This window comes from Mastacembelus armatus, chromosome 19, assembly GCF_900324485.2.
Source record: "Mastacembelus armatus chromosome 19, fMasArm1.2, whole genome shotgun sequence".
In the NCBI taxonomy this organism is placed as follows: Eukaryota; Metazoa; Chordata; class Actinopteri; order Synbranchiformes; family Mastacembelidae; genus Mastacembelus; species Mastacembelus armatus.
In genome coordinates, this window is record NC_046651.1 from 14,772,901 (window position 1) to 14,882,197 (window position 109,297).

At 40.6% G+C, this 109,297-nt stretch overlaps 11 protein-coding genes, 2 long non-coding RNA genes and 1 other non-coding gene across 21 annotated transcripts; 10 read left to right on the top strand and 4 right to left on the bottom strand.

The window, feature by feature from the left end:
- The first annotated feature begins 1,220 nt into the window (after nt 1–1,220).
- On the top strand, nt 1,221–10,244 carry fshr (follicle stimulating hormone receptor). The gene is made up of 15 exons (XM_026315118.1): nt 1,221–1,402; nt 3,085–3,156; nt 3,545–3,619; nt 3,853–3,927; nt 4,015–4,089; nt 4,887–4,961; nt 5,332–5,412; nt 6,374–6,442; nt 6,544–6,618; nt 7,364–7,549; nt 7,818–8,038; nt 8,552–8,733; nt 8,826–9,017; nt 9,294–9,720; nt 9,940–10,244. The coding sequence occupies exons 1-15, from the start codon at nt 1,221–1,223 to the stop codon at nt 10,017–10,019; spliced, it is 2,067 nt and encodes a 688-aa protein (XP_026170903.1). The 3' UTR covers nt 10,020–10,244.
- Nucleotides 10,245–13,143: 2,899 nt separating this feature from the next.
- On the top strand, nt 13,144–23,724 carry fbxo11b (F-box protein 11b). Of its 4 annotated transcripts, none has more exons than XM_026314771.1 (22): nt 13,144–13,483; nt 14,596–14,759; nt 14,922–15,003; nt 15,224–15,368; nt 15,457–15,586; nt 16,526–16,609; nt 16,727–16,859; nt 17,015–17,121; nt 17,859–17,970; nt 18,851–18,957; nt 19,065–19,202; nt 19,287–19,504; nt 19,697–19,877; nt 20,007–20,129; nt 20,241–20,326; nt 20,460–20,536; nt 20,635–20,778; nt 20,994–21,104; nt 21,203–21,310; nt 21,395–21,503; nt 21,948–22,046; nt 22,239–23,724. In XM_026314771.1, exons 1-22 carry the CDS (start codon nt 13,396–13,398, stop codon nt 22,366–22,368), a joined length of 2,676 nt encoding a protein of 891 aa, XP_026170556.1. In that variant the 5' UTR covers nt 13,144–13,395; the 3' UTR covers nt 22,369–23,724. The 4 variants fall into 4 exon arrangements, with proteins under 4 accessions (XP_026170556.1, XP_026170558.1, XP_026170559.1 ...); XM_026314773.1 differs by having other exon boundaries at nt 15,227–15,368; XM_026314774.1 differs by having other exon boundaries at nt 14,922–14,982.
- A 798-nt stretch (nt 23,725–24,522) lies between these two features.
- Nucleotides 24,523–33,261, bottom strand: msh2 (mutS homolog 2 (E. coli)). Its single transcript, XM_026314770.1, has 16 exons — nt 32,345–33,261; nt 31,943–32,091; nt 31,563–31,847; nt 31,052–31,198; nt 30,674–30,823; nt 30,256–30,389; nt 29,858–30,057; nt 29,178–29,287; nt 28,937–29,060; nt 27,899–28,049; nt 27,696–27,793; nt 27,143–27,388; nt 26,482–26,686; nt 26,127–26,374; nt 25,610–25,785; nt 24,523–24,800 (listed from the first exon to the last, which is right to left on the bottom strand). The coding sequence occupies exons 1-16, from the start codon at nt 32,550–32,552 to the stop codon at nt 24,624–24,626; spliced, it is 2,808 nt and encodes a 935-aa protein (XP_026170555.1). The 5' UTR covers nt 32,553–33,261; the 3' UTR covers nt 24,523–24,623.
- On the top strand, nt 24,666–25,778 carry LOC113135119 (uncharacterized). Its single transcript, XR_003296128.1, has 3 exons — nt 24,666–24,811; nt 24,977–25,057; nt 25,642–25,778. It is a non-coding gene; the product is annotated as an uncharacterized LOC113135119 (long non-coding RNA).
- LOC113135118 (uncharacterized) lies at nt 28,354–31,703 on the top strand. Of its 2 annotated transcripts, XR_003296127.2 has the most exons (5): nt 28,354–28,397; nt 29,193–29,279; nt 29,848–30,009; nt 30,285–30,459; nt 31,572–31,703. It is a non-coding gene; the product is annotated as an uncharacterized LOC113135118 (long non-coding RNA). The 2 variants fall into 2 exon arrangements; XR_003296126.1 differs by lacking the exon at nt 28,354–28,397 and having other exon boundaries at nt 29,141–29,279; nt 30,312–30,459.
- Nucleotides 33,262–33,938: 677 nt separating the features above from the next.
- gch2 (GTP cyclohydrolase 2) lies at nt 33,939–36,941 on the top strand. The gene is made up of 6 exons (XM_026315825.1): nt 33,939–34,547; nt 34,798–34,907; nt 35,160–35,215; nt 35,756–35,787; nt 35,886–35,970; nt 36,556–36,941. The coding sequence occupies exons 1-6, from the start codon at nt 34,310–34,312 to the stop codon at nt 36,683–36,685; spliced, it is 651 nt and encodes a 216-aa protein (XP_026171610.1). The 5' UTR covers nt 33,939–34,309; the 3' UTR covers nt 36,686–36,941.
- A 1,511-nt stretch (nt 36,942–38,452) lies between these two features.
- Nucleotides 38,453–40,300, bottom strand: cript (cysteine-rich PDZ-binding protein). Its single transcript, XM_026315688.1, has 5 exons — nt 40,167–40,300; nt 39,952–40,017; nt 39,632–39,686; nt 39,409–39,512; nt 38,453–38,922 (listed from the first exon to the last, which is right to left on the bottom strand). The coding sequence occupies exons 1-5, from the start codon at nt 40,180–40,182 to the stop codon at nt 38,858–38,860; spliced, it is 306 nt and encodes a 101-aa protein (XP_026171473.1). The 5' UTR covers nt 40,183–40,300; the 3' UTR covers nt 38,453–38,857.
- A 327-nt stretch (nt 40,301–40,627) lies between these two features.
- On the top strand, nt 40,628–43,462 carry pigf (phosphatidylinositol glycan anchor biosynthesis, class F). Its single transcript, XM_026314700.1, has 5 exons — nt 40,628–40,977; nt 41,534–41,625; nt 41,912–42,028; nt 42,145–42,253; nt 43,114–43,462. Exons 1-5 carry the CDS (start codon nt 40,750–40,752, stop codon nt 43,225–43,227), a joined length of 660 nt encoding a protein of 219 aa, XP_026170485.1. The 5' UTR covers nt 40,628–40,749; the 3' UTR covers nt 43,228–43,462.
- Nucleotides 43,463–48,612: 5,150 nt separating this feature from the next.
- On the bottom strand, nt 48,613–51,288 carry cox7a2l (cytochrome c oxidase subunit 7A2 like). The gene is made up of 3 exons (XM_026315538.1): nt 51,132–51,288; nt 49,304–49,438; nt 48,613–48,980 (listed from the first exon to the last, which is right to left on the bottom strand). The coding sequence occupies exons 1-3, from the start codon at nt 51,201–51,203 to the stop codon at nt 48,840–48,842; spliced, it is 348 nt and encodes a 115-aa protein (XP_026171323.1). The 5' UTR covers nt 51,204–51,288; the 3' UTR covers nt 48,613–48,839.
- Nucleotides 51,289–52,432: 1,144 nt separating this feature from the next.
- Nucleotides 52,433–56,617, bottom strand: kcng3 (potassium voltage-gated channel, subfamily G, member 3). Its single transcript, XM_026314751.2, has 2 exons — nt 55,801–56,617; nt 52,433–54,485 (listed from the first exon to the last, which is right to left on the bottom strand). Exons 1-2 carry the CDS (start codon nt 56,424–56,426, stop codon nt 53,840–53,842), a joined length of 1,272 nt encoding a protein of 423 aa, XP_026170536.1. The 5' UTR covers nt 56,427–56,617; the 3' UTR covers nt 52,433–53,839.
- A 433-nt stretch (nt 56,618–57,050) lies between these two features.
- On the top strand, nt 57,051–77,022 carry mta3 (metastasis associated 1 family, member 3). 2 transcript variants are annotated; one of them, XM_026315895.2, is made up of 19 exons: nt 57,271–57,333; nt 59,114–59,181; nt 60,655–60,748; nt 63,246–63,372; nt 63,529–63,592; nt 64,247–64,364; nt 64,965–65,067; nt 66,301–66,400; nt 66,496–66,684; nt 67,730–67,804; nt 68,270–68,328; nt 68,499–68,617; nt 69,393–69,550; nt 69,945–70,167; nt 71,893–71,985; nt 72,131–72,292; nt 72,910–72,941; nt 73,024–73,142; nt 76,617–77,022. In XM_026315895.2, exons 1-19 carry the CDS (start codon nt 57,306–57,308, stop codon nt 76,783–76,785), a joined length of 2,100 nt encoding a protein of 699 aa, XP_026171680.1. In that variant the 5' UTR covers nt 57,271–57,305; the 3' UTR covers nt 76,786–77,022. The 2 variants fall into 2 exon arrangements, with proteins under 2 accessions (XP_026171679.1, XP_026171680.1); XM_026315894.2 differs by lacking the exons at nt 71,893–71,985; nt 72,131–72,292; nt 72,910–72,941; nt 73,024–73,142; nt 76,617–77,022 and adding an exon at nt 57,051–57,171 and having other exon boundaries at nt 69,945–70,193.
- A 2,282-nt stretch (nt 77,023–79,304) lies between these two features.
- trnai-uau (transfer RNA isoleucine (anticodon UAU)) lies at nt 79,305–79,398 on the top strand. The gene is made up of 2 exons: nt 79,305–79,342; nt 79,363–79,398. It is a non-coding gene; the product is annotated as a tRNA-Ile (tRNA).
- Nucleotides 79,399–83,654: 4,256 nt separating this feature from the next.
- ppm1bb (protein phosphatase, Mg2+/Mn2+ dependent, 1Bb) lies at nt 83,655–99,986 on the top strand. Of its 3 annotated transcripts, XM_026315210.1 has the most exons (7): nt 83,655–84,040; nt 87,904–87,960; nt 90,816–91,658; nt 93,086–93,203; nt 93,511–93,622; nt 94,014–94,071; nt 95,460–98,636. In XM_026315210.1, the coding sequence occupies exons 3-7, from the start codon at nt 90,828–90,830 to the stop codon at nt 95,781–95,783; spliced, it is 1,443 nt and encodes a 480-aa protein (XP_026170995.1). In that variant the 5' UTR covers nt 83,655–84,040; nt 87,904–87,960; nt 90,816–90,827; the 3' UTR covers nt 95,784–98,636. The 3 variants fall into 3 exon arrangements, with proteins under 3 accessions (XP_026170995.1, XP_026170996.1, XP_026170994.1); XM_026315211.1 differs by lacking the exons at nt 87,904–87,960; nt 95,460–98,636 and adding an exon at nt 98,652–99,986; XM_026315209.1 differs by lacking the exon at nt 87,904–87,960 and having other exon boundaries at nt 95,460–98,634.
- Nucleotides 99,987–105,963: 5,977 nt separating this feature from the next.
- Nucleotides 105,964–107,718, top strand: six3b (SIX homeobox 3b). Its single transcript, XM_026315771.1, has 2 exons — nt 105,964–106,691; nt 107,284–107,718. Exons 1-2 carry the CDS (start codon nt 105,997–105,999, stop codon nt 107,420–107,422), a joined length of 834 nt encoding a protein of 277 aa, XP_026171556.1. The 5' UTR covers nt 105,964–105,996; the 3' UTR covers nt 107,423–107,718.
- Nucleotides 107,719–109,297: the final 1,579 nt, after the last annotated feature.

Below are 109,297 nucleotides of genomic sequence, written 5' to 3' on the forward strand. Positions count from 1 at the left end.
TGCGTTTTATTTCCTGCTTTGGAATAAATCACATAAAAGCTGTATTGCTCCACATGACGTTCCCACAGTACAAGACACACACTCAACTATTTATGAGTACAAGAGAGAGATAGTACATGTGGAGAGAAGAAGCTGATGATATATAAAGAAGAAAATGTGAAAAAAGGTTGTTACATAAGTGTGCATGTACACATAAATACAGAAAGGGTGTCCTTGCAAGCTGGCTTCTATGCCGCTTGCATTCAGCGAGTGCAGTAGAAAAGAATATTACGTCCATTGCTATCAAACTATGCTCATCATTCAGCACAAATATGGAACAGGAGACAAAACAGATTAACTCCTGTTCTCCATAATTATTTTTATTGTTAGCTTTTTGACATGATGTTGATGCTAAATAGGAGACAGACAGCCAGAAAATGTATCATACTGCTTGCTATCTGTATTACAGACCACCACTGAATTAAAATATTAGTAATATATAAATAATAAAACAAACTTTATAAAATCTGTTTTCTGTCAAAACGCTTTGTAACCCCAAATATAATGTAGTACAAGGTTTTAAATATAAAACAAAAATATAAAAGAATAAAATACTAATGTTGGTTATGAAAAGAAATGATTTAGAAGTCTTATTTTCCTTTACCCTCAATTCATAAAATAAGTCAAAACAGAATTTATTTTATTCCTCTATTTATTTTCACCTGCTTGTCCAGTAATAAATTTCCACTGACTAAAATGTGTTTGCTTCTTTGTGGAAGAAATGTCAAGGGAGTTAACAAATGACTACAATATGTAATTCATGAAACTGAAGAATGTTTTTATAATGACATTCTACCAAGATCTGTGTCTGTTGTGGTGATTTTGAAATACTCACACCCACACACACACACACACACACAAAGCCCAGCAGAGACCTCCTACATCCTCATACACCCATAAAGCTTTTCACACACCCCCACCATTAACCACTGCATAGCAGAAAGCACTCAAGCACCTCACACTTTTTCAGTTTCCGACCTCGCAGTGACCCTGAGCGGATAGATGGACAAACCAGCAAAAACATTTTATATCAGATGTGAAGTGTAGGTTCTGATGAAAGGCTTGCATAAATGCAAACACGTGGGAGATAGAAAGGCTGGAAGACAGAGACAAAATCAGAGTGAGAAGGAGTTTGAAAGAAAACCTAAAATACAACAATCTGGAGTTAGCTGATTGCAATAATGATGATTCTGATAATGTTGATGATTGTAATGTTTAAAACCACAGAAGCCTCAGCACCGGGTGCTGAGGTGAATAGTAAACTTGGGCTTGAGACCAACTTGGCCAACGTGCGTTTCTGCTACCAGCTAAGATCTGGAGTCACAGAGATTCCCTCCAACATCTCCAACAACACTAAATGCATGTGAGTACACACAAACACTCATAAGTTGACACTTAGATGCTACAGAATACTTTATCAAGCTGTTTGTGTAGTCTAAATAATACTTCTGTATTAGGTAAAATTGTTACAGTATCCCTCTAATAGGTCAGTTACAGACAGTACATTCCAAAGTAGTATTTCCCATTCACCATCTTAAATCTTTGTTGAGATCCAGGGCTTGCATTGTTTAGAATTCAAAATCCCATTTTGTGTGCTTGCATGATCTTTTATACTTTCTTCTCTAATGCTTGCTCATCGCCTGCTGGCTGAATTCCACTGAATTTCTCAATGCTTGTATGCAGAACACTATTCATGTGTAGCCACAGCTTTCTCGTACAATGCTCATCGTACTGATGTCTAACATGTTGAGTGCATTTCCTTCCTGACAGAACATCAACAAAACAGATCTTTGGTGTATGCATTGTTTATATTCATGCCTACTAGCTTGCAGTCTTCTCATTTTCAGTGGATATGTTAGCACATTGTTACTTTGCACTCTTCATCATCAGATTAGTGTGAAACTGACAACAGAATATGTTTCACTTTGCCTGCATGCTTGTATGTGTTGTTTCTGTGTCGTGTTGTTGTGTGCATGATCTAACATGAATCACCCTAATACAGATGTAGCACCAAAACACCCGTGTATTCAATTTAGAAGAAGCTGAAGAAATTCTTTTAGTTAAGACTGAAGCTTTAGAGGTGCTGGTAGGGTGCATTTAATTACCACTGGACAGAGCCAGACTAGCACTGTTCCCCAGTTTCTAGTCTTTATATTAAGTTATGTTGACAGGCTGCTGACTTTAGCTCCATGCATTCATGAGAGCAGCATCAATCTTCATATGTATCTCTTGGCAGGAAAGCAGATTTCCCAAAATGTATAATTTGTTGTTTCTCCTTTGAAAAACACCGTAGTATAGTTTCAACCTGCAGAGCTGTTGACTGAAGGCAGTGTTCAAGTTGTTTAAGTGTTTTTGACAAAGCTGTGGCACAGCTGGGTAAGGCAAGTGTGGGTGACTGCCACTTGGAGTAAACATTGACCTGTTGTTTTGGTCGTTGAAACATTTTGAAGGAATCTCAAGGCCAGAATGGGGAGGGGATGGGATGATGAGGGTCAGGACAACGACTGGGATTGCCTCAAAATTTTACACAAACATGCACCTACTCAAGAATAAAGTGCAGAAATGCATAATCCTACTTTTAAGAGCGCATTAACAAATACAGACAACACACACACACACATACTGTACATGCAGATGAGGACATACTTTGTGGCAGAAGTAGCAACTATTCCCAAGACACATTCTGTGAACTCCCAGATGGCGATGTGTGTGTTCTCATCTGCTCTATTCTGCTCGAAGGTCAAGGCTCAGGAACACTGAGGATATTTACAAGTATGCAGCAATGAATGACAATTTTGGACATGATCTACAACCAGATACAAAAAAAGCTTGGGATTTTATAGACATACTGTACACAAAACTGAAAAAAAGAAAAGAGAGTAACTAAATGATAATATACAGTGATGAAAGTGAAAATAATCAAGCCCACATCCCCTACACACAACAAATTTGACCTTTAATGATTTTCCACTAAAGAATCGTTTTCAGTAACTACAATGTTGTGTTACTAAAAGCTGATGTCAGTGGCTGTTTCTGCGCCAACAGAAAAGTAAAGCAGACACAGATCAGAGTGATTCCCCAGGGTGCCCTCACCAGCCTCCTGCACCTCAGGAAACTGTAAGTGTGTGTCTCTCATTGATGTTTATTTCTTGATGTGGAACATAATGAACTGAGCCGGTCAAAACACTCCAGATATGGATCCTCCAAACAGACAAGTCTGGAGAGGAGAGAAGTTTATTACACTGGTTGCATCTGTGAAGCTTCCTATGTATTTGGAATATTAATGGTAAACTGCATTTCCTTGCTGTACTTGTAGATATTGTCATGATGCTGTTGTAGGCTTTGAGATTCCCTTTTCTCTAGCCTTTAAAAGATCCGCTTTAAAGAGGCTACTTGCACTGGACCTAAGTGTGTGAGATTAGCAATAAGATGACAGATATCTTCTGTGCTGTTTCATATCCTGTAAAGCTCCTCTTCCTCTGTTTTTCACTACCTCCAATTTTAGCACCATATCAGAAAACGACATGCTGGAGAGTATCAGCGCATCTGCCTTTGCCAACCTCCTTCAGCTCACTGATATGTGAGTATACAGTTTTCTGCAAAGCCGTTGCATGTGATGTATTTTATCATCCTAATGTGTTTAGTCTCTGCTATGGAACAAGTAGAGTCTAAGAAAACTGATCACCAAAACAGTTTGAGACTAGGCTTGGCACAGTAATGGAGGCAAAATATGTCCAAAAAAGTGTGAATGAAGACTTGACACTTTGTGATATTTATGTCATATTCGTCTTTAAATATGTGTGTTTCTCCTAGCTTCATCTCTGAAAATGTTGCTTTGGAGAGTATTGGAGCTTTTGCTTTCTCCAATCTCCCTGAACTCACTGAGATGTAAGTATCACTGACAGTAATGGCAGTGGTTAGACCCTATAATTGTAAGACCAGTCATTTATAATAATGAGTACATTATACTTTCAGAACCATAACCAAGTCAAAACACCTGAATTTCATCCATCCAGATGCATTCAGGAACATTGTGAAACTGCAGTATCTGTGAGTACTCACTGCAAGTGCAGTGGAGAGGAATAAGTTCTTCTTCTATTTGTGTTTTTCAGACTGATTGTGAGTCCAAAATGGGTCATGGGTGACAGGCCTCATTCTGTCAGCCCCCCACACGACCAGAGAGATTATTTTTTAATTAGCTTGGATCCTTTGGAAGAGAAATCAAGTGTCACACTTTATCCCAAATACATTTTTCAACAATATGAGTTAACATTTTAAAATCAATAAACAAAAACACCAAACAGGATTTTTTATCTTTTGAAGTAGTTTCAAAGTGAACATTTATAAGCAACAGTACAATGCTAAAACCACTCACTAGTTTCTGAGAAGTGGGACACATAAACAGACCATTCATTGAAATTATGCAATTAAATACAAGTAAATTAAAAATGACCACAAGAGGACTCTTTCAAACTTTACTTGAACATGACCATGTAATTTATTTAAAAAAGGCATCTTGGAGATTAAACACAACAAAGAATTATCCTTCACAACCTGAAATGAAGCCATTACGTTGCATGAAAATGGAAAAAGCTGACTATTATTATCAGTGACATTTGTAAAGGTAATGTTGAACCCTTCACAGATTTTGGGAACAAAGAGCTCTTTAAATGTTTTATCATTCCGCCACCTCTCTGATCCCTTCAGTTGTTAAATTTTTGTCTTGGTTAAATCAATGAATACTGCTTTGTTCTTTCTTTCACTGTGACTCACTGCACAGCGTGTCTGTTGTTCAGAGGTCGCAGTGTGACTGTAGTAACATTTGGTGGTTAATCTGCACATCACAGGACCATCTCCAACACCGGACTGAAAATGTTTCCAGACTTATCCAAGATCCACTCCATGGCCAACAGCTTTCTGTTGTGAGTCTCAATAAAATATCCAAATGAGCTACAAATACATGCTCAGACACACACCCACACATCACTCTTCCCACATGCAACTGAATATATAGGCTATTGTATGAGCACGTAGTTAAATATGCCTGGAAGAAATCACACCATTAAAAGTATAGCATTACAGTTAAAACCTACGCTCACACAGATTGTCATAATATCAGGGATGCACATTTTTTCTTAGTTCCCAGGCTTTAAAAAAACCATCTTCAAAAATCTCAGCTTTAAAAGGGAAAGGGGCTTAAAAGAAATTGCATGTTCATATTTCACAGTTTTGTTTTTTTTTTATTTTCTCATCATTTGTTGCTTTTTGTGTGTTTGTGTTTGTGCTGCCTAGCGACTTGCAGGAGAACAGTCACATAGAGAGAGTCCCCTCCAATGCCTTCAGAGGCATCTGCACTAAAACGATCACAGAGATGTAAGAGGTTCATCAGTTTTTATTAGGATTAGACACAGTAACTCCATTCTGCTACATATGCACAGAGGAATCTTTCCTGATATTCTCTCTGCACTCTACTGAGCTCTGCTCTCTCCCATTGTTTCCCTTTTTGCACTTTACTAACACATGTAAATAATATTTTTGAAAACATTTAACTCAAATGTAAAAGTACTGCTACTATTACTGCTAATACTGAGAAGGTATTAGCTGATTAACAGTGGTGGAAAGTAACCAAATACATTTGTACTCATAGAGTCACACTCATACTTTACTTCTACTCCACAATATTTAAAATGCAAATATTGCTCTTGTTTGTTGCTGGTTTCCTTTACCAATTCATATTTTATATACAACCCATGGCAGCTTATAAACCATGATGCTTTTTCACTACCCAAACTAATTTATATTCATTAACGTTAGCTCTAACTCAAGTGTTTCGACATTAAAATGCATCGGGAAAATGAATTCATATTATAACAGTGACAGGGCAGCTCTGCTGAATAATGAGCACTTTCAGTTTTAAGACTATAAGAGCATTTTGCTGATAAATCTTAGTTTCCTTTAATCTGAGTCAAATTTTGAGTAGAGGACTTGCAGAACTACTTTTAAACTGTGGTATTATTTACTTAAAGAAAATGTTTGTTTTTGTCAAATGTTTGACATTTTGTCTGGATTAGAGTTAGATTACGAGACAAATGTCACTCGTCTTCCACCGGTACCAAATCCATCTAACAAATTGAGTTTACCTACAGCTTCACAGGTCCAGATTGTTAAAATTTGCTTGTGCTTGTCTAAAACCCTGTGTGCTTATACAGCTTTAGACACTGAGAACAAAAGAACTGCATTCACTAAAATTAGATTTATTTCAGATAAGTTTACTGCTGGGAATGTTTGTGTTGGAGCCACATGACTGTAATTTGGCTTCTCTTTCTAATGACAGACGGCTCACCAGAAATGGCATCAAGGAGGTGGCAAGTGACGCCTTCAACGGCACGAAGATGCACAGATTGTGAGTCACAGACAGGGACACAATTACAAAGAGAAGATTTACAAAAATAAAAAAACAGCTCACGTATTTCATTTCTGTCTCTTTTTCTTCCTCTTTCTTAGGTTCCTAAGAGGCAACCAACAGCTTACTCACATCCATCCCAATGCCTTTGTGGGTTCCAGTGAGTTGGTGGTACTGTAAGCATGACATCTAACAGTAACTCATGCCTACATGATTCACTTATTAAACTGAGGATGTAGGAGAAGCACAAAATGTGACATCTGTGGGGAGATTCAGAGAATAACATGCCAGGTTTAAGGTAAAAATAGACTGAGAGCAGGTGAAAGGATGTAAATTTACCTGAAGAGAGAGATTTTTTTTACTTGTTTATTCTCCTAAAAAACAGACACCTATTTCCAGTGGAGTAGAAGTCAGAAAAAAATGTGTTTGTTTTTCTTTTGAGCTTTCACTTTGACCCAGCAATCAGGTAGCAATCTAACCATAACTCCTTCCATGAATTTTCTGTTCAGGAATTTGGGGTTTCAAGTGTTATTCTTAGCAGAACTGGATTTTTCCTGACCTAGATATTTATGCATGACTTCTTCTAAACCCCCTGGAGTCTGTCTACTCTTCAGTGAATACATGTTTTAGTTACTGTAACATTATTTAGCTATATATCATGCAGGAGAGGCAGGGATAGCAGATATGGGACTTCTACACATTACTGTATGTACCTTCAAACACAAGAATTCTTTAATAATATTGTAGGAGATTATGACAAAATCTTGTAAACGAGATATAATGAATGTGAACATGGGCCATCTGGGCCAAAATCAACTAAAATCAACCTGAACTCTTGAAAATTAAATCATAGATGAAACCATAAGTGAATAAATAAAGGCGTAATGACTGATCAGAGGTTGTTTGTGTTTGTTCCTGCAGGGACATCTCCCACACAGCTCTCAGCTCCCTGCCGGACTCCATCCTTGGTGGACTCCAGAAGCTGATCGCGGAGTCCGCCTTCCAACTGAAAGAACTTCCTCCTCTTCAACTCTTCACCAAACTGCACCAGGCTAATCTGACATATCCTTCACATTGCTGCGCCTTCCAAAACATACACAGAAACAGGTTTGCATTGTCAAGAAGTTTATAAACACTATTATAAAGAGATAGTTTCAAGCAATATGCCATTTTGTGATTTTAGAAAATGTACAATTCATTGACATGTACAGTGCAAAAGTATTTCAACTTTGTTTTTAATACCAATAGTTAATTACACTAAAATGTAATTTGTTACTTTAATCTTATAGAAAAAACATGTCAAAAACCATGAAAAATGCAGACATCTTATAGTTAATGTTTACATGGTTCTGCACGTTTTGTGTTCTTGTGTTAGATCCAGGTGGAACTCCTTGTGCTCGCACCCTAAGGCTCAGGATAACCTCCACTTTTACAGAGACCACTGCTCCAACTCCACCTCCATCACCTGCAGCCCAACACCAGATGATTTTAACCCCTGTGAGGACATCATGTCCACCGTGTTCCTACGCGTCCTCATCTGGATCATCTCTGTCCTCGCACTGCTGGGGAATGCAGTCGTGCTCCTGGTATTGTTAGGTATTGAACAAAGAAATCATTATATTATAGACCTTTTAAGATGTTATGCTGTTAAGGTCCCGATTTAAGAGGTGACAACTAAATACACTTTGTCAGATACTTAGTTGTTATAGGTATCCTCACTTTACTTTAACATTTCCATTTTACAAGACTTTGTACTTGTCTTTGGCAAATAAGTTCTTTACTCCAGTTATCTAATTACTCTGTAGGAAACTCTACAGATTCAACATGAGATTAAAAAATAATTGATTTAGCTTTTTTGTTTTTTCTTTGCTTCTCTTCTCCTGCCCTACTTTCTCTCATTTACTTCTTAGATTTCTCTTTTGTTTTTATTTTACTGCCTTTCTTTATTGTGTTTTATCTTGTGTCTTTCCTCATTTCCTTCCATCTTACATGTCCTTGTGTTTCTGTGCTTATAAGCATCTGTTCATCAGTTCATACAAACATTTTTTTTTAAGGACATACTACCTGCTTTGTGTTTATCAGCCATTTTTACCACGTTTCTCTTTCCAGGCAGTCGCTCTAAGCTGACTGTTCCTCGTTTCCTCATGTGTCACTTGGCCTTTGCTGACCTCTGCATGGGCATCTACCTGGTAGTCATAGCAACGGTAGACATACTTACTCGTGGCCGGTACTACAACCACGCCATAGACTGGCAGATGGGCCTGGGCTGCAGTGCTGCAGGCTTCTTTACGGTGTGTACAGTGAAACCATAGTTGATTGATGACAGGACTCATCAGTGTACGGGTATGAATAGAAAATATGTGTGTTTACATGTTATTTACAGGTATTTGCCAGTGAGCTATCAGTGTTCACATTAACAGCAATCACCCTGGAGCGCTGGCACACCATCACACATGCTCTAAGGCTTGATCGCAAGCTTCGCCTGAGGCACGCATGTGTCATCATGACAGCAGGCTGGGTCTTCTCCTCCCTTGCTGCTTTGCTGCCCACAGTTGGGGTCAGCAGCTACAGCAAGGTGGGTGCTTCCTTTAGCCTGCATATTGTCTATTTATTTCTTCTGTGCTTTCCAGTGAACTTTCCCACTGTTTACTGTGTAGGCTTCAACTAAAGCTTATTTTGATTAGCAATCAGTTTGGCAATTATTTTCTCAATTAACCTGTGTCAATTAACCACTGTCTGTAAAACACCAGTAAAAAGGGTAGAAGGTTGGAAATGCAGTATCTTCAGAGCTCTTGTTCGCTGTGTGTTTCTTAAAGATATAGTTAAGTTGCTGTACTTGTTTGTGGTGCAGGTCAGTATCTGTCTGCCCATGGACGTGGAGTCTCTGGTGTCACAGATCTATGTGGTGTCTCTCCTCCTCCTCAACATCCTGGCCTTCTTCTGTGTGTGTGGCTGTTACCTCAGTATTTACCTGACCGTTCGCAAACCCTCATCAGCGCCAGCCCACGCCGACACCCACATAGCCCAACGCATGGCCATCCTTGTCTTCACCGACTTCGTCTGCATGGCTCCCATCTCCTTCTTTGCAATCTCAGCTGCCCTCAAGCTCCCACTCATTACTGTCTCAGAATCCAAACTCCTGCTGGTGCTCTTTTACCCGATCAACTCGTGCTCCAATCCGTTCCTTTACGCATTCTTCACCCGCACCTTCAGACGGGACTTTTTTCTCTTTGCAGCTCGCTTTGGCCTGTTTAAAACCAGGGCACAGATTTACCGAACAGAGAGTTCCTCCTGTCAGCAGCCAATGTGGACTTGTCCAAAGAACAGTCATGTGATGCTCTACTCCTTGGTCAATACCTTGAGTCTAGATGTGAAACAAGAATGCTGACTATCTTTCAAAAATCGACAGTCAGAGACTTTTTGGTGGACTGTCAACAGGAGTGCCCTATCTTGTTAATCAAACAAATCAGTCTAACTCTTAGCTTGAACGAGATATTGGAAGAACTTTAATGCATCAACAGCCCTTAAAAAATCACCTTTTACAGGGTGCAGTGTCAGTGTCCCTCCAAAACCATGAGTAAACTTTACTCTGTAGCTGTATAAATAAAGATATCCACAGACTGCAGACACTTTGATAAAATCTAGGTCAAATAGCTGTCCTACATACTTTCTTGTGTTTGCTTTAATTTAACTGGAGCGTCAGATGGGTGGAGTTTACAGCATCATAGCAATTTAGATCACAAGAAAAGAGTAGGAGGCATAAACTGATTTCACTTTCATCTACAGGCTTATGTAACAAACATCAATTTAGTATTCCTGGATAATGAAACAAACTGAAGTACTTTGAAGCAGTTTAGCAAAGGTTGTGATGCTTAAAATATCAGCATATTCACATAAAAAAAAATCAACGTTCATTTAACATTCAACATCATGACTGAATGATATTCATTAAGGAACACCCTGCAGGGACCTACTGATCAAAAATCTGCTCATACACTCTTTCTGCTGGAGCTCTCCATGCCTCCACATCCCCTCCCACCTTTCAGGGGCACTATGTTTTAAATAGATGTGTAATTATCTTTGTAGTGTAATTATCTTTCTTCTTTGTAAATGAAAGTATTGCTAAGTTTCACATTTTTATATCTGTGTGTTCTGTGCAAATATATCTTTGGGATGTTTTTTTACTATCATTTTATAAAAGATTTATAATCACCTCTCTGCTTGTCTTGCTATGGTAAATTTGAGCGCAACAAAAAGAAAAACACACACACATTCAGCTGAGGGGTCTTTTATCTAGAAATGCTGTCCTCCAGAGCATCCAAAGCTTTCAAGGACAAAGCGACCCTACCAATCACTGCTCTGTGTGCCAGGGTGGATGGGTGGGTGGTTGTGGGAGGGGAGACTACACAGCTGTTCTTTCTGCTTAGGATGGATGGATATGGCAGCTAAAGGAACACACACACACACACACACACACACACATACACTCAGAAACAACCCCGGGTTTCAAGGCTGCAGCTGCAAGAAAGAGTCCATCTCATTGATATGGATTCAGTGCCTCCTACATGCCAACACTAAACATGTGGGTGCATTTGTACTTTTTAACCACCAGATGATGCTACAGATACAGTATCTCTGCTTTGTTGGCATTCAGCTGTGAACAACAACATATTTTGGGTCACATCTCTGAACAGGCAATCTTAACTTGCAAAAAAGACAAACTGATAGAGACAACAAAGCACACATTTATAGCAGTTCAACATGAGATAAAATTCATCAGCGTGGGGGCTGAGTTTTAATAGAACAATAACAATAAACTGGCAACAGTCTGACTTTTGCTGACCTCGCAGACTATGGTATATTTAGAGCTGACTGTCATTAAAGCCCCCAGACAGAGCAACTATAGCAACTATCAAGTTAATATATAACATATATGGCCTTTATATTGCCGTATTACAACTGGCTTGTTTCTTGCATGTCACATCCCTTTCTCCCCTCTTCTCACCGTGGATCCTGTTAAACTCTATCAAAAAAAAAAAAAAAAAAGTTTAAGTAATAAGAAACAACCAGCAAAATTTCCAGACTCTACTTTATCCCAGAATTGTGTTATGACTGTTAAAAAAACATTGAATAATATCCTGCATATGCTGCATATTTTTCACATATACAATATATGTGTTTACCTTCATTATTTTTTTCCAAGCACTAAAAATGAATCAAGGGATTACTCATTTCTGTGCTGTGCTGTAATGGCAATCATACCTATTTTGAGAGATTAGAAAGATTAGAGTCAACTTTATTGTCATTGCACATAGTTACAAGGCAACGAAATGCAGTTAGCACCTAACCAGAAGTGCAAGTTTATGCAAGTTTATGCAAATGACCAAAAATGACTAATTGCTGCTTTAGTTAAATGTTGTGGTAAAAGCTCCGACACACAGGCCTTATCCAGACAGAACACAATATGTTGAAAGAAAATTGAATAAGCTCTGAGTAAACCTTGTAAAAATCACAACAAAATATTTCAGTGTTGTAACTGTGTCCTCAAATACTTTGAGATCATAGTGTCATTATTTGCAGCTAAACAATGCCCTCTGGTGGCCCAATTACAGAAAACGATACTAATTGACCACATTCTTCTTAGAAGCTACTCAGGCAAAATCTGTCACTAACCTTCTGTAGGCCTAAAGGGTGTCTGGGCTGTAAAATGACTGTAATCTGCTTTGTCACAGAAAATGGAGGCTAAAGACTGAATTCATGTGTTGAAGGACATTTATATTATAATCAATATATCAATTGAAGTAAAATCCAAATATGAACTGCTTAATAAATAGTAACATGAACGCTGCACTGAAAATTGCAAAATTGGAAATGTTCCCAGTTAATAAATAGGCTGTATTACCTTTTTGTGTACTTGACTTGACTATTAAAAATTCACTGCGGATAGAATTGCATAAATAACTTTACAAGGCTTTTAATTTTTAGTTTTTCTCATTCCATTTACTGATGTCTACATTTCATATTTTGTCTTGCTCCTGTAAACAAGAACGCCATATATGGCAAATAATAATTATTTGCATCAGTGGATTATGGCCGTGTGGGCATTGAACCAGAGCCTCTGCGTGAAATTAGTGTGAATATTTTTTCTCTAAATGTCAAAGAGTAAAGTTAAAAGACACAAGCTGACCACGGAGAAACAAAACGACACTAATTAGATGCAACACACCATTTGTGCTCGTTTTGTGTCTCTCTCACTTTCTGCTATGAGCGGGCCCTTTTGTCTTTATCCGTGCATGTTTAATAAATAGGAAAACAACAAATATAAGGTCATTTATTAGTGGTAATAGTTCAGCAATAGTGACTTTCTATTTTTGTAGAAATGCTTGAACATGCGGGTCTATTCCCAGGCTATGTGGTTACAAGTTGCTCCAACATGAAGCCTTATTAGCTCTCATGCATTCATGAAAACTGCTGACTGAGTGTGCAGCATGATATTTGGATGAGTCCATTAGTGTGTCCATGCATTGATAAAATCGCTGCTTGACCGATCCCGAACCCTAACAGAACGGGTCGTCACATAGTTTAGTACAGATCACCTGATTGGCTGTCGTAGGAGGCGCTTATAAGCCGCTAAATGTGATTGGTCCGACGGACATTCAGCTATTTTTTTTTATTTTTTTATTTTTTTCTTCTCGCGATTGTTTCCCGTGTGGGTTAATGGCTCCTCCTGCTACAGACTGAGACGGAGCTGGCACTGAGCAGCGATCCGGGGGGAGCTGTAACACCACGGAGAAAAAAGGCGATTACACCCCAAATACCAGCGGGTTTTTTGATCGCAGCTGTTTGGTTGCGTCTGGGAGGAAGGCTGTCCGGGTGGTAGTGTAGGCCGAGGGCTAAATTTGGACGCGGGCGGTCGAGGATAGCGGTGTAATTTTCAACAACCAACTCCCCTGATGAACTCCGTCAGAGCCACCAACCGGAGACCCAGGCGAGTGTCGAGGCCGCGCCCGGTGCAGCCCGAACGGAACAACGGGGATAGAGGTAAGCTAGGCCACGGTCGGCTACTGGTCTTAGACGAAGCCGTGCCAGGGGACAACAGTCTTCAGATAGTGCTCATGTAGACCCACTGGCCTGTTCTTGACTCTAAAATGCGACGGGTTTGGCAGGAAAACCCGAGGCTTCTTGCTCTGTGGCTTAGGCCAGGCCGCGCTTTGTTTGGCTTGAGTGATCGGGGCTAGCTAATACCGCTAGCTAGCTTCGGTGGAGGTTGGGGGTTGTCTTCGCCCAGCGTAATGCGTATGTAGCTGCATATTCTGGAAACCTCAGCTGGGGGGCAGACGGATCGACCTCCTGCGCCCTGACTCTGTCTCCCCGTCTGCTGGACTCTTAGTTTCCCAGCTGTCATGACCGATTCTGGGGGTGTAAGTCTGCGACTGCCATTTTCGGGGTGTAACGTTAACAAAAACATTAGCAGCGAATAAGGGCAATGCTAGCTGGGCTAGCTACGCAGCTACCGGAGGCCACACAGATCAGCTGTGATAGATGAGACGGTGTGATCGGGAGGATTTCACCGTATACGTTTGCTGTGCTCGGGGCGGTATTTTGACGTTAGCGTACCCAGCAGATTTAACCCATATCTCCTTCCTTGTTCTCGGTGCCTGCTGGCCCTAGCTCAATTTGTTTACACCGCGCATTTGCCAGCTACGCAGTTCAGTTTTTAGCCATTAGCCGCACGTCTCGTCGACTTCATACGCGGCCCTTCATCTGACAGCACCGTAAAAGATGAGTCTGGTTCTACACATGCACATCGCCCGATATCAGCTGGGTTTGGCTGTACATGACAGACTGGTAGTGAAGCTGCAGGGGCTGCATTATCAATTACTAACCTTTGTCTGCCTTACCAACTACTACCGTGCCTGTCAGCCTGCGCAGTGAGTATACAGCATGTGAGCTGAATGCACACCATTGTGTCAAAGGGAAAGAAGGATGAAAGGGCCAGTGGTTTAGTTGTTTGGTGCAGTTAGTGGAGAAATTGTAGATGTGTAAATGAGCTATGAAGGGGAAATGATTGGGTTTCTTGGAGAAATATCTAGTGACTTAAAAATTGCATATCTTTGCTCCGTACAACAAATCTGGTTTGCCCTTCTGTCCAGATGAGGAGGCTCCTGCAGCCGCTGCAGCAGAGATGGCAATTGAGGAGTCTGGCCCAGGAGCTCAGAACAGTCCCTACCAGCTTCGGCGCAAAACCCTGCTTCCCAAAAGAACCACTGCTGCCTCTGCCACCGCCTCTGCCTGCCCCAGCAAGGGACCAATGGAGGTTAGACTGAAATGTTTGAGTTTGTCTGGATATTTCACTGCATTTTGCTTAATATCTCAGTATTTTGGCCAATAAAATGAGTAGTGAATTTCCCAGTTACATAGTCTACATAGTCACTGAATCTTAAGGTGAAGTTAACATCCTGTTTGCCCTCTTTTACAGGGAGCTTCCACTTCATCAACAGAAGCCTTTGGCCACCGAGCCAAGCGGGCACGAGTGTCCGGTAAGAGCCACGACCTGCCAGGTGTGTGTTACATCTCTGCAGCTGGGCAAGGAGAGTGTTCCCTTTCTGGTTCAGTCATTATTGATTGATTTCTTTCTTTTTTTTTTTTCTTGTGTGTGCTGGTAAATCTTGTAATTTTGCAGTCCATTAATAACATGACACCGTAGTTTCATGCACTTGGAGTGAAAGATTTTTCCTAAAGCTTACAGTGTGAGCATATGTGTGGTTTGTGTGTCTTTAGCAGCCCCAGCAGAACAATATCTGCAGCAGAAGCTTCCAGACGAAGTTGTGTTGAAGATCTTCTCCTACTTACTGGAACAGGACCTCTGTCAGGCAGCTTGTGTCTGCAAGAGATTCAGCCAGCTAGCCAACGACCCCATCCTTTGGTCAGTGCTGCTGAAAATACAGAAACTCCTCTATCACAGTCATTAAAAGACTACTAAAATTCTGCCTGTCCAATATATAATATTGTAGGAAACGTTTATACATGGAGGTGTTTGAGTACACACGTCCCATGATGCACCCTGAGCCAGGCAGGTTCTACCAGGTCAGCCCTGAGGAGCATGAGCATCCAAACCCCTGGAAGGAGAGCTTCCAACAGCTGGTATGTTAGTCTCCAAAGTTTCTAATGTATTATGGCAAATAAGATAAGATTTTGTAGTGTTTATGCCTATCTGGGTCTGTTAAATACCTTTTGAAAAGTCAAACAAAATTCAAGCCAAATAAAATTCACTTGAAATTTGGTTTTACTAAGTGCTCTTGTTTTAAATATGTCATTCTTTTCTGCAAAACCAGCAAGCCACTCACATCAGCATTTTTCAAAAGTTGTTTCCTGGTGTGTGTTGTCTGGGAGAAATCTCAGCGTCTTTATTGTCAGTGGCTGTCAAAACATTTCTTTGTCTATTTTTTTCTCTTTGGCCACATATACATCATTTCACGAATATTCATTCTCAAAGTGAATCCTTTCAGTTTATCCGTAAACAGAGTAGTTTAATATGTTAAAGTGATCACTGTGCTGCTCTGTGGCTATGTTAAGTCAACACTGTGAATTTCACATGATCTAATTATGTCAATTTAGAGCCTCTCCAGGCTAAACTTCATCAAAGCTCCTCACACTACTGCTGGGAGGCAAACATGTTTGCTTTATTAATGAGTGTGAAATTCAGTGAGTCATTTAAACGGTCATACAAGTTGTAGTTTTTTTTTTTTGTTTTTTTTTTTTGTAATCAAATTGTAATTGATGTAAAGAGATTTGAGAATCAAGATTTTGAGTCTTTTTCAAATGTTGCATCTTTTTCATGTTTGTGTTTTCTTCAGGCCTTTAAAAATAAAATACAAATGAATCACTCTGAAGTGTACACAGTCAGTAGACACATACAACAGGCAATGATTTGTCACAATAACTGATATGTTGGTGTCAAATGTTTTGCTAAATGAGCTGCTTGAAGACAACAGTTTAATGTCCAGGTTGTATGACGACTTTGTTAATATTTCATGCGATCAGCAGCAACATATGTTGACCTTAGTGGTTTCTGTGTTTCAGTACAAAGGTGCCCATGTAAAACCAGGTTTTGCCGAGCATTTCTACAGTAACCCTGGCAGATACAAAGGCAGAGAGAATATGCTGGTAAGTGAAAACCTTGTTGTGAAGGAAAAAAACCTTCAGTACTGGTGTATTTACTAGGTATAACAACTGTCCCCTGGTGAAGTGTAATCCACTTGAAAGTGCGCCTTTCTCCTGCAGTATTATGACACCATTGAGGATGCACTGGGTGGGGTACAAGAGGCCCACTTTGACGGTCTAATCTTTGTGCACTCTGGCATCTATACTGATGAGTGGATTTATATCGAGTCCCCCATCACTATGATTGGTGCAGGTAAGCATGTTACCTTCAGTGGAAAACTCTTAAGACATTAACTTGATCCCGGTGCCACAAGCGATCAGAATCTCTCTGCAGATGGGGATGCACATTCAATGGTGTTTGTGTCTATGTATGAGGGTGCTGATGAGTGGTCTGCACTTTCCCCTCAGCTCCTGGTAAAGTATCAGACAAGGTGGTCATAGAGAATACTAGAGACTCAACGTTTGTCTTCATGGAGGGCTCAGAGGATGCATACGTGGGATACATGACCATCAAGGTAAATGCAGGCCTTCATTTAACCTCCAGCATAGTCTGTAATTTATTATTTATACATGGGGAAGACTCCAGGGTTTTTTTTTTGTTTTTTTTTTTAATATGCTGAAAGTATCACAAATGAGTAAAAAAAAAAAAAAAACATAGGCCTTGTACCAATGCTCATAGGCTCCTGATAAAAAATACAAATAGTGTGATCAGCTGTTTGGAGATTAGAAAGGGACACTTTGATCAACATACAACATGAACATTTGACTTTATTGGACTTGTCTGAGAGAAGCTTCAGTTGTAGATGTTGTGCAGTTGTTTCAACTTAGAATAGATTACTGATTAGCTGTTAATCACCTGATTTAAAATGCAAAGTGGTACATTATAAATCAACTGTGTGTTATATTTGAGACCTTAGGCAGTGGACAGGTGCATGTAGTCAGACTAAATGATCTGTTTAGAGTGTAACTCACACCAATGTGACAGATGTGTGAACATTACACTTAAGTTTAGTGTGAAAGTTAGACCAGCTACAACTGTGTAAATTATGAGACAGTCTTTCATTACAAAACAATCTTGCTTCATGTGAATTGTTGTTTATTGTATGTTGCTTGTGTTGTATGATATCAGTTTAACAGTTATTCAGCTGTGTCTCCAATAGGAACAGTCTAATATACATGTGGAGGGTGGACAGAAAATGGTGTGTTGTCCCTGTCACAGCCTCCGTCTGACCTGCTGCTCCTCTCTCCTCAGTTTAATCCTGATGACAAGTCGGCACAGCACCATAACGCCCACCACTGTCTGGAGATCACAGTCAACTGCAGCCCCAACATAGACTATTGCGTCATCCGTTCCACATGCACAGGTAACACACACCCACACTGACCACTTGTTACTAAAGGAGGCAATAATAAATGTGTGTGCTATTATGTTGCTTACAGCCCTAAAACCACTGAAATGAGTGTTCACTATGTTGACAGATGTAATAATTGCATTACAAATTATTATATTGTTTCATTTAACATTGTATTTGTTCCATCTGTTCTGTTCAGAGTCATAGGTTTCTATGGATCGATAATGTTCCTAGTTTGGGGATGTCACTAAACGACCGTTTTGTTCTTAACCTGCATCCTAGGATCAGATTCAAAATTTGTCATTTGGGTCTTGGACCTTAAACATCATCGCTTGTAACCATTGAGGTTGTCAGTTCAGTTGGATTGCAGGAGTGCTAGTGCTGAAATACCAATATTACTTTCTTGTATGTGTTGCCTGGTTGTTAACATGTTTACTTTTTTAGTTACTACACATAATGTCATCTTGTGAATTATGTGCATTTACATTTTTTCTATGACTCCAGTATCCAGGTGATACAGTTGTTTGACCCACATATGAAGTACTGTTTGAACTTGGGTGCATATATCCACTGTGCATGCATGCATGCGCTACGCTAAGTGGTGCTTAAACATTCTTGACAGCAGCCTGGAGCTGTACAGTTGTGCTGAAATGTTAATTGTGTCAGTCAGCAGAAAATGAATGACAATTTTAATAACCTTTTACGGTAACTAATAAAAATATCATTTTAGATTGTTTTCTCTAGTTATATCCTCTCAAATGTCATGATTTGCTTGATTTTTCTTTGTAGTACATTGAATGCTCTTGGCTTGTTTGACTGTTGTTTAATTAACCAAATAGAACTGACCGTTACCTGCAGACTTAGTGAAGTGTGTCCCTTGCTTGTTGTTTAGTGGGTTCAGCTGTGTGTGTGAGTGGCCAGGGAGCATGTCCCACCATCAAACACTGCAACATCAGCGACTGTGAGAACGTAGGACTGTATATTACAGACCATGCACAGGTAAAATACCATCAAAAGTGGCACTCATTGCTTGATGTAAATGTGAAAACATACACAGAAATGTTCATACCAGCTTTTCTAATTTAAAGTTTTGTGTTTTGTTTCAGGGCATTTATGAAGACAATGAAATCAGTAACAATGCGCTTGCAGGAATTTGGGTGAAGAATCATGGTAATCCCATCATTAGGCGTAACCACATCCACCACGGACGAGATGTTGGCGTGTTCACCTTTGATCATGGAATGGTAACTACACCTCAGCTAAGTTACGTCATACACGTCACACTTGAAGAACATCAGGGACCATCTCACTTTTCTTTACTGTTTCAGGGTTATTTTGAGAACTGTAACATCCATAGAAACCGTATAGCGGGCTTTGAGGTGAAGGCCTATGCCAATCCCACGGTAGTCCGTTGTGAGATCCACCATGGCCAAACAGGAGGCATCTACGTCCACGAGAAGGGGCGGGGACAGTTTATAGAGAACAAAATCTATGCGAATAACTTTGCTGGTGTGTGGATCACATCCAACAGTGACCCAACGATACGGTAAGCACAAAGAGCAACATAAAGGTCACCGTGACTAATATTGATATGGACCATCAAAAAAAAAAAAAAAACATATATGCCTGTAGGCCATAAGATATACTGTACTTGAATTCAGCATCTTTTCACGAACATCATTCTGTCTCCGAGCATTTTTATTCCAAGATTGTGACTGTTCGTCTGTTTGATATCCAGGGGAAATGCTATATTCAATGGTAATCAAGGAGGAGTGTACATATTTGGTGATGGGCGGGGTTTGATAGAGAATAATGATATCTATGGCAACGCCTTGGCGGGAATCCAAATCCGAACCAACAGCTGCCCCATTGTACGGCACAACAAGATCCATGATGGACAGCATGGAGGCATCTACGTGGTAAATATGCTCTTCAGTTTACCAGTCTGTACAGTATTAGGTTTAAATTTTAAGTAGGTGTGTATAGTTTGCAGAGTTCAAACCCTCGCTATCAAAGGTTTTGACAGTTGGTCCTGTTTTGTGTTTCAGCATGAGAAAGGCCAGGGGGTGATCGAGGAGAATGAGGTTTACAGCAACACACTGGCTGGGGTTTGGGTGACCACAGGCAGCACACCTGTCCTCCGCAAGAATCGCATCCACAGTGGCAAACAGGTAATAGGGACACAGCTAATGCAAAAATCCTTTTAGGACATCAGGTTTTGGTTGGAGCGTTATGTGTTTAAACTGCTTAGTATTCCCATGCAATAATCTTTTTCTCTTTAGGTTGGTGTGTATTTCTATGACAATGGACATGGAGTGTTGGAAGACAATGACATCTACAATCATATGTACTCTGGTGTACAGATAAGGTAACACTGATCCTCCTTCAGCAGTGTATATGAGACAAGTCTTTTTTTTAAGCCATAGGATTCTGTGTAAAAGCTTTAGCACATCACTTTCTGTCTTTTCACTTGGTTCGAATAACTTGTTGAATCTTCACAGGACGGGGAGCAACCCAAAGATCAGACGCAACAAGATATGGGGAGGCCAGAACGGAGGGATTTTAGTCTACAACTCAGGTCTGTTTTTTTTTTTTGTTTTTTTTTTTCAGCACTTTGTGTCGTATGTCGTGTTTGTGTATTTCTGAGTTTAATCCTGCTGTGACGTAATGTAACAGGTCTGGGCTTCATCGAGGACAATGAGATCTTTGACAATGCCATGGCTGGAGTGTGGATAAAGACGGACAGCAACCCCACACTGAGAAGAAATAAGATTCATGATGGCAGAGATGGAGGCATTTGTATCTTCAATGGAGGCAGAGGTGCAGTAGAACACTCTGCAAGATCTTTGTCAAAATAAAACCGTTAGATAATTTAGAAAACCATGACACAGCCTTTAAAGATTTCTTTTAGCAGTTTGTTGTATGAAAGGATGCTCACTGAATGAGCATATAGGTTCACATGCTAAAGGAAAGGCAACTGGTACCTTTCATTCCCTGTGATTATGAAGTTGCATAGTGAAATCTTTTCTGTGTAGGTCTGCTGGAAGAGAATGACATCTTCAGGAACGCTCAGGCTGGTGTCCTGATCAGCACCAACAGCCATCCAATACTTCGCAAGAACCGCATTTTTGACGGATTTGCTGCAGGTCAGATTTATTTTATTTTATTTTTTAAATTAACTCTAGGAACACAACCAGCATCTCAGTTTTGCTTCAGATAGCATGATTTTCTTTTTCTTATCCAGGTATTGAAATCACTAACCATGCCACAGCCACACTGGAGGGCAACCAGATCTTCAACAATCGCTTTGGGGGTCTCTTTCTGGCCTCAGGAGTCAACGTCACCATGAAAGGTAGCTTAGTCCAGTCTGGGTAAAAGCGTGCTATCTGTTCTACAACAACCCTCCACTGATCATTTTCTATTCATTTTCTGTCAGATAATAAGATTCTGAATAACCAGGATGCAATTGAGAAGGCAGTGAGCAGAGGACAGTGTCTCTACAAGATCTCCAGCTACACCAGCTACCCCATGCACGACTTCTACAGGTAAACCATCAGAATAAGATTCTGGTACATTTCAGTAGAGCTGTTTACACAAAAATAATTTGCAGCTTTTTCTATTAACTTTCAAAGCAAGACCTCCAAATGTTACCTAGTCCAGTTGTGAAGATTTGTTGCTCTTCCTTGTTTTATGTGATGCTGAATTGAACATCTGTTGGTTATCCGGGAAAATGTTTGTGTTGAGGACTGTTGGTTGCAGCTTGACGATGTCACTTTGGGTTTTAGAAGAGTAATGGCAGAGTTATCCATGTTGGTTACACCTCTACTTCAGATTTTTTTTTTTTTTCCAGAAATTGTAATATGGAAATATTTAATTAGTAAAGGTCAGATGTCACACATAAGGAGCTGTCCTATTTGAACATTGGTCCTTGCTTTTGTTTTCTCCAGTTTGTTGTATAAATGAACTTGTTTTATCTTTTATCTCTGCAGATGTCACACCTGTAATACAACAGATAGGAATGCTATCTGTGTAAACTGTATCAAAAAATGCCACCAAGGGCATGATGTAGAGTTTATACGGCACGATCGGTGAGTCTTTAGTACCTGACTCATAATTAAGATCTATGTTTACTACGGGTCCATTTTTAATAGAGAAAATTGAAAATCCTATCTTTGGATTTGATGATCTGAAAATGCAACCTCTAACTTAATCTTTTGATACATGTGTGTTTGACATTTTGTGTTGACTGGTTCTTCATCGCTGGTGCCTGTTCCCTTCAGGTTTTTCTGCGATTGTGGGGCAGGAACGTTGTCCAACCCGTGCACACTGGCCGGAGAGCCCACACATGATACAGACACTCTGTATGACTCAGCGCCACCCATCGAGTCCAACACGCTGCAACATAACTGAAGTCATCCATTAGAGTTACACTCTCACATAAGCATCCAAACACGTTACATTGCACACAGATGCACACACATACACATGCACATACACGGTTACATACAAACATCCACTTGCAGCCATAAGGACCCAGAGAGACTCTGTGATTGCGGCGCTCTCAGATGGGATCGAGGTGAAAGAGGCTGCAGAGGAAGCAGCTTCCTGCCTGCTGCAGCAGAGGTAGACCTCCAGAGGGAGCAGCAGAGCTGAGTTGACTGACAGAACAGCCACAAGAGATTCCTCATTGGAGTATTTCTTACTGCAGTCTATAGACAAAGAGCAGATGGGAAGAGAAGGGCTATGCAGAGGGGCTGTCTGGCAGTCTGTGCGCCCTCGACAGCAAAGATACCCCGGTGTCGATTCTTTCTCCTGGCCCACTTCACAAGAACTGCTGTCAAAGACTTCCTGCTTCCCTGCAGCTGCCACCCCCATTGGCTGCCCAGGCAGTTGTAAGTAGGTAACAGATGGGCAAAAGTTGCTCTGTTATGTGTGGATAAAGTGCAAGATTGTGTGTATGCGTGTGAGAGTTACTGAGTGACAGAGAATGTGAGTGTGTGCGCGCGCGTGTGTGTGCGTGCGTGTGATGGAGCACTTCGGCTTTTTTTTTTTTTTTTTTTTTTTTTTTTTTTTTTAAATATGTTCTGGTCAATGGATTTTATTTCAATGCTTTCTCATGTAGTTTTGTATTTTCAAGCAAAGAGCTGACTGTATTTGAATGTCTTTTATTTTATTATATATTATAATTATTATTTTTCTTGGTTAGCATCCCTCCTCCCCCCCAACAAACTGCAGAAACTCAGATGTTCCAGTGGTGAAATTCTTTCTGTGAAAGAGAATCATGTTTAAACACTAAAAACCCTCTCCAGTATATCGGCTAAATGGCAAGCGGAGAGGCTCCACAGTTGTATAAAGGTGTGTGTGTGTGTGTGTGTATGTATGTGTATAAATGTGTGTTGTGTACAGTGAAAGTTGTGTGTGTGTGTGCGCGCATATGTTTATAATTTGATGCAGTCAGTGTTTTGTGGAGAGGGTTTCAATAGGAGGCATCAGAGCTCCTTTAACTGGAACTGAAGAGTCAGTCTGCAGTACCCCCCACCCTGTCGTCCCCCCTCTCTCCCCCGTGTATCGTGGTGACTGTGGCTCCTCATGCAGCCTGAATTGTATGCATGTACCATAACATCTAGACTTAATATATTGTGAAGTATTCAATAACCATTATGTAGATGCTAGTTGGAATTCAAAAAGGGGTATACTTTCTTAGAAAGACAAAAAAAGAAAACCGGAAACTGGCCATTTCTAAGAAAATAAAACTTTATTAGATCACAGGTGTCTGTCTTTTAAATTCACTGGCTATAAAATGGATTTGACAGAATTGCTGTCAAAAAATGCTGCTCACATTCTCCCAAATCTTGTTTTGAAGGTAAAACATTGATCACTTGAGACTAGCTGCTCTGATTCTCTGGGCTCTAACAGCAACTACTATCATTGAAAAATGGCCTCTGCATTATTCATCTGTAACAGCTGGTGATCTTTTGGGATGATATTTATTTTACAGCATCACTTAGGTTTGCCAAAGGTCACTTCTATCAGATAATACTAATTAGTTTTCAGTCTTTGAGAATAGCCGATGTTGAATTGTGCTGCCATACATTGATTGCAGGGGTGGAGTTGCTTAATATGAAACAGATTTTAAATGTTCAAAAGCTGCTTAACAAAAGCATGCCAGTAAATGCCTTGTTTTTGACTGATCTTAAAGAAAGTCAGATTGTAAATAAGCTCATATTCATGTTTGACTTTAGAAGTGATTCAGATTTTTGCCAGATTATTTGATTGACCAATCATTTAAAACTGATTTTCAAAGTTACATCTAACAAATCAGTAATACATGAAGCAAGTTAAATAATTGTAGCTGCTTTACATTTCCGTGTAGTTAAAAATGTCCTCTGTTTTTGTGCTGTACTTTCCACTAATATTGACAACCTGTGGACTTACACTGCAGTACAGTCAAGTAAGTATCTTTAATCACAAACGTTACACAGATACAGTTTTAGGAACAGGTACATGAGTTGATCTCATATCACACGTCATGCATGTTTTTAAAAAAAAAAAAAAAAAAAACTGAAATCTATCTTTACCATAGCTACACAATTTGAGAACTCTAGTGTTTGCCTACAATATATGAACTGTAACCTGTGCTGAGCTGATACATGTCAATCTAGAAATCAAGCAGTTCTTACAGGACCACATCGTGCAAGGATCTCTGCGATGTACGTGTTGTTTTTGGCGAGCAGTTCCTGCTTCATTCTGCTGAGCTCTTCCTTCACCTCTTCTTCACTCATGGTGGCAGTTGGAAGTGATTTCACCTTCTCCAAGAAGTCCTGGATCAGGGTTTCTCCCACCTGAAGCACAGGTAGTCCATAAGTCTAACAAGCCTAGGTCAGCTTTCCTTGTGTTGTAGAATTAACTATTTGAAACTGATATGGACATTTCCTCTTTAAATTACTCTGTAGTGACTTTATGTGTACTTTATGTACTGCTTCACCAATTTAGCACTGTACTACTTTAACATTGTCAGACCCCCAATGATGAAGTTCATGCTCCAGGTTTTGGAACTACAGCTCCCACGATGCTACGGGATATTTACAGGAAGTGAGAGGTCAGTTATTTGGCTGTGGACCATACATATATGGAGACTTGTTTGTCTATATATCCTCATCACTAAAAGTACCCTGAATTAACCACTAACAGCTCATCTTTGCAGTGTATCCATGGATCACTGGATCATTTTAGCACTGTGATTAATATGATTCTTCAGCACGTTCTGCAAATGTATGAAGAGCCACTGAATCCGTGATTTCTAAGTCACAATCTAAAAAATGCGAGTATTCAGATTTGACTGTTCCACAACAGTAAAAATTGTTACAAGATCACAGAGTATTTTTAAGTCCCTTAATTGAAATTCCTCACATCTCCCTCCCTTTGTGCCCCCATTTTAAAAACCTCTTAAATTATTACGGCCGTTTTACTGTATTATTGCTCATTCTTTAGGTATATGAGTACACTTCCACTTATGAGTTACAGTTGTGAGCAGATATTTAACATTAGCGTGTAGTATACTTTTGTATATTGCTTAGAAATTACTCAAACTGTGACAACAGTGTAACAACAGTATCATCTATCTAGGTTAAAGAGGAAAGTGGATCCTTACTTGTTTGTTGGTCCGTCGTCTCTTGGCCTCAGGCTCTTCCTCCTGGTCCAGGTTCTGTCCCGCAGGTTCCTGAAACTCCTCCAGCTCTTCTGCCTTTTCCTTCGCTGCGGCTACCACTGATGGTGGGAAGCAAGCCAACTCGGCCACGTGGATCCCAAAACTCTGGTCACACACACCTGAACACATGGGCCCTCATCAGTTTGGAGAATTTTATCACATTGCTATTCCTAAATACAAACACTGAGTTTAAAGCATTATCACAGTATACGTAAACTAGTGTTATTACTGCTGAAACAACTGAAATTAATACAGATTTTAAAAAAAAAAAAAAAAGATTAAAGTAGCAAAAGTGAAAATATCAAAAATAAACTCTGGGCATTTCCTTTTTTGTGCTGAAAATAAATATGAACCTTTTTGCAAATCAACTCCAGTGACATCTGGTGGCAAATAACATTTACAGCAGCCTTTAACACGAGCCGAATCCTATACAGTGTCTAGCAGTGTGTTGTATGCTGACCTGGTTTTACTCTGTACAGCATGGTGAGCGTGTTGTGGGAGGTCAGGGCAGTGACGTGCAGATTGTGCACGGTGGGCTGCTGTGCTGCCAGTGCCGTCAGCTCGTGGAAGTGAGTGGCAAACAGACAGAAGCAGCTGATCTTGGAGGCGATGTGATCACTGATGGCCCAGGCCAGACCAAAGCCGTCGTATGTGGACGTGCCTCTGCCGAGCTCATCGATTATGATGAGCGAGTTCTCTGTGGCTGAGCTGCAGATATGACATGGATGTTGAAGCCAGGCTTGTGTGACTTGTCTTTAGGTACGATGTAGGTACACTTTTGTGTGTGGGCGTGTCTTAATGGTTGCTGTTCTTACCGCAGAATTGCAGCAGTCTCCAGCATCTCAGACATAAAGGTGGACACTCCTTTCACTTGGCTATCTCCTGCTCCCACCCTGGCTAGAATGCTGTCAATCAGGCTAAGCTCCGCCTTCTCACATGGCACAAAGCAACCGATTTGAGCCATTAGAGCAATCACGCCCACCTGCCGGATAAATGTTGACTTGCCACCCATATTTGGTCCTGTAGACAACAGAGTTGTGCAAATTATTATGTGTTAGTGAAGGACAATTTGTCTGTAAGCTGGGGTTTCCCATCAGTTTACCTGTTCAGACACACTGTCTACAACACCTTGGTTCTTATTTTCATAGTTTGAAGACCAATTCATTATAAAATAGCCTAAAGTCCAGAACTAAAACTGATATTGTGCTGTCCTCCTTCCTGTTCCATCACATCTGACAATGACAGTAAATAGCAAAGTGTCATCTGGTGGTTCACTACACTCACTGTTGCATAACTGATGTTTGAATGGATGGGATTAATGAATGAAAAATGTGTGTAGGCAGCTGCTGGATCACAACTTCACTGGACCCAGTTCAGCATTTGTGTTTCTGAAAACTCTAAGTCTCATATTTACTTACAATGCAGGTGTTTGAAACTCTGGATATTTTACTTTGAAAGAGTGTCGATGCTTTTCACCTGTTATAATATAGAAGCTCTTCTCTCCCTGGATGAAAGTGATGTTGTTTGGTATGAATGCGGTGTCTGCGTCTGTCTCCATGCACGGATGTCTGGCCTGTAGCAGCTCCATACGCCTACAACTGTCGGCTAAGATGCGAGGCCGGGCGTACGGCACAGGAGCAGAGACGGACACCACAGCGAAACTCACCACCGCATCGAGCTGGGCTATCACATTGCTCAGTGTCTGGAGGGGGTCCACATAACCTGACGGGTCAGAGTTCAACACTTGAAAAGAATTACCACAGGAGAGCGCAGCATGTGCTGCCTCAAGGAATGACTAAAGAAGCCATGTGACTACAATTACACTACAAATTAAAAATTCAAAGTGCCCAACAGTTTACTGACATTTGTAAAAAAGATTGAATGAAATCAATTACTAAAGGTCACATAAGACAGATTCATTCCAATTGTGAGAGCATAATTTCCATGGAATTCAGACATAATTTCTTACGGCTGTCAAATCAATGCCACGGTTTCGAGACAGTGAGCATCATTTGAGAAAATTCTTCACCTGAGGCGATGCTGATGATCTCTTTGACGATGGCGTTCTGGGCCTCCTCATACTCCTCTCTGCTCTTGGTGTATTCCTCATTCAGTGAGCTCAGCTTACTGTAGACATGTGAAAGTGCACATGCAAGAGTGCAGACCATCAGCTGACATGAAGAGCAGGATTATCAGGGGTCAACACTGAGCCTGTGTGACAGTGAGACAGACCTGTTCGTGAAGCGCACGCCATTCTTCTGCACGTCCAACATGCTGAATTTCTTGTTGTTCCTCAGACTCTTCTCCTCCTTGCAGGTGACCCGCAGGTAAAAACCCAGGATGGCGTTTGATTCCAGCTTCACAGTCTTACCAGCATCCAGGCCTGAAACACAAAGTTTCTGCAATTACCTCAAACTGACATTCAAACAATATCCAAAGATTCATACAAATATTCTACAGATTCTTCCTGAGGAATCCCATGGCAGTCCAAGCCTGATGGGATAAATAATCCCGGTAGCGTGTTCTGGGTCAAGCCTAGGTTCTCCACCCAGCTGGATGTGCCCAGAACACCTCAACAGAAAGGTATCCAGGAGGCATCTAGCCAGATCCTCAAACTACCTCTAGCGGTGTCCTTTCACAGGCAGCAGCAGTGGATCTACTCCGAGTTTCTCCTGAATGTCCAGGCTCTTCTATCTACTCCTCTGGCTGAGAACACTCAGTTTGGCCTTCTGTAAGTCTTTACGAATGCACATGACTATAGGTCAGAAGACCAGAGCCAGATCTTTGTCTTCAGTTTGGCTACCTAGTTACACCATTGATAATTGAATGTCTCAGATGATAATGATGGTTGCATGGCTGCAGTAGTTTAAAGTAACTACCCTGCTGCTGCTAACACTGGAGCTTCAGATACCAGAGAACACCAGAGGTCTTGTGAAGGGTCAGAGCTGTTTTGTTGGCACATAGGGGACATACACAGTATTAGGCAGGTAGATTTTATCTTGTGGTTGAGGCAGACGTTCAGACAGACCTTAACTGCACCCTTTCTACTAGAGGAATTTATCACATTCAGAGAAATGTGTAAGCACATGGTGACTGCATGGTATAATTAACTTAATTTGGCATTTCTATCACACCACAACTTTAAAAAAAAACTCATCAGCAGACACACATGCAATCAAGCCCTTAAAATGCAGCATTAAGACACAGATATCGATGTTAGATTAATAGAAGCCTGTTATACAAGTATTTGTGTGTTTATACACTAATCACCAAGTTCTCGGGCTGCACTGCTCAGCACTGCCTGCATGCTCTTTTCCAGTGTGTCCATCTTTTCTCTCAGTTCACTCAACACAGGATCAAATGATGCCTTCACCAGGAACTCATGGTGGTCAATCTAAATGTAACATACAACATACTAGTAAACAGCATGTACAACTGATAATTGGTAAACATAAAACACCAAACAACAGCCTTACAATTTACACATGTAAAGAAATTCTTAAGAAAGAACCTGGTTCATGTCCAGGGTCGTCTCAATCATCTCCTGGTACTTGGTGAAGTCAGTCTGAAGGTCTCTGAGAGGAGAGAGGAACACTGCCTCCAACAGAACCTGGTAAGTCCCTGCAAAAAAAAAAAAATACACACACACACCATTCAATATGACTAGGATAGGTCATGTAACCTATGTAGAAAGTTAAGGAAGCTAAAAGCAAGTAGTATGCTGTTAGAGAAATTTAAGGATAAAAAATGTTTATCCTCAAGCTAATCATATGATTCCCTAGCGTTAACATAATTGCCTCAAGTGGCTTAATCATGTTTCCTTACTTTAACATGTGTGCCTTAACTAACAGTCATATGATCACTTTGCTGTAGCATATTTGAAACATTGACAAATAGCTCTATTGTGCAAAAATTACCTTTTTCCTTGAAACCAGAACAGCTTGTTCAAGCCTCCACTCGTGTTGATAGATATGCTTAGCATCATAAACTCGTGACAAATTTCAAGTCTTTTGTGACATGATTGCAATTTGTGCAGTGTGAATAAGACAGAATAGCATCGGTAAATCAGGTGCTTAAGGTCTGCATGTTGAGCTATGCTAAGCTTAGCTCCATATTTAGTAAACAAATGTGAATATGCAGATTGTCTCATCTAACTCTTGATCTGTATGTATCTACAACAGCTCCGTGTACCCGCATATCTCTCCAGGGCTGTGATGAGAGCAGGGATCTGGCTCACGGCCTGGTACACGCGGTAGCAGTCCTGCAGTGTTGCAGTGTGACGGTGGAACTTCTTGGCCAGACGGTGAAGATCAGGAAACCGTCGCAGCAGATCCTCCTGACAGGTCTGCCTGAGCTCAGAGTCACACACGAAGCTCTCCACCAGGTCCAATCTACACACACACACATTTTTTTCAGTGTGTTATAAATGTTCATAGCAGATTTTGAGTATCTATCCAAAGGCTGTCAGGTATTTAACTTTGGATAAATTATGTTTATAAGCTTAAATTATTTGTACATGACAATGTGATAACATGTAAATATGACACGAATGATAGGGATTGCTCCTGCAGAAAGATTTATTGTATTACCTCTCTTCTATTCTGGCTTTGTCCATGAGTGGCTGTTTGATCCACTGGTTGACCAGTCGCTGACCCTGCGGCGTACGACACTTGTTCAACAGACCGGCCAATGAATGAGCTCCACTCGTGTCGTCAGGTGAACCCTTTAGGAAACAACACGTTTTAAAGCTGGACACGCGGAAATGGATGACCTGGCTCAGTCCCAAGATAAAGGTAAAGTTGCCTACCAGAACCAGTAAAACTAATTTATTAATGCATTAGTTGTAATTTTATATTTGTGAAGACCTCGACCACCCACTTCACGAATGAATTCACATGTAGTCATGTGAGAGTGGTACAGGTCTTCTAATGACCTCTCAAAGGAAGAGTGAACTATGATTTATTGGGAAACTATGTGAGCTCCTGTGACCTGGTCTCTGTCACCGACCTGGAAGAGGTTAAGAGCCCTGACGGCAGCGTTGTCCAGCCTCATGTACTGACCCAGGTCCAGACTGACCAGTCTGAAGGAATTGAAGTTGGACTCGTCAGAGAGCAGTTCAAGAAAGCGCACCACTGCGGCCAAGCACGACATAGCCACCTGAAACCACACAGAGATGTTCTGCTTTAACATAGTGACCTTTTCGAGGACAAAACTTACATGCACAGTTTAAAAGCTAATCTGATTCCTAACCTTTTCAAAATTAAAATGAATGTCATTTGTTACACTAATGGTCAGTTTGTAACTTTCTATAACATCCTTCAGATCAGGTTTATTTAGGTATCCATGTGTGTGGCCAAACATCAGGAAGCTTGTTCTTTTGTTCACCTGCTTGTCCAGCTCAGGAAGTGTGTTACTGGCCACAGTCTCTCCTCGCTTGGCTCTGAGCAGCCGGTTGAGATCCTGGACCATGTCCTTGCTGTTGAACTCTACTCTCTTCCTGTCGGAGACCAACATGCCACCACGCTGCACCACCTACACAGACATACAGTTATAACAACTGCACTTTTCTTTACACAGTTAACAAGTGGTTTATGCTACATAGGGCTCAACAATTAGTAGGAAACTCAAACAGTAAATTCCTCAACTATCAGTAACTATCTACATGATTTTTCATTAGCAAGACAACAAACCAAGAAAGTTTGAATGTCATGAAATGTAAAATGTCCCAGTTGATGCTTTAAAGGATTCATTAATTTATGCATTTATTCCATATATTTTAAGCTTGTAGCCTTTGATTGTATATTAACACTGTGTTTTACCTTTGTACTCCTATTAACTTTGTATTTGTCGGGTGGGAAAATGACAACTAAAGCTGCTTTAACTGAACTGAACATACCTCTCGCAGTTTATTCCCATCAGTGCTGGCTTCACCCTGGGATAAGAGACACTCTTTGGGACTGATTTGGACAAGCAGGGACTCCAGGTTGGAGAAGTTCTCATTGTCTGGAAACTCACACACTCCCATGGTCCTCTGCGCTGCATCCACATATCCGACCCCGACCACGCGCTGTCCATCAGCTCCTGTAGCAAACCGCACAGCCACGACTCCTGCACAACCCTCTGCTCCCGCTCCACCACCAAACAGAATCTCCTCAAACTGAGTCAGGTTTCCTGGTGAGGCCTGCGTTTGGAGGAAATGGACGAGATGGACGACAACAACAGTTTATAGCACATTTTTATTTTACAGTTAAACAGATGTAGCCGATAATCCTCTACCTTGTACTCGATCTTCCAGTCATGTTCCTTGCTGCTCTTGCTGTGGTTCCGGTACACTTCTACTCTGTACTGCCTCACCAGCAGCAAGTCTTTCACGAAGGCTTCAAAATTCAGCTTACTCAGAACCACACCCTCCAGCCTGCGACTCCCTGTTAACAACACAACCACTTTAACAGCAGAAATAACCTCGGGGCTCCACGTTAGTGTTAAGTTTTCACAGGTACTGATGAAAACCGCGAATAGAGCAGAGCTGTGTGTTTCTAGACATAACAATAACGTAGCTCTTCTTTAAACATGACACATAGCGGTATGTAACGTCATGCACGCTGCTAACAGCAAACCAAACCTGTCTACAATATTGAGCACGCTACGCACTTAGCTACACTGCAGATGCTAGCTAACCTGAGCCCAGATATTTGATGACCCCGTTCGTCTTAAAAACTTCTTTCGCCGCAAATATGGCGTCTTTCCCGTGCACGGTGTAGTAGTCGTTACGGTCAAATATTCTGAAAGTAGTGTCCGGTTTCTCCGGCATGGAGAAAATGAAGTTTAGAAAGCCATGTTCGGCTGCGCTGTCCATAGACAGGTTTTGTTTCGGCTGCACCGCCATGCTGGAATCTCCCGCCAACCAACGTACCCCAAACAGGAAATTACGTTCTCATCATGACGGGTTCCCATGGAAACGGGCCCAGCCGCCGTCAAGGTGGACAAAATGATTTTAAAAAAAAAACTTTAAATAAATATGATTTTTGCATTTTTTAAATTTATTTATTTGGTTCATTTATATTTTATGTTGAAGTTTTAAAGCATCCTCTCTTGTAGGAACACTGGGTACCATAAAGTTGCATAAAGGTAGCTTTGTCCTTAAAACAATTTATATGTTGTATAAAAATGTAAAAAAAAAAAAAAAAGCCGCACTGAAACAGTTCTGTTGATTTAAGGGTAGAAAATGTGGATTTGTTACAACCCACGCATCTAGGAAAAATCCTAAGAAAGCTGCTCCATTAATGTGAAACAGCAGGTCATGAAATGTCAAACCAAGATGACACTCTTTCTTCTTCCATCGTCAACTGTGTGTCTATACAGGCATGTGAGAGAGTGTGGATTATGAGTGAGGGTGTGTTATATAAATCAGTGTGTTATTTCAGAGTATTAGCTAATTAAATAATGCATGTCCATTCTCAGCCATGTCAGATGATCTTTAGAAAAAAGGTTTCTGGTTGTGCTTTTCAGAGTACTAACCTATGGACGTTAGCCCCTATATTCATTTGGCAATTCAATGTACAATATTGTCAGGTCATTTAAAAAATCATTGTGTAACTGAAAATTCAGTAGGCTATGCAAGGTGGCAACTCAATACTAATTGCAGTTTGACTTATATCGATTAAAAATGATAAATTAAAGCAAAATCAATTGCATTTCATTTTGACTTGCAATTGCATTGTCACTTCTTAATAAACCACATTTATTGTCACTCAGCTACAAAGAGAAAGACCCACTTTGATTGATGATATTAAGTATGTGAAACTACTGCAGTAGCTATTTAAATGATAGGTCACATGAACCTCAGGCTAACTATGGAAAGCTAAATGCTTCTGTCTGACACCCTAATTCAGTTTGTTAGCTGACAACCATGTTAGGAATGTAAAAATAAAAATGTAAAGCACCAACAGTGATTACAACCTCTGTATTGTATGGAGATGTAATGTTACAGACCTGTTAAACACTAATTAGACTGTTGTCCCCAAAAACATTGTTGTGGGGATAAAAACTTTTTCCCCACAGGAAGAGGACTGTGGATTCTTTTCTTCGACATTATTAAGATCTTAATGCTCAGCATGAACAGGAGGGATGATTAAAGGAATCAAAACCTGTTTAAATATTAATGTGGATATCAGGCTATGGTTTTAAGACATTCTGAAAATGGTGAAATCGACCTTTAATGTGTAAAACTGGTCATCTGCACATCACTCTTTGCTAGATTACTGATTATCGATGTATTTGTATGGATTTTTAGTTTTCAAGACTGGAAAAGCCTTAACAGGCGTGACTGCACAAAAACATGCCTGAGCTCCACGTGGAGTCATGAGCCTGCAGGGCTTTGTAAAAGGCTCGTCTGTGTCTTAGTATTAAGAGTAACAGTTCATGAATGGGGACAGTGGCTAAATACAGTAGTTGAAGTGAAGTGGGTGAGACGCAGGAACATCCGCTGTTTGCAGTGGGAGGGGGTGCGATGCTGACCAACCTAGTGTTTTGACGTAGCCGGTTTAGGCTTTATAAACCCAGTGTCACCGGGAACAGGGGCAGTCTAGCAGACCCGCAGGGCAACTCAGTTTTTCTTCTTCCAGAGTTCAACCTCACTCCGACATGAACGGCCACTGCAACGGAGTCATAGACAGCAAAAAGCGGACCGTGCACCGCAAACACGACATGTCCCGCAACGATGTCGAAGGCAAGTCCTGCTTACCTGCCCTCGAGGCCGCCTACACCAGCATCCTGCGGGAGCTCGGGGAGGACACGGACCGTCAGGGGCTGCTGCGCACACCGCTGCGCGCCGCCAAGGCCATGCAGTTCCTCACCAAAGGCTACCAGGAGACCATCGATGGTGAGTCAACAGGTCCCCCTCTGCAGGCTGCACACTGGAAAATGCTTTGTTAATCATTCACTTCTTTTTTTTAAGCAAAAGCTGCGAAAAGTTTACTTCCAAGTTTTCACATGTTCTATATAATGAACTAAGATCTTCAGGATTTGAACTGTTAGTTTGAAAGAACAAGACAAATGGAGAAAACACAATGTGACTTTTATTTCCCCTGTTTCTAATGACATGTTTAAAATGTGGATGTTTGTTTCCCCAGACATCTTAAATAACGCCATATTTGATGAAGACCATGATGAGATGGTGATTGTGAAAGACATAGACATGTTTTCACTCTGTGAACATCACCTAGTGCCCTTTTTTGGCAAGGTAGGTCCATACCAGTGTGTGTGTGTTGAGACGATGACAAGTGGAGTGTTTGTGTATTCAAAGCAAAATATTAAAACCAACTTAAAAGAAAGAATGAATAACCCTAAACACTGATTGTGCAGGCTTGTGCATGTGCGTCCCATGTTGCTGCTTGTGAGCGGATGTACTGTATGTGTGTGTGTGTTTCATTGCATTTTGAGGTTAACACTGATTATGGGACCTCTGCTCTCATTGGCTGTTGTTTCTCTCCAGGTTCACATCGGATACATCCCCAACAAAAAAGTGGTGGGACTGAGCAAACTGGCAAGGTGACACACACACACACACACACACACACACACACACACACACACACACATCCTCCTGATGTGACAGTAGCTGTATATTTCTGGTGTTAGTACCGGGTGACTGCGTTCTTCTGTTATCTCAGTGCATTGACCTGGAGGCTTAGAGTCTAAGCTCTCTGGCCATCGTCTAGCCCCCTCATCGAGCACACTCACAGACACAAGTCTAAACTCTGCGCTCGAGCCATGAGAAAATCCATTCAGACCTGTGGGAATCGCCAGTTATCATCACAGCCTCTCTGTCTGTCTCCTTTTCTCCCTTCCCTAAATATCGCACCGTCTCTGAAAACACAAACCCAGAATGACAGTAACAATCAGTGCTCGACAAATTCAAAGAATTCACTAGGCTGAATCGTTCACAGATCAAAGATATGATTGGATGGCTACAGCAGAGGGCAGGGGTCAGGGACCGCTGCCAGTCTGTGTTTGTCAAAAGATTAATCATTATTATGCCTGATCTTTTTTCCATCCTCTCCATGTTGCTTGTGCTCTTATTTTCTGCAGGATCGTGGAGATTTTCAGTCGAAGACTTCAGGGTAAGCAAGCAAAGAAGCTTTGCAGCATTTTCTTTCATTTGAGTGGTATTATCTGGCGTATCAACTTTACATATGAGCAATTCTTTTGTTGATCCCAGTTCAAGAGCGTCTGACCAAGCAGATTGCCATGGGAATATTTGATGCTTTGCAGCCAAAAGGTGTAGCTGTGGTTATTGAAGCAGCGTAAGTAACGTAACATTCATCATATGTATTAATTAACCCACAAAGGCAAAATGTGAAGTTTTTTTCTTAAAACAACACAAATCCCTGGTATGAGCAGTAGATTTTAGCTGAAAATTGCTCTAAAATGTATATTACTGAGCAAATTAACTGACTTTCTTACTTTTCAACAAAAGCTACAGCCACAGTCAAACTGGTCACCATGAATATCGATACAGTGGAATCAAATGTTATCTTTTATTCTGTGCATTCTTCTTTCTTCCTAAAACCTGGTACCTACATTACTCACAGTGGAACTGAAACAGTGTGGACATCCGGATGTGCTGTGTTAATAGCCACTAGCACAGTGTTGAGCTGCCAGGCACAAGCAGAGCTGAGTTACACAAGTCTGCTATAACTTGTAATCTTCATTCCCAACCAAGAGCAACTTTTGTCACATATGCAATACTCCTCCAGTAACTCTGTAAAATAACTGGAGTTCCCTTTCAAACACGTTCTTTAGGTCTAAGAATTTCCCCAGACCATGTTCAGGCCACAGTAAATTCTCTAGCTGCACATCTGAGAGGGTGTCTGTATGTGTGTTTTCAGGCACATGTGTATGGTAATGCGCGGCGTCCAGAAGATGAACAGCCGCACGGTAACAAGCACCATGTTGGGAATTTACCTAGAGGACCCCAAAACCCGGGAGGAGTTCCTGAGTCTTTCACAGCAAGCCTAACGCCATTTATTGCCATCCTCCATATACTGCCACACATGTAAAGCTCCAGAGTGGAACAGTGGATCTGCATCTGAGTTTACTTTAAGAAAATGAAAACACCAATAGCAGGAAATATAAAGCTGCTTTTTGATGCAGGATCCAAGCCACTCTAGATGCCACCTCACTGAAGCCTCAAAGATTTCAGTCCTTTTCCTGAAATCCATCATTTGAAATCACTGTGGAGAAAATAAGACAGTCTTTGTGCCTTTGGTAGATATTTTAGTCTTAAACGGCTGTATTGTTGTTGCAAGGTATAAAAACTGAGTGCAATATTGTAATGTGACAGTATTTAATTTTTTTCTGATGGGAATTTTGGTGCTTTTGCAAAGTCGATCTCTGGAAACTATCCTTGATTTATTACTGCATTTGGAGTCCACTGGTTTTAATAATGTAACAATCTGTGTCATTTCTAAATTCATTCACAAAGTCTTTCTAATATATTACATTTTTAAGATACATATCAAATTATATCTGTAGTCCAAATAGTAGAGCTACTGGATGTACTGAACAGATATGTTTTTATCACTGACAACTGTAGCATGTGTTTTCAAGATTCTTTGCTCAAATAAAGGAAATTCACTCATCATGGAGTCAGCAAACTTGCCAGTGGTTCATTGAGGCTGAATGTGCTGAATGCCAACATGTTTATATTGACAATGATGCCATGCAGATGATTAGCAGGCTCAGTGTTTGCAACGTTCCCCACCTTAGTTTGGTGTGTTAGCTTGCTTGCATTTGCTAATAAGTAATACACATTAGGCACGTCTTAGGCTGATAGGATTGTGATTGGTTTCACTGATACTGAATCATAAACCAAAGCATTGGACAAATTAAGCTTTAAAAAGAATAATGATAATCATTGTTGTTTTTACATTACATGCATTTACTGTGACATCACTTATTTTACAGAGTTATCTCTTATTTGGGAATGAAGACTACAGGTTTTAAATAAATGAATTGGGGGGTGTAGACTTAGTGAGAATAGCAGACCTCTGTAACCTGCCCCTCAGCTGTGCTTGAGGCTTGAGCTCGAGATTACGTTAACACTATTAACACAGCACACACGAAGATCCACGTTGTTTGTTTCACCGTGAGTAATGTAGATACCTGGTTTAGAGAAGGAAGAAGGCCTAGAACAATGAATCACATACATCAAACTATGGTGATAATTAAAGATGCAAAAAGTCATTGTGGCCTGTAATGAGAAATTTCAACAAAAAACACTAAATCAGGAATCAGTGTAAATGGGGATAAAATACTGTTCCCAAATGAACTATAACACAGAATAACAAGAGTAAAAAGGCAGTGACATAAGCACACTAGAGGACCCAATATTATATAACCCCTTATAGTTCAGTAGTTGCTTCATCCAAACATTACATACTGTACGTTACCTGTATTAGCTTGAGACCGATGCTGAGTTTGTGCTGTGGTGCAACAGCATAAATCAGTGAGTCAAAAAAACAAGTATGCACACATGTGGCTTAAGGCCCGAGGGAGAGCAAGGCCTTTAAATATCAACGGAGGAGTTTGTGAACTATAACTTCTATGTCTGACAGTTATTGGTGGGTGGAGGTCAATCCTGACAGCGCAGCACAGTTTTCAAATATGATTAAGCCAGAGTAAACCAATTATAGCAGGTATACAGGAAAAAAAATGGGTATGTTGTGCGTAAGTGGCTAAAATTATGCCCTTAAAGGCTTCAGACAGAGGTACAAAACACATATGTACTCATATTGGAAGCTTTAATTCACTCAAAAATACAACACTTGATATATTACATGCAGAAATATTAAAAAGCAAAGGATCTAAGTCTGAGCACTGAATTTGAAATATACAAAAAAATTAGAAGAGTCAACTTGAGCAACAGGTGAACAGGTGGTTCATTGAGACAATGTTACCCTGTGTATGGCCACTGTAAAATGTTCCAGTAGCATTATACTCTGTAATAATCTATAATTTGAGACAAATCCATCTCCAGGTTGCTTTCTTTCACTGAGATGGGACGAACGGTGAAAAGTTATACCTGTCTATTACAGGACATTGTGGAAACAAGACTGAAAAGACAAAAGCATACTTTAGTCTCATTCTCATATCTGTTACTCGAAGAACTGTTCCCAGATCAGCATGCTGTCACACAGATGTCTGTTTGTAGTTCTTGGTGTCCAAAACTTTCTTTCCACACATTGCGCAGATTCCTTGAGAGACAAAAAAGGGGGAAAGAAAGAAAATAAGATGATAAGTGATGATATCATTCAGGTGCTTCTGACCATTGACACTGAATTAAAACAGTCACGTGTTGGGCTGGAGAATCAAAAACAATGACTTAAAACATATAAACCTATAAATCACTGTAAAGCCAAATGGACCTATAGAACTGCTAATAATTCTCTGTAGCCTTATTATTGCAAGCAATGTCTTTCCCATCGTGTAGTCATGTGATCAGTTATTGATTCAAACATAGAGACTGATCTGATGATGTAGTTTATTTTCCTACAGAGAGTTTGACTCCTCTGTGTAAAAATCTCAAACGTGGTTTCCTCCCCACCTTTTGGGTAATAAAACCCGGTCTCTACAATGGTCTTAGTTACTACATGTTAGTCTAACGGAAACAAAATTGTAGCAGAACATAAAACTAATCAGGATTTGGTGCAGTATAGAGTCCAGTGTGAGTGAGTTTATACCTTTCTTGTATGCACAGCCCTGGCAATAGTGTGACCCGGACTGATGCACTGAGCTCTTGCAGATTCTGCAGGTAGCAAAGCCTGTCTTACTGTAAGGATCAAACCTGAAAGAAATATTACAGAGACGCACCAATATGTTTATCAGCTGTATTGGCAGCAGGACAGCTCTGAATGTTAATGTAAAACAATCAGAGTAGATGGTGATATTCCCTCATAAACCCACCTGGCTTTCTTAGAAGTCAGGATCTTGTTTTCATTAAGCTTACGCCCACCACTCTCTGAACAAAACAGGCAGAAATAACTCCATTAAACATCAGCACAGTTAAAATAAAAGACAAATTAGAAAATGTATATAGTAGCCTAATAGTAATATTTTATAGGTGATATAAGAAACAAAATCTAAATAAAATAGAAGAATGTCTCCTGTGGGTCAAAATAATAATAATAGTAATAGTAATAAATAATTGTTTTTGTTACTACCATTTACAGTGATGACAAATTTATATATCACATTAATAGCAAAAACAACAAGGCCCACTTCACCTGTTGTATTCCGTGCTCCATCCTTCCAGGTGTCAGGGGTAATGACCTTACCAAGTTTCTTCTCGCCTGAAACAATAAAAAACAGAAAATATATAGAGACGATTGCTGTTTCTGAACCATAATGTTAGCTTCAGAGGAATAGCCAACCTTCGCTAACAACAAAACCCGTAGGTTAGATCTAAAGATAGAAAGCATCCGAACAGTGTGATACGTACACTTTTCACAAACCATCTTCTTAAAACTAAAGCTTTCCGACGACTGATTAAAATACAACACAAATCTTAGCTAAAGGTTAGCTTGCTCGGGTTGTGTTTGTAAACTTCCGGTCACTTTTCCTATAGTTCGTACTCGCAACAGATTGATTGGTTAAAGATATGACGCTCTCAAATGTTATTGGCTGGTGACACTGTCCGTAAGATAATGTCCTGCTGAGACTTAATTCAAAATAATTTTACACTCGTGAATTATCTTCAAAGAGAAATACCCTGCATCGATATATATCCGCTGAAATAGAAATACCCTGCATAGATATATATACGCTGAAATAGAAATTGAAATACCCTGCATAGATATACATATACTTTTATTGCGAGGCAGACAATGTCCCATTAAATATCAGCCGAAGTAGAACTTTTATTGTGAAGACCAAGCGGAAGTCACTGTTGTTCCATGTTTACGGAAGCTGCATCGATTTACCCATGAATCTAATCGCCTCTGTTCATTCGTTGCTAAATGACATTTCAAAGTCTTTTGGTTTAAGTTCGTTGTAGTTTGGGTATATATAAGTTAAAAAGCGTCATGTGGGACCATGAAATCAAGGCCATGGCGTCGGCTCACGCCATTATCGCCTCCTCAATATTTATGGCGACCGTGGTACCTGCCGTGCTCGTACCGGGCTTCTCGGTGTACGGGGCTCATCTGCTGTGGCTCTACTCGGTGTCCGGTGCTGTCACGGTGGCCAGTGTTGGCGTGTTCTGGCTGCTCGGTGTCACACCGCCCAGCAAGAAACACACGCTGGGCTACAAGGTGACTGCTGGGCTGCTGCTGGTGGCCATATAACTGGGTTTATATGTGGATATTGATTCAATTATTTGCTAATTGCTGCAGGTTTATCTGTCTTCTTTCATTTTAGCTCAGTGGCCGTTGTTCAGGTTAACTGTAGTCGGACATGACAACTTTTTACGCAATAGAAGCGTAACCTGTGCATATTTATTTAGGCCCATAAACCAGTGAAATATATAGACCTGCAAAAGTCATTGCTGATAAATCTGCTGATTATTTTCCTCATTAATTAAGACTATAAAATATTAGAAAACCGAATGATGCCCAACACAGTATCCAAGAGCATAAGCTAACTCTCATCATTTATCTAGTTTTGTCCAAACCCCCTCAAGAAAAGCAGCAAATTCCTGTAACTGTAAGAGCCAGAGGCGTCAAATCTTTGGCATATGTGCTTGAAAAATCACTTCCTTTAAGATTCTTACACATGCAATTTTGTTGGCAGGAACATATTATGTGGAAACGCTTTAAAGCAACCTGGTCAGTCTTTAGCATTAAATTTCTTTTTTTTTTATTTCTGCAGTTGTCTCGGTTCTTTCGTTCCTGTCTGTACTTCATCCTGTCATGCCTGTTCTTCCACACTGTAGTGGTTCTCTATGGAGCTCCATTGATTGAGTGAGTAGCCGGTAATGCTCATGTGCTACATCTGTGTGCATGCATGAGCATTAAAGAGAGGGAGGAATTATACTTATAGTCAAGCAGACATTTAACAAGCGAATAAATGCAGCTTTTATGAGTGCTTGAAAATAATTACGTAGTTTTTGCTCCATGAAATTATCCTATTTGTTAATATTTACTTTCTAAGAAGCTACAAATTCACATATAATTTGTTTGCTATTCTTTGCTGTACGTATTTGTCTGTAATTTGACTGGTGCTGTGAGCCTCTAATTTCTATTTCAGATTTGCCTTAGAGACATTTTCCCTTGCTGTGCTGCTGACGTCTCTAACCACACTGAGGTGTCTCTGTGTCCTCGGTCCTAATGTCCAGGCCTGGATACGAGTGTTCAGTCGCCATGGGTATGCCTAAAATCGTTTTTCTTCCTTCTGCCACATTTTTCATGTGCTTATCTTGTGTGTCACAATTCAGTTGTGTCAACAATTGAGCTGTTGCTTTGCTTGGTCTCTGGCTCCAGGGCTATGTCTGTGTGGGACACCTGTCTGCAGATTACAGTGGCCTGCACATTGGTAGGAGCCTGGGTGGGAGCCTTCCCAATACCTCTGGACTGGGACAGGCCGTGGCAGGTGAGCACACACTAGAAATCCTCTCATACACCAAATTAATACTCTGGGATCTTTATCATCATCATCCTAAATCTTATGCAGAAACATTTAAAACATTTTTGTTTTCATATTCTAAACCTCTGTGGCCTTTTCTGTAAGGTTTCTGCAAGGTGCCCATATGTTCCAAGTCCAATTCACAAAACTCTCTGATGTGTTATGAATTGCTCATTTCAGCTTAATGAATACCTTCCATCTGTTTACGTGGAGGTGCATGTTTGTGTGATTCATTAGCATAATTTACACCCTGAATTTGTCTAATAGGACTACCGTTCCAGCTCTGTGTGTGGGGAAAATTACATTCCCAAAAATTTAAACAGAGTAAGAAGTATTTCAGACCTCTAAGGTTCACAACCTACTGTCATATAGACAGGAATCTTATAAATTAGACAGATCTATCTAATAAATTAGACAGATTAGACAAACTATATATACACAAACTGTGCATGTGGACATAGTCTTTAAGGAGTTTAAGTCAAAAGTAACTCCTCAGACATCCTTCTGTGCAACTTCTAGCAATAATAGATTGTTAAAACAATTACAATTATAATTACAAAAGGAGTTCTCCACAAAATGACAGAAGGAATATTTTAACTAGAGGCAGAAAGGGGTAATTAGAACATAACTCTACATGACATCAGTGCTGTATTTTCCCAAGTGCTATAGACATTCCTCTTTAAATTATTAACGGAACATTAAATAAGTAGAGAGGACGTGTGCTTGTAGGGATGATAGTGCAGCTCCTCTCAATCTGTCATTGCAATGCTAGGGTGTTTGATCACACTTTGTGGCCGTGAATGATCAGACTCACTTGTCTCCTTCAGGTTTGGCCTGTTTCCTGCAGCCTAGGCGCTATGATTGGTTTCCTGACCGGGCTTGTTGCTGCTCCTTCATGGATCCACTATCATCGTAAACAGCTCACCTACAAGTGCAAGTGACGGACAGACACGTTTGTATGCCTGTCTGTGTTTGAATGTGACCACCAGGGTATTATTTGTATACCTGCTGAATTCCTTTATGTTTTTACTTATTATTTATTGGGATCATTCACTCCATTTGCAGCCCTTAGGAAAGATGATTTTGTAACAACACAAAACTTTCGATTATTTTGTATGCATCAAGGCTGGAAATGTTCCTGAAGATTTGTAAATGTATAAAGCATTTCTTCTATAAGTACATACTTTTTTGGATTTTTTTGATTAAAAGGGTTAGAGGTTAATACAAAATTCAGTCACAGCAGTGCTTTGTTTTTTAATAATTGAATCTAAAAAAGCTTAAACCTGCAGGTGGTGCTGTTGGATCATGACTCGTGTGTGTATCTGTGTGTGTGTGTGTCTGTGTTTGTGTTTGTGTGTTTAAATGAAGAGAAGAAAGTGGGACTCACACTCATAATACAAAGTAATCTGTATTATGGTTGGGTGGCCATTTATTGAAAGAGTCATGAGGAAAAGCAAGAAAGTTTTAGATAAAGTGTAAACTTACTGCAGGATATAATTCCACTCTGGGGCACATATACACACACACACACACACACACACACAGTGACACCGTTCTGCACCTGAAGCTGGCTACTGATGAATACTGTTCTTTTTTAAACAACCATTAATCTTGTTCCAACTCTATTTCAACACCCTCTTTCCTCTCCCGCTCTCATTCTCATTCTACCTTTTCACATCCTCAGGCAACCATATTGATTCACTTTCATTTTAGGGACATTCATTTTCCTCCTTTCATGCCGCCCACATCTCTTGTTCTCCCTTGCAGCCAATAACCACAATGAAATGTGCATTTCCTGCATTGCAGTGTCAAATTGCAAAGTAAAGGAGAGATGTTTGTAGACAGACTAAATAACACAGCGCAACTTAACTAAATTTGTACAAGAAATAAAAAAGCAAAATGGGGGGAAAAAGATTAAATCTTGTCATCTTTGCAGTCTGAAATTTGCTGTTTAGTGTTAGTTACTGTGATTGGTGGACAGTTTCAGAACAGCATGGGCAGATCTGTCCATTTACCCCGTCTTTGAACTCTATGAGGCTGTTGCCAGGAAGAAAATAGCCTAAAGGAAAAAGAGTAAATAGGAAAAAATGTATTTTCAGAAATTCTTACAGGGAGAAAGAGAGAGAATTTAAAAGCCTTTTAAGTACCTACAATGGCAATCACTGCACCTTTTTCATCCCTCAATCTCTCTTTCCATCTCTGATGAAATTCAATGTGACCTCAAGCTGTTACCTCCATTCCTCTTGTTCTCTCTCTTCCCTTTTTACAGTTTTCAGCTTTGGTTCTGACAAGCAGAGGAAGTGGGGAGTAGGATCCCTTAGAGAGCAAACGGTGTGATTAAATTGATTTTTCCCTGATCTGTTCTAAATCTCACCCTGATTTCACCTGTCGTCTCCTTGTAATGTGAATTCATATTTTTAGGCAGACAGATGGTTCGGGCATGTGTCTCTTTTAGGCCCTTGAGGTGTTTTTAAATGTGGAATCAAGATACTTTGTTTAGAAATCTGGATTGTGCTACCTTGTCCATGTGCTCTATTCCAGTTGTGTTTGTTTCATCTACAAGACAAGCACAAGGCCATTCATTCAAAGACACAAAGGCTACTGCTTCGCAAATTGCTCTCCTCTTTCAATTCCAGAGAACTTTATTTATTCATTATTTGTTTTCAGGCTATGCTATTGTGGCAGGGCATTGTGAGCAGAGGTAATTTGTCAGTCCCCCTCCACTCCGCTTTCCCCAGTCTTTCCTGCAAGGCTGTTGTCATATCCATTGTTTGCTGTTTGCAGAGCTGTTATGTTTCTGCATTTGTTTCTGCGTTGTTCCTCTGAGGACAGAGAAACAGACAGAGTAGTATGAGCTGAATTAAGGTGCACCCTCTGCTCTCTGTGGTGTATAGTCTGACCTGCATTAAACAGCATTTTAAGGGGAGCACTGAATCTAATGACTACAATTTTAAAAGATTGTCTGAGCGGCATGAACAGAGAATTAACACCTGGCTCTCCAGCTCTATACAGCTTCTTTAGCCTCTTTTAGATTTGACAGCTTGTAAAGTTAATATAACGTCCACTTTAACAGCACTTGTTACATTGATTTTTAGCTGCAGCTGACAGTTATTTTCATGTAGCAGGTTCTGATAATCCCCCATAATAATCTCAGCAACAAGCAGCAGACTGGGAAAGCTGTCTGGGGGAAAAAAAAGGAACTGAAGAGGCAGGTATTTTTCTCAGGAGTTAGTGGAAGCCAAATTACAGTGGTGTGAAAATTGGACTTAGATTTGTATGTTCGCCAGATACTAACATCAGATGAATACTAATGCTACCCTGTGTCTGCTTGATGTGAAAATAGTTTGTGAACAGTAAAGACAGTTTTCAAAACTCGAGGTATGTTGATGGCTGTGTGTCTGTCAGCTTATTTTGACATGTCTCTCTAATGATCAATCATTGAAAAATAAGCTAAAGCCAGAAATAGTTATGTTTAAAGTGAGAAGCTTCAAATCTTCTGATTCTGGCAGACAACACAAATCTGACCTGACTAAATCTTACCAGTATTACCCACAAGGGTCACATCAGTACAATAAAATGAATGCATTCAGAATAATTTGAAATCTGCCATAACAACGACATAGAAAAGATACATATAGCAGCTTTACCCTGATCTGTTATTGGGGGGGTTACAGAGGGAGGTAGTATAACAAGATGAACAAGTGTGGTGTAAACAGCTCCCTCAAAGATGGACTCCTTCGTGTGAAAAGGGATTAAATTTTCAGTATTCTTCCAATAAATCACACCCATCCTCCACATAACAACCTTCTCACATTCTCTTCCTCCCTCTCCTCACACTCCACTTGCTTCCTTCATTTTGTCTCTCCTTTAGCCCCAGTTTCCTGTGTTAACGCCCCCCCCCCCCGGTGTGTGCTTCATTAACAGTCAGAGTGCAGTGTTATTGAGAAGTAAACATGTTGTTGTCAAACTCTTGAGTCTGTCATGTTGGGCCTGAGAGCAACAACAAAAGGATCCATTGTTACTGAGGGATGCTCAAGTGGGTTGTCATGATGCAAGAAGGATGGGGAGGGCAGAGGGGAGGAATTAAGGGGTGCTGAAGGATCCCTCGATGAAAAGCAGGTACAGGATTTATTATCCAAACAAGATACCAGGTGTCTCTCTTGATAATTTAATGTGTGCACATAGTGATTATGTTTACAGAGAAAGGCTTCAGTGGGAGGCCCCTGAATAACAGAGAGAAGTAGCTGAAAAGATAGAGACTGAGGAGGGCACTCCTTGTTGAGACTGTACAAAACCAGGGTTTGTACTTTTGTGTTGTACCTTAAATACAAAGTTTCTGTTTGACCATTGGTTCCCAGTGTGGAGATTGGTGTTCCCTAAGGAATCACTAGGTAAATCTTCAGGGTGAAGATATGAAAAACATTTTTGCACTTTGCTGAGGTGGAAACATTGGTGAATCGATAACACAAAGAGCTATGTTGGAAACACTGAATAAATCATGAGGTACATGAAGTATTTGTTTTAAAAATCAGAGAATAGAAGAAGTGGAGTGATGAGATTATAACGTTTCTCCTGCCATATTAATGTCACCTTAGCCACCTAGTTTTACTTTGGTTGAGGTTTCACTTGTGGTTTTTTAATTATGTCATTTTGTTTCACCCGTTTTCTTCTGCAGTGGTTTATTGGCACAGACTTGGCACCACCAGCTGTTTCATTAGGTACTCATCCATCCATTATCTATACCCATTTATTCCTATTTAGGGTCACGGGGATCTGATGGAGCCTATCCCAGCTCTCTTTGGGTGAAAGGCAGGGGTACACCCTGGACAGGTCACCAGTCCATCGCAGTTCTTTAGGTACAGCTATTTCAAAGGTTTGATTTCTGCCTCCTTTCAGATGCTGAAGAGCTGATTTGACTTGAAACTTTTATGATACTGCTTTATTTTAAAGACTCACAAGTAACCAGTGTAGGCAGAGATTTAGTTAGATTTATATTTTGACTAATCCAATTGCAAAAATAAATAAGAATAAAAAATAGAAACCCGGTATTTAACTGTAAAGGTTAGCCACCATATTCCCTAAGCTGTTTCCATGGTAACAGTCATTGACATCTTTAGATTTAAAAGGAAAATATGGCACAATTAGTGGTTTGTGAATGTGAATTGCCTTGAAACTGTGTACAGCCTATTCTTCCAATGTAAATTCAGTCTTGTTTTAAGGTGTAGCTTCATGGTCCAGGTGTTTTTAATTTGTTTTTCCAGACTACATGATAAATGATTCCTATTCTTAATAGAAACCTGGCACCTTTGTGAAACCAAGAACAAAAACATGTCTAACATTTATTGTACATTAGCCAGTATTTAGAAGTGGTAATCATCACTGTCATCACTCGCTCACATCTGCAGCACACCTGCATGTGAGAATATGTGCTTTGTAAGACTGGATGTTTTGGAGTAAGACATACTTCAAATTATGCATTGTACCTTTTTTTATTAAAGGTATTCATTATTCATTTTTAAATCAGTCATATCATCAATTATCCATTATAAGGTTTTCCTTAGGGTGAGAAGTATTGATGCCATGCCAAAAGGAGGTCCAGTACAGAGTCATAATGACAAATTAAGGTGCCATATTTTAATACATAAGCCTCATGCATGGTCATTCATTTAAAACCAGACTATTTTTTTTAATTCTACAAACATCCATGGAGTTTGGACGGCCTGGGAACCTTTAGGGAAAGAGTATCAGACGTATTCATAAAACTAACGCATCCCTATACACTAAGTCTACAATGCAGTTAGAAAATATTTGGACTGTGATACAATTCAGTTGTTATTAATAAATACTTTTACTTAAGTACAAGATATAAATACTTCTTCCACTATTACTTGTACCTATGGGATTTATGGTAAAACATAATATATGCTAATCAAACACACAGTTCCTGTGTTGTCCACGTCAGCCCGCTCATTTTGCCTGACAGTATCAAATAATGATGCAAAATAGCAAAAACACAAGAGCAAAAAAGCACAAGTGACTGAGATGATCAGTGTTTCAGCAGCTTGATGTGGGACTGCCAACATGTCTGTCTGAAACAATCTCCCTCCGGACTCAGGAGCATCTGGCATCACACCAGAGCCCACACATATAAATACTGTATGAGACAGTATTAGGCCAAGTGAGCAGCAGCTATGTTCCAATCAGGGCGTCTCCATTATGCCTGCTCTCTCACACATGCTTATCACATAGCTCATATGTCATATTTCAATGACATATAATGGACAGTATACAAGCGAATAATAATAAAATAGAAAAACACTTGAGAGCACTTTTTACCTTTGTTTCCCCTTAAAGTTTATTAACGTAGACAACATTTTTTACAAAGAAGACAAACATTATTTTTGTTATCATTGGTGTGATGTCCTGATAAATTCTTATTGAAGAGTCCCAACAGGCAAAATGATGAGGGCAGATGGAGACTGTGAATGTTGGGTCAATAATTACAGCAGCGACATGTCGGAAGTGTTGTAGAAAGATCCTGGGTCCATGTTGGTCATTTATTACTAGGCTGGGCTGCGATGTAAAGAGCCACCAGACAGTAGAGAGCACCTCCGACAGTGAGAGCCATGGTGGTGCGGTACAGTAGCCTGTCGGGAACACCACGCTTCAGATGAACAGGGATACCATCTGACGTCTGTGAGACCAAACAGGTGGGGGCAGACAGGAAGGCAGGGAAAGTTGGAGCAAAACAAGGAAGAAAAAAACAAAGCTGTGAGAGAAAGTACTTAACAACAGCATTTTGTGACAGATTTCAATATTATGAATTGTTTGGGTCAGTTTCCCTGTAACTCTGTCTGTCTTGTTAATAGACAAATTACAAACAAAAGTCTACATGTTTTTAATATATATTATTTTCTAACCGTGGGAACTGGGAGTCTCTGTTAGGAAAAAACTTCCCTCTGTTGTGACTACAATGATGTCTTTTTGTGTTATTATTCATTTTGTGTTCATTATTACCTGGAATAGCCTCTGGAGGTCAGGAACTCTGTTTGCTCCCATATACTCTGCTGTGGCCCCGGCCTCTGACACCATCTTGGTGGGTGTGGCAAAGATCATGGTTGGGGACTCTGCAGGTATAGCCGGCCTCAGACCCTGAACAAAAACCATCAACTGGTCAAAATATTGCACATTACCCTTTTATTATTACAGTTCCTATTAAAACTTTTCACCTCCCCCTGAATTGTCACCATTTATCACCCAATCCACCCCCAGGGACACATGATATCAACAAAACAAAACATAAACTTTGCCATTTCTTTGAATGAGTCTAAGAAAATAATCATTATATTTAATAATGAAGATCTATTTTTCAGACAGTCTATTATAAATGAATAAACCAGAGATAGACTGTGGTGTTAATGAAGTAAAAGTGTGCCTCCTTAATCTCCTCTCACTTGGAGGAAGCTTATCACCCACCCTTGTTTTAAAAATTACTGGGAGACCCATTACCTTCTTAAGGTGTGTGGAGGCAGATAGTGTGGGAGCAGGGAAATGAAAGTGACATATAAAAATGCAGAGGCGTGAATGAAGATTATTTTTACTTGCCATTTAAGAGATGGCTTAACTAGCAGTGATCACAGCAGGAAACCATCTTTATGCATTATACCAGACAAATGCTTCCTTTTCATATCCTGTAGCTGCTCATGTTATTACAGAGGGAGAAGCTGCGTCTTGCACGATGCTGAGGAATAACAAGAAAAGTCCTTCCCAAAACCCTTATCCAACCGGAAGCTCTGCAATGTATGACTAAGTTAATTTTGTGCCAATGTTCTGCCAGTGTTGTGCAAGAGGTTTCCTGCACAGTGGAAATGCATGCCTGTATGCATCCATTCATTATCTATATGAGGCCCCATTTTCTTCCCAACTAAAATGTTGGATAAGTGACTTCTAAACTAATACAGAAGGGTAAATATCTCACCAGCACAGAATAGCAAAAAGGTCACGATATAAATGATACAGGAGCAATAGTAAAGGTCACATCTGGCAGATGGTCTGAGAGGCCACTAAATTTCTAAATTAGCTGTAAAATCACATGAAGGCCAGGTCCACAGACTGAAAATAACCTTTCAGGATAAAGGTTAGATAGTGTTTCTGTGATTAGGCGGTGTATGACCCGACCCGCACCGCACTGCGTGGGAATCACGGGGGCAAAAATAGCCGGGGAGCGGCTGTGCGCTGCGTGGAATAGCAAAACCAACCAGCTGGACTATAACATCAATACCTTCTCGCTCTAAACAGCAAAAATATCGACCGAAAAATAAATCCAACAAAGCTTAAATCTCACATTTGCACGGCTTCTCCGAGTCTGTTATCCAGTGTGGAGTCTTATCCGCTCATCACCGCCCCCTGTGGCCGGAGGCCGCAAATGTTTGACGGTTGACCCGACGGCCACAAGCGGAGCAATGAACCCGGTAAACACACAAAAACAAACGTCGATAAGCGACACAAAGTGTTGGTATGTGTGCTTTAGAAACAAAACTTTAGCTATTGAAAGAGAAAGGACTTTAATAATGATAAGAATGAGGAGAAAATCTGGAACTTCAGGGCAGTAGGACATGTTTCCTTTATGATCTTTCACCATAAACACATCGAGGAACAAATACTAACGTTACATTTGGGCTTTAAGACATGTAACTACACAACCAGCTGCATTTTCACATCTTTAAATTCCTTCACATTCACAGGACAGACTATAATGGCTCGTTATTTAGCTAACACCGTATGAAGGTCATCGCCGTCGGTGACCGACTCGGTCTGTCACCGACACGCCGCTTCCCGGACTCACCTGTGGGCTGTACGCGGCTGTAGGAGCAGACCCCGTCAGTTTTTGGGTAAAACCGCTGAACTTGTAGTACATTTTTACTGCTGAAGGACGGGGAAAGGTGTTACCACAACAAAACCAGCCGGCAAAGGGTCTTCATGCTGCGACCGTCGAGGGAAAGTAACGTTGGAGTTAGGTGTCTGATCGCTGCCTGTGTAAAATACATGTGCCGCGCTATGGTAGACTCACATGGAAAAACTTTTTAAATGATAACACTTGTATCTTCTTAGGAGCTCATTCAGATACTCTGAGCTGTGTGTGGATTTAACTGTGGTAAAAGTAGGAAAATAGGTATATTTGAGTGAAATAACTGAGTCAAGTAACTCAAGCACTGTATGGGTTGTATAGTCAGTCATTTTTCTTACCTTTCTGTTTTCTTACCTTCCCATGTGGTACTTTTCAGTCTTTATTTTTCTTTGTAGTTGTTTACTGCTCTTTCTATCAGTGACATATGAATCAGATGAAGACCAGGTTTCATCTGACCCTTTGTACAATTTTGAGGTACTTGAGTATTTCCATTTAATGGTACTCTCTATTTTAGTGCAATTTCCACTGCACTACAGCTTTTCGTAGTTTATTGTGTTATCGGCAGGCTACTTTACCTTAGGTATAGTATCTGACTGCCTCCTCTATCACTCTGTGTAGGTTTTGTTTGAGAACATTAATCAAATTACTGAGAATTCTTGGTTATTATTAGAAAGACATTTTTAAAAGTGGCCAAAATATGTGTAAACCAAAAAAGAACACAATTTTTAAAGTTAATTTACCCATACAACAGTGCTGAAGAACATGTGTATCTGATGAGTGCACTGAATATCCTTGCCAAAGGGCTCAGGTGCTTCTCATATTGGATTTTATCTTCCACAGGAGGTCTAGAGGTGTAAATATGTAAACGATCCAGCCCCAACTGACAAAAAGACCTTATCCAATTATCACATCTTAAGGTCAAAGTATGGGGTTTAATTAGTTTAGTTAATAAAGAAGGTTATTTTAGGTGAGGAATATGATTAATATTCCAACACTGATAATGGAGTCTGGTAATACTTAAGTTTCATAGTTCTAATGGTACAGTTAGATTTGTAGTAAGTGACTATGCAGACGCAGACTTTTTTGAGTAATTTTATTACAAAATCTCATACAGTACATTGATCACATTAATTGCAAGTCTACTGATGAAGAAGTTGTGATTGATGGTTTCAATCAGGCCTGGCCAAAATTCACTAGGCTATAAGATATGCCACATGAATTAAATATTATGTGTGGTAAGCTAGGTACTAAAATATTATTTTTCTTTTTTGTGACTATTACTACTTGAAAAAACACATTAAGAAGAAAATGACAAGGATATTGACATCCACAATACGATCTACACTCCAACAAGGCTTCAAAATTTATGAGGAAAATGTAACCTAGAAATTTAAGGACAGACCTTTAATTAAGAGATTTGATTGTTTAATTTCATTTGCAACAAAAGAGTAGGAGCTTGATGTGTGTGCATGCATGTGTGTGTAAATCAAGGATGGTTGATTGCAACTGGAGGAAAGGGAGAAGAGATGCAGAGAAAGACTGTTGTGTGGGAGAGGTGTTGACTTGTTTGTTTGGATCATGTGTCTCTTCAACAAATCATATCATCTTGGCAAGCTACGGACAGTGCAAACATGCCTCAATGAGGAATGTCAGAACCACCATTAGTGACAGCTTCTACTCTTAATTTTTTTGCAAATTTGAAATGTGATATTCCTAGTAATCTCTGGGGGGAAAAAATGCAGCATGCCAGCCAGGATATGTGCGTGGATCTGGCCTGTTTGTGTGCACACCAATCAACCACTGTTATGATTGACATGTTGGAGGATGAGGTTGCCTTGGAGACACAAAAATACAAAATGCCTTACATTCACTACAAATGGAGAAGCAAATCGCACTCCAGCTATCCATTCTTTGTGCTTTGACTTGCTGCACATTCTGTCATATCTGTCATTTTTATCCCATTGTCTTTTATCCTCCATTTCACACTCCATCTGCCCTGTCATATATGCCACCCCATTATTTGTCTGGCACACTGTACTCTTTGCTGACCTGTCTCTTTTATTTCATTATCACTGGCTTAAGACACTCATTGTCACATCGCTTCCTGTGTACCCATTCTCTTTCCCTATAGAGTCACTTGTTCACTTCTCCTTATATTTCACAGGTTTAAAACAGAATGCATCTAGGTCACACATCATTCTTGTGTAACTTGTACCATCTGGGTGCAAGGCTTAGACAAAGTGAAAGGCTGATAACCAGACAAACACACACACACACAGCATTTGCTGCAGTATACAAAAAGCATCTCTGCCAATGTTGTAGCCATGGGAATACAGTGTAAACAGCAGCCACTGTCAAAATTGGATTGCCTGTGCCTGGGTGTTTTAATAAATAAATAATTTTATGTATTTCTTTTTTGTATTCAAATGGTGTTGTTAAGGAGATAGGCTCAGAGCATGCTGGTTGAGGACAGTGATTGCAGATCATCGATACAACGGTCAGGAACTAGACAGGCCTGCAGCTCAGGCAGGACAAAGGGCTGGGCACACAGTAGATCATTATTTCACAATGTGATCAGCAGCTCTGCTGGTTTGTTGAGTTTCCGATGTGGGTAGGGCTGTAGCTGTTTTGGTATAAATGCATGTTCATTGAAGGATCTCCTCTGAAAGGCTGCGTGCATATCTGGCAGAGCGGAGTTTAAGTTCATGGTAGCACTGTACAAAACTATGGTAGATGAATGTAATGGGTAGTGCCAGGAGAACAATGCCACTCACTACACACATTCCCCCAAGCACCCGTCCTCCAATTGTCACAGGGTATACATCCCCGTACCCCACCGTTGTCATGGAGATGATGACCCACCAGGCGGCAGCTGGGATGCTGGCATAATCTTGGTTCTGTGTGCCCAAGTCCAAGCCATGCTCCAGCAACTGGGCAAGAGCGCTGTAGATTGCCATGGCGACGCAGACAAACACCATCAGCATGACCATCTCCCGGTAGCAGCGCCTGAGCGTCAGCCCCAGTGTCTGCAGACCCAGGAAGTGTCTGGCTAACTTCATGAGCCAGAACACACGCATCATCCTCAGCACCCTCAGTATCACCCCAGCGACCCCGAGCCCAGCACCTGGCATCCCTGCCCCAGCCATCGCCATGGTGACGTAGTAGGGGGTGATGGCAATCACGTCGATGATGTTCAGTGGCCGACGGAGGAAATCCCACTTGTCTCTGGCCACCAGAAAGCGCACTATGCACTCTGCTGTAAACCAACCAATACACACTGCCTCCACTATCCTACAGAGAAAAGAGGAGGGGGAGAGGGGAGAAAAATGATTGGAACAGACTGTAAACAGGAAATAGCAGAAGAGCTACAGAGAGATATGGGTAATATCCGATGCTGTCAATGAGTATATGAGGAAGAAGGAAGCAAAGCAGGGATACGTTAAATGATGGAAAACAGGGATGTGACGCAAGTGGACAGATACACAGTAAGAATGGAAAACTGCACAGAGGGAAGATTAAAAACCTTTAAAGAGAGTGTGACACTCGCAAGCACATGATTACCCCATTGATTAGCATAGCAGAGGCGATCAGACTTAATTAGAGTGAGGCAGTGCTTCTATTTGACATAGAAGCAGTCAGGCCAAACAAATATCACAGAGCCCAAAGATAACTACATCAGTGCAATTAGACCAAACCAAATTATAGAGCACCAGAGTGAACTGCATCATCTACTGGCATTAAACTAAATTGGAATCCTTTCGACCCAGTACAAACTACATTATTAGTTGATTACCTAATCACTGTAACCAATCCAAAACTCAAAACTGTGTGCCTGAGTGAACATAGTCTATCCTTATATAGAGACAGGCTGCCTCAGGCTTCACAGAGAGAACAGGCTGTGGCCAAAATCATTTGGAAACAGAGGTGCACTTTTCACCCTATGGCCACAAACTGAAGCCAGCATGACTGCCTAAGTGCTGACTTAATTAACAGGTGATCCCTGTAAATGGCCTGATTCCTTTTTGTTTGCTTACCCTAATATATAATCAGTTCTACTTTCAACTCGTTGCCAACGAGAATATTATGAATCTAATATGTTTGTCCTTCTTGTGTATTGTACAGTGTAAACCTACCGAGCCAATAAAGATATTCAAATTAACCGTAGAGAGGAGGGGAGAGACTTGTTGGAGATAATACAGACTGGTTATTGATTGGCTTCTTTGGGAACATGTCTGTACAGAGCCTAACCCAACCTCCTAATTAAGGTGGTAAGGTTAAAGGACAAATTCCCTTCCTTAAATCTGTTTAATTGTGTTTTATATCAATCAATATAATTATTGCTTCAAAATAACTGTTTTGGGATATGAAAAATGGCTTTAAAGAGTTTGACCGCTGCCTTAATGTATGCAGGTGTGGTTGTCAGTGGGTTTATTTATTTATCATGACAAAAAGGTATTCCTGACTAATTTATTGAGGTCACTTTTACGCACGAGCCTTTAGAGTATAGTGTCACAGGATGTCCGCACACATCACGCCTAAACATTTATCAGCATCCTCGTGGCCATTCTTTGCGTCTAAACTTAACTGATCTTTGAATTTCGCCTACCTGTGCTCCTCCACAGTATTTCTCTTGGCTGTATCCCAGTCCGGCAAAGTGCTGGCACACAACATTATCATAGAAACAATCACAAAGATAACGGACACTGAAGCCAAAAGCTGCGCCGCCAGAGACGAGTTGGGCTCCTCGAATGCCTTGCGCATTTTCTCAAGCCATCTAGCTCGACCAGTGAGGACAGTCCGTTGCACCGACTCGTCCGGGCTCTGGGACTCATCGGTCGACACTCTGATGTCCCCCTCCGACAGACTGTCCAGTCCGATCTCGGACATCCGGTCATCCAGGCGTTTCTGGCAGCAGGAGTCCAAGTGCGCGCTCTCCAGCCCCCAGTAGAGCATCTCTGAGTAGAAGGACAGCTCACACACTCCGGGGACAAAGCGGAGTTTACCGGAGCGCACGTACAACATGATGAACACAAAAGCCTGTGCGTGGCGGTCGAAGAAAAACTCATTCCGGTCCCGGTCGTAGTCGTCGCACAGTTCAAGGACCTCTTTCTCGGTTGCGCATGCATGCAAGCGACTGACGCGCCGGAGAGGGAAATCCCTTATCACCTCACGGCTGAAGGCATAGCGGGTCCCCCCTACATTGAGTACGCAGATGCTCTTCCCAAACTTCATCTTGTCAGTCTCTCACCTAACTAAAAAACTCGTCGCAGTCCATTCCTCATTCCATAACAGGACTTTGGGCACTTGGGGAACAGGGGCAGGGGAGAGGGGCACTGTCTCCCCTGTCCCCCGGGGCGTGGTTCGCTTTAAGTGGAGGTGGCCCCGTCCAGAGAGTGTTAGAAACTACTCCCTCTGTCCCTCACTCTTCTCTTCTTCTCTGTAGCTTGTAGACGCAACTCTCCACCCCAGTCAGGGCGAGCCAATCCCACCACTGATGTCACATGCGCGCGCACGGACGCAAAAACTTGCAGGGACGGACGGTCAGAGCGCAGTTTTTTACGCACCAAGTGGAGAGTGCTTGAATAAATGTTAAACAGAAGATTAATGAATTTTTTTTTATTATATTCTAATTAAAATGATTTGTGGACGTTCGCTGACTTGGCTGAATTTGATCTAAAACTTTAAGTGATCTTTGGATGGTCACCTGCAAAATATACTATTACAATAATGGCGGTATTTGGCTGAAATGACGCACACACAGAGTTAATATTGGTTATAAAAGGTAAAGGTGTGCATGTGCGTGTGTATGAGTGTGCGTGCCTGTGTTTGGGCGTGCGCGCCCCCTCCCAACGTCAGCAGTCGCTGGTTTTTCGGGTTGATCCGACTTCTTTTGGCTGCTGTGACTTCAGTGTATTGTTAAGGGTACTGTGAATCGCAGGAGGAGGGGGGGTTGAATTGTCAAAATCCTCCCGATAGGGTACACATCTGGAGCCTCGACGATCATAACTTATCGCACCTTTTACCTTTTAAGAAATAGACTTTTATTGTTTTTATTAATTTATTCTATTTCTCTTAGTTTATGGTTTACGTTTACACTCCGGGAGGGCAGAAATGGCGGCCAACATGTACCGGGTCGGAGGTATGTATGTCAATGTGGATCTTTTTATCAAAGTGAAACCCTTCCAGTTTGGCCTCCCATGCGTTTCGTCTGGTGTTATTTCGGTTCGTTTGCATGTACCGCTGAGATACGGGTGTGCTGCACCAACACAGAAGCGTTAAGTCGGAGCAGGAAGGTGAGAGTTTCTAAATATTTGGGATCCAAAATGGGCCAGGCCTCGCGTCTGTCGTGGCCACAGCAGCTAGCCAGCAGCTTGCTAAATGGCTAGCTTTCAATGTAAACATTTTGCAGTTGTGTGCACCTTCGCTTGTTTGTTTCTTTTGGCTAATTGAACAGAACACACGGAGGATCTGATGTGCTGCGGGACGTCTTGACGTGTGTTTAACATGTTAAATCGTTACCACGGGCAGTCTGAGGCTTCCTTTGTATTTGCCTCCTCTGGCATGCAGCCATTAGTACGAGCTTATTTAGCTAACGTTAGCACCAGCTCTGGCTTCGCTGATTAACATTATTGCAGCTCGGGCGTCGTTTTACACCATTTCAGCAACGCAGCCATGAAGCTCGGTGACATTAGACGCCGGGTCCGGCTGCACTGTTCACCTGGATTCACCGCGGGGCCGCGTAATTAGCAAATTGGCTTCACTAGCTCGTTAGCTTGTTAGCAGTCTACAGGAATTCAACATCAAATTATTGTGTCGCTTCATGGCGTCGCTGCGTTGGCTCGGATTAAACCATACACCCTCTATTCATACACAGCCGAGCTGCACATCTATACCGAGGCCGGGAAGTAGCTTAAAGAGCGCAAAGGGTTGAGATGGCACATGAACATGACATTATTGGCAGTACTTGAATAAATATTTCTATATATTGTGCGTACGGTCACCTTTGCTGCTTTCAAGTACTCTTTGTAAAAATCCAACTCCTCAAACGTGTTGGTTCATTGAGGATGTTTTAAATATCTGAAATGATAATAAATCTTTTCTGAAACCTGTCTTTTTTCGTGTTGCCTCTTAATATTTTTTTTTGTAAATTTTATTGTTTCACTTTCTATAAAACATCAGAGCTGTAATTCATCACTTTACAGGACTACAACTATAGGGAGGATTTGGATGATTTATTTGGACCGACTGACAACTCTGACATAGTTATCTCCTGACTGCGTTGTTTATGTGTCTGGAACCTAGTGTTTCTAATATTTCAGAGAGCACCAGAAGGCAACATTGGCCATGGGCTCCATATTTTTTAAGGTTAATGTATGTCCTGTCCAGGCCGAGTTAAATCAGGCTGGATTTCTGTCTCCTCAGGCTCCTCATGTTTTTTGGAGCAGTGGAAAAACATGAGTTTGCTGTAACCTTATTGTTTTATTTGCTATACAAAAAGCATAACAGCATGGTAACTATCTCACAGGCGGTGAAAACTTTACAGGACAGATTACCTTTGCCTTGACCTGTTTAACTTTGCAGATGCTTATAAACCTCTTTTTTCTAATATTTTACAATTTATGATGATTTCTCATGTTTTGCTCCATGTTTACTCATACATATTAGGTGTCACTGTTGTTGAAATGTCATTAGTAGCATAACAATATGCTTCATAAAATGAAATAACACAGCACTGTAGGTTACTCAACTAATTCACAGAAGGCTGGGATTGGGATAGTGGTTAGTCTACAGTATTACTACAGTAATATTTAGATTTTTTATTTTTTTTTCACTTGGTCACAAACTCTTCAAGCATAACAGTGATATACAATGTCATCCGGTTTTACAGCAGCCTGATCAGTGTGCATTTTCTGTTGCAGATTATGTTTTCTTTGAGAACTCCTCCAGTAACCCTTACCTGATCCGCCGGATAGAAGAACTCAACAAGGTACTGCAGAATTTGTCATTTTTGTCTGTTTTCCCCCCTTTTTATGCCTGAGGGTGAATAGCAAGGATTCTTCTGTTTCTGTCCCCACCCCTCTGTTTGCAATGATCTGTGGGCATTTTATGACTAAAAGTGTTTAAAAGCAGCAGCTGGCCTACGTTTTCTGTCATTGATATTGCAGGGTGTGTGTGTGTGTGTGTAAGCACGAGAAATTCCTGTAATGAATGTTTCACAGACTCGGATAGCTTTGAAATAACAATGCAAGACGTTTAACTATCAGCTGATGCTAGCTTTGAAAAGCAGTGTTGTCTGATATATTGTATGCCAATATTTGATCACTGTTGGACTTGCTTGCTTAAACTTATTTCATAGGTGTGTCACTTCAAGACAGTTAAGAACAGACTAAAATGTACATGGTCTTTTGTTTAAATACTACTGAAGCATGTTTAATTGGCACGCCTGAAAAGCCTCTCCTGTGTATTTGCGCTAAGCTGCGCAAATGAATGCTTGTCATTATTGGGTGGTGTGGGTGTGGAAATGTCAGATCGGTTTAGTATCATCTGTGTCAGCCTGAAGAAACATACTGAGGCTCAACATTATAATGTCAATATAATGGGGCAGTCGTGGCCTAATGGATAGGGAGTCGGAATTGTAACCCGAAAGTTGTGGGCTCAAGTTTCAGGACCGGCAGGAATTGTCGGTGCCAGCTGCTGCCTTGCCAGCACTCTCTCCACCTTCAATACCACAACTGAGGTGAGACCCTTGAGCAAGGCACTGAATCCCCCCAACTACTCCCCGATTGGCTGTGTGTTCACTTCGGGTGGGTTAAATGCAGAGCACAGTTTCGAGTATGGGTCACTTTCACTTTTTTTCCATTTTGAAAGACGAGTGATAAATGTGGTAGACAAAATGAAAGGAACTCCATTCACTATGATGCAATGTAACCCAATATCCTAGAAACAAACCCTGCCTGTATGAAGTTATAATGGTCATTTTTTATTTAGGCCCAAAGAGAAGGGTTGTTAGGATCTGAGACATTTTTGTGGGTGTAGCTTGTAGTGGTGTTGCCTTGACTTGTCTTTGAATTGTTCTTACTATGTTTTGTTCACAATCTTCAGGTAAATATGCATAAAATAAAACTGATTTCCTTTTACTGTACTTGCAACCCTCGCTGGAAAAACAGCAGCAGTTGAAAGCAGTTTTCTCAAACCTCATACCCCCACATCCATTTACTCTGTCAGTCGTGGCTTTTAATACTGGCTAAGTCTCTAAGCCTGTCGGCCTAATTATACAGCAAGACAATCAATCAATCATCTAATCAAAAGGGCCGTTACTCCCCTGGTCAGCCTGTCATAGCAGCATAGCTTGACGAGCGCACAAAAGACCCAGGTCTCTTGGGAAATTATAAGTTTGTGCAGGGCTGTTTTGTAACCACTTTCAGTCAACCTCCATTTCTCTCCTCTTTCTCTGATGCAGACGGCCAGTGGGAATGTGGAGGCCAAGGTGGTTTGTTTCTATAGAAGGAGAGACATCTCCCACAGCCTCATCCAGCTCGCAGACAAACATGCAAGTGAGTAGTAACCACTGTCACACATTAAGACTTTTTGTTTATGGGTCACATGTCAGTGAATGTTGAAGTCCCCATCAGGCAAGTCCAAAAGTGCAGCTGGAATCTGTATATTAACATTCATTAAACTCAAATTTAAAACTCAGATAATATGTGGATTAATTGCTTCGCCAGTTCAGAGAAATTTAATTGACCTTTAAGTCATTGTTCAGAAATGCCAGAGAAGTGAGAATTTGCTGCTTTGAACCAGTCATGTTTGGCTCCAGAAAATCAGGCTTTGTTTCTTTCCCCACAACTGACATTTCTTAGACTAAGCCATTCATTAATAAGAGAAAATGTAATAATAAGAAAATAAGAGACCGATTCATTGATACAAAAACCCAATAATTGTTACTTGCAGTCCTACAACATGAAGAAAAGCAGAAAATCCTCACATTTGAGAAATAGTTTTGTACATGATACATTTAGAATAGATTTGGTTATTACTGAAATTATTTAATTAATAGACATTTCATTCTGAAACAGAATTGTTCTCAGCTATGGTTATATTTTAGTCATAATGAGGGAACCTGTCAGTATACTCTTTCAGCTTCATATCAGTCAGACAGACAGCATTCTCACTGATGATGATATCAATATAACTTTTACTATGAGTAATATAAATTCTCAATTTTAGGTGTTTTGTTGCCTACATTCATACTCACATATTACATTCATTTCTCATTTGTTTTTTACTGAGAGGGAGAGAATTGGAGCGTGGGTATAACACTAAGGAAAGGATGAAAGGAGAGGAAGATGTTGCTATCACAACAACACCTGCTTTGTGTGGGAGGCCTTCTACTTATTTCCAGTGATGCTTCCTGTTGCCCTTTGGTCACAATAAAACAAAATATTACTTCTTTTCTTGAGGTAGAAAGCTACTTTCTCTCAGCTTTTCTTTGCAGGATGACTGAGATGAGGATCCAGTAGCAGAAAACCCAGTGGTTTATAAAGTTTTATACAGGAATGACACGAAATACAGGAATATTTTATGTGACTAAATAATGTGGTCATGCTGCTGTGTAAATCCCCTTTTACTGATTTGACCAGACTTTGTAAATGTAAAGCCACCTTAATCACAAAAATCCAACCCAGGCCAATATATAGGTACATATGCATTGATTGTAATGTAGTACCAATTCTAAACGCTATTTTGGAGTCTGCCGTCTACCAGCTGGTCAGCAAAAGAGACTGAAGTAACAATACAATTTAACAGTGCCTGCAACACTGTACAAAAGGAATTCACAGAATTTATTGCTCAGATTAGTTCAAGGGTAAAACCAAAAACAGCTAGTGAATGTGATTTACAGATATAGAAACCAGTGTGCAGAGATTGTAGGTGTCACAGGTGGAATGTGTGTGCAGGTTGAAATGGATGTTTATTTCTAAATAAAGATAAAAATTTCATAAGGCAGTACCAGTACTGTTATTGAAGTTAGTCTGGAGCTCTCTCTGCAAAAGATTCCATCTAGTGGATTGCCAGTGGAAAGGTTTTTATATGAAATGGCAACATCAAAAAGGGAAAAAACTCTGTTTGCATTAGCTCTGTCAGTAATTACTACTCTGATATATCAAAAGAGAGCAGACAAGAACACAAAACAGCAGTGCTGCTACCTGTGGGATAACAGGAAGTGGGACATTAGGTGCTTTCAGAACAGAAAAAAGGCTCTTAAAATCTGTAGTTCCTAGAACTGGTTCTCTAGAACTGTTTGGTCTAAAAATGCCTTTGTAGAGACTACATGAGACTAAAATCCAGACCTAGACAATTGAGTGCAGTGCAGAGAGAAAATAAGCATCATTGGACCACTTATTCACACATCTTTGAATGCTGGCCACGAGGGTTTACATCTGACAAAGATATTCCCTGATGCACTAGAAATTTATATGGTCACAGTCTGTCAGTTACAGTGGAAGTCGGACACAGTCCCCTCAGTTTTGAAGGGGAGTTTCCCAAGCTATTTGAGCATCCAGCAAACAGTTCTAAAGAAGCATGTCCGCAACTGAAAGTCTGAAATATAAGGAAAGTGGACATTTCTGTAAGATTTTCTAACAGTGAAGCTGTACTAGCGCCAGTACTAACCAGTGAAAACAACTGGTGTGGTAACAGATTATTGCCAATTGCAGATGGTCTTTATTTAAGTGCACTTTGTAACGGTTAATTTAAAACGATGTCTAGCATTATGTCCTGACTCAGCTAGTGCAAGCTAGCATAACCAGTATTTATAGGTGAGCACTGAGTTGTTAAAATTACGTTTTTATTAACAGTCTTCCGCACTATAACTTCAGCATCTTTAATGGATAACACCAGTATTTTGTGCCTGTAGTTTATGTGTCCTGAGTAAGCTGCAGTCATGTTGCTAGTGTCATTTTGCTTCATTGGGCCTCTGCTGCTTGGTCACCTTTTAATAATTTCAGTGATATGATGTGTGAAGCAATTTTCCTGTGTGTCTGCCTTTTGCAGAGGAGTTGGAAGAGGAGAAGGAGAACCCGACAGAGACAGAGCTAACAGAAAAACAGAAACACCAGCTTCGCCACAGAGAGCTCTTCCTCTCCCGGCAGTATGAGAGTCTGCCTGCGACACACATCAGGTACTCTACACACACTCAACTCTGGACCCTACAGCTCATCATCTCCAGGCACTGCCCATGGATAGCCACTCATCCAGCCGTGAACACACCATCAAGTACTGCTCACTTTCTGTCTCTGTGTTTTATCATTGTCCTTCCTTTGTCTTTCTCTCTTAGGGGGAAGTGCAGTGTCGCACTGTTGAATGAGACTGAAGCTGTTCTTTCATACCTTGACAAAGAGGTGAGGCAGTTACGTTGTTGCTTATGTTTACTGCATCATAGCAGGTCCAGTCGTGCTTTTTCTTGTTAGAGAAATGTTGCAAATTTCATTGTCAATTAGTCAGCCACTTATTTCCTTGATTTATTGTTTGGCACATAAAATGTTAGAAAACTGTGAAAAATGCTGATTGCAATTTTTTTATGCCCTGGATAAGATTGCTCATTTTTGTCCAGTCAGCACTTAAAAGGCAGAAACCATTGAGTTTGTCACATAAGACCAAGAAAGGAGCAAATCAGCACATTTAAGTTAAAACCAGAGGATATTAGGAATTTCTGCTGTCAGATTGATTAAGCGACTGTTCTTCTTGCCTATAAAAAAGTCATTCTGTTGCAGCAGTTATCTTCAGTTCCTGCAAAAACCTATAGTGTTTATTCTAGTACATTTCAGACTAGCAGATATTATTCTGTAATAAACTAGGGCTTACATGCTTTCAGGCAGATGTTTTCTAGGGAATATCACTGAGAATATTAGGGAAATTCCAAATACATTCAAGCTTCAGGTTCAAATGTAACGGTGAAGTTGTTGAGTTTGACATTAGAGGCGATGTGAGAAACGTGACTTAAAATGTGGAGGCTTATTTTTTGGTTTTGGTGATTGGTGTGTTGTTTTCTCCAGGATACCTTCTTCTACTCACTGGTGTATGACCCGACACAGAAGACCCTGCTGGCTGACAAAGGAGAGATCCGGGTGGGGCCACGCTTTCAGGCAGACGTACCTGAAATGCTGCAAGAGGGTCAGTCATCACTGCATATGAATGGATTGTTACCAATATCTCTATTATGTGTGTCTGTGTGTGATTAGTTTCGAAGGGTTACAACAGGGAAAGATGGTTGGTCTTGTAGACCATTCTTATACTATGCCATGAAAAGTGAATCACATTGTCCCATGACTTGATTTTAAGCCCTTTTTAAATATACACAGTTTTGTTAATTTTTCATAGTCCAGTTATCTGAATGAACAGATTTTCCTGCTTACTGTGAACAAAATGTCTACATCTATATCATACATGTTGACAAATGTTAAAGTCAAATGTTAAATGAGATTTTGGCAGTTTCCCCTTAATGGAGTACATATTTTAGTCTGTTTATTGGAAACATATTAAGAATCTGCATCAGCCACTTTTGAAAGCAAGAATAAAACAAAAGGTATTCAGATCGATACAGTGATGTAGTGTGTGATTTCTGTCATCAGTAATTGGACAATTTGTCAGCAGAATAATGGGGATTTTAATCATGACCTTGTAGCAAGTGAGTGAGGAGTAGAAATGGGTTCTTCACCTTCAACTTGTGATTAAACTCCCATGCTGTAAGCTGCTTGTTTGTGTGTCCTGCAGGAGAGGCAGATGACAGGGACCAGTCCAAGTTAGAAGAGAAACTGTGGGATCCAGAATGTCCACTCACCAACAAACAGATAGACCAATTCCTAGTGGTGGCACGGTAAGCCCTTTAAATATGACTGCAAAAGTTGTGAAAGAATTGTAGTTGTTGGTTTTGAGGGGTTGCACATATTGTAACTGTGGCTCATTGATTTCTCTTCTATGCCTCTAAGAATAGCTGAATTTATTTATTTTTTAGTTTATTTCATATATCAAACATTTGTGAAAAATGCATTAAAGTTAATACACAGATTTGTATTAAACAATGTTAACAGTATTTAACCTGTTTTTCATGTGATCTATGATCAGTTTGTTTGCATTTGTAATTAGATGTGATTTTAAATAAAAAAGGTTTTGTTTTGCCCATTGTTCTAAACTTCTACAACAAAGTAACACATGAATTGTCATGTTTTCAGACAGTTCTGCAAATGTATTAAAAGTAAAAAAAAAAAAAAAAAAAAATGTTTTGTTTGAAAAATATTCAGGCCGCTTATGTCTACACATTGTTGTCAGATACATGAGCCTGTGGCAAACTGAAATAGTAGGTATAAAACTTTTTTTTTTTTTTTTTTTTTTTTTTAAACCTTTGGTTAGCACAGTGGCCTCAACTGTGAAATGGAAGAACCAGGACTGAGTTTGCTGTCCTGACAAATTGAATTACTGGGCCATGGTCAGGAAGGTGAACAAGAAACCAGCAGTCACTCTAACCATTTCAAAAGTCCTCTGAGATGAGAGATCTTGCCCTAAGGACAGTCATCTCAGAAGTGCTCAGGACTTTTATTATGGTAGAGAGGTTGGACAGAAGCTACTTTGAACAAAAAGACCTATTACAGCCCACTTCGACCTGAGACTAGGGTGATATTTACCATGACAATGACCTAAAGCCTAGAGACAACCCTGATACATCTCAGTAGCTCAGCCAAAGCCCAAACCTATACTCAAAACAGTCCCTCTGGAGAGGCCTGAACATGACACTTAACAGCTACATCCCATCTAAGGCCATCTGAGCTTGAGAGGTTTTGCCAGCAAGAATGGGATAAACTGTCCAGCCTCATGTGTGCACAGATTGTTAAAACCTGCCTGGGAAAACTTGACATTCTAATTGTTGCAAAAGGGGCTTCTACAAATACTGAATGAAGGGTTTGAATCTTTTTATAGGATTTGCACTTAAAGAATGTGATTGTACCATTTTCCATTTGTAGTTAAATGTACCACATAGTGCAAAAGGTGAAGGTTTCAGAATAGTTTCTGCTGTGTATATCCTGTGTGGTGGTTCATGAGTGGATTTTTGCAGGGCGGTTGGGACCTTTGCTCGAGCATTGGATTGCAGCAGCTCAGTTAGACAGCCAAGCTTACACATGAGTGCAGCTGCAGCCTCACGAGATATCACACTGGTGAGTCAAAGGCACACGCACACATAAAAGCTCACTACCTGACTGTGACTGCAATGATAGATTGCAGTTTCATTTCTGTGCCCTTTTGGTTGCAGTTCCATGCAATGGACACGCTGCATCGCCATAATTACGACTTGTCCAGTGCGCTGAGTGTATTGGTCCCAGCTGGTGGCCCAGTGCTCTGCAGGGATGAGATGGAGGAGTGGAGCGCTTCAGAAGCTGCTATGTTTGAAGAGGCGCTAGAGAAATACGGAAAAGACTTCAACGACATCCGACAAGATTTTGTAAGTGGATATTTCTAGTTAATGTTTTATTTTGCGTCGTTGTCAGACGTGCCACTGCCTGCAAATGTAACAGCTAATTCACTTCAATGCATTTTATTTGGCTCGTTTTTATGAAAAGATGAGACGAGAACAGGAAAAACAAAATATATTTCTCAACATCTGACTTCAGCTTCTGCTGCTTGTTAAAGGTCTGTTGTTTATGCATTAAATATTCACCCTCTGTAGGCTTGAAAGATGGCTGGCAGAAATTAACCAAAATCATCGTGGACTCCAGATGGTCGGTTGGTCTCTTCATTCTTAATTGAGAACTGCAGCTGTGGTCAGCTTGAATTCACTTAAATTGTCCAGCTAAATCCACTTCACCACTGTCCATTTGTGTACTCATGTATCCCAGTTGAGGAGCAGTGTGCATTGTGGGCAGTTTATTATCCAATTGTAAGAGACCAAAGTGCCATGTAAGCTCTTAAGAGTAGCTGTGTGCTTGATGACCAAGAACTTTTGAAACCTATTTAGCAAACCTACTAAACTCAATTATGCTGGTGGAGTGATTTGAAAAGTGTGTGTGTGTGTTGACTTTTGATACTTCCTTCCTGCACATTGAAAATGTGGGAATCATTGTAATTGGCATGAGTTCAGTCTGACCACAGCCACGATCCTGTCTAGGATGAAATTACCAAATTTAACAGCCACCTTTCAAGTCTACAGGGAGTGACTGTTTGATTTTTATTGAACTTTTCTTCCCACCTGTACTGTACAATAACGGCTGGACACGGTGGCACCAGGTGCTCATGAATACTTATTAAATATATGAATCACTGTGTGTGTGTGTGCGCGCGTGTGCGTGTGTGTGTGTGTGTGTGTGTTTCATCTGGGGCTCAGAACCAAGCAAACTAGTACAGTAGCTTTCAGCCTTTCTGCACATGATGCTTTTCGCTCATGAATATACATGAAGGCTTTCGCACCCAGCTGACAGGAACATGAGATATTAATATCATTCATTTGCTCCCTGTCTACCCCCCTCCCTCCACACTTTTCGCCTATGAAGCTGCCATGGAAGTCTTTGACCAGTATCATAGAGTACTACTACATGTGGAAGACCACAGACAGATATGTGCAACAGGTGAGTCCAATTCAATAAAAACAATAAAGCAATTTCTTTTGTCATCCTCTAAACGAAAAACACACAAAATCCTCGATACTAGAGGGCAAAAAACGCTGCAGCGTACCTTAAGTTGCCTAAATAAATAAAAAGAAACATACACAATGGTATTACAATTCACTGTTTATAAAGTTCAGTTAGGATTTGTTTGCATTCATATATGTGACATTGTTCTATAGTTATCGTTTTAAAGGAGTTCTCAAAATTTCATATTGCTCTTTATGCGAATGGCCACACTCAAAGCAGCACAAACTAAAAAATTCTGAATGTTAAACTGAAGCTTTGTGGTCAGGTTGCAAAATGCATTAGACCTTCCTAGCCTGTTAAATGTCATAGTTTGGAGCTCGAGACATTTTCTCTGACAACCATTTGTTAGTGTTTGTTTATGAATCTAACCACCCACTGTGTTTTTGTTTTACCGAGCAGAAGAGACTGAAGGCAGCCGAGGCAGAGAGCAAACTGAAGCAGGTTTATATCCCCACATAGTAAGTCACTTCATGTTTCAGTGTTCAGTTATAGATGCTGGTGTCATTGCTGGTACCTATGGCTGCAAGATGAGATGCTTTTTATTAATAGTTAATGTGTTTTTGATTTATAGCACTGCATAATGTGGCTGCAGTCAGTCTGCTTCTTAAATCTTCTTCTCTCCTTACAGTAACAAACCCAATCCTAACCAGATCTCAACAACTAATGGCAAGATGGCGACAGTGAATGGAGTGGGCCCTGGGGCCTACCATGCAGTGGGCGGGGGCAGAGCCTGCGAGAGCTGCTACAGTGAGTTGAGTGTGTGTGTCTGTGTGTACACTGAACTAAATCACATGACTAAATAAGAAATGAAAATGAAAGGAATGCGGCTGACACTATAAGAAATGCTTTCCTTTGATTTTCATCTTAACTGCTTACCTGCTTTATCTTGACAGCTTTTAATAATCCAATTAGTTTAAATTCAATATCAAGAACCTGTTCTGGATTGAATCTGGTGTCAGAAGTGCAGTATGTAGTATGCTGTAAGAAATGTTTGTCTCCTAGTGAGCAGCTAGCAATTCTCTATTTAATAAATTGTCCCAATATAGTGAAATTGCCCATCACTTTCACATGGTGAGGTATATTCAAACTGCTTGCTTTGGAGCAGCAGGTAAAAATCCAGAGCTCTGCTAAATGCTGTTTTCTCAATAAAAGTGAAAATTAGTCGACTAGTTAATTTACTTGAAATTAAATGAACTAATTAAATAACTAACCCTTTCAAAGTCACAGCAAGAATTGTTTTTGTAATACAAGTTAAACTGCAGTCATTAACACTCTTACAATACCCATACTCTCGTTTTGTTCTGCCTAAATATTCTGTATATTCGTCTAGACTTTTTTTTCCAGACGGTAGGGTAGTAATCTAATCCCACAAAAAAATCCACTGCGACACTTCCTTGTCTACGGATATTGATAACTTCACTTAGTAACTAGAGACAGTGGAGATGGATGTGCTCAGTGTTGTGAAACCAGTTTTCTGTTGTGATACCTCTAACAAGCGTTAATGCGTTTTGTACTTTAACAGCCATGCAGTCAGCCCAGTGGTACTCATGGGGGCCTCCAAACATGCAGTGTCGCCTGTGTGTTTCCTGTTGGATGTACTGGAAGAAGTATGGTGGCCTGAAGATGCCAAGCAGAGCTGAGGGCCCAGAGGAGAGGACCTCTCCTACCCCGGCAAGCAATGTAATCTCAGTCAGAACACACAAACACATGGGCTGTAGTGGAGGCTGTTGTTTTCACATGCCAGTAGTCATGCACAATTTTTCCTGTCGTTTTAACTGGCATTAATAAGGTGACACAGCACAGGGCAGATACTCACCCAAAGGAGTATAAGCACATATTAGTAAAAGAAATGATACAATAATATTACATATGGAGCCCATCTGTAACAGTTTTACTATGTGGGTTATGGAATATGTACGCTCACATGCCAGTTGATATCATGTGGTTTATATAATGCAGCCAGATGCAGTATTACCATTATGCTAAAGTCTAGCTGTTCCATCTTTGAAAGTTGAAATCAGTTTTTAACTGTATTCAGGGGCCTTTTCTAAGTTTCTTCTTGCGCTCCTCCCAGGAGTCTCGCTCTCGAGGTCACGCTCCTCGCCAGTCCAACCACATGGTGCCGATGCGAAACAGCGGCAGCCCCAAGTCCTCCATGAAGACCAAGCAGGCTTTCCTGCTGCAGGCCACCCGCCTCACCAAGCTGGCCCGGCACATGTGCCGTGACGTCATCAGGCTGCGCCGCGCTGCGCGCCGTCCCTTTGTCCCCATTAACTGTGGGGCCATAAAGGCAGAGTGTAAGAGCTCTTTCAATTCCTCCTAACTCCTGCCACATGGACACACACCTGCAGACAAAAGGCAACATATGCAGACATACAGAAAGACAAACACACATTCACCACCCTTCCTCACCCTGACAGCCCCATCATCAACCCCCATCTTTGCCAATCCCCCTCCCCCCGTCTGTCTCTCTTTCTGTTTTTATTATTATTGTTATTATTATTATTTTGGTTTTTGTATTCTCCCACCCCCTGTTTCCAATAAAGACTGCCTGTCCTCATAACTGAGTTTTGATCATCTTTTCATTTGTGTTTTTATTTTCTTTTAAGTCTTCTGTTTGTTATGGTTCACTGAGCTGAAAACCATTACACAGAGTTTTATTATTTTTTTAGAGATGAATTAGTTGAACAGGGCAATTCTACACAAGAACACACTTAATACACATAACTGAATTTGCTCCTGTCATTAACTAGCAGACTGTTATGGAAACTAATACAAATCATTCTAGTCTGAGTCGTATATTTGCTGAAGTTAGGCTAGAGAAAATGTATTTTACTAAGAGAAGCTCTATTTTCCATGGTGCCCCCGGTAAAGGTGTGCCCACTCTGCTGTCATGTCTGAACAAGTTGTCTCAGCCATGAATGTTTGTTGCAAATATAGAACCTCAGCTTCAGTGTGTTTGCTGTCACGTTTTTTTATAACATCTTTCTTTTTGCGCACATTTTCCCTCATGCTGTTAATCATGTGTGTGTGTCCGTGTATTAGACAAAATGAATGGATTGAAAACGAGCTTTGGACTGATGAAACTTGAAAGACAGGAGGTTAAAGCTGAAGTAAACACTTGTTTCTATGATACAAAGAATAAGTAGCTGCTTTTTGCTGCTGTCTCCCACTTTAGAGCAGGTTCAGGCCGCAAGAAGTCATTTACAGACCCATGGTCTCACCATACCATTCACTCAGCTATTCTTCTGTGTTCAAATCATGCAATATTCATAGGAGTCCATCCTGTTGTCTTCTGTCTTGTAAATCCTGCGGTCAGGATTTGCCGTTCAGAGCCATTTCTCCGTCCACTTCCTCGTCAATCACTCTGACAGTTGCAATATCGTCATCTCCTACCTCTTTTTGCTCTTTCCTTTCATCATTGTGTGAATGTGAGAGTAGACCGCTAATAAAGTCACACCTGAAAGCATCTCTTCTGAGTCCTTGTGCTTCATGTGTCCGTGTTATCTGTTCATCAACTCCACTACACTCAGAGGAACCACAGTGGCACCCTTCCCTTCCCAGCATGGACTCCAACTTCAGTTCCTGCTCGCATAATGCATCATAATTTGGTGTATGTGTGGTTACATTTTGTTTGTTTGTGTATGCATGTAAGCATGTACTTACATCGCTGTATGTGCATGTGGGAGAGGTTACTTTTTAGTGGTCATCCCATCCCTCAAAATACATCACCACTTTAATAGCTCAGTGATTTATTTACTTACATTGAGTCCTGCGTCCTGTGTTGTTGCTGTAAACTCATTTAAAAACAAATTTTCATCTATGTAAGACATTCTTGTTCAAGCAGCTCATTTTTATGAAGACAGTGATCAATCTACTGTATTGGTTTTTAAAGTATTCCTTTTGGAATGTAGAACAACATTTTCTGTGTTGGTAAGAAGCAGATTAGGTTCATGCAGTCTGAGAAACACTGCACTGGTTTGTAAAATGTGTGTGTGTGTGTGTGTGTGTGTTTGGTTTAGACATGTTAAGGGTATCAGAAGGGCAGGGGACTCGCCTACCCAAAACCAGAGCCACCCAAAGGAGCACACTGACCACTGTTCTGCAGTTTCTAGGTAAACCAGCTCAGTGTTTAAGCAGCAACATTTGACTAATCAGGCACATTTTGCTCTGTTGTCAAATTAACTAAATATGAGTGGAAGATATTCCGCTGGTCCATAGGATCCAGTTGATGCAGCTCCAGTGTGGTGTCTCTTTCAGAGTCCCGTCCAGCCGCCCACACCCCGCGCTACCACCGCACCCCAGGCTTGCAGACGCCCCCTCCTCGACGCCTCCTCTCCTCTCTCCCACACGGCCCCCATGGCATGCTGGGAAAACGCAGCTACCATCATCACAGCAGGGCTGAGCCAGAAAGGCGTGCAGGTACACACACACAGTCACACATTTCTTTAAAAAACAAAAACAAAACAAAAAAACAAAAGCTTCACTAATTCCACAAAGGTAATTATGACTTGTTTACAATAAGACTCTTATTGCTTAATTTAATCCTGCCCTGAAGCAGAAAGTCATTACTTGTTGTGTTAACCCCAGGCCCCCTCAAAAATTGGAACTGCATCTCTTCTTGTTTTTAACTAAGTTGCTTCTGATGTGAATGACCCTTGGGGACCAAACAGTGTTGATATCCAATGTTCTTGTCATCATTTTGCTTTATAAAATCAAATAAGCAGAGGTACACCCAGAGTTGATAACCTTTTCTGCCATTTCTTATCTAAACTAGCCCGTTGGAGAGAATGACAACTAATTCTAATGAAAACGAATCAGCAGATGGGGGTCATTTGGATAATTTGGATGATTCAACTTCAGTCTGACACTTTGTTTTTTATTGGTAACTTCACTATTTTTACTGAAATTGAAACTCAGTCATTTCTTGCACCACTTGTAACTAGGAATAGTAAACTAATCAATACTATTCAGAACTGGTGGATGCCCTCATGCACACTTTGCATCTTTCTCTCATTGCTTTGGCTTTGTTTTTGCAGAGAATCCAGGTACAACAAGTGGACCCCTCCTGGTAGGTGTATACTCTTTTTTTCTTCTTTACAAATGAATCACTGCTTATTTCAGTTAAATGACATTTAATTTTATTTTTGCAGCACAACGGTCGCAACAGCAGCAGTGGAAACACTCGAGGTGGAGTGATGATCCGTAAGAGACGCCCCAACTGGATTGATGCCCCAGATGACAGCTTCTTCCTCGTCACCCGGGAGACCAGGTAAGCAAAGGTGACCCCTTTCTGACCTTTGATTGGCTGACTGTGTGTGAAGAGAAAGCAAATGATGCCGAGCTGAGCGACAGCAGATTAGATGAACTGAACTCTGACAGCAAAAGACAGTTATTTTTGTCCTGTGATGACTTCAAACAGCTGTGTCGTGCCCACACACACACAAACACATACAACACAATATGGGTCTAGTTCAATTGTAACGAGCCCATAGAGAGGCAGCTGGGTAGCCTGCAGAGTCGTGTTCTCATTATGGCCCATCTAACGGTGTTTTGAACATTTAAAATGAAATGTTTTTCAGTGTTTATTTTCATCAAATCACTATGTACCATCTGTTCATACTGATAAGAAAAACTATAAATGTCCTGATGTAGACAGGCTGAACTGAGACATTTCTGTGTTCTCTTAATTTTGCAGAACTAAATGGTTTAAAAAACCGTTGGAAAAAAATCTCAAATTCATGGCCCAGTTATCGTTAAAAACAGTCCACACACACTTTGTTGAAAACATGTTTGAAGACTTAGCTGACGTTTCTGTCAGCATGCTCACATAAAAGTCTGTTTTTTCACACAGACATAGACACACACCAGCATGCATGTAATGAGTCAAGGCTTGCATGTCTATTTGTGTGAGAGAAGGATGTTCTTCCATTAAGCCTGTGTCTAAATGAGCCATGGCACCCGGCCCTCACAGCCGCCCTCGGACCGTGGGGGCTAAAATTAGAGCAGCTAACTGGTGCAGATGGGCCAGCGAGGAGCCAGGCACCGCTGGATCCTGAGTGGAAATATTATTACCACATTAACCATGGCTGCACCCATATGGATCACTCACCATCAAGATCAACATGGCTGTGTGTTTGTGTGTTGGAGGGAGAATCATGATGAATACTATACCCTTTCTGTTATATTATACTGTCATTCACTCTAGTTGAGACAGTTAATGCCTTTCTAAGTAAAAGACATTAAATAGATCTGCTGTGAAAGGCTGCTGCTAATGACATATGATCGGAAGATTCATGTTCTCGCCTTTTCCCACCTCTTTATCTCTCTTTCTATCTCTCAGTGTGATGAAGAGCGCAGTGTGTCACAGAGCAGAAAGAAGGAGTGGGAGATCACTCCCACTTACTGAAGGAGACAAGTGAGACAAATAGAAACAGAGAGAGATGGGCGCTTTTGTTAGCATAAGTTACACACAATGCATGAAAACCACTGAAACTTCTAAATGGGACTAAAACAAGATAATAAAATCTTTAAAAATTAGGAATCTCAAATCTACCACGATCCCCTGGGAAACATAAATGTTTGTGCTAAAGTCTTTCATCTGCTGGGGATCATCTGTAGAAAATGTGATTGAAATTCATCTAAAAGTTGTTGAAATATTTCAGTCCAGACCAAAGTAGTTTAAGTACTACACTTATACTCTCTCCAGACCATGAGCTTTTGGTATTTTAAGTATATTTCATTGATAATACATCTGTACTTTTAGTTTGGTAGGATTTTGAATGCAGGACTTTCATTGACACTTTTGCTTAATTTAAATAGCCTAATAACAACTACAACTGTTTCCAAAAAAGGTTACACAGAAGTTGAATTTAGACAGTCTGAAAACAGGAAAAGTATCAGAAAAAGGGAAACAGAATGAGAGAAAGCAGAACAGAAATGTAAATGAGACAGCTTGATATATTTGAGGGTGGATTTACATGTTTGCTTTCCTCCTCCCAATGACCAGCTGTACAGCAGAGCTTTAGATAATGTGCCGACAGACCTGAATCTGTTCTCTTTTACTCCGGCTTATATTCTGCTCTAACTCTAAGTGACAGTACAGTCCATGTATTATACTGTTTAACAATCACTCTCTGAGTACATTGTGTACATGCATGACTTTTGCAAGCACTTTCAGGGACAGTTCGTACACATCGTCTTCATAGTGTTCTAGTGCTCATTTTATCAACAGCAGGGATCTGGTGTTTTTTCCTGTTCACAATACAAAAAAAATGTGGTTGATGCTGCTGAGAGAGTGGTGAAAGAGGACGAAAATGAGAACATGTAAAGAGGGCTTTGCTGTTCGTTACATCTGAAAGCGATTTTCTTCAGTACCTTAAGGGAGCCATGGATTACCACCTATACAGTGTGGTTATGTATCTTGCATTTGTGTCCAAATTAATTCCATTAGTGCCTTGAATACCGTGTATGAGTGCACCCCATGGTCTTGGCTTTAGTGCTGCTGGTTCCTGTGGGCTGCTAGAAGAGCCTTCATCCCGCTGCACAAAGCCCCACTGCAGTCTGGAAATCACTACTGTGCTTTTTTATAAGCCTGAAAATCCTGCAGAGATGTTCCTCTCTCTTGCCTCATAACAGATATGTATCAGTAATTCTATTTCTGATGCTTAATAAATGCTGAACTCTGCTTCAGTCAATCCTCCTGAAATGAGAAAAAGTGGTTGTTTCTAATTACTTTCTGAGCAGTTTGGAGCCTCAGTTTGGTGCCCTTAACTGGGACTTTTCTGCTTGCATTAAATCATTTGAACCAACATGGAGTTCAAAGTCTTCTCTCTTTATTAGTTTCATATCTTATGTTACATTTCAGTCATTGCTGTTGAGGCTTCCACATTATACCTTAGGACACATTGGTTAAAATGGAATTGAATGTTGAGTAATGACAACATTTTTGCAACCACACCATGAAATTAACCAAAGTCCAGTAGTATGCATCACTGTCAGACTGCTGATAAGCCACTAATATCTGTACATGACAAATAAGCAGTCACATAAAGCCCACAGCCAAGTCATCATTTTGTCATCATGTGTTGGCACCTTTTTTACTACAGGCCAGAATGTAGTGCAGCAAGTGAAGAGCCCTTATGCCACTACAGTAAAAAGAACTGTAAAAATATGAAGCTTGGCAGCTACCGATAAATAATATATTCAGACATACAATATCTGCAGGTTGAGCTGATGTAACCTGCTGAAACCTAAAGATGAAATTGTGACTTATTGGCTGCTTCTCAGTTTTGAGCTGTATTGTTTTAATATCAGCCACTTGAACGTCGTGTTCAAAATGTGTCTTATGGAGAACAAAACTAGGTTGACATCGAAATGTAAGAACTTATCACAAGTAATAGAATGCTGAACGCTCCATTTGAGAATAATAGATATTATATTATTAAATGATAATTAATGATGCATTAATATGTAGATTTTATTACTTTAGATATTGTTGGGTATATGTCCACTGGAGAGCAGTGAAGTCTTAACCTATAACAAAACATCTGTTGATTACATTTGTAATTCTAATCTAAACCTGAAATAATCCCATTCAGTGTGAAGTAATGTACTGTAAGTGTGTTGTGATGGAGTAGAAATGAAAAGTAGCAGGAATGAATCAGTGTTTCAGTAAACTTTTCCTGATATTAGCTTTGAATCAGTGTATCTTTGCACTGATGTCCTGTTGTGTCCACGCCTGCAGGAGGGCCAGGCGGCTGCTGTCCCGCTCCCAGCTGAGGCACGCCTGCCGGCAGCCCTGCGAGCAGATCTCCCTGCGTAGGGTCTCCCAGGGCCCACCTCAGGGCCTTGTCTTGGCCCCTCCACCTCACCCCAGCCTGAGGATGCGAGGCCCCATTGTTATCCACGACTAACTGAACACAGGCCCTCAGACCTCTGCACCCTACCTGCACTCACACTAATATCTTGTCACCCCTTCTTCTCGCATTATATCCTCAAACCCTCCTTTGCTTTTAGTCCTTAAAATACCCTTGACAACGCTTGGAAAACTGTCTACAGTAACTGTTTGGCCACAGAAGGATGTGATGAGCCTTGATGCAATAGAAACATACATGTAACCTGACTGCAAGTGCTGCCTATCTTTAAATCCCCTGGGAATGGGTTTGTATGTGTACATACTGTATTTGGGTGCTTGTGAGTGTGTGACACAGAGGCTGTGTGTGTGCGTGTGCGTGCGTGTGCGCGTGCGTGTGCGTGCGTGTGTGTGTCATGCCAACAACACAAAAGACAAGGGGATGTATGTTGTTCTTAGTTTTTATGGATGGACATAATGACAGAAATTAGTCTGACCTTTGTGTTGATGGTGAGTTGTTGTGATGTTTTATCAGTTTGTATAAAGTTATTTTGGGAGAGGGCTGGGGGTGGGAGTATGGGGGGGGGGGTTCAGTGGAAACGGATTTGAGGGGCCGGGTTTTCATTTGTCAGATCCAAATTTCTTTCATTAATGATTAATGGAAGCAAACGTCCAACACTGACATGAAAAAAGAAAATGCACTACACTGCAGCTTAACCAGCAGCCTTTTAAGAAAAGGCTGCTTTAAATTGTGTTTCCCCTGCAGTTTTTTTTTTTACACACGTCAAAGTCTAAATCAGTGCTGATGTTGTGGAACAATTACCTGGAGAAATTATTTAACATACCTTCTATAACTCTGCCTGAAGAGCTGAAAAGTTTGGAAATATAACAAGGCGAAGAAATAGTGCATAGAGCTAAGACTCCCTCATGAGCCAATCTGTAATATATTGTATATCTCATTACAGCACTGTAAATCTACTCATCCTATTTCTATGGCCGACTGTACCTACATAGCCCTAACTTGGGTAAAGCACTTCCTTTGCAGAAGAAATGGCATGAGTCTGTCATATTTTCCTCAAGGCAGAGATGTACCAGCAACTTTTTGAGGCAAAATCAGTGCAACTTTGCTGGCAGCTGTTTGCTTTTTGCTAAGAACATCTGTTTTCTTCATTAACGCTAACAGTCTGGTCTATCCTGTTTTCTGACCTCCTTTGCTCTTCCTGCGGCTGCAGGACAATATTGCCAGAGGGCCTCAAAAAGTTGCCAGTTAAGCCATCAGGCCTTCAGGTGTGTTTATTCTCAGTTTTGAAACTGGCAACGCCGCCGCATGTCTTTGAGGTGACCAGTGGGTCGCATGATTTCTTCTCTTTCATTCAGAATGTTTATGTTAGTGTTCCTGTATGTCATGTGTTGAATTATGAATATGCCGATAATAAAAAAAAACACACAATGCCAGATTATGGTTGTCCAGTCTCAGTGAGTCATTTCCTGGTGTTATATTCTGACAGCCTGCCCTGTCTCTCAGCCACCTACTCCATCTCAGTCTCTCTTTGTGTTGCACTTGAGGGGGAGTGTGATAGATGTGGCCTGATACACATTGTGCCCTGTGCAAGAATGTACCCTCCAAAAATATGGTAATTTGACAGTGATGAAGAATGAAGGGTGCTCTCATATAAATCATGTTCTTGGAATCTTACAGCCTGCCTCAGTGTACTTTATGTGTTGACACAGCCCCCGTTCAGAGATCAGAGAAGTTTTTCATTTGCTGCTTACTGTACCCTCTAGTTGCAGCACACAGCTTTAAAAATGTGGCCACAGTCAGCAGATGCAGCTGCTGGGTGTTTTTGTTTCCACCTTGTTTTCTATACAGCCTGTGATTTCCACTGAAGGTGAAAATTAGAAACAGAGGGAAAGCTTGTGTGAACAACAATATTTAGATTGAACCCGTTGTGACACGTTGTAATTGGATTTGTCTTCTAGCTATAGCCATGTGGGGACTGCGGGGATTAGAAAAAGCTGCAGCCAAATGAAGTTCCTCATGTTTGTTTTCTGTGTATCATCTGCATATGTGGCTATAAATAGGTGGAAGCCTGAACCACAGATGTTTAATGAACATTTCATTGCAAAACTATGAATCCTATAATAGTTCACAGGGATTTGCCCAGGCACAAAAGCATCAGTGAAGCCTATTGGGTAAAAAGGGCTGAGGTTCCAGTAAAATTACATAAAACAATGAAACTTCTAAATACTAAAAGATTCACCATAAATCATTTGAAAAACAAGACTTAGGTTTTGGCTTGCGTGTTTGTTTTTTAAACAGCCAAACTAAAAGTCTCAATTGCTGTGGTTGATCTAGGAAGACGCAGCTTTGTGAGAGGTACTTGAACTCAACATGTGAGCCGGCTCAGTGTAAGCTGCTCACTGCTGCGGCCTGCTGGGTCTCACCCAGTCTCCGTTACATGCCGATTGATTTCTGTTTGCACCGACTGCAAGTAGATGTAGATCAGTTCTCAGAGACGTTTGTCCAGCTGATGCGCTTGTGTTGATCTTAGACGGTTTTCGTGAACATCTGTAGCTGCAGCTCCAGTGGCGCAATCGGTTAGCGCGCGGTACTTATATGACAGTATGCAGCAAAGCGATGCCGAGGTTGTGAGTTCGAGCCTCACCTGGAGCAGATGTTTTAGACTCATCTGGTAGCAACAGGTAAACCCTGATGAACAAAGTGAGACGGGACTTCTGATGCGTCATGTAACGACGTCACGCACTAATTCCCTCCATGACAGACGTTATATATTTAGATACATTAATAACAATCCCCCGCTTTATTAATCCCTGTTAGCTGTTTGTGAGTACCCGTGTTTTTCACCACTGTTTCTGATAAAAGCAAAGCAAAACTGCCTCGCTGTCGTTAATATGGTGAAGGCAACACTGGCCTGGCGAATCATACAAATAAAACGTGACTGTGTCAGTGTAATGCAAGGGGCAAGTTACTGAGGTAAACATCTTTTTGTTTTACTTCATTTTGTGCAATTATTTATGCCAAGAACATTGCACAAATATAAGGACAGGCAAGAAAAGGCAAGGTCATTTAAATATGACTCTTTAACAACAGTAATACAAGACAAATATATAGTTGTTCTTGGTAGTTACTGACATATTTTATTTTCTCACTAACTGTTGATAAATAACATCCTTTTTCCCGCCAGTAGTCATATTATAATATATGTTGCATTGTCATAATTATTGACATAAGATGTTATATTTACTACAACAACAACTGCGACTATGACTACTACTACTACTACTGATAATAATGTAGCAGCCAACTTCCCTGTTTTATTTGATTTGGCGGAAGGATTAACTTTAACTGCAGCTACAATGATGTCAGCTTAAATTAATAATGTCAAAGCTAATAAATTATTTTATTTGATTGATAATAAACGTGAAGTACAAATAATTGATTTCAACAACAGTGAAGCAAACACAGCCAAGCAAGACATATTTCTTTAATACAAATGTTTTTGTTTTGTTGAATGTGTTGTTTAGCAGCGCCCCCTGTCGGTCACTAAGTGAAACTGTTACTCTGTTGTAAAATATTATTTTCGTCACTGGAGGGCAGTGTGACCGCATCAGAAAGCCTCGTCGTGTTTTTTTTTTTTTTTTTAACTGTAGAGGCGCATTTGACTGACTACATTTTGGCAGGTGATTGCTCTTATGTGTCCACTTCTGATTATTCTTTACTCATTTATATGCACAGCTCTTTGTAATGGCATTTTAAATCCAACTGTTCAGCTATTTAAACGTGCACAATGCTCAGTTTTCTTCAATACACTATCCTATCATTTTAATCTCTTTTAGACATGACTGACTTTACTGTTTTCAAGAAATACTGTGTTATATTTGTATCCTTATATGTGTCTGTGCTTTGTGCAACTGCAGGTCTGTCACTCTAAGCTCTGTAAAGCTGGGAATGAACAAGCAGAAGATTGCAGTAATGATATGACCCAGATGTCCTGGGTGCAGATCTCCAGGCTGAAAATGAGAGTGCAGATCAGGGCCTTGTACATCCCTCCCCCCTCCTTCTCCCCTCTCCCTCCGCTCCCTCCATACAGCCTGGGACACAATCACAGATTATTTAGCATCAGGGAATATGTATATTTGTAAGCATGTAAGTACATGTGTGTATATGATTTGTGGGAATGTGGTAGTGTGTTACATGTGTAGTCAGTGTCTGGGTGAATGTGTTTTTAAGCTTATCCAGATTCATGAAAACGCATGGGATCAGATTTTGTGTGCCACTTGTTCTTGGCGCTCTGGATTAGACGTAACAAGGTTTTTAATTTACTTTCCTCAGCTGCCTCCATAAGACCCTAAAGCCTAGCACTGCCCCACCAGAGGCCCTCCCACCCTCTCCACCTCCTCCTCTTCCTACTGCCTACTCCCTTCTCACCCATTCCCTGAGGTCACCAGGTGGCTGAACAATCACACACTCCATCCTGACAGTAGGCTCAGTGAGCCACTTTACTCAATGAGAAGCTCAGCAGTTGAAGTGGTGTAAGCATCTGCATGTGTGGAAATATGTGTGTGTTTGTCAGGGATTGAGGGTAAGAGGGACAAAAGACAGAGTTTAATATTTGGGATAAGCTGTGATTGAACATCCTGAGATCAGAGCAGAATGATCAAATTCTGCAAGTGCTAATCCCTCATCTTGGAAAATTAAGTACCACTCTGCTGCCTGTCTCCCGCTCACTCACACTCTCTATCCCTCTGTAACATGCTCACAGATACTCTCTCTCTCTCTCACGCACACACACACACACACACAACAGCATTTAAACATGGTTTTAAGATGACCTATGTCTCATAACCCTGGTTGGTTCCTTGGAGATCTGCTCTGATATCTGATGAGTTTTTCATTAATAAGACACAAGTCTAATCCTGAGGGAGAAACAAAATGACAATGGATTAGCCCTGCTTTCCCTATCTTGCCATCACACACACACACACACACATGAATACTCAATGATGCATTGATACACCATCTAATGAAATATCTTTATAGATGTACTATCTGTATAGATGTAGTTATACTCTTGTCTATGCTTTAATCCCCACATTCCAGTTTTATTCATTTCATCATACGTTTGAATTCTTTGCATGTCTTTGTTGTACTTAAATACAAAATAGGATCTTTATTTCTGATCTATTAGTACAACATTGGTTTCAGGCTTCTCAAAATTTTTTGGATGTTGAATTTATATTTTCATTGTTTTTATGTGTTCAAATAAGTCCTTATGCAGCAGAGAAAAGGTGTAGTGTTCTTAATCAGAACTGCCTGTTGTATATGTAAGGGTGTTAAAGTGGTTAAATATTCCAACAACAATTTTGTTTGAATTATTGAGTTAAATAAAGGGGGAAAAAAACAATACATAAAAAAATAATTGATGACAAGGCACACATTTTGTATACCATAGTGCAAGAGATTTGTCTGTCACACTGGGAAAGCAGGCAAAGCTCACTTAAAACATAGTAATGATGTCATGTGGGGAACCACCAGATCTACTGCAGAGCTTTTGGCATCTATTCTAGGGTGTGCCATCTTTCATGCCCGTATTGTTTTCTGTTTCTCATTCAAAACAGGCAATCTGCTAAATCGGGTCAAAAATGTAAGTGTGATGCATTTCTAAATGACTCTGTTCTTACTGTTATGTTAAGTTTTTGCACAGTCCTGTAAGTGAAGTCCTGGCTAGATTATCCTGCTAGGCAGCCCCAGGGCAAAATGAGCAGATGGCCTTCTGTTAACCCCCTGTTTCTCCCACTCTTTGTATGATGTGTACATATTTATGCTGAAATGCTACCTGTTGACACTTCTGGGAACCTGATGGAAAATCACTGTGGTTTCTGGCTGGTAGTCACGTCTTGGGTACAGTGCTAGTTTGATTTAACTTTGTCACCTAACTAGATTGAGAATGGATAGGGAAATTCCTTAAAATAAAATTCATTAGTAGCTCAGGTAATGTCCCTTAGCAATTAGTATAGAACAGTGTGGGAGTAATAATTGTAATCCCCAGTAACATTTCACTAGTTATAATGAATGGAGCAGTAACTTCAGATTCTAGTGTAAGTCGAAGTTTGTCCCTGACAAGGTGTAGCTGCATGTTGAAAACCTGATAAGGGGTACAAAACATTACACAACACAGCAGACACTTTTGCACAGTTGCCTATAATCAAGATTACAAGATTTTAGCTGTGACAGTTTAAGGTCCTCCACCCAAAGAGGAGGTGGAGGTAAGAAGGTCAAAACTATTGGCTGACATTTCTGGCATTGTTCACTTTTAGAGATGGATATTTTTGGGAACAGGTGCAACAATAACAAACCTAAGGTTTTTAGGTTTGACTGATGTAAAATACTGAGCATTATGACTTAAAATGAAGAGCTGTACACGTAAATATGGTGCAAATTCTTGAAAAGCATAATTTCTAGTGGATGATAGTAAAATGGAACAATATGTCCTGTTAAAGCATCTCGCTGTGCTTGAATTAGGTTGCGCTTGCTATTTATTCTGGCACAGTCGTCGAGTGTTAACTTTCAAAGATATTAAAGCTAATAAATTATTTCGATACCAGCATTTGTTTTTTTATATATTTTGGGCCTTGGCCGTTAGGGTGGGGTTAGTCGACTGCACCTCTGCTTTAAACGTTTTTATTTCAAGACTGACTCCGCTTACCCAGACTAGCTCCGGTGTACGCCAACAAGAGTTACGAGTGTATCCTACAAATCGAGCGCGTCACACAATTTTAGTAAGAGACCAATGAGATGTAGCGTTGGACAGGGGCAGAGCTAATTGACTGAAGAAACAGCCAATTAACAGACGTTTTGCCGAGACGTTTAACCAATCACCGAACATGAGCCAAAAATAACACCTCCTCTTGTTCAGCACCCAAAGTCGAAGGATAGCTCTGGCCTTTCAATGGAAGAAAGTGCTAGATTTGTCAGTGTTGTATAATATAGCCAATTCTTAGTGTCCATATTTGTTTTGGAACGATCGGAATTGTGTTCATTTAATGTGAGAGACAGAACTGGCGTCAAAAATGCGTAAAAATCAACGCTGTCCAAGCAGGGAACCACCGAGAAAGGAATTATCGTCGCTGATTTGAGGCCAATCGCTGTTATTTTTGTCAAATAAGGAAACATAACATAGCTAGCTAGCTGACGTTAGCTTCGTAGACGGCTAGGTTAACGACAAATTTTCACACAAAAGAGAATCCAGGAGAGCATCAAGATTGGATCTACAGTCGCACAGCAACAGGAAAACGTAAGTAGCATGCTAGTATTTGAGCTAACATTAGCAGGAGTTTGACAACCAGGAGAATTGCTAACTGTTAACATTAGCATGCTAGCTAACGTTAGCTTACATCAACACTAGCAAACTAGGCCTTTACGTTGAGGGACTAATGTCGCTAAAGAGGAGTGGAGTTCAGCATGTGGTCAGTGGATTGGTATTTAAAACAGAAACGCATTTCCAAAAACAGTCAGTCGGCTCATGCAACACAAACTGTTGAGCAATAACGTTAACGTTAGCTTACCAACAGAGCATTGCCAAATTAAAACATGAACCAAGATCTGAAGTTTCATAGTAACTTGGCTACCGACAGTGTTAGCAAGCCAGTTCTCAATGAAGCGAATGTAAGGGAACACCAGTATTTCAGTCTAACGACATGTTGGCCTCCAGTGTTTAGTCTGGTCCCAAGCGAGCTAAATTAGCACGGTATAGACTGCAGTAGCTATAACTAGCTAATGACAGCTTAGCGGACTTTGTCATTTGCGTGTTCGGTTAGCGTGATGTTGTCTTTTACAGTCTAATCTTATTATATTCATTTATATGAATGTGCATTTAAACACACAGGCTCAAACTGCCCTGGTCTCTATTTTCAATATTTAACGTTAAATTAGAGATAATAATGTAAAGTTTAACTGTCAGTTTGTCAAATGAAATGAATTCAGTGTCTATTTTGTTGTGTATTTTGCGAAGTTAATTGTGACCGTAAGGCCTCCTTTTGCCGAAGCCAGTCAGTGCATATGAAATGCTTTATCTAACATTTTATAACACTTTATATTAGTCACAAGCTTGTCATGTTTCACTGCGGCAATGGCACTGCTCCTCCCAGCACTTCACTGGTTCTGTGCCGCTCATAATTTACCTAAAATAAAATGAATATTAACACATAACTGGTATAAAAGAATATTTAGGTAAACAGAATTTTTTTGGTCTCAGTAAACATTGTGGACCTGAAAAACTGTCGAACCATCAGGTGAAAGGAGCAGGCATAACACAGCATGACAACTCACTAAATTAATTAGCAACAATTGTTTTGTTGCTATGAAATGTATTACTTTGCATGTTAACTGGTGCAGTAACCTGTGCTTCATGTCTGACTTGTTTGAAGGCACCCTGGCCATAAACATGGGCTTGGTTGGTAACACCTACATTTGCTTTTAGATATACAGGCCTATATGTGCACATGTGACCATCCTAAATTTGGAGACTAGTTTTTTGCTAATATGATATTAAAGATGGGCATTGACTTTAGAGGTTTGAAATATTGGTGCACTGTGTTTTGATTTCTAGCCTTGAGAGCAACTGACAGCCTAATGATGATTGTTGCCACCAGCATCTTGCACTTTTTGCTATTCTCTTCCTGGACGCATACACAGAAAAATTTGAAAATTGTTTGAGATGTATCTGTTGTGATCACTTCAGGACTGTGTATTTACCCCTTTGACATTTTATATGAGTAATCAAACCAGTCATTCATGCATTTCATTTCACTATCAGTTATTTTATACTGATATTGCAGTAGGAATTTGAGTTTTCATACAACCAGTGCCGTCGACAGCTGTCTAGGCTGTCGAGATGAAAAAAATAATTTCCCAGGACCAGTGTAAAAAGTGGTTCTCTAAATTCGGATTCATGTCTCTTGATTCCATGTCAAAGAAAATGTAAGATTTTAAACTGAAACTGAAGCTCTTGGCTTCTCACATAGGGAACTTTTCTGTCTCTTTATTAACTTTAAAGTTGTGAAGTTTTTATGTCATTAAATGAATAAACCATGCAAATATTTCGTACGTATTGCAGTGGCTTGTCATCTAAATGACAGCCTATAGTAAATTCACATTTCATTATTGATTTAGTATTGTGTAGTGTTGAAGTTCAGTCAGTTGGACAAACTACTCTTCTCCAGTATATCAATGTGCTCAGGTGACAGATGACATGGCTTTGTATTGGTCTTGTGCCCTTGTGGCCAGATATGGGAGGAGTTCCATGGCTGATAATCTTATCTGAGTCAGCAGTCACTGTGTAAAGACGGAGGAGCAGATGAAAGACGGTGTCAGTGTAAGATTGAGAGAGTGAACAAGCTTATTTTAGTGACTGACAGCCCTTAAAGGCCTGACTATGCACTAATGGAACTGTAGGTGTCACAAGGTGTTTTGGAAAAATGAAAATGCCTAAGGAACCCTTAGCACCTGCCCTTGACCTCCATTACAGGGGACAAATTTTCACTTGTTTGCAAATTCCAGACATAATGATTAATAAAAGTGGTAATCAGTAGATTAATCAATAATTAAAATAATCACTTGTTGCAGCTTTAATATACACTTGTCATTTTAAAAAAATCAGAGCAGTTGTTGATATTCTTTGTTAGCTCCACTGAGGGGAACGAAGTGGACAAAACAAAATCTCCCTTTTTGTCTCAGCTATACACAGAAGAGCAATGATTAACTTTATATGTGACAGTGGTCTTTTATTTTCTTATAAAGTTTTATGTTATGTTAAGATTTTATGCAGACTTATCATAGTACCTTGATAATTTTGTTTTAGTTTGAAAGTAGCTTGAAAAGGAAGACGATCCTAAATGGAATATATTTGGATCGACTTTGGTCAGATTAATTAAAAAAAAAAAACAAAACATTTGATCACAAGATCAAGATCTGGCCTCAGTTTGTGCTTAGTTCATGCAATTCCTGACATTTACAATGTTTCTAAATGAATAATATATGAACTAAAACATTAACAACAAATGTATTGACTCTGATAATGATTATCTGCAACTCAGGTTGCCTCTCCCTTCATCTCAGACTTTGAGATTCTCACTAAGTTGTAAGTTGTGTGTTTGTGGAGCGTTTGGTTGCTGGTATCACAAAGGAATGGAGAGATTTGTGGTGACACTTCACCATTAACATCCCCATACAAACATTTAAGCCTTATTTTTTGGAGCACTTGCTGTCATCTCGCAGTCAGGAAGTAAAATTCTTGACTTTTGCACTGTCACAGAAAAAAACATATAAAAGCAAGTGGCACTGGAGGAATTGCATTTGGCTTGTATGAGTTGTATGGCCAACCTTGGAAACTCTTGGCAGCAGATTAGTGCACAAAAGGGAAGTAAAGAAATTCAGTGTTATAGAAAGTCTGCATTTCAAGAGTGAATACATCATAAAAGGTTCTCCTATTCCAGAAGCTTCTCCAAATGTGGATGTGAAATGTGCCTCGATATATCCTATGCAGTCCTCACAGTGGCCACTGTCCGCTCTGCCTGGTTACATTAAGGCTGCATCCAGGTGGTCCTCCTCCTCTTGTAAATAGGGGCATCACATGATCACATCATATGTCAGCTATTTTTTTTCAGGTGGTCACCAGTCACTGAATCCATCATATGGGCTGGAAAAATGAAAAAGTGTAAATGAAAACTCCACTGATTCCTGTTGCAAGTTGTCTGGATGTGTTTAATCACTGCATGTTGCTGAGTAATGTAGAGTTACATTACTAATAATTACCACTTGGTTGGTTGTCGAAGGGCAACATCTGGTTGATTTGTTTGAACAATTTTGAGCTAGCACGCTGATAGGAACTACTGAATGCTTTATTAGCTTGGCTTCTGTGAGTCAAAGCCATTTGTGGGATGATTCATTATTGCTCCCTTGGTTTTAAATTATCTGGTATGAAGTGACTGTGCCAAAATTATGAACTAGATTATTTACTCTCATGAATGATAGTTTCATTGCTACTCCATAATTTAGACAGCATTGCCTTCTGTGGAGAAAGGTCACTAGCCAGTGGATTTCTCTGGACACTGACATTATTGATGAATCTAGCTGCTGTTTTATGGTTTGTGCTTTCAGGCGCTCCTGACATTCCTTAGCTGAACAGGACTGAACAAGTTGTTTTGTGTTCAAAGTGTGAGTATGTATTGAAATCATATTATCTAAATGAGAAGTCTGAAACAATCTGCTTTAAGTTATTTATTTTAGATGAATAGATGGTTACCAGTTCAAAATAAATGAATTAGCAATTAGCTGTGGCATTGCTGGTTATCACATAGTCTGGGAAGTTAAACATGAATTTGCAATCCCAGTAAACTGCAACATATTGACGTGTACACAAGGATAGCTCTGGAAGCCATACATTAACCTTGCTCCCAGATAGCTACCGTTTTGTGGGTGTGTATGTGTGTCTGTCTACTGTCACAGCAGCACTCATGCTCTGCAGCATTATGTAATGCCGACCTTTCACTTCCCTGTTCGTAGTCAGTGGTTTTAGGCAAACATGCATCTTAGCATCAGGGGATGTTGATCTTGACCTGTGCTTTCTGAACGGATGACATTAGTTTTGAGGGGGTCAAGTGGCTGAGAGCTCCTGGTTTCACTCGCTGGAGATATTTTCTGGGATTTACTTGCACACGTTTTGCCAGCAGTCTATTGTACCATTGTCAGCCAGAGAAATTTCATAGTATCTGCATGTCTCCTTTCAGGGTCTGGCTGCTGCGATTGCTTTAATGGATGGATGACGCAACTCTCCTTTGCTCTCTCTACGAGGCAACTGAGTGTGTGTGTCTTTCAGAGTCAGTGAGAGAGAGAGAGGGGGATGTCTCTGAATGAAGCTTAGCTTGGATGTTTGCACTGCAGGGTGGGTAGTTGCTAGGCAATGGTAGCGTGTTTGTTTTATTTTTAGAGAGTTACTGCTGGTGAACATAACGCAGTTCTCCTTCCCTCACACATACAGTACGAGTCAAACATTTGGGAACACCTTGTCATTCTGTGTTTTTTCTTTGTTTCTGTTATATTATTGGTTAATATTGAAGACATCAAAACTATGAAATAACATATGGCAGCATGTGGTATTCAGAAAAGTGCTAAGGACTAATCCAGAAGAGGAAGATCAAGTGTTAAGTCTGCTGTTGAGAAAAAAAAGAATACAAGAAATATATATTAAACTGGTGGAAATGTAATTTGGTCCCGTGATCCCAAATTAGAGATGTTTAGGTTCCAGTTGTTGTGCCATTGGGAGATACAGAGAATATAAACTGATTGTCTGCATGTGTGGTTCCCACTGTGAAGTGTGGAGGAGGTGAGATAGTGCGGGGGTGCTTTTCTGGTGATACCGCTGGTGATTTATTTTGGTGAATGAGAAGGTGTGTCCACACTTCTGACTGACAAGTATGTGAACACTTGTTCTTAACATTTGTGAACCTATAGGTTATTTTTGTATTTCAGTGCTATGCGGTAATGGTAAGCACTTGATAGAGGAAATTCTGTTGACATAATCCTGTGGCAGGAAAGCTAATGAAATGTGAATGGCATGGCCCCATGCCCCACCCAGGACATGAAATCTGAACTGGCCAGGCGTATTTATAGTGTCGTTTTCTCACACAAAGCCATGACACTGCACACATGCGCAGAGGACACACCAATGTACACATTCCTCTCAATCTAACTGTAGTTACTCCTTACATCTACCAGCCCAAGAATGCCTTAATTAATAATTCAAATAATATAATCAGGCTTTTTCTTATACTGACTGACTTCATAGATGCTTGCTTTCTTATATTCAGGTGTTACCTTTGTTATTTTCAAATTTTATTTGGTGTCTGATGAACATAGAGATTCTTAAATCTTTCACTCAAACTGGACTTCTTGGATTGTGTCACCAGTACTTGAACCAATACTCAACCCCTTGCAGTATTTCACTGTAGACTGTTTTTGCTCAGAATGCTGACTAATAGGCTGTATGCCTGCCTGACTCAATCAAACATTAAGCCTTTACTGTTTTTAGTTCTTGGTCAGAGAGTGTATGGTGGTCAGAATGGACAAAGTTTAAGTAAAGATCTAATTCTAACCCTCCAAATCAGATATTGTTCCCTTCCATTCTTGGCAAGTGAGAATTTTAGCTCCTGCTGATTCAGTAATGTCACGCTAAGTTTGCTCCCAAGTTAACTAATAGTATTAGCTACCTTGTGTTCAGAGTGAAAGAGGTTCTCGATGGTCAAAGAAGCTTTGCAGCTGCACTGTAATCCTCCCCTCCATGGTTCCTTCTCTGCTATCTTTGTCTTGCTGTCAGGATCTCTGGCCCTCACCCTCCATTGAGTAATTAAAAGCACTCTGTAATCACATTATCAAGCAGCCTACTGAACTACTGACACCAAAAACTGTTGATTTACAGAGGGATTTATAGGACAAGGGATGTTCTTATAGACTATAGAGTGTTATGTGGTCTTATGATATGCTGCTAGTCTGACAGGTCAGTTTTGCTCCACTCACATTTGTTTAAACAAACAAAAACATTTTAAAAAAGCAAATGAAAACCTCTACACACTAGTATCATCTGTATTACAATTATAGCCTTTTTTGGCTGTAGTAATACAGATATTTAGAATAATTTGATAATATACTAATTTACAATATCTGTCATTACATAAACAAGAAACATGAACCCTTAAACTTGTTTTTTGAAGAATTGTAACCAAGAAAACATATAAGTACTAGTGACACTGTTTGTTTGCTGCATGTACTAGGTTTGGCATTCCCATAGTGCACTTTTTTGTTACTTGTCAGCCCCATGTATACAATATGTGGTTCTGTTGCTGGATTTTTTTTGGTCTAGTTCTAATTCTGTTTCTACATACGTTATAATTATGGTACAGTAATGTGGATAAAAGCAGCTATCTTGTTGAGGAGTAGATTATAAAGATCATCTTGGTGATGTGGTGGTGTAATGGTTTCATTTCTGTTTTTTTTTTTTATTGATTAATCTCCAGCTGTAGGCAGCAATGGGTGCATTCCTGGACAAGCCGAAGACTGAGAAGCATAGTGCCCATGGTGAGGGCAATGGGCTGCGCTATGGCCTGAGCTCCATGCAGGGTTGGCGGGTAGAGATGGAGGACGCCCACACAGCTGTGGTGGGCCTCCCCCACGGACTCACCGACTGGTCCTTCTTTGCTGTCTATGATGGCCATGCTGGTTCCCGGGTAGCCAACTACTGCTCTGGCCACCTGCTGGAGCACATCTTGTCAGGAGGGGCCGACTTCAGTTCAGGACCTGGCTCAGTGGAGGGCGTGAAGGACGGCATCCGCTCGGGCTTCCTGAACATTGACGAGTACATGCGCAGCTTCACTGATCTGCGGCAGGGTCTGGACCGCAGCGGCTCAACGGCCGTGTGCGTGTTGCTCAGCCCGACTCACCTCTACTTCATAAACTGCGGCGACTCGCGGGCTGTGCTGAGTCGAGATGGCAAGGTGGGCTTCTCCACCCAGGACCACAAACCCTGCAACCCCCGTGAAAAGGAGCGCATCCAGAATGCAGGTGGCTCAGTCATGATCCAGAGGGTAAATGGCTCCTTGGCTGTGTCCCGGGCCTTGGGGGACTACGACTACAAATGTGTGGATGGTAAAGGCCCCACGGAGCAGCTGGTGAGCCCTGAGCCGGAGGTGTGTGTGCTGGAGCGGGCAGCTGAAGGAGACGAGTTTGTGGTGCTTGCATGTGATGGAATCTGGGACGTCATGTCCAACGAGGAGCTGTGTGAGTTTGTCCGCTCAAGACTCCTGGTGTGTGAGGACCTGGAGAAGGTGTGTAACTCAGTGGTGGACACCTGTCTGCATAAGGTACGTTTTTCACAAACGCTCACAGCAACTTAGAGGTGAAAGTGTATACCTTCTTTTCCAAGTTGAATGTGACTCAAATTTTGTAAAACACTTTTGCAGTTAAAATGAGAATTTTCTTATGCCAGATTGAATTAAAAAATGGAATAATTGTGGTAATTCAGTCTGGCAGAGCTGTGTTGAAAATAGGAGTAGAAGGTTTAAAAGGCTACTTTACTAGGGCCATGCTGGTTTTTATTTGTATGTTTGCTTGGTTGTTACTGTGATACAACCCGTTAAAGTTGCTTGGACTCATTTCTTGATGAAGTGTTGAAGTGATATTGTTTGGTTTGCATCAGTGCTGCTTCCGATTTCATGTCTGCTCATTGAATGCATCAGCTCTTGCCTCTAATTCTTACAATGGAGAAAAACAAGATAGTTGTAGTTTTCTCATTGAGAAAATAAATACATACAAAGTAACTAAATATATTGAAATAAAATGTAAAATAAATATTTTTTTGCTAAAACATTTCACGGTAGCAGATCAGATAAATATAACTCTTTGCCTTAGCTGACCTCCTCTACCGATCCACATCTTAGGCTTTTACTCACCATGTTTCACTTATTTTTCATGCACAGCAGCCTAGTTATTTTCACTTTCCTGGCTGGGATATCTCAAGTAACAACCACCCGCTGTTGTAAATCTCTGCTGTCACAGCCTTTTGACGTTTTTTGACACTGTACTGAAAGTTACTCTGATCACACTGAATTTTACATGGTAATGATAAGGTGACTATCCATTGGTTTAAGGCCAGAGCTTGATCTTGCCTTCAGCCAGAGTTTTTTTGCTGTTCTGTTTCCGTACAGTAAAACGCTTATTACAAATAAATGAATGACATTGTTTTTGATTTGCAATATAGTTAAAATATTTGAGTGTGGATGCAACTTGTTGAAGTCAATCAACAAAGTAGTAGTTGATTAACTACTAAAGAATTACTAACAAAACTATTATGACTAACAAAAGAATTATTGTAGCAGTTATTGATATATTTTTTGTTTCACCTTCTTAAATGTGACAGTAAATAGAATATGGTTAAGTGTTTGATTGTTGGACTAAAGCAAACTGAAGACATGGCTATGGGCTTAGAGAATTTGTAATTGGCATTTTAACTCTGTGTGTAAACATGTCCCTGAAACCAGCTCCGAAGTAGAATATGATTAACTTAAAACCTCAAGTAAAACATAACCATCCTACATTAATGCCATTTACACCAACACTTACAACTCAGGTGCCCTGTGATTTCTAGGTTTGTTATAGTGTCAGAGTCAGCTTGCCAAAACCAATATCACCTTTTCAACTATTACAAACAATCACAAAATATTCCTTGTAAACAACATAGATTTGATGTTTTTGTTAATTTGTTCTGTTTCTCCCTGTCCTTGCCCTACAGGGGAGCAGGGACAATATGAGTGTGGTGTTGGTGTGTTTACCTGGAGCTCCCAAGATCTCAGAGGAGGCTGTGAAGAAAGAAGAGGAATTGGATAAATACCTGGAGACCCGTGTTGAGGGTCAGCACGTGTGCATGCATATTTTCACAAATACGTACTATATTTCAGACTACGGACTATTAAAACTAAGTGAAATGCCTGGCCACATACTGTGCTCAGTTTCTGTGTACATAACTAAGGCAAAATAAACATTTCTTTCGGGTAGTCCAAATATTTCAAATCAGCCTGCTGTACTGTTGCTATGGGTGATATCTAAGCTAAAGTGGTGATTTGACAGTTGACTTTTGATGTATAATGTACTGTATCCTTACCTCAATATATGACTTTACCTTTCACAAAGTGCTTGTCCTTTTGTTTTTGTGAATAGATCTACTGGGAAACTGTGGTGAGGGAGGAGTCCCTGACCTGGTGTCTGTCCTGAGGAGCATTGCCACAGAGAACATCCCCAACCTTCCACCAGGTGGAGGCCTGGCCAGCAAGTAAATACATATCTAGGATCAGCATTTAAATGCATGTTACACACTTCAAACATGTTATTAAATATAGTTATAGTCGACTGTACACGCTCAATTAAGTAAGTGGGAAATTGGAAACACTGTACAGGCCACATGTAAAAACTCATACAAATAAATATCCAGATAACATTCATCAAAACACCTACACATGATTTTTTTTTTTTTTTTTTTTTAATGATTTTCTATGCACGCTTAGCTGATATTCAGGTATCAACTTGTTTTCTTTGTTCCATCACTTTAATCTCAATCAATATACATTTGCAGAGAATGAACAGACTGTTTTAAGAGAACATATTACATCAGGAGTTGTTTTCTTCTCTGACCAGCGAGCTGTGTGCTGTTTATGTGTTTACAGACGGAGTGTGATCGAGGCAATGTACAACAAGCTGAATCCTCACAGAGAAGAGGAAGGGGTGAGTTGATCTTTGTGTAAACTCCTCACCTCTTCAACCTTTCAGCCCTCCTCATGTCAGAGCCCAGACAAGGAAACTCCTTTGTTTATGTTTGTGTGAGAAAGGAAGAAAAGTGTGAAGTAAAGTGGAGGATAGACTCCACAGAATAACCTTGGCAAGCTTACTTAAACTCAGTTGTGTTCCATGTTTAAAAAGCATTGAAGCTATGTGCAGTCAGCTTCAATCTTTTAGTAATCATTGAAAAAGGATATACAGTATACTTCAATAAACCTCCTGAACTCCTTAGCAGTGAATCCTTTAAACCAGCAGATTCATAGTTCTTACTGTACTCTTACTTACTCTTATAAACCTAAAAAAAAGATTGAATTTGATGGTTACAAGCCTATTAAGTGAAAATCTAATGAATGTTTGTCTGTGTACAGTTAATAGCACTCATGTTAAATATACTCTTGATAATGTTGATAAAATGCAAATGGCTATAGCTTACAGGGTGTCAAAACAGCAAATTACCCTTTATGGCAGATCTCGTCATTGCACTTTTATTGGGTGTTTGAGATGTATATATTCTACAATCTCACATTTTCCTCTCCCCATTAAAAATGACAAACATTTAAATCATTTCAGTAAAATTGTTAATTCTCTCTCTCTCCTGGCATGGTCATCTTGTTTTGATTATCATTTTAATGAAACTCAGTAAGAAATATTGCTTTTTATACTAATAAAAGTAATATCATTTAAGGTTGTTATCAACAGGTCAGTTAAAAATAACATGATTATAGAACTTGTTTTCCAACACTTTAAGTATACAGCTACAACCAGTATCACAAATAGCACACTCCACTGAAAAGATACAGCTAGTCATCTTAACTCTTGTTTTATAGCTCAAAAATTGTATTTTTACTGGAGGAAATTCCGATGTAATTGTAGAGATCTCACATCCAGCATCTTATGAAAATCCTTGTCAAAGCTACAAGAACTTACACATTATTCATCTGAAAACAAGATCCATATCAAGTCTTGAGCAGCCTGGAAGGGTTGGTGTGACGCTGGAGAGAGGTGTGTGTAAACGTGTGAGAATACATGAGTGTATTTGTCATATTAATGTCAGTGGAGTCTTGACTTGCCTCTCTGGGCTGTGTGGGTGCTGACCAACGCCCCTCTCTGTTACACCTTACAGCAAAATTCACAAAGGTTGTTTGTCACAGGTCACGTTTGCATGGGCCTGCCCAACTGGTGCAAGATTGTCTGACATTGTCACCCCAGTGTGTAGTATTTATTTGTGTGACAATGATATGAGTACCGTGCCGCTACCTGTTAGGTGTGTCTGATGGTGTGTGTTTGACCATGGGGCATGCCTGCAGAGTCTGACCCGTGGCGTGTCACCCCAGGCTTGTGCGGGGGGAGAGGAGGAGAGTGAGGAGGGAGGTGGCAGCACGGCGGCTCATCTGCTGGAGGCTCTGCGACAGTTCCGCTTGCACCACCGGGGACAGTACCGCGCGGTGCTGGAGGAGTCACTGGCCGCCTACCACCTGCGGGGAGACAGCACTGCAGAGGGAGCAGAGGACAGCAGGAGGACCTCCGAAGATGACGACGGCCTGGAGCAGCCCGCCTCCCCTCCCTCTCCCCCCTCGCCCCCGCCCTCACCTGCCACTGCAGAGTTGGAGGCCAACCAAGATGCACCTGCCCCTGAATCTGATCCCTCCTCTGACTGAGCATCCCAGCCACATACCCCCCACCCCCACTGACCCACCCACACATCAATCTATAGTCAGATGTGCTGTGACCTCTCCTCCTTTTCCCTCATCACAGAACTTGAATGGACAGATCAGCTGTTTTTGTTATTCAATTTTTAAATAATTTAGTGGAGATAAAAGTTGCTGTTTATTCAAGTTCTGTCTCTAAACCAAATGTAACACTTAAACCTAATGAGGATTTTTTTTTTTGTTTTGCCAGCCACTTTTACAACTTGACCACAAAACTGATGTTTACAGTAGAGAAGAGTCAATAGCATCTTAATTTTATGAACAGAAGTGGCTTGTGAAGCAAACCTTGCACTCCATGTCCTACATTAACCAGTATTGGCTTCTGGCTGATTTCCCACCTGAACTCCCCAGCCTCCCATTCCCACTCCTGCTTACAGTAGATGAAATGACAATGTAAAGGAGCGTATGCACTCTGAACTGCAGCTGTGCCTCCAGCCCTACTCCATCTACCAACTCAGAACGTATTCTTTTGTGTGTGTGTGTGTTTGTGTGTGTCTGCATGAGTTTGAGTGAGTAAGCAGGAGACCAGCCAAGACTATTAAAATTTGGGTTTTTGGTAATGGATGACACTTGAGCGTGAGCCTGTTTATCATGTTGAAAAACTGGACAGTCTAAATGCACAGGGATGGTTGGTTTAGTGTGGAGCACCACAGTCACACAGAAACAGAGTGAAATTTGATCTTGTTGCTGGTGGTTATTCAGTAGGATGCAGAAGTGTCAGTAACACTACAGAGGTCAAAACATACTGTTCTATCAGGGAACCAAAGTGGCCATAAAAATAAATGTATTTAAATAAATCTGTAGTCACACTTGTGGCTGTAATGGTCATTACACACCAAGAAAAAAATAATTGATGGATGGAAAATGGAGAGAAACCTTTACTAGTGTGGATAGTGCCACCAGTTCATTTTGTTTCCAAAATCAAAAGGGGTTACCTTCTGTTTGTCCTGTTTTTTTTTTTTTTGTTTGTTTGTTTTCTTTTAGACATACAGTATATTGCACCACATTCTTTTAAGTGTACTCTGGATTGGGTTTATCATTCACTGCCACTGCAAAAAACCCAGTACAGCTGTGGTTCACAACAACCATCATCATATAAAACAGGCCCCCCCCTCCTCAAGCTTTGTGATAAAAATTGACTTTAGGCTTTATCATAAATTATCCGCTGTATTTTACGTTTTATAAGAGAAAAGATCTCATGCATGAGGAGCTTTTCAGTGGAATAATTAAGTCCCAGACAGTGCTATTGTTATGCTAATGTTAGCATGTAAAAATGCCTGTGTTTTAACAGCTAAAATTTAAAAAATATTGAATATGTTAGCATGATAATGTTGTTTTGACCTGAATAATTAAGTCCGCTCTAGTAATGTGGTTATGTTAGCATTCATTTTCAGACATCTGTAACTCACATGTTGTTATTGGTATAAGGCATGTTGTTATGAGTTTCAGAAGATTTTTTCAGGCACTGAAGCAGAGATGTTGACGTGATAATGTTAGATGAGGTATTGGTAGCACAAATGTCTCCTCCAAATATCAATCCATCCAACAATTATTAAAATATATCTTATATATAAAATCTATTATGACTTGGGGTTGGACTGGCCAACCAGTATTATGTACCTAAATTCATACTGCTACATTGCTACTCTCTGCCTTACATATACAGTTTAACACCTGTACAATGATTTAAACCTGGACAGCTAAGAACACAATTCCTCACAGGTCATGACGACATCGAAACGGCACAATCTCAATCTCATTATGAAAGTTTGATTTGAACAGAGTGCTGCACATACACTGTTTACTGTTTGAAAGCAGGTATAGGGAGGTTAATGTCTGGTAATGCATGCACTGCACTCATCTTTTCAATATCTAAGGCACTTAACTGTGAGAGGGGATGTTATTCTAAACACTGTGTGTATGTGTGTTTGTATACGTATGAGTTGTGTTTGTATGCAGTTACGTGGGACACCTCAGTCCCACTCAGCTAAAAACGACAAATGAACAAATAAATAAGATTTGAGTTATAATGCTACAATTTGTGTCAATTGTTATGAGTAGCTCTCATTGATAATGACTGTACAGCTTTTCACTTTTGGTCCTGTACCAAATGAGTGACCTTGCAAATGTTTTTCCATTCAAAATCAGTTGTATGTCATGGAAAAATGTAAATCTCTGAGGAGACCAAGGCGGATTGGTGGGATTTGATGCAGAACCATTTCTAGAGAGGTGTCCCTGGGATATTTAATGTGTTGTATTGATGTCTGTTTATCTGTGAAGTGCTTGGGAACGGCTCCAAAAGAAAATACATCCTCACCTTCCTCACCCTTCTCTGTCAGCTTTTAGCTCTAGACTCCTAATTCATCTCAGTAACTTGAAGACATTTTAATCTGTCATCTCCTTAAAAAAAATACAAGCTCTCAGGTTTGAAAGCATCAAACAAAACAAACATCTGATGCTGCATTGAATGAACCTGTGGTGATGAGCAAGAGGGACGCTCCGTAGACTATAGGGACACCATTCTCTCCGTTCCTCCTCTGTTCAGTCTGACACAGTTGGCCTCGTGATTCTCCGCAAGGTGAGTCATCAGAGGTCTGGGTTCTGGTTGGTTTAATCGTGTAGGCTTGGCAGGGGAGTTTCACTGTCTTTCAACATTTTCCATTCATTTTTAGCTGATAAAAGATGGGAGTGAGGTTGCAGTTATTTAAGGCCTGAGGAGCTGTGCCTTTACTAGTGTGTGTAGAATGCAGTGAAAGATGCAGCAATCAAAATAAAGCTAACGCCCCTCTCTCGTCTTTTTTGTTTTTATTCACGCAGAATGCCGGTGAGCTGGAAGACCCCTGGTAGCCATGGCAACGACCTCTGTCTCCTCCTGGTGATTGGTGCATCTGTCCAGAGGAGTGTCTCTCCATTGCGCCCTGTCTTTCTCCACTAAAAGAGGACACGTGGTGTGTGTGTGTGTGAGAGTGTATATGTGTGTGTTTGAGAGTGTGTATGTGTGTGTGTGAGTTGTGTGTGTGAGTTGTGTGTTTGCAGCAGTGGGACAAAGACAACAATGACAACTACACACACACGCGTACTGCTTTAAGTCTGGAGGAAAAACAAAATCACTTTTCAGAAATATCAGGATTTTATGAACTGAAGCATTGTGATGGTAGAGATGATTTTTACCATTGAGGTGTTTTTTTTATTTCTTTTCTTGAATGTTGACATTGAACACCTGACTTCACGATGACATGAGGACCTATAGTGTGTGTGTGTGTGTGTGTGTGTTTGTGTGTGTGAGAGAGCTGAGTTTGTGAGCGTATGGAGGACTGCCGAGAGAAGACAGACGGTGGATAAAGACTTGTATGTAGTTCCTCTAGTGGATGTTTTTTTTTTTTTTTTTTTTTTTTTTTTTTTTTTTGTGCTCCTGGGTCTGATAAATTTCTAACACCCTTATTTCAGCCCTCTTAAAAGACACACACTCTCTCTTTAACACACACACAGACACACCAAAACCATAAACACCCCCACTTCCACCTGTGCATGTATGTGATGCGCCACCTTCACAGGACACTGCATGAGGACTTTGGTTCTACATGTACAGCTTCATGGTTTTCTAGTCAACCTGGGTGGATAGCTATTGGTTGAGATTGACTGAACTTGAAGGACCTCTGGACTCTGATTGGCTCCTGCTGTGTGAGAAGTGGAAATGATTTGATTTTTTTAATTATTATTATTTTGCTGATACTATAACAATAATGACGATAATCATGATGGGAAGTTATCAGGTTCACTGAAGAGCTGAGTGGAAGTTGGACCCATGGATTTGATTTAGGGGTGGGGGAGCTGTTATATCACTGGTTGGACTTCCTGTAGGAGGAGAGGTTAAGGCAGGAGGGTAGGGGTCAACAGCCTTCCACACCTCCCTCCCCACTGTTGCAGTTGGAGGTGTTTTTGACTGTGGACTGTCCTGACAGAGGAAAGTTTTTATAAATGTTGTCCATGAGGTTACTAGCTGCTCGCTGTGTAGAGTGAGTGAACTCCCTGTTTTAACCCTGTTCCTGGTTTCTCAGACTGCATTGGAAATGTTTGTATTGCTGTTGTTTGATTGCACTCACATTTGATTACAGAAAGCGTCTATATATGAAATAAAATACCTGCCAAGGACCCAGTGGTGACTGTGTATTTTAATAAGAGAAGTCATCATTTTTGGATGTTTGTGTAAAGCTGTCAACATCTGTGTAATCAACTGATGTTTGCAACACGTCCGAATATGATTCATCATTTACAAAGCTGTTTGTTACTCCTATCATTGCTGAATTTCTTTGAAGGATGTTTTGTGTTTTAGCATCATGCTAAGATCTCTTTAACCAAGATAGCAAAGTCCTTCTAGTTACCTGTTGTGCAGTTGATCTTGACATTTGACCTCTGTTGAAAGCAGAAAAAATGCAGAGACTTTTCTGCAGGTCAGACAGCAGCTATCTTAGAAGAAAAAATAACTACGTAACCATATCTAACTTTATAAAACAGCTGTGCAACACTATTAAAAATATGAACTGTGGGGCGTCACACAAATCTAAAGTTTATGGATCTATTAAAAACTGCCATGTGCCACATATGGCAGATATGACAGATAACATGAAATAAGATCTACTGGAAATAGTTGATCTCATTCAGTCATAGTGGAAACAGATAAATGAATCTCGCCATATGACCTAAGATAAAAATATATATGTATAGTGCATGTATGAAAAACCTTGTTTTAATGAGGTTGTGTAGTTGGACATTTACTGTGCTAAGAAGTAATGTATTAGATGAGGGCTGCAGTTCTTACTAGACGACTATATCCTTTTTTGCACTTCACACATGCTTTGATTTTGCCTGTATACCAGAATACCATAGAGAAAAAAATGTTCCCAAATGACTGTATGTGCTGCACTGACACCGCCTCCCTCCACACGCACAGTCCTGGTCTCTTCTGTCACTCTATCATGATTTGATCGTAATCCCTAATCATAATCACATCGTATCTTAAAGGTGTTCTCAATCTGCAGTGGGATTATGGGATTGCAGAGCATGTGTGTGAGAGTGTGAATGAGCGATCCAAATATGTTATAGTGATGAATTTAATTTGGTGATGGTGGGGCACTGATTCACCACTTTAAGCCTGATATTACAAAACAAAACAATAGACACTGACCTGTTAAATAGTCTTAGTGCACCCCTCCCTGGTTCATCTTTAATCTCTTCACTTTAATTTGTTTTTATGGGGCTACATGACATAAAACAAGGCAAGAGGAGTTCAAGAAAGAGATCTGCTGCCCTTTTGTTTTCCGTTGAACATACTTTTTTTTTAGTCAGGTTGGTGGCTCCAAGGCTGGATGTGTTGGTTTGTCCATGACTTTTGGTCCAGACTGAAAAATCTAAACAACTGTTTGAGGAACATAAACCAGTAAATGTGTCATTCTGAGCATGTTTGGTGTCCAGATACCCTTGCGGAGTTGATGTAGATTCTTGTTCACTGTTCCTCCCTCCTGCCTCTTTCTTTTTTCTTTCTCCACTTATTTGAATTGGTAGCCGCTTCTGTTAAATCTTCATAGCTTCTCAGCACACAACCTATAACCTGGAGCCATTAGAAAAGCTGCAACTGCTTCAGAAACTCTGTTTAGAGGGCACAAATATTTGGCACATATCTTGTTTTGTGTTGCAATATTTGTGTTTTCTGTGGCAGTATAGGCATTTTGTTTATTCATTCCTCTGCTGAAAGAGCAGTGAAGGTGTTCAGTACCAGTGGTGGTTATGGTCTCTACCTCTCAAGGTCAGCTGAACCAGTTGACCCCCACACACTGAAGAACATGCTCCTCTTTCTCCTTGCCTTTTTTTCCCCACATGCCCCTGCACTTTCACTTGAGTTCTTTTTCTTCCACCCACTCTTGTCTTTTCACTGTGAAGGATTTTCTGCTTGTGGATGTAACCTTGAGCACAGGAAGTTGTGACTGGACAGTTCTATAGGCAGTTGTATTTAAAAGCCCTCTCTCTTCTGAATTTGATGTCGGCACTCCAAATAAGAGCTCAAAGGAGTGCAATTTTCTTATAAGGTGAAATATAATATACTGATGGCTCCCTGAAAACTGTGTGGGTGCATATCTAAGCCTGAATGGTGTGTGTGTGTTTGTGTGTGTGTGTGTGTGTGTGTCTTTATATTTCGGTGTCTCAGCATATGATTTTGAGTGGAGTAATTTAGCAGATGAGCGGATGGCCATTGTTAGAGGGATAATCTGGCTCTTGCTGCTCAGATAGGTTAACATGCAGCAGATTAGACCAGATTACCCCCAACCACACCAGACAGCACAAGGATAGCACACACATAAATGCATCAAATATTAACATGCTAAGTTAAAATGTAACCCACTAAAACAAATGATAAACATCACATAAAATAAGTTTCATGCATAAAACTGAAGTTTGATGTGGAATAAAAAATGCCAATGTGTTAAGATCTTACTTTCAGAGTGGACTTACATTAACACACAAATTCGTATAAGCTTCATCCAGAATGGTGTAATGCCTTTTCAAACTCACTGCAAAACACAAAAATTGAAAGGAGCCAGTCTGTGCTTTTTACAAACTCAACTGTTTACAGCAAAAGATGGACTTTAAATCCAGGATATTTGTATTTGTAACAGTATTTGTGTGTGTGTGTGTGTGTAATATGACCATGTGTGTGCCAGACATGTGTTCAGGCTCCAGCTGTTTGTATTTTTGGCCTCTGGTATTGTTCTCATTCAAACTATTAATTAAAAACACCCTGAGTGGCTAAATGACTAACACACAGGATGATGATAGTTACTGCCTTTACATCTGGCCCAGCTGGGCTAAGCTACAGTCTTACAGCAGCACAGAAAGTGAAAAACTCAGAAGTCAAATGATCTGATTATTTTGTTTATTCATCTGTCAGTGAGTTGTTCGTTTGAATGTTTATGCCACCCATCTGTCATGCGATGAGGATGATTACAACTGTGCATGTTTGTGCAAGTTTAAAAAAAAAACAAACAAAAAAAAAACTCTTCTCCAGCTGTTTCAGCACTAACACAGCTGGACCACCACTGCACCAATAAAACAACTGGATTAACATCCGGCTGTTTTATTAGTTTGCTGGAGGTTAGTCACAGGATTAGCTGCTCAGGTGTTATTACCTGTCCTCCTCAGCTTTTTCTGTGGCAGAGGTCAAGATGTGGTCAAATGGTGACCACACACAAATTAATGTTAATGAGGAAGACAACCTCTCATTTACTTTGTAGATTAATTAGAGACATCTTGTGTTTTATTTGACACAGTCTAAAACCCAAAGATGTTTAATTCACTGATATAAAACAAAGAGAAGAGTAAACAAGAGGCTGGAAGGAGCATTTTCCTTCTTTAACGACTTAAAGAAACAGCTTAACACTTAGTGCACTTTCCTTTTCTTGCCAATGGATGTTGGTTAAACTAAGCTGCTGAATGTAGTTTTGTATTTAATGTAGTATCAATGTTATCAGTTTTATCATCTAACCATCTAACAGATGTAATCTTTCCCAAAATGTCATAAAGGTTGAATTAATTGTAATAATGGTGGTAGATTACTTTTCTGGCAAGTAACTAATTGATTAATTAACTATTCAACACTCAATTAAATGCCACTCTGACAGTCTGAGGTCAGGTGAGTATGAAGAAAGGGCATTGTCCTCTCAGTCTCTTCACGTCCTATTTTTCATCCATCTCATTCAGCCACAGCCCCCCCCCCCACACACACCCCATTCCTTTTTCAGGTACCATTGTGGACAAGACTCTCCTGGAGCCTCGTAAGAGCACAAAAGCACAACAAGGGCTCAGGAAGTGATTAGTGGCTTAACGAGGGGGAAGCTTACAGGGGCTGCACGGCCTCCTCCATGAGACTGGGTGAGGGGGTTAAAGTTTCAGGGCTTAAGAGGTCAGTGCTAAGTTGTGGAGGTCAGTGGAGAGGTTAATTAGGAGCAGGGCTTTTGTTTACATGGGATAAGGAGATGCAGAGGAGATTCACATCCTCACTGTGTTCCTCCAGCCACCCTGGAGGTGTCATCCACCTCTTTTTAGCCAGCTCTGCTTTCTCTCCTCCACCCTGGTAATTGTTCCGCTGCTGAAAGGAGATGTAGCTGAATTATCTTAATTGTCACCACTCGCCCCTTCATCACTACAACACACAAACCTTGAGTATGTTCCCTCGAGTGTATTTGGTGTGTCCTCCCTGCTCCGACTAGAAGAAAGTCTTTTCAGCTTGGAGGAGCATGACTGTCGCTCAGAGACTGTTGTGTGTGTTTGTCCATTGTTCTGGTGTTACAACACACAGAAAAACATGCTGCGATCCTCTATGGACTCAAGTACCTGAAGTGGAGATGGTGCTTCTGAGTGCAAATATGTGTGTCTGGAGGACAGAAACGGAATCTTTGTTTAGCTGTTTTTCATGATTGCATGTTAGGTTGTGCTGTAAGTTTAACGGGGTTTGCCTTATTCATTTTCAGTAGTTGTAGATGTAGGTTCACTGTCACGACTTTCTGAGACACTTTAAGATGGAGCCATGTTTTAGTAACACCTGGGTGAGTTTTTCTTATTGTTTTCTGTTTTTTAAAGCACGTTGTGATTGTTGATTTTTAGAAATGTTATAGATACATTTAATTATAACATTTTTTGTTATTATTATGATTGAAAGCTTATTTGATTTGATTTGATTTAGGACTTACCCTCACAAGCTGGAACCATATGCATCATCTGGGTTGAAAAACTGGCACACAGCTTCTCACACCACCATGTAGGGGACATCTGTCTGTCTGGGGTAATTGGCATTAACCTTTTTAAGCTGGGTGACCCCCTTTTTCACACCCAGCACATTTGCAAAGGGGCATTTGGAGGAGGTGAATGTGTGTGTGACAAAATTGCATTCACTGGGGTGACATAAAGGTGGAAATGTTTGTTTGCTGTTTTGGTGAAAGATTTTTTTTGTTTGGTGAGACAAAAATGTTTACGTTATATTAATATTTAACATAAGCTTCCCATACACGCACACATACATACACACACACACACACACACACACACACTCCGCTGCACAAAAGGTGCCACACTCCAAACCATATGGCCCAGAGCAGCCAAAACGTTAATGTTGATTGGATATGGAGCTCCAGACTAATGTTAGCTGTGTGTATAGGCCTCATGCTAATCCATGTTAACAGAATTGAGCCTCAGCCCAGTTTATCTCTGAACTTATGGATATTAGAAACTAGAAAAATGATTAGAGTGATGGGAGACCACTGACAGAATCATGCTCTTTTAGGTCTGGGTGAGATTTCTGATCAGTCCGGTTCAACCACATTACTGCTATTAATGATGCAAACAGCTTACCGGCAGGAACAGAGATGTTATGAGATTTAGTTGATCGCAGACAGTTAGGTCACTTCAGTTCAGGTTTGTCAAAAGATCATCTCCAAATACTCTACAAATGCTGCTACTCTTTCCATCTTGATCATCATCATTTGTCTGACTGCTCCAGAGGCCTTGTGGCCTTTCTCTTATCTGTTGTTTCCTAGACTGTTATTCTGCATATTTACCTGTTTTCTGTCCTCTTTAACAGCCCATGGTGTTTTGAAATAGAAGTTGTTTTCCACATTGTTTTGATGTTAATGGGACGTAGAAAAAAATCTGCCCACAACAACATGATAGAAAGAAATGTAGAGTTTTTCTGACACATAACCAGGTATTATTTTAACAGGTTACTTGTTGAAATAAAACATTGTTGAAGGTGTTTGTAACAGATTTCAATTTACTGCCTGAACGTCTGAACAGGTACAGGTTTAATCTGTTCAGAGTACAGTTTAGTTATGGATTATTAATTTATTTCGGTCAAACTGTTTCCTGTTAGAAAGGCCGTTCATACGGGACTTCTGGGTCCAGCTTTATATGTAAGTTGGAGGGGGATAAATCCTCTGTGTTTGATTGACAGCGCTGCCATGACAACCCCGCATCAGCTCCGGGGTGTCCAATGAGGAGTCAGACTGAGCGTCCCTCCCTGACTCCCAGGTGAGGTAAAGAGTCAGACTTCAGCAGATTTCTCTGACTTTTTGTGAAACACACTTCCTCGTCTTTCTGGCTTTACCCTGTTGCCCAGATGGTTTTCAGATCGCAGCTCGACTTTTTCTCGGTCTCCCGTCTCCTCCTGCCGCACTTCTCGGATGGGCCTCCTGTTCTGTCACGTTCCCGAACCCCGGAGGATCCACCTTCCGCGTGCCCTCCTTTGGCTCTTCCAGGGCTCTGTTTCTCGGCGGCGCAGATCGCGAGCGTGTGCGAGACCCTGGAGGAGACCGGAGACATCGAGCGGCTGGCCCGTTTCCTCTGGTCCCTCCCGGTGACCACGGACGGTCGCGACTCGATTTTAGAGCACGAGTCCGTGCAGCGGGCTCGAGCCGTGGTGGCCTATCACACGGGAAGTTTCCGCGAACTGTATCACATCCTGGAGACGCACCGTTTTACGCGCGCCTCTCACGGTAAGCTGCAGGCGCTGTGGCTCGAAGCTCACTACCGAGAGGCAGAGAAGCTCCGGGGACGGCCGCTCGGACCGGTGGACAAGTATCGCGTGAGGAAGAAGTTTCCCTTACCGAGGACGATATGGGACGGAGAACAGAAGACTCATTGCTTCAAAGAGCGCACACGGGGGCTTCTGAGAGAGTGGTACCTGCAGGACCCGTACCCGAACCCAGGGAAGAAGCGAGAGTTGGCGCACGCCACTGGTCTGACACCGACTCAAGTTGGGAACTGGTTTAAAAACCGGAGACAGAGAGACCGGGCAGCAGCAGCCAAAAATAGGTCAGTGACTTTGATTTGAAACAAGTTTTTAGTTGAGTTTTGCAGTTGACAAAAGGGAACAGGACAAAATGTGCACTTTACAGTCTAGAAGTAGTGTTAACGATGAAGTCAATAACTGCTTACAGCTTTATTTTTTAGTATAACATAAAAATATTCTTAAAGGGAAATCGATCTGTCCAGATCTTCGTGACTCTCTTTATTCATTGCTCGCTTGACCCTCTCTTTCACTCTTTCTTTGAAGCAATATCTTCTGCTCAGGCAGCCAAGGTCTTGCGTAAAAAGGCATTCATGCGTAAACGCGCGGCCATTCAGCCTGAAGTTTTTGTTTTCTTTCTGTCAGTGTGACCTGGTCGATATTTATTCACTTTATTCTCACTGTAATTTACTTCAGGGTCAATGTGTGGTTCAGTCATTCTATTTGTGAAGGCAAAAACCTGCATTAATAGGTGTAAATTGTATAACGCGCACGCAGGCTAAAAAGACGCGTTATACTAGATCTATTTTAACGCTTTAGATCCATTTTAGCCATTAATTTGATGTTTAGCCGTAAGTTTTATTTCTTTCTAAAATTGTCTATTTTCTTCTTTTACAGGTTGCAGTTACACCGGATGTGTCCAGAGGGTGCACGCGCACTTAGCGGTGGAGAGTGCAGTCCGGACGGGAGCGGGGAGCGCGCAGATAGAGAAACCCTTCTCTCAGTGACCGACAGTGACTCTGACTTGGATGTCTGACACGTTTAATGTGAGAAATGGACCTTTAGAAGCAGGTAAAGTCCGGTGTGGATTACCAGCTAGAAAAGGAGGCTGTATGGCGTCAAAACGCTGGTCAGGGTTTGGGTTACATTACATGTTCAGGGCACGAAACCCCAATTAGCCTAAATGAACGTGGACCCGTGTTGAACTTTGACCCATGGACCCCCCAGACAGAAGGACATTAACAGACTGAAAACTGCCAGTGAGCTCGTTCTTCTTTTGTCTAATTGTGTTCCATAGGTTTTAAAACACAGTAGTTGTTTCTTTAGAAATCCATGCAGACCCCTCGGATGTTTGTGTGTTTATAAAGTGTCTGTTTTCTTTACCTTCACTTTTCTTTATTTAAAGCTCACAGAGTTCACTTTGCAGTTCGTGTGAGATGTTATGTTCTATGTTATGTTCAATTGTTGATGCTGAATAAATGTTTTGAAATTTTTTATAAATAAAGTTATTTAAAATCTGACTCTTTTAATATTTCATACGCTCTTTTTTTATCTTAGGTGCTCTGGTATTTTTCATCAACAATAAAACTGATTTGTTTTCTGAGGATCCACTAAACAGTAACCACACCCTGCTACTATTCAATATTCAGTTCACTTCAAGTGTTTCTTTTCTATAACGTTCACTATATGTATAGACTAGTGCATAGTATATGGATAAGGACAAATACAGTAGAGTTGAAAACACCTAGTATGCAGCTTTTATTTTTAAAACGACATAACGAGACATTCTCTGACTCACCTGTTTGTTTCTAGAGGCGGATTTTTCTGGAGTCGGGATTCCCAGTTTTGGAAACGCATACCAAAAGTGTATGAAGACAGGAGCGCCATCCAGTGGTCAAGTAAGGGCAGTTTATGAGTAGTTACAAGCCTGATTGCTTTTCCCTCTAAACGTATGTGACTATTCTCAGATCAGAGAAGTGAAATGATCTAATATTCCACAAAAAGCAAAGTTAATCTAAAAACGAGCGCACGTTTATTTAGCAGAACTGTATTTTTCTCCCTCTTTCTTCTTTACTATCCACTTAATCATCTCATGACCGCTCAGATTTATCTTGAGAACATTTGATACTTTTACTTAAGAAAAACATCTGAATACGTGTGAAACATTAGTCTACGAGGTGCAGACATAACTTTTCGTGACGTCACGTCCTGCAAGAGTCATCATCCCAGCGATGCGTCAGGTGAGCCAGCAGATGGCGCACGTACTGTACTTCACTGAGTTATTTCACGTATTTCCATTTTCTGCTGCTTTATATTTCTGCTCTACCACATTCCCAGTGAAATTATTGTACTTCTCCATCACTGTGAAAAATAACTGCGTTTCATGTTTAATATTTTGTTTCATTGTCTTTTTGCACAGACTTGTGACTTGTGTGCTTTACCCTGAATATATAAAGTGTAAGTATATAAAGTATTATATGGTATGGTTGTGTTCTCTGGCTATATCTCTTTTGTTATTTAATAGGCTATAAATTATCATAATTACATATATGTATATTTATATAATTTTGAATTTCCCTTCTGGGATTAATTAACTTGATCTTGTCTTATATGATCGTTTCAGTAAAACGAGTGTGAGTTGACCATATGGACAGAAACAGGTACAGGTGGATGCAGGCAGAGAAATGTAGGTGTGTCATAATAAAGGTGTCTCTAATGGGCATGTGCAGGTTTAAACGCACATAAATGATCGTGTAAAAATAATAACAACAGACACGGGTTCCTGAGGGAGTTCCTGCAGCTTTGTCTCTTCCGGTAACACTTCCAAAACAGCATCCTACCTTTGTGCTGTTTTTACTGCGGCTCACAGCGTGAGTGCACTACAGGTGTTGAAACCGCGTTTTGTCTGGGA

Coding starts and splice junctions, on each gene's coding strand:
- fshr (XM_026315118.1), top strand. CDS start 1,221: ATGATGATTCTGATAATGTTGATGATTGTAATGTTTAAAACCACAGAA. Junction 3,157..3,544: donor CTCCTGCACCTCAGGAAACT/GTAAGTGTGTGT, acceptor CTCCAATTTTAG/CACCATATCAGAAAACGACA. Junction 8,734..8,825: donor GTGCTGCAGGCTTCTTTACG/GTGTGTACAGTG, acceptor TGTTATTTACAG/GTATTTGCCAGTGAGCTATC.
- fbxo11b (XM_026314771.1), top strand. CDS start 13,396: ATGAACTCCGTCAGAGCCACCAACCGGAGACCCAGGCGAGTGTCGAGG. Junction 15,004..15,223: donor TAAGAGCCACGACCTGCCAG/GTGTGTGTTACA, acceptor GTGTGTCTTTAG/CAGCCCCAGCAGAACAATAT. Junction 20,130..20,240: donor GCATCCACAGTGGCAAACAG/GTAATAGGGACA, acceptor TTTTCTCTTTAG/GTTGGTGTGTATTTCTATGA.
- msh2 (XM_026314770.1), bottom strand. CDS start 32,552: ATGGCGGTGCAGCCGAAACAAAACCTGTCTATGGACAGCGCAGCCGAA. Junction 32,092..32,344: donor CATCAAATATCTGGGCTCAG/GTTAGCTAGCAT, acceptor TGTTGTTAACAG/GGAGTCGCAGGCTGGAGGGT. Junction 31,848..31,942: donor ACTGGAAGATCGAGTACAAG/GTAGAGGATTAT, acceptor CTCCAAACGCAG/GCCTCACCAGGAAACCTGAC.
- gch2 (XM_026315825.1), top strand. CDS start 34,310: ATGAACGGCCACTGCAACGGAGTCATAGACAGCAAAAAGCGGACCGTG. Junction 34,548..34,797: donor CTACCAGGAGACCATCGATG/GTGAGTCAACAG, acceptor TTGTTTCCCCAG/ACATCTTAAATAACGCCATA. Junction 34,908..35,159: donor TAGTGCCCTTTTTTGGCAAG/GTAGGTCCATAC, acceptor GTTTCTCTCCAG/GTTCACATCGGATACATCCC.
- cript (XM_026315688.1), bottom strand. Junction 39,687..39,951: donor TGGAGCACGGAATACAACAG/GTGAAGTGGGCC, acceptor TGTTTTGTTCAG/AGAGTGGTGGGCGTAAGCTT. Junction 39,513..39,631: donor CTGACTTCTAAGAAAGCCAG/GTGGGTTTATGA, acceptor TATTTCTTTCAG/GTTTGATCCTTACAGTAAGA.
- pigf (XM_026314700.1), top strand. CDS start 40,750: ATGTGGGACCATGAAATCAAGGCCATGGCGTCGGCTCACGCCATTATC. Junction 40,978..41,533: donor AACACACGCTGGGCTACAAG/GTGACTGCTGGG, acceptor TTATTTCTGCAG/TTGTCTCGGTTCTTTCGTTC. Junction 42,029..42,144: donor CGAGTGTTCAGTCGCCATGG/GTATGCCTAAAA, acceptor CTCTGGCTCCAG/GGCTATGTCTGTGTGGGACA.
- cox7a2l (XM_026315538.1), bottom strand. CDS start 51,203: ATGTACTACAAGTTCAGCGGTTTTACCCAAAAACTGACGGGGTCTGCT. Junction 49,439..51,131: donor CAGCCGCGTACAGCCCACAG/GTGAGTCCGGGA, acceptor GTTTTTGTTCAG/GGTCTGAGGCCGGCTATACC. Junction 48,981..49,303: donor ACCTCCAGAGGCTATTCCAG/GTAATAATGAAC, acceptor TTGGTCTCACAG/ACGTCAGATGGTATCCCTGT.
- kcng3 (XM_026314751.2), bottom strand. CDS start 56,426: ATGAAGTTTGGGAAGAGCATCTGCGTACTCAATGTAGGGGGGACCCGC. Junction 54,486..55,800: donor AATACTGTGGAGGAGCACAG/GTAGGCGAAATT, acceptor TTTTCTCTGTAG/GATAGTGGAGGCAGTGTGTA.
- mta3 (XM_026315895.2), top strand. CDS start 57,306: ATGGCGGCCAACATGTACCGGGTCGGAG. Junction 59,182..60,654: donor GGATAGAAGAACTCAACAAG/GTACTGCAGAAT, acceptor TCTCTGATGCAG/ACGGCCAGTGGGAATGTGGA. Junction 66,401..66,495: donor CCTCACGAGATATCACACTG/GTGAGTCAAAGG, acceptor TTTTGGTTGCAG/TTCCATGCAATGGACACGCT.
- ppm1bb (XM_026315210.1), top strand. CDS start 90,828: ATGGGTGCATTCCTGGACAAGCCGAAGACTGAGAAGCATAGTGCCCAT. Junction 91,659..93,085: donor TGGACACCTGTCTGCATAAG/GTACGTTTTTCA, acceptor CTTGCCCTACAG/GGGAGCAGGGACAATATGAG. Junction 93,204..93,510: donor CCTGGAGACCCGTGTTGAGG/GTCAGCACGTGT, acceptor TTTTGTGAATAG/ATCTACTGGGAAACTGTGGT.
- six3b (XM_026315771.1), top strand. CDS start 105,997: ATGGTTTTCAGATCGCAGCTCGACTTTTTCTCGGTCTCCCGTCTCCTC. Junction 106,692..107,283: donor GCAGCAGCAGCCAAAAATAG/GTCAGTGACTTT, acceptor CTTCTTTTACAG/GTTGCAGTTACACCGGATGT.